The sequence below is a fragment of the Mauremys reevesii genome, linkage group 23, assembly GCF_016161935.1.
Source record: "Mauremys reevesii isolate NIE-2019 linkage group 23, ASM1616193v1, whole genome shotgun sequence".
In the NCBI taxonomy this organism is placed as follows: Eukaryota; Metazoa; Chordata; order Testudines; family Geoemydidae; genus Mauremys; species Mauremys reevesii.
In genome coordinates this window covers 7,293,115-7,435,081 of record NC_052645.1, presented here as the reverse complement: position 1 = coordinate 7,435,081, position 141,967 = coordinate 7,293,115, and the positions used below count along the sequence as shown (strand labels likewise).

At 55.6% G+C, this 141,967-nt stretch overlaps 1 protein-coding gene across 1 annotated transcript; it reads right to left on the bottom strand.

Moving 5' to 3' along the window:
- Window positions 1–37,209: 37,209 nt before the first annotated feature.
- FOXO6 (forkhead box O6) lies at window positions 37,210–131,922 on the bottom strand. Its single transcript, XM_039511806.1, has 2 exons — window positions 130,659–131,922; window positions 37,210–42,699 (listed from the first exon to the last, which is right to left on the bottom strand). Exons 1-2 carry the CDS (start codon window positions 131,511–131,513, stop codon window positions 41,287–41,289), a joined length of 2,268 nt encoding a protein of 755 aa, XP_039367740.1. The 5' UTR covers window positions 131,514–131,922; the 3' UTR covers window positions 37,210–41,286.
- Window positions 131,923–141,967: the final 10,045 nt, after the last annotated feature.

Genomic DNA, 141,967 nt, shown 5'->3' with positions numbered 1-141,967 from the left:
GCGAAAGTTACAATCTTTGCAGCTTTTGACTTCCCTGTAGCCTCTCTGCGTCTCTACGCAAACAGCACGGGGCTGGTATTTACGAGCGCTCTAATGGCATTGGAGGGGCCTCGGATAATGGGGACAGAAATGGAAATGACACATTTCTGTCTGTACTAAGATTTGCCATTAAAACAGATGCCCTGTGCTGCCTGTGCAGCTCGCCTCCCTCCCAGGCAGCTGCAGGTTCATTCCCTGGCTGGTAGCACACTGAGGCATGTTGCCTGTTGAGGAAATTGAGACACTCATGCCAGGCTGGTCCAAGGCTTTCAGTGAGCAGCGTGCACACTCCTTCCTTCGTGTGGAAGATTGACATGTCCCTCCACAGCCCTCCTTTGTCACATTTCTTTGTACAGCAAAATGAGAGTGACATGATTTTGCATCTCGGGTTTTTTCCTTCGGTGCCTACCAGGGGATATTTATCCCTGGGAAGAGGAGCAGTTCCGGGAAGTTCTCAAAAGAGAATTTAATTGGGGGAGCATAGTCCCTAGGCCAGGAGACGGATTTCACCTATCGTGAATGTTCTGACCAAGGACAAGTTTTCAGTTGCACTTTACAGTTACCCTAATTATTCATTATTTTCACTGTGTTCGTTTCTTATTTAGTACATAACACTGACACTTGTGATACTGATGCCCAATCCCATAATCAGAAGATCAACCTGAAGAAATATGTCAAAAGGGATTGATTCAAATTCCCTGGCAGTCAATGGTAAGACTGCCACTGACTTCAGTGAGGCTTGAACAGATCAGCTGTCCCCAGATTTCAGCTATTAATAAGGGTATATTTAAAATGTGGGAACGTAAAACACAGTGTAGCTTAAATGGCTTTAAGGTTTCATCTTGCTGGTATATGTGCCCACCAGAAAATATAAATACAGTGTGCATACCTGGAACCTAAAAAGACATGGATTCAGCCTGAAACTAAACAGGCAAACTGTAAGTAATGTGGTCAGGCAGTTAACCCCCTTACAGGAACTAGTACGAGATGCACAGAAAAAACCCACTCTCAGTATGGCCTAGCGGCTAGAGCAGTAGGCTGGGGCTCAGGAGAACTGGGAACTAGTCTAGACTCTGCTGTGATGTTGGGCGAGGCACTTTCCTGCTCTGTGAGTGAATTTCTTCAGCCATACATTGGGGAAATGCTACCGACCTTCTTGTAAAGCACTCGGCTCTCCACTGGTGATGGTCAGAGCACAGCACTCTCTGCCAGTGTCTCTCTATCAGTAAAATTCTTCCTTGTGCAACCAGCCAGCCTCAGGCCTATGCAGCACCCAGAAGGGTGTGTGTGCTTTGTGCTGGCTCGCTGCTGAGGAGTGACTTCTACCTATGGCCTGGGGTGAGTCCCTTCGCCTTTTAGTGGATGCTCCTTGTTTTCAGGGATTACATCTGTTTTGCCACCTCTGTTGTGAGTTTTCATGAATTCATGTGTGTGCAGTGCCTGGGACTCCCTGGGGCAGAGGCCCTGGGGAAATAGAAAGCATTCTCATTAGAGCTGCTCTTGCTAAGTTGCCAGGAAATTCATGCTCTGGCCTCAGAACCTCCCTTCTATATTCCAAGACTTTTCTTATCTTTGGAAACCTTCTCATCCCAGCACCAGCCTTTTCTCCTCACCTTCTGCCTTATATGAATGGCACAGAGATTCCCAGGGAGCACGTGTCTATTGCATGTGTCCAGGAGAGTTATTTATATTACGGTAGCACTTAGAGGATCCATCCAAGATGAGGTCCTCATTGTGCAGGATGCTGCACAAACACATGCAGAGAGGCAGTCCCCGCCCTGAGAACTCACTGGACAAACACACACAGTCTGGAAGCAGTAGGAGAAGGGAAGTGACTTGCTCAAGTTCACACAGCAGGGCTGGGGCAGAGCCAGGATGGGAGCTCATCTCTTCTGGCTCTCAGAGCAGTTCCTGCTCAACTAGCCCATGCTGCCTTGTTAATCTTCCTTGACTCCATTTCTCCTAGAGGGCCTACGGCTGCATTCAGCAGCTGCGCTTTGCCACACTTGCTGGCTCCCCTTTGTCCATTGGCCATCGCATTTTCTAGCAGACGTGGCTCATAGACTGCCTGCCTGCTGCTCTAACCATTGCATGGCCTCCGTATTTCTCACTGGGCCCTTCAGCTTTCCTTCTCTCCGCCGTGCGAGGTGGCAGGAACCATTTCTAAAGCTTGATGCCATCTGAGCTCTTCGCTGAGGTTACACACAGCCCTACCCCTAGTCTCACTTTCAGCTTTGTGATCGTCCTATCTGCTTCCTGTTCTAAATGGGTCATGTCTAGGTACTGCTGTGGAGGATCAATGGGTTGTCAGTCAGCGATGAAACTGGCCTCTTCTCTCATGTCACCCGGCTGGGTTTCTCCATGTCCATGTTGTTCTTGGAGAAGGTGACCTGCAGAGGTGAAACACTTAGCACGTCGCATCAGGATATTGGCCCTCCGGTTCCCACTATGGGGACTAGCACCTGCCTAAGCACCCCGAGTCCTTTCCAAGTGAAGTCTGTGGAATCTCTTGTGCGTCTCTCCACTTTAACATGTAACCTTCCAACATGGGCCAAGGAAACGACCTGCCATCTAGTTACCATGTAACGGTCTGTGTTTGTGTGTTAGGGTACTGTGTAGGTGAAAGAAACTGGACCAATGACTCTGTGTAACAGGTAAAGCCACCCACAAGGGCCCTGCAAACTCTCCCCTTCCTTCTCCCGGCCAATATACTTCAACTGTAACCAGCAGAGACCCTCTCTAGGCAGGAGAGGGACTGAGAGCACCCAGGGCTCTTTTGACCCTCTGCTGAGATGGCCACAGAAGTGTCCATCAGCATCCATGGTGAGGGTGGCTTTGAACTGTAGACACTTGTCCACTAGGAACTGGGCTGTGAACCCACCAACTCATTTACTTAGACCACCAGAAAGGCAAGAGACCTCATCAGCATCGGCATCCATGACCTCTATGATGTATTTCCCTGGGGGGCACTATGCATATGTGCACACTGCAGTTAAACACCTGCAGCTGGCTGGTGTCTGCTGACCTGGGCTTGGGCTGCGGGGCTGTAAATTGTAGTGTAGACATTCAGGCACAGCTGGAACCCGGTCTCTGAGATCCCACAAGGGAAAGATTCCCACAGCCTGGGCACAAGCCCGAGCCCGATGGTCTACACTGCAATTTTATGGCCCTGGAGCCCAAGCCCCATGAGCCGAGTCAGTCACAGGTGGACATACCCCGTGAGGCCCGTTATGTTTTTGCCTGCAGTGCGATGATGGGGAATGTGGCGTGTGCATTGTTCTACCTACTGCACTCAAAGAGGGAGCATGAGACGCTGTGGCAAGGCAGAGTCTGCGGTAAAAGTGGTGATTGTGATGTGGGGGGGAGAAGCTGTGTTAAAGAAAGAATCTTTGACTGGCCTTTCTTTGCTTTCATAGAATCATTAGGGTTGGAAGGGACCTCAGAAGATCATCTAGTCCAACCTCTTGCTTGAAGCAGGACCAATCCCCAAATGGTCCCCTCAAAGACTGAACTCACAACCCTGGGTTTAGCAGGCCAATGCTCAAACCACTGAGCCATCCCTTCCACTGCCCTTTCAGGGGTTCATGTGGCTAGATGGTCCTCTAAAGAATTCAAACTGGGGTTTCATGCAGTTTTTCTTTGTGGGAATCACCTGGGTTTTGAAGTTGGATGTAGGAGGGATGTGGACAAGAAAACCCGTACGCTGCCGGTGACAACACCATGGACATGCGCATGTCAGCTCATTTCAGAGCACGACAGAGCCGTGTACAGAAGACCGAGTTCGTGGGTTTATTCTGTAACCGTACTAAAGAGAAGAAAGGTTTGAGTGCGGTTTTCATGGGAGAGGCGGATACCGCGAGGACGATCCCTCCAGGAGTTGTATTGCGAGTGTCCTCAGACACTAGCTGCTGGGGCCATTTAGGTGCCATAGACAGAGGCAATATTGTGCATCAGCCTCTGACAGACTAAGGCCAAGATTTCCCAGAGATGGGTGATTCTGGGGGCTCTGTCTCTGGCCAGGAGGGAGGCTACAGAGTGGACCTGGGAAGCTCTCGTCTGTGGCTGAGCAGGCGTTCTGACCCTCATCAGCTTGCCCGAATCTGGTTCCCTGTTTCCATTGACTGTGGCAAGCCCAGGGCTCCATGGCCTAGTGGTTAACACGCTGGCTGCAGGTGCAGAAGAGCTGGGTGCAGTTCTTGCCCTGCTACAGGCTCCCTCTGTGACCTTAGGCACCTCCTCCAGTGCCTCAGCTCCCCACCCTTCAGTGGGTGTCACTTTAGTGCCCTCTGGCGCACAGGAGGGGCATGACAATCTGTTCATTAAGGGTGTAAGGCGCCCAGATGCAATGGTGATGGGGGACATAGGAGTTCTTGGAGCACTGTAGGGACAAAGAGGGGATTGTGCTGTCACCCCAGGCACAGTGTGGGCGCTTGGATTTGCTGAGATCTAGCACCTTCCCGTGCTGCAGCTGGGGCATAGCAGCTAAACGCCCAGGTGAGCCCAATGCTGTTGAAGAGGGTCCAGAGTAGCTGCTGTCTCAGGCACCTGCTTCCCTCTCTCTGTGTGCTTGTCCGATGCCATTACCGCTCTGCAGGAGCTAGCCATCACCCGCTTTGTCAGATACATTTCAGTGCCTTCTCTTCCTTCACATCTTCATGAAGGGCGCCTCTGCAGTGCCAGATGATTGATTTTAAATATAAAAAGGCCAAACAGCAGAAGGGCCCCCATGGTAAATTGCAGGCCAGCTCCTGACAGGACGCACATCCCTCTCACAACACATTACTTCACCATGACTGGCCCTGACATGACATGGCCCTGTTGTCTTGCACACGTTCTCCAGCCAAGCTCCCCGGCCAGCGAGAGCGGGCTGCAAATTGCTCCATGCAGCCGAAGGAAGAGCTCTACAGGGGCGGTGCACAGTGGGATTAGGCAGGTGGGGATTAAGTGCATTTGAACTGCTCCTTAACAATGGAGTTATGACATTTATAGATCTCTCTGTCATGGAGTTTCCTTCTGGCTCTCGGTGCTGCTGAAGTTTGCACCGCCTGTCATGGGGACGTGGTAGCTTTTATTCCTGTTGCATAAGGGAAGAAAGTAATAATTACTCCTTGGGTCTTAACCATTCAGGATCTAACATAGAAAAGTGCACGTATCTTCCCACCTGACGGTCCTGAGCACTAAAGATGCTCCGAGCCGATGGTCATGGACGTGGATAGTCGGGCTTTCTGAGCAGGCTAGATGAGTCAGAAGGCCCCTTGGTGTGGAAGGGAGTGCTGGTTTCATACAAGCCCTTGGAAGTCAGGCTGCATCAGCAGAATCAAACCATCTGCACTACGGATGGATGAGCTCATCTTGCTTAATTTTAAAGCAGTTCAGTGAACAGTCTTAATGCTGCCTCCTTGTGCCGCCTTTGACTGAGGCCCAGATACGGTTAGCCCTGATCCAGATATGGTTAGTACCTGATCCAGCTCCCATTAGGTGGAAAGACTCCCACTGACATCAGTGGGAATTGGATTGGGAACCTCAGTGTGCATCCGTCCAGCTATGGTGCTTAGCCAGCCCCATGACTACAGTATCTGAGAGAGACACCCAATTCTCATTGAATTTATCCCCACAACATCCCCGCCAGGTGCTTGTTTTACAGCTGGGAGACTGAGGCACAGAGGGTACGTCTGTGGGGGGGTCTGGGGGGCTCAGTGTTCCCAAGCCCATGCTTGAGTGCCCGCACTGCACCGTAAACCTGGACCTGGTCTCACAGCTGTGCTAACGCGGCCATACTGCCCTGTGCAGACCCTCTGATTCGTGATTCTGGCTTGAGCTGTGGCCACACAAAATGGACTTGAGCTCTCAGCAGGACTCGGGCACAGGTGCTGGAACTAAGGGTGCTGGGGAGGCTGCAGCACCCGTGACTTGAAGTGGTTTCCATCATACACAGGGTTTACAAATTGGTTCAGTGGGTCTCAGCACCCCCACTGTACAAATTGTTCTGGACCCCCCTGCTCAGGCTCAGACACCACCCCACCCTGTGTGCATCCTAAGCCCTGGGTCCTGGGTGCTTGCTGACGTGAGTCAGAGAGATTTGTGTGTGGATGGCAGGGCTCTGTGAACCCAGGTTTACAGTGCAGCTGAGACATACCCAGGGAGAGCAGGGAACTGAGCTCTGGTCTCCTAAGCCCTAGCTTGTTCCCTAGCCACTGGCCACCTTTCCTCTCTAAGAGTGAAGGGCACGACTGCCACTAGTGGCTATGTTCTTTCCTCCTCAGGTGGTCAAAGAGTGGCACTAGGCAAATGTGTCTCCTCCCTGAGCTTTCTCTTGTGTGGGCTGCTGGGGGAATCTGGGGCCTAGTCTGCCCCCGAAAACACTGTCCTGATATAGCTGTACTGACAAACCTGCTTAGGGTAGCCCACCAGGAAATAAGCTACACCGGCATGAGGGATAACTGTGTCTACACGAGGGCTTTTGCCAGAGTAGAAATGGCTCAGAAAATCACATCCCTAAGCAATGCTGGGAAACGGGTAAAGGTTTCTTCTGTCCAAGAGGTCTGCGAAGGGCTGTGGAGACATCAGAGCCATTGGCAGCTCCTCACCCCCTTACATCCAAGGCAGAGTGTCCCTCCCATTTCTAACTGCCTGACTGGAGCTGGGCAAAACGTCTCACACACACTTTAGGGTGGTTGTTTTTTTTAACCAAAACTAAAATTTTTACCAAGAAAAATGTATTTGATGAAAAAAACTCATTTTTTCTTCACTTGTTTTTACTCTACCTCCTCCCCATTTTTCCAGTGGGAAAAAGTAAAGAAGTGAGAGAGGTTTTTCCCCACAGAAACGTTAAAACAATTCCAAAATATTCATTTAGAACCTTTTTGTCAGAAACAAAGAAAGTTATAAACATTAATGTTTTTTTGGGGGGGGGAGAATCATTTTTCCCAAATTTTTTGGTGAAACATGTAACATGTTGAGACCACTGTGTATCTGATGTCTGGCCCAGGTAAAGGTGGGTCAGCTGAAATTTAGTTAAAACAAGATCGTAATTAGGCTGATTGACCAGCGGAGGCTTCTGCAGGAACTGGCAGGATGCGGGGCTGCTCTGCTTGGCTAGGGATGTTCTCTGGAACGGCTTTTGTTCCTGATTTCCCAGGTAGCCGTGGGGCTGACTGGCAGTTGGCCGAACACGTTTTCTCCTAGATGCATGCAGAACATGCGGTTATCCAGGTTGGAACACTGGAACTAGCATGAAGTGTTTGTGAGCAAGAACAGAATTAAAAAGAAGCTGATTTGCTTGGCCGCTCTTTGTGACGCCTCTTCACTTTCTGTAAAAGCAGCAAAGAGTCCTGTGGCACCTTCTAGACTAACCGACGTATTGGAGCATGAGCTTTCGTGGGTGAATACCCACTTCGTGAGACTTTTAGGTGCTCCTAGAACGCCGCTGCCCCTAGGCACATGCCTACTGTGCCTCACTGGAAATCCAGCCCTGGTGCTAACGGAGGCAGTCCTGAGGCTCGCCGTGACTCAGGTGACAAGCTTTTCATACACAGGTTTGGAATCAAATAGCTTCCAGATTACATATTTCCTATGCAAACATCGTTTAAGAATTCTGACAACTGGTAGGCTGCTGGCTGTTGGCAGAGACCTCACGTCACCCTTTGGTGCACTATGATGCCTATATCTGACCCAGGGCATGTTTTTAAACCTCTGTGCACCCCCTGTGCCCTCTTCCTCTTGGCACCAAGAGATCCTTGGGCCACAGCCTGACATTTGGGTTTCAGTCAAGGCCTGTTGCTTTACCCAGAGCTCTGCTTGGGAAAGAATTTGGACAGGTGGTTCCTCATATCCATGGGACAGTTGGGGATGGTGTATCTGAGCTGCCTCAGATCATGGTGATTGTGGGAGTTAGCCTGAAGAGGGTTGGTTGCCAGCTAACAGCAGCTGATAACTCAGCTCTGTGAGCATGTGTGTTCATCTAAAGTCAATGCACCAAATGGTGAATGCACATCTTATCCGTAGCAGTAACAATACATGACTGGATGGAAAGAGCCTATGTGCTAACAAATCTGCTTACTTGAACACATACCAATTGCCGGTTGCTTAGGCGAGAGCCATCGAGCTGGATTGCTGGCTGTCCACCAACCAAAGGGCTCAGGATTCATGCTTGTGCATCTAAGTCATCCAATTTTCCACATGCTTAGGCAGCTCAAAAGGTGTCTGTACTTTGGCCATCTCTGGAATCGCGTTCATGCAGGATCGTGTGATGCCTTCCAGCCTCTGGTCTGTCTGGAAATCACTCCGTTCTTGGAGCTGCACTCAGGGTTACAGTGGTGTTACTTATCTGTGGCAGGAGTGGGGCTCTTCGGTGCTTTCCCAGATGCAGAGAACTCAGCAAGCCCAGGCACACTTGCAAGGAGAGAGAGCGAGTGCGTGTGTAGTCTTAAGGAGTGGGAGAAGCAGTTTATTTCATTGCTTTTCCTGGAAGGGAATCTGTGCTCACCCCCCTCAAGGGTGATTGCTCTGAAATGGTATTTCTGCTCTCTCAGTCTCATTATTACCTAGCAGAGGAGACGGAAGATTCTTGCTGTTGCCTCAGAGCAACTGTGCTCTTAAATTTGTTCCAAGCCTCACACCAGGGCCACTTCTCTGCGTGTGTGGTCTCTTGGACTACATGGTGCTCATAAATAAATAAAGGAAAAAGTTCTTCATCTTCATTCAGAAGCTCCTGGTATCACAATGCTGCTGCACAAAAGCCATCTTATTAGCCCCAAGTGCAAAATGCTGCCTTTTCTTGCAGAAGCTCATTAATTGCAGGTCACCATTCAACAAGAAAGATGAGGCACTTGAGTTCTTCAGGCTCTCATTAGCCACCGAGCTGAACAGTATGTGTGAAATTAACAGTCACCTGAGTACCTCTATAATTTCATAATTATTAGGCCTAATGGGTTAGTCTCTGCCAAATGGCTTTAACTCCTTCCTGGCTGCTTTAGGAAATGACACAAGGCTTCAAAGTTGGTGTGTTTCAGGAGGGGCTTTTTTAATCCATTTAATGGATTTTTGCAAAAATAATAATGAGGAAGAAACTCTCCAGTCTCATGTACTGTTTGCATTTTTTAACATATGTTTAGCTTTTAATTATTCATATACAGAGCGCCAAGGAAGCAGATAGCCTCATATCCTAGAGAGTGGGTGAAAGAGTTCTCTCTGGAAAGGGAATTTAATTGGTTTTAAAATGTGTTCTCTGTGTGTGTGTGTTTATATTTGTGTGTGTGTGAGAGTTGTGCCTTTGCTTTCTCTTCTCCTGGATGATTATATTACATTGTTTCCCTTGTCTTACAGTTTTATTTATCTTCGGTTTAAAAAACAAAAGAGTCACTGAGACTCTCTGACTTTGCTTTGAACTCAAGGATCTTGGACATAGCAATGGCTTTAAATGGGGATTTTCTGATACTTGAACTCGGCTTGGAACAGGAGCCAGAGTGCAAGAGGCAAGGAGGGGGACTCTCACCTCCAACCAGCTAACTCTTTGTTACAAAGTCCCGTACCCAATCCCAGAGCATGGGTGCTTGTGCCACAGGGAAATGCACCGGGCACTGGGCTCACCTGACACCAGCCCATGGCATCACCTTGTGCAAAAGCTACAGGAGGGGCAAGTAAGTCAGCCTAGAACAGGTCCAATGGAAGATTCCTCTCTTTCCTAGCAACCTCAGCAAGACATTGCAGGTAGTACAGCCCCGTGCAGACTCTCCTGGCCCGGGTCAGGGGAAGGCAGTAAGGAGACTTGGGTTCCAGTCCTCTCTCTGCAACACACTTCCCAGGTGGCCTGGGACAAGTCACTGCCTCGCTCCGTGCCTCAGTTTCCCCATCTGTATATCAAATGCTGATACACCACAGAGAGGGGCTAAGAGACTTCACTCACTAGCATTTTGCAATGAGTCTTACACAGAAGGCACCGGAGAAAGATCAAGTGTGAGGGTTACTACTGAAGCTGGGTCTGTTTTCCGACCTTTTCCTGTTCACAAATTGTCTGCACGCTCGTCATGTGCTGGTTATTTGTATCTCTGCAACAGATGGTTTCTAGCAGACATACCGGGAGAAGTGAGTTTCTAAGCCTCTTTGCAGTGTGAACTCCTCAGACTATTCGATATTCAGTGTCTTCTCTGGCACACGGGAGTGTTTCCGTTCCCTCATTGAACGACCTTCCCTGATAACCGGGAGGAGCGCCGGAGATGTGTTGCATCTTTCTGGGATAGAAGTGAGGACGGAGCCCTGTATGAGACAAGCAGGCCTGGGAAGTATGAATATTCAGCACCAGCTCCTCCTAGCCTCTTTTGCACAAGAAAGAGCATTACATCTGGCTGTGGCCATGGATCTCAGATTTAACCAGAGCTGGGATCCTTCCTGCCTGGAGCAAAGAGAGAAAGTTGGAGGCTGGTTTTATCACCTGGAAAGGTAATTGAAGGTAGATGGCATCCAGAGCACTGCTGGGCTGAATGTGCTGGTGCACTTGTGAGGATACAGGTATGAAATCTTGTCCCAAAACATTCATGGAAAGAAAAATGGTAGCATAAATGTTTGCAGACATGTCAGTAAAAATGGGTGCAACCTTTAATGGAACCACTAGTGAGCTAGATGTAGTGGCATGGTCACAATCACATCCTATCTAAGAGTGTTTCTAGGGCGCTCATCACTGGAGTATCTAAATGTAAAACCCACTGAAACCAGTGGGGGTCTTTCCACTGAGGACAATGGGGATTTACTGCATTAGGCCCTCCCCCTGCTCTGTACCCCAGAAATGGACCCAGGGGTTACAATGGACAAGAAGCTGGATATGAGTCAGCAGTGTGCCCTTGTTGCCAAGAAGGCTAACAGCATATTGGGATGCATTAGTAGGAGCATTGCCAGCAGATCGAGGGAAGTGATTATTCCCCTCTATTCAGCACTGGTGAGGCCATACTTGGGAGTATTGCATCCAGTTTTGGTCCCCCCATTACAAATGTGGACAAATTGGAGAGAGTCCAGTGGAGGGCAATGAAAATGATCAGGGGGCTGGGGCACTTGACTGATGAGGCGAGGCTGAGGGAACTGGGTTTATTTAGTCTGCAGAAGAGAAGAATGAGAGGGAATTTGATAGCTGCTTTCAACTACTGAAGGGGGTTCCAAAGAGGATGGAGCTTGGCTGTTCTCAGAGGTGGCAGATGACAGAACAAGGAGCAATGGTCTCAAGTTGCAGTGGGGGAGGTTTACGTTGGATATTAGGAAAAACTTTTTCACTAGGAGGGTGGTGAAGAACTGGAATGGGTTCCCTAGGGAGGTGGTGGAATCTCCTTCCTTAGAGGTTTTTACGGTCAGGCTTGACAAAGCCCTGGCTGGGATGATTTAGTTGGGGTTGGTCCTGCTTTGAACAGGGGGTGGGACTAGATGACCTCCTGAGGTCCCTTCCAACCCTGAGATTCTATGATTCTATGACTCTGTGGCAGGACTCCGGTCTGTGAATTGCACAAGCTCTAGGTACTGTTGCGTGCCATGCTGTTCCGTTGTATTTTGTTCACTTTTGGATCCATAGACTCATAGATGAGGCCTATCCCATCCCACAGTGTGTTTTCCTCCCGTGAGCTGTAACTAGAACAGTCTGTAAACAGGAAAAAGGAGCCAGTGTAGGGTGAGCAGATGTCCCGATTGTATAGGGTCAGTCCCGATTTTGGGTCTTTTTCTTATATAGGCTCCTATTACCCCCCACCTCCTGTTTCGATTTTTCACACTTGCTGTCTGGTCACCCCAAGCCAGCGAGCGGCAGAGTCACAGCCGAAGCCCAGATGAGCGCCAACCCCTTCCAGACTCCTTACTGCGATTACTTTCTTCCAGGCTCCAGAGCTGTGGGCCTCCTGGGCCCCTCAGCAAGGCACTGGCCGAATGGGCCTGGTAGGTGGGGTGTTAACAGCAGCAAGAACCCCAGGAGACTGGAATACAGACACTCCTTCCCTCACAACAGCAGGCAGGATGGAGTTTAGACCCCTCCTGAGTGAGGGACGCAGCTGGGAGATGTGCGGGGGGCTGAGAAAGGAGTACGACAGGGCTTTGTGTGAAACTATGCAGAGGGTTTGGATGGACACCTGCATCCAATCATGCAGCTCCCCCCCCACCCCCACCCCTTGCTGCGTTCAGCTTCCTAGGCTGCCTGTGCTGGGAGATCAAGGCTGGGAGAAGGGGAGGGGCTTTCTTCACCTAGGTGCCTGAAAAACGTCTCCTTCAGTGATATTTCACCTTACCTCTCCTTGCCACATCTGTCAACTTCTGCTAATTAACCGAGTTTGCTATCACCCTCTGCACTGATATGAAGGGTAGAAAAAATAGAAAAAAAGAACGTAAGGGAGTCTACAATTATAAATGATGTCTGGCAGGCTAAGGTACCATATAATGCATTATAAGCACTTAAAAAGCTAACCCATTCTGTCTTCTTTCTTTGGCATAAATAATGGCTTTTTTATGAATAAATCATGGAGCCAAGGTCTCTGAAAATAGCAGGAACCTGGAGTATAATGTCTCCATCCTCATTTTTGCTAGGCCAGCAGAGAACTCAGCAATCCACTTCATCACTGCTGATAAACCCGAATGAGTGCAACTTGCAGTAATGAAATAGGGAGATAAAGTTTGGGGCGGGGGGACGTTTCCTTTGCCAAAGCATTGATTGCACTGACGCTCCAAATGAAACATAATGGACTCTTAGGAGATAAGCATTTTTTCTGCCCCATGAATAAAGCACGACCTCCTAACTCACTGAGAGGCAAAGCTGCCAGCAACTTAAAAGTGCTTCCTTCTGCTTCTGGTTTGTGTTTCCTTTTAATGAAGCTTCTCGGAGCCAAAGCGGGGCTTGGGAGTTGCGATTGGAAACCAGCTCTGCCTTTTCACAGGGGGAATTGTACCCACTGGGGGAGGTAGAAGGAGTTAGGGTTTCTCAGCCCCAGCAATCAGCAGTAGCTGTCCAGACCGCAGAACAGCCTGAAGCAGCTGGTGGTGCGCAGGGGGAGAGACCCATGTGTTTTGGAGAGCAAGCCCTCTCTGGCAGCAAGGCCGGTCTTGGTGGTGTTTGAGTCAGTGGCGAGTGCTGGGGAGAAGTTTGCACTGCATCTGCCTGCACTCTGCCTGACATGGAAGATCTGCAGTAGCTGTTGCATGGAGCTGATGAGCACATAGTAGCGAATTCCCCCGTGGCTCCCTCCAAACTCCACTCCCTTCCAGCGAACTGGGCGGCCTTTCTCTCCCCTCTCTTAGGCCTTTCTCAGGAGACAGGGAGCTGAGGGCAGAAACCCATTTACAAAGCCAAACTCCCCTGCAAAGCACCATGGGCAAAGCTCCCAGCTTGTTTCTCCCGCAGTGTGGCAGCTTCCGAGACCAGCCAAGCTGGAGCCGTGGCCAAGAGGAACGTGACCCATCTTCTGTCCTTGGTGGGCTGACGGGGACATCCCTGCAGCACGCTGCAATCCTTCTGCCTTTCCTACCCACGCGGTCCCATTCTCCAAAGCCGTGCCAAGTTCTCCCGGTCCTAGGAGCTGATCCCTTCCACCCCCAATGACTTCCACGCTCAATGCGCACACTGCAGCCCCTTCTGTTCACGTGTTCCTCTCCCAGCAGCGTGTGGGTGGAGACGGTCATGCTGGGAAACTGACCCCTTCCCCTCTGGAGGCACTGCCCCCTACACTGTGCACTCGGGGATGGCAGCTGGAGAGGGGCTGGAAGGGAAAGGGAGGTCGGGTTTCATGTCCAGGCCTCTGCCCTGCATCTCCAAACACAGCACTCTCCCCACAGGGCCGTCCCATGTGAAGGCCCTGGGAGTTTAACCTGGGTCTGCCCTCCAGGCAGGGCTCTGGGGGAGGGCCCGGCACAGGCCTGCTCCCACCGCCAGGTTCTGTCCAAACATAGAAGATGACGGAGCAGAGAAACTTGCTCCACCCAACCTCTTTGTGAACCTCTGGGCCTCTGGCGCCTTTAGACCCAGATCCAGAGCCTCTGGCCGCCCCTCATGGAGCTGGTCGCCAGGTGGTTGATACTGGTCCATCTTCGCGGCTGTGGGTCAGTCCTGCAGGATGCACTCGGCCCCAAGGACCATTGGCTTCCATGGGAGGTTAGGCCGTGGGTGGCCACAGCCTCTGCCTGGATTGTGGTTTTTTGGCTTTAAAATCATGCTCCCCCCTCTCTGTAGGGCCAGGGGGCCAGGCTGGGGACTGACTGCTGTGCCAGAGGGTCTCCCTGTGCCTAGGCTATGGCCTCGGAGACTGTGCTGGGCATGCTGGAGACAGGGACAAGGCAGCTCCGGGGGGCTTGAGGGGAGTGTCAGCCCTTGGTAAGCTTTGCAGTGCTCTGGGTGTGAGTGTGCAAGAGTGAGAGGTTGTGAGCTCTTGTGTGGCTGATGGGAGAGGTGGGGAGTGCGGTGAGTGTGAGTGTGTGCTGGGCTGGGCTGGGGGTTGGAACGGGTGTGTCAGTAATGTTTGGGAGGTGGTTGGTCTGTTCCAGAGCCCCCAGATGCCCGTTATCTAGGTTGGAGGCTGAGGGGGTTAGTGCACCCTTACCCTTACGTCGGCTGGGACGTGCTGTGGTCCGAGCCCGTGGGCCGTGTATTCCAGCTGTCCGTACGGCTGTGGCTTCCTTACCAGCGTGTGCATGTAACCGCTGCCTCTGCACGACGCTGAGCGCAGCCTGCTAAGTGCCGGGTGCTGTCGGGCCTGCGGGACAGGCTGGGGAGGGAGTGCCCGGCCAAGAGCCCAGTCTTTTGCCCGTTTAATGCCCACTCCTGCTCCCGCCAGCATCAGTGGGCGGAGGGCTGACTGTGACCATGCTGGGGCTGTGTTGAGGGCGGCTTGTGGGGCCTGGCACAGTCAGAGTGGGCCCCGTGGAGGCCCAGCTCCCCTGGCACTGTTGCCAGTGCCAGTTGCCCGGGGTTCGCATTAGATCATGTGTCATTTCTGCCCTCATGCCCCGTTCGCCTTCCTGTCATGGGGCAGGTATCCCCCGTCACCCTTTGGGGAGAAGGGAGGGGCATGATAGCCCCACAGCTAAGTCCAAATGACCACCCTTAGCCTCGGGGCAGTATGGCCTAATGGCCAGAGTCAGTAAGAATACCTTCCTACGCAGGACTGCGCGGCCTACAGGCCAGCATCAATAAGGCTGCCCTCCTATGCAGGGCTGCGTGAACGGTGGCCAGAGGAGAGTGGGCTGGGACCTGGGCCATCCCTACTCCACCAGGTCCCAGCCTAGGGCCCTATCAGCGGTGAATGTATCCGCCACTGGGTCAGCAGGGATGCTGACTTGGTTCCTGGTTCTACAACCAGAGCAATGTCTAGTTCCCCGGAGCTACTTCCTACCCTGTTTTCCAGTGCTGTCATCCACAGCTCCTCCGCGTCTCTGGGGTCATCGCAGCTGACAACCTCTGTCCTCTCCTGGACTTCTGCAGGCAGCCGGTATCCACCTGGGTCTCGGCACACCTGGCCTCTGTGGTCTCGGGTTCCAGCAGCTCCCAGGAGAGAGCCTGCACAACACATCCTCTCCCCTCGGTCAGCCTGGACTGAACTGCTCCCTTTTATACTGTGGCTCCTGTTGGAGCACGCCCAGCAGAGGCGAGGGGGCGTGGCTTCCTCAGCCCACAGCAAGGGGTTAACCCCTTCCTGTCCAGTGCAGGACAGGTATACCTCGTCACACTTCCCAAGAGGTTGTATCTCTTTCCGGCTCCCACAGGTCACCTCACTCCCTGAGCAGGGTGGCCTGTGGGACTGGGCAGTGACATCTCACCCACTCCTGGCTTGTGCTGGGGGGCACTGCCCACATGCCACATTCTCCTGGCTTAACCCACATGGTTTACATAGCAGCACCAGGCTTTTTGGCCCAAATGAAGGGAGAGAGGCTGTCTGGAGGAGACGTAGATCCTAGCTGGTCACTGTGTGCAGAGGGTAGGGCAGGTCAACCTAGCTAGTTGGAAGGGCCCAGAAACACCCAGAATAGGGTATGGCAGATACCAGACATGCTCTTTACGTACCTCCAAAGCTGTGTAGGAAGAGAATGGCCACATTGGATCAGACCAATAGTTCATCTAGTGCAGTATCTTGTCTTCCGGCAGTGGTTGGTGCCAGATGTTTCAGAGGGAGTGAACAGAACAGGGCGTGTTTCAGAGTGGTAGCTGTGTTAGTCTGTATCAGCAAAAACAACGAGGAGTCCTTGTGGCACTTTAGAGACTAACACATTTATTTGGGCATAAGCTTTCGTGGGCTAAAACCCACTTCATCAGATGCATGGAGTGAAAAATACAGTAGGGAGGTATAAATATACAGCATATGAAAAGATGGAAGTTGCCTTACCAAGTCGGGGGTCAATGCTAACGAGCCAATTCAATTAAGTTGGAAGTAGGCAATTCTCAACAGTTGACAAGAAGGAGTGGAAATCAGTTTTGTGGTGTTAATGATGCCAATGTAAACAAGGTGGCCCATTTCAAACAGTTGACAAGAAGGTGGGAGTATATAGCAAGGGGAAATTAGTTTTTGTAAAAACAACGAGGAGAACTTGTGGCAACTTAGAGACTAACACATTGATTTAGTTTTTGTAGTGACCCATCCACTCCCAGTCTTTATTCAGGCCTAATCTGATGGTGTCCAGTTTGCAAATTAATTCCAGTTCTGCAGTTTCTCTTGGAGTCTGTTTTTGAAGTTTTGTTGTTGAAGAATCACCACTTTTAAGTCTGTTATTGAGTGACCAGAGAGGTTGAAGTGTTCTCCTACTGGTTTTTGAATGTTATAATTCCTGATGTCACATTTGTGTCCATTTATTCTTTTGCGTAGAGACTGTCTGGTTTGGCCAATGTACATGGCAGAGGGGCATTGCTGGCACATGATGGCATATATCACATTGGTAGATGTGCAGGTGAACAAGCCCCGGATGGTGGGGCTGATGTGGTTAGGTCCTATGATGATGTCCCTTGAATAGATATGCGGACAGAGTTGGCACTGGGGTTTGTTGCATAGTTTGGTTTCTGGGTTAGTGTTTCTGTGGTGTGGTGTGTAGTTGCTGGTGAGTATTTACTTCAGGTTGGGGGGCTGTCTGTAAGCGAGGACTGGCCTGTCTGTGAGAGTGAGGGATCGTCCTTCAGGATAGGTTGTAGATCCTTGATGATGCGCTGGAGAGGTTTTAGTTGGGGGCTGGAGGTGACGGCTATGGCATTTTATCAAGTGATCCATCCCCTGTTTCCCAGTCCCAGCTTCTGGTAGTCAGAGGCTTAGGGACACCCAGAGCAGGAGGTTGTATCCCTGACCATCCTGGCTAATATCCTTCATGAATTTGTCAAATTCTTTTTTGACCCAGTTATACTTTTGGCCTTCACAACATCCCCTGGCAATGAGTTCCACAGGTCAACTGTGCGTTGGGTGAAGAAGTGCTTCCTTATATTTGTTTGAAACCTGCTGCCTATTAATTTCATTGCGTGACCCCTGGTTCTTGTGTTATGCAAAGGGGGTAAATAACACTTCCCTGTTCACTTTCTCCACATCGTACATGATTTTATAGACCTCTCTCATATCCCTCCTTAGTTGTCTCTTTTCTAAACTGAACAGTCCCAGTCTTTTTAATCTCTGCTCATATGGAAGCTGTTCCATACCCCTAATAATTTTTGTTGCCCTTCTCTGGACTTTTTCCAATTCTAATATATCTTTCTAGAGATGGGGCGAGCAGAACTGCACGCAGTATTCAACTTGCAGGCATACCATGGATTTATAGTGTGGCATTATGGTATTTTCTGTCTTATTATCTATCCCTTTCCTAATAGTTCCTAACATTATGTTCGCTTTTTTCACTGCTGAGCAGATGTTTTCAGAGAATTATCCACAATGACTCCAAGATCTCTTTCGTGGGTGGTAACAGCTAATTTAGATCCCATCATTTTATATGTATAGTTGGGATTATGTTTTCCAATGTGCATCACTGTGCACTTATCAACACTGAATTTCATCTGCCATTTTGTTGCCCAGTCACTCAGTTTTGTGAGATCCCTCTAAAAGAACAGGAGTCCTTGTGGCACCTTAGAGACTAACACATTTATTTGAGCATAAGCTTTCGTGGACTACAGCCCACTTCTTCGGATGTTCTTTTTGCGGATACAGACTAACACGGCTGCTACTCTGAAACCTGAGATCCCTCTGTAACTCTTTGCATTTTGCTTGGGATTTAACTATCTGGAGTAATTTAGTATTATCTCTAAATGTTGCCACCTCACTGTTTATCCCACTTTCCATTTAGGGCAAGCTGTCTACGCATTAACCAGCTGAGTGCTGAACCAATCAGGCTGGGGTGGGAAGGGAGAAGTTTTACGTATAGGAGGTAAAGGCAGCAGGGTGGACTCATCAGCTGATCAAGGCAGGACCAAGAGATATGTCTGCTGTCAGGGCTGAGTCCTAACACTGTCCTGTACCACTACACAGGCTACAGATTTCCTGTTTCACCAGCTAATACAGAGCCCAGCCAGCTCCTAACCCAGGGCTGGATGCTGCTAGCCGCAAGGAGCCCAGGCTTCTGTTTGCTGTCAGGGCAGTGAAGGACTCTGGAGAAGGGTTGCCATGCCGCCATTCGTCTCCAGTGCTGAGCGTCCAGGTGATGCACACAGTCTAGGATGGCACAGAGTGGAGACTGAGACGTGAGTTCTGCCTGAGGGTCACACGGGCTGAGGTTGCGTGTGTGCGCTAAGTACACGAGTGCACATATTATGTTGGACATTTCGATCGATGTCACAGCCACAAAGTGGGCAGGGCTGTGTAAGGGGCAGTAGGGTTCCTAGCTCATAGCTTTTGTTCAGGAGTTATTCAGAGCACTCCAAATCTTCCGTACAGCGCTGTGTGTGTCACCCGGTAATTGCACAGTGCTGTCCCCGTGACACCACCTGGGAACTGTGATGAACAGCTCCGGGACGGGTTTTCCATACAACAGCCCTGAGGTTTGACTGTGAAATGCTGGCCTGTGGCTCAGCAGCCTTCAGCTGAGGTGCTGGGCAGAGGGGAGTGCAGCAAGGCAGCAGATAGTGTTCCCTCTGCACCCCTCCATGCCAGCAGGCCCCAATGGAGGAGGCAGAGCAGCTTCTAGGGCCAGTGGGATTCCCAGACACATCCCGGCTGCGCCTGTGGAGCCAGGATGCCCAGAAGTCCCAACCCAGCTCCCGTAAATGAGAGCGCCCTCTGGGCAGGGCATTCTTTGGTCTCCCTGCCCTGCTGCCTGGGCGCAGCTCCCACTCCCAGTGCCCTGGGAATCCTTGGGAGAGGCTGCAGTGTGGGGTGAGGGCACTTTGCTGGTGCACAGCCAAGCAGCAACAAGCTGCCTGTTTGCATGGATGTGCTATTTCTGGACTTTAGCAAAGCTTTTGATACAGTCTCCCACAGTATTCTTGCCAGCAAGTTAAAGAAGTCTGGGCTGGATGAATGGACGGTAAGGTGGATAGAAAACTGGCTAGATGGTCGGGCTCAACGGGTAGTGATCAATGGTTCCATGTCTAGTTGGCAGCTGGTATCAAGTGGAGTGCCCCAAGGGTCGGTGCTGGGGCCGGTTTTGTTCAATATCTTCATTAACGATCTGGAGGATGGTGTGGACTGCACCCTTAGCAAGTTTGCAGATGACACTAAACTGGGAGGAGTGGTAGATACGCTGGAGGGTAGGGATAGGATACAGAGGGACCTAGACAAATTAGAGGATTGGGCCAAAAGAAATATGATGAGGTTCAACAAGGACAAGTGCAGAGTCCTGCACTTAGGACGGAAGAATCCCATGCACTGCTACAGACTAGGGACCGAATGGCTGGGCAGCAGTTCTGCAGAAAAGGACCTAGGGGTTACGGTGGATGAAAAGCTGAATATGAGTCAACAGTGTGCCCTTGTTGCCAAGAAGGCTAACGGCATTTTGGGTTGTATAAGTAGGGGCATTTCCAGCAGATCGAGGGATGTGATCATTCCCCTCTATTCAGCACTGGTGAGGCCTCATCTGGAGTACTGTGTCCAGTTTTGGGCCCCACACTACAAGAAGGATGTGGATAAATTGGAAAGAGTCCAGCGGAGGGCAACACAAATGATTAGGGGGCTGGAGCACATGACTTATGAGGAGAGGCTGAGGGAACTGGGATTGTTTAGCCTGCAGAAGAGAAGAATGAGGGGGGATTTGATAGCTGCTTTCAACTACCTGAAAGGGGGTTCCAAAGAGGATGGATCTAGACTGTTCTCCGTGGTAGAAGATGACAGAACAAGGAGCAATGGTCTCAAGTTGCAGAGGGGGAGGTTTAGGTTGGACATTAGGAAAAACTTTTTCATTTGGAGGGTGGTGAAGCACTGGAATGGGTTCCCTAGGGAGGTGGTGGAATCTCCTTCCTTAGAGGTTTTTAAGGTCAGGCTTGACAAAGCCCTGGCTGGGATGATTTAGTTGGGTTTGGTCCTGCTTTGAGCAGGGGGTGGGACTAGATGCCGCCTGAGGTCCCTTCCAACCCTGAGATTCTAGGATTCTATGATTCTATGGCGCAGCTGGTCTCACACCTTGCAGCAGGGCAGGTGGGAAAGTACATGGTGAAATTTGTGGCCTGGACTTTTGGGGGCTTCAGGAGACAGTTGTGCTCAGAGGCAGCCCCCGAGGGGATTCCTGGGCAGGGGCCTTTGCCAGCCCAACCCTGTCTAGCAGCTGCAGCTGGCTTGCACGCTCCTCAGGTTCGCCACAGAACAGGCAGATAGTCCAAGGTCAGGGCAAGCCTCTGGTTTAGAAGCACAAACTCTTCACAACTAGATCCCTTAAGTGGTGCCAGGAGCCTCCAAATAGCAGCAATAGGTACACGCCATTGGACACTGGGGCTCGCTCCCAGCAGAGGCACATGCTGGGGGCAATCAGACTGAATCTGCCTCTGCCTAGCCTGTGTTTGAGACACAGACCAGCTGCGGCGCGTGGGACAGCAAGGAAAAGGAAGAATTACTAGCCTAGAAACACACCCTGCAGCAGCCAGGGCTCCCCACAAATGCTGCCTGTGTTCCCACCCTGGGGCTGACCCTGGGAGCACACATACCACTCAGGTGGTTGCAGACCCCTAAATCTCTGTTGGGGTCCAGCTGCTAGAGAACCACCTGTTCGCATGGTTAATCAATAGCTAGCTGGCAGCCCGAACGCCAGGGGAGAGGGGATGAGGCAGCTCAGAAGGCAGCATGGCTGGGACGTTGTGCAGACAAAGCCCTCTGATTAGCCGCCCCGTGCGGTTACTGGCACCTCTCTGGGATGTTTGAATGAGGAGCGTCAGCGGGATTATGCCCCATCTCCTGTAGAGCGGTAGGTGCCCGGCTCCGATGCCCTGCCTAGCACAGCCTGGGCTGCTGGAGACACCAAAGACAGTTATTTCTCTGGCCTGAATCCCACCTCCACAACGGAGGGTACATAACAGCAGGCCCAAAATCCGGGTGGTGGGCGAAGGCCCCCCTGGGAATGTGAGATGGGGACGGAGGATGCAGATTGCTCAGCCTGACCAGCCGCTGGGGCTCAGGGGGTCTTCCTGCCTGGGAACTGCAGCTCTCTGGCCCAGGGAAGGGCTGGACCGCAGGGAGGGTTTGGAGCTGGGACTTTTCCTTCTCTAGTGAGAGAGGAGGTGGGAATGTGGCCCCATTTGCCATCCAGTGGGGCACGTTAGCCGCCAGGCATGCTTGGGCCAGATGGTTCGTTCCCTGTAACTCGGGGGGGGGGGGAGGGGATGTAGATACTCCCCAGAGCTGGGGTAAATGGGAAGTGGCCTTAGCAGGTGTCTCTACGGAGTCACCCCCACCCCAGCCCCCGCTAGCGTAAAGGAAGAAAGCAGCTGAGTGCAGAGGAGAGGAGCCCACTCAGTGCCGGCCCTGTCTGGGCCTCACAGCCCAGCCTCGTGCAGCTGGCCTGCTGTGCACAGCCCGCCAAGGCCCAGGGGAAAGGCAGAGTCGGGAGGTGCCTGGCTCTGAGTGGGCGGGTCAGGGTGTGAAGTGCCCGCGAGGTTGTGCCCCTTGCAACACTGACCTCCCTAGAGTTGCGGGGGTGGAAGCCAGGCCTGGCCACACTGTGCACTAAGCGTGATGTAGTTGGGGCACTCCTCCGCCAGGCGCCCCCCTGGGAATGGGGCATTTCCCCTCTGCGCCTCGCAGAGAGGCCAGGCATTCAGGTGTCTGTGAGCTCGCTAGCGATGTGCTCAGACCTAGGCAATGGAAACAGGCTGAGCAGAAGATGGACTCTGGGCTCCCCAGGCACCTGCTGGTTCAGTGACTTGCCACTGGGGCTGGAGCTCCTCCACCCAAAACACTGAGCCCTGGTGGGGCATCACCTTTGGCACGACACACATGCCCCACCTCACATACACATGCACACTCCCACACAACCACCTCCCCATACGTACACATGCACACACAAAATCCCACCCCCATTCACACACACACCACATAAACACATCCCATCCACACACCACACCCATCCACACACACAATGCATGCAAACACAGCCTCATGTGAGAGTGCACATGCACAGAGTGCAAATACCCACACACACACACACAATCAGCATAGAGACACACACACGAGGTGCACACGCACGTACACACACATTGTGCTCACCCACTCCAGTGGACTGCACGCGCACACACACCCCCACAGAGCAGCCCACATGTGTTATTTAGGCTTTTCCCAAGGTCGCTGCCTTGGTGCCTCTCCCATACAGAGCTTGTCCTGCCTTTGCTGTGGGTAAATGAAGGTTTCCTGGGGACAACACAACAAGGAAGCTCCTTGTTTCTGTCCCGCCCCCTTCAAGCCTCTCCAAGGATCTCTCTGGTGTGCACAGCACACGGATTATTAGCTGGTTGCCTCTCCTATGCACAGGCAGCACCTCTGGCCGCCCTTGTGCCTGTCTCCTCTGTCCTGTACTGCACACCGGTCCCCTGGGCCAGCCGTTTGGCTCGGCGCCCAGGTTCATTTCAGAGCAAAGCTGGCTGGGGACGCTTTCCCTGCTCCCCTGGGGCAGGCTGCTCATTTCTGCCCCATAAGACAATGCCCTCTTTGAAAAACAAAGAAATTATGAAGTACATATGAACATATGGTAACATATATTCTAAGCTGCCTATGTGGCCAATTTTCTGTATGTTACCATATGGTGTGGCGTATTTAGCAAAAATATAACTTGACTGTTTCTCTTTCCATATGGGGATTCTTTTGCCTTAATTAATAACATTGAGCAAAAACTCTTTCTAAGGTATCCAAGATTTCTGCAAGGGACTGGGTTTATGACAGAAACATGCTCCTTACAGTCTTCAGCTTTCTGTCTGTAACATTCCGTCCTTCTCGGCCTCAGCCTTGTAGCTATATGGGCCCGGGGCATCTTCCACAAGGCCTGAGAGCTGGAGCCAGAAAGCCCCTTTGCCACCCGGAAGGGCACCTTGGTCTGGCTCCCGCCCACTGTACAGATGCTGGGAACTGGGAGGCTGCTGACCCTCGGCCAAGACACTAAAGCACAGTCCAGCCTCCTGCCTGCATCTCTCTGCATCCCTCAGCTGGAGGGTCTAAGGAAGCCAATGAAGGACACTCAGGAGTGCTGGGGAGGCCGAGTGGACAATCGAGAGTACGCATGGCCACACAGGGACCTGTTTCTTCACAGGAATACAAAGCAGCCGCACTGGCACAACTCGCCGATTAAGCCAGTTAGCTCCTGTAATAGTAAAGGTGTCAGCGCATCCTGCACCCAAAGTGAGTGAGCTGAAGGCAGCCCCAGCCCTGTCCCTGAGCCCCAGTGCAAAGCAGAGGGAGGGGAGGGGGCTGCAGATGGGTCAGGCACTGGCCCGGCTGGGCTCATGCACTGGATGTCCTCAGTTTGCCAGGCCAAGCCCCATAAACAAAGCCAGATCTCCAAGGAGCTACGGTGATGGCCTGTCACGCTGAGGAGCTGGCTACTGCCTCTCCCACCCCATTGTCAGCCCAGCAGGCCACGTGGTTAAGTCAGTGTGGCCCTGGGAAGAACCATAGAAGATTAGGGTCGGAAGGGACCTCAGGAGGTCATCTAGTCCAACCCCCTGCTCAAAGCAGGACCAATTCCCAACTAAATCATCCCAGCCAGGGCTTTGTCAAGCCTGACCTTAAAAACCTCTAAGGAAGAAGATTCCACCACCTCCCTAGGGAACCCATTCCAGTGCTTCACCACCCTCCTAGGGAAATAGTGTTTCCTAATATCCAACCTAGACTTCCCCCACTGCAACTTGAGACCATTGCTCCTTGTTCTGTCATCTGGTACCACTGAGAACAGTCTAGATCCATCCTCTTTGGAACCCCCCTTCAGGTAGTTGAAGGCTGCTATCAAATCCCCCCTCATTCTTCTCTTCTGCAGACTAAATAACCCCAGTTCCCTCAGCCTCTCCTCCTAAATCATGTGCCCCAGCCCCCTAATCATTTTCATTGCCGTCCACTGAACTCTCTCCAATTTGTCCACATACTTTCTTTAGTGGGAGGCCCAAAATTGGACACAACACTCCAGATGTGGCCTCGCCAGTGCCAAATAGAGGGGAATAATCACTTCCCTCGATCTGCTGGCAATGCTCCTACTAATGCAGCCCAATATGCCATTAGCCTTCTTGGCTACAAGGGCACACTGCTGACTCATATCCAGCTTCTCGTCCACTGTGACCCCTAGATCCTTTTCTGCAGAACTGCTGCTTAGCCAGTCAGTCCGTAGTCTGTAGCAGTGCATGGGATTCTTCTGTCCTAAGTGCAGGACTCTGCACTTGTCCTTGTTGAACCTCATCAGATTTCTTTTGTCTCAATCCTCCAATTTGTCTAGGACACTCCGGACCCTATCCCTACCCTCCAGCGTATCTACCTCTCCCCCCAGCTTAGTGTCATCTGCAAACTTGCTGAGGGTGCAGTCCACGCCATCCTCCAGATCATTAATGAAGATGTTGAACAAAACCGGCCCCCACTGAGATGGGAGTGTGGGCTTGACCCAGCTGTCTGGGGAGCCTCGCAATGCCCCAGCCACAGAATGACCCTGGGAAGAACCCCTGGGCAACCAAGTCCTGCAGAGAGTCACTGACCAGCTGGAGAAATAACCACCCTGAGAGTCAGGCCAATAATGAGGAAGCCACGGTGGGTCCGTCTGCACTGCAGTTAGACACCCGGGGCCGGCCAGTGCCAGCTGACTTGGGCATGGGGAGGTTCGGGGTAAGGAGCTGTTTATCTGTGGTGTAGTCCAGGAGCCCAGGCTTCCGCCTGAGCCCAAATGGCTACACTGCAATGAAACAGCCCCTTAGCCCGAGCTGTCTGCCTAGCCGGCTCCTGCAGTGTAGCTGTAGCCATGTCGCTCCCAGGCTAGTGGTGCGACCAGGTGGGGGGGGTCAGACCTTGTATTGGACCAGCTGCTGACGTCCAATAAAATATATTACCACAGCCGCCTGATCTGTCCGGCTGTCTAGATTTTAACCCATTCCTGCCCACACAGTGTATAAAACACCCTGACAAGCTGATGTCAAATACTGTTCCCCGCAGCGGAATGGGGCAGAGCAGAAAGCCCGGGCAGAGGATGCCTCTGCCACTTGTACTCATCTGCCAAGGGGCCTGGTCCCAGAGGGAGGGTGATCCTGCCTGCCTGACAGCTGAGTCTGACGCCGTGGTGACTCTGCAGTGAGCACATGGGCCAGGAGCAGACGGCACTGACTCCTTTTACTGCTTCACTCCAGCGCGTTTCTGTGTTTCAAATCTTCTAAATCAGTGAGGCAATCAGCCAGGCCAGGCGCTGCTCCCCCGTGCTCCAGGGAAGAGGAGAGGAGGTGGCATCTGGAGACCTCCCGGGGCGTTTCCAGCTCTTACTCCTATGACTGTACAGGCCACACCCATGGCTGGTGACACTTTGCTTTAATGATCAAGGCTTTGACGCTCTCCGAGCCAGCCTGGCTCAGCTCGGACGGGTCAGTGGCTTGGGCTCAAATGGGGGCTGGTCCCACCCACACCCTTAAGCACAATCCAAACCTCAGGTCCCTCTGCAGCTGGAAACCAGCTGGGTAACAGCGTGTGCTGCTGAGCGGAGCGCCCTGCTCCCAGGTGGAAGGGCACGTGGAGCTGCCCCACGGGGAGCTGGCCTTGTGCTGGTTCCAGCCTGGCCCGAGCCAGACGGCTCCGGGGACGGAACATGGAACCCTCCCTTCTGAGCTCACCTGCCGGAGTCCCAGGCCAGAGCAGGCGGGGGGCTGCTGGACAGGGGGGTACATCCCAGAGCCAGGGGCTGCAAGGCCCAGTCCACGCTCCTCTCCAGTGTGGACAGTGAGCAACTCCGGGGGGCTGATCAGGCCCCAGTCACAGTGCTGGACAGGTTCAGCTAAGGCCCCTCCGGCAGCTGCACCTCAGGGCTCGCTGGTGGCTCGGTCTGAGATGGGAGCACGGCAGCTCCTAACCTCAGGGTCACCTGGGCTTACCCCTGCTCCCCCTCTGCCCACAGCCAGGTGTTTTCCAAGCCTTTGACTCCTTCCACTGTGAGAGCTCTAAGGTCCCTCTCTGTTGCTAAAGTGCTTAAACACAGGCCCAGAGCCTCAAAGGTATTTAGGCACCGACTGATTCGAATGGGCGCGAGGATCCTAAATGCCTTTGAGCACTTGGCCCTTCCCGCTTTGATTGGCGTGACCTCCTGTCCCTGGTTTGCCTCTGCACACGCCAGGCTCTCCTGGGCTGGAACTACCTCCCTCGGCTCCTGCCCCAGCCACGTCCCCGCTCTCTGCAGAGCCGGCCTCCGACGTCCCTCACTATTCCACAGGAGCCTCTCCCGCTCTGCTGTGCCTCTTCTCGTGCCCCGCACTCCAAATCCCGTCTGGCCCCGTCTCCTGCTTCCTGCGCCGTGCCCTCCCCGCGCTCAGTGTGCGACCCCGTGGCCTGTCCCCGTGTGCTGAGCACCTGTGCAGCTTCACCCACCTCCAGAACTGCTGCGCTGCTCTACGCTGCACTGCACTGCACTGCGCTACACTGCACTGGAGTGGCTGGCCGGCACTGGGTGGGGCTTGGCTGAACGAGATGGTGGGTGGCTCTTTGGGCCAGCAGCCTCATTGGCTACCTGTCTACAAAGAGCCGCACCCACTGACGCTGAACCAGGGGTATGTGGCCCTGGCCCCTGGGAAATGCTCGCCAATAAATGGCTTCCCTTGGACTGGCGGGAAGGTGCAGCTGATGCTCGTTCCAGCCAAGAGCAATGATTCTCCAGTGCTTTCCCCTCCTCCCTGGCATGCTGCCCAGGCCGCGGAGCCGTAGGCTGTGGGCCAGGCATGGCGCCTTCACAGCCCAGCCCATGGCTCTTGCTGGTGGTGCCGCTGAGGGGTGCATCACAGCTCACGGCGAGGCTGGGAGGATGGCCCAGCAGTCTGCCAGCCATGGCTTGTACTGGGCTGGGACAGGGGAGAGCTTCGGCACCAGCCAGAACAGCTCGTGGGCAATGGCGGGAACTCGTGTGCCGGCTGCTGCATGCACGGATATGGGTTCTGCCTGCAAAGTAAAGTACCTTGACCTGCAGGGCCTGCTCCTCCCCCTTGGCTCTCCATCCCCGGAGCCCGCCCGCTCTCCGGAGCTGCTTCGAGTCCAGCCCAGCTCACTCGGCCCAGTCACTGATCTCCGTGAAAGGAGTTGTTCAGTCTCAGCCCAGTTCAGAGCAGACCAGCATCCCCCATCCCAGAACCACCCCATGGCTGGCTCTGATCCCATCAGCTGAGACTGCTGGATAGGTGATGGAAACTGAACGGTCCCAGAGGCTCAGCGGGCTGTGGCAGTGGGGTGGGGGGCAGCCCAGCCTGTGTCTTTGATGGCTAATGGTGATTTCAATCCCTTGAGCTGTACCTGCAGCACCTCTCCCCATTGCTACTAGTTCTAGGCACAGGGGAGGGCTGCGTCCAGTGCAGCTGTTCCCATGTGAGAGCAGCACAGCTGCTGCGTGATCACCCTCAGCCTTTTCCTATTGATCTCGAGAATCAGCTGCGGAATAGAAACCATGCAACACGTGCACAGCAGTCAATGTTCTACTGTCAGAAGCAAATTTTCTGTCATTGAGATGAGACCACTTACTCCCAGTGCAGAGACGCTTATTTTTAAATACAGAAAAAATGGCCGTTTATTCACAGGACGGCAGTGAACGCAGGGGGTGGTAAATACATGTACCTGTGCCGAAAGGCGGAGCCCGGGGCAGAGTGCGGTGCTGGGTGTTTTCCTGAGCTAGAGAGCAGGACACAGACATCTGGACAATGGCACCAGTGGGTGGTTTGCGACCTGATGCCAGGGGTTAGCGTTACTACAGCCCAGGCAGGGAGCGGGCTGCAGCATCTCTATAGACTGAAGCGTCTGATCTCAGAGCCACTGAGCATGTCCCTGCAGGGAGGGACAAAGCACAGGGCAGGAGGGCGGGGGTCACACCACAGCTGGCTGGGCAAAGCAGTACCCAGGGGTGCTTCAGAGGGGCCTTTGCAGACCTGAGCAGCACAATGAGCGTTTGGGGTCAAGGCAAACAACTGGGCCATGGGGGCAGCCAAAGGTGGTGGTGTGGGGCTGAGCGGGGAGGTGGAGGAGGGTGGTGATGAGAGGGGAGGTGGGGTGTATGTGGTGGAAGAAGGGTGCTGAAGGTGGTGATGGGGGTAGGGGGCAGAAGGGATGTGAAATAGGCTGTGTTGTCATAGATTTCAAGACCAGTGGGAAGCCTGACTTCCCGCATAGTGCAGCTGATAGAGTTTCACCCAGTCAGCCTGCCCTGAGCCCCTCGTCTTGTGAGTGACTCTCAAGGAGTTTTTAATGTTCAACAGAAACAACAGGAAACCTCGCCATGGCACTGGCCCAGCCCTAGGCGGAAATGGTAGAACTGGCCATAAGAATGCAGAAAAGGCAGCCGTGGTCAAGAGACATTTCTGTTCTGTACTTGGGCCAAAGCCAGATGATGTGTTCCTACCATATGACGATGATGAAATACTTTCCATTCCAGCAGGAACTAAGGAGGATGCTAAACAGCAGTTGCTGAAGTGAGGCATTTGTAAAGCAGCAGTTCTAGCATCCAAGAATTTGTAAAGGGCTGACCAAGGCGCTCACTGGCCCATTCATGCTGATTTTCAGTACGTCTTGGCACACTGGGGAAGTTCCAGAGGACTGGCAGAACGCTAATGTTGTTTGAATATTTTAAAAGGGTCAACGGGATGATTATAGCCTGACGCTGATTCCAGGCAAAATATGGAACAGGTGATACGGGACTCAATTAACGCAGAATTAATGGGGGGTAATGGAATTACTATCAAGCAATGTGGGATTATGGAAAAGAGATCCTGTCAAAGTCATTTTCTATCTTGTTTTGAGGAGCTTGCAGATTTGGTTGATGAGGGGAATAGTGTTGCTGTGATATACCTGCCTTCTGCGGGGCATGTGAATTCGTACCCCCTGACATTTTGATTAAGAAACTAGAATAATATCAAATCAACACGGCACACATTAAATGGATTAAAAACTGACTAACTGACAGGTCTCAAAATGTAACTGTAAAAGGGGAATCATCATCGAGCGGGTGTGTTTCTAGTGGAGTCCTGCTGGAATCAGTTCTTGGCCCTACACTATTTAACATTTGTATCAATGATCTGGAAGAAAACATAAAATCATCACTGCTAAAGTTTCTAGATTACACAAGTATTGGGGGAGTGGCAAATAACGGTGACAGGTCATGGAAACAGAGGGATCTGGCTTGCTTGGTCAACTGGGAACAAGCAAACTCTGTGTGGTTTAACATGGTTAAATTTAAATGTCTACATCTGTCAGCCATACTTACAGGCTGGGGGACTCTATCCTGGGAAGCAGGGACTCTGAAACAGATTAGAAAGTTGTGGTGGATAATCAGCTGAACATGAGCTCCCAGTGTGATGCTGTGGCCAGAAGATGGAACAAAATCCATGGATGTATAAAGAGGGAAAGTTCAAGTAGGAGTAGAGAGGGTATTTTACCTTCTTATTTGGCTGTGGTGTGACCATCTCTGGAATCCTGTGTCCAGTTCTGATGTCCACAATTCAAGAAGGATGTTGATAAATTGGAGAGGGTTCGTTGAAGAGCCACAAGAATGATGGAGGGATTGGAAAACAGGACTCATAGTTATAGACTCAAGGAGTTCAATCTATTTAGCTTACCAAAGAGAATCACAGAATCATAGACTCATAAGGTTAGAATGAACTGCAATGGTAATCTAATCTAACTCTCGTCTCGTTAAGGGTGATTTGATCACAGTCTGTACGTTTCTACATGGGGGACAGAAATTTGATAATAGAGGGCTCTTCAGTTTAGCAGACAAAGATATAACATGAGCCAATGGTTGGAAGTTGAAGCTAGACAAATTTAGAATAGAAATAAAGTGCAATTTTTAACTGGGAGGGTGTTTTAATCTTTGGAACAATTTAGCCAGGGTTGTGATGGAGTCTCCATCACTAGCAACATTTGAGCTGGGATGATTTGTGAGAAGACCTGCTGTAGTTCAAACAGGAATTAATGTAGAGAGTTCTCTGGCCTGTGCTAGGCAGGAGGTCAAACTAGCTGATCACAGTCGTTCCCTCTTGGCTTGGAATCGATGAATCTCTCAGAAAGGCATCCAGTCTTGACTTGCAGATGTAGAGAAATGGAGGATTCACCACTTCCCTCGGTAGTTAGTTGTGGTGGTTAATCACCCTCAATTGCTCATTTGAATTTGTCTGCCCCCATCTTCAAGCCATTGGTTCTCGTTCTGCCTTTCCCTGGTAGAGTAAAGAGCCCCTTAGTAGCACCTGGTATTATTTTCCCCAGGAAGGTTCTTACACACTGTAATCAGATCACCTCTCAGTCTCCTTCCTGATAAACCAAAGTGATTGAGTTATTTGTGTCTGTCACTGAGAGGCATTTTCTCCAGCCCTTGAATCAGTTCGGTGTCTCTTTTCTGTGCCATGTCCAATTTTTCAACATCCTTTTTAAAAGGTGGACACCAGAACTGGATGTAGTATTCCAGGATCTGTCTCTCCAATGCTGTAGACCAAGGGAAACCACCTCCCTGTCTCTACGTCTGTTCATGCACTTTTTTGGCCACAGCATTGCACTGGGAGTTCACGCTGAGTTGCTGAATAGCATTAAGCCAGGTACCCACACCTGTGGACCCTACTAGAACGCCCCTATTTGATGATGACTCCCACTGACCACTCCTTTCTGAGGTCTGTCAGTCAGTCAGTTCTTAAACCACTTACGTGGGCTCTATTGCTATTCTGCAGTGGTGGGTTTTAATCAGAATGTCATGCAGCACGAAGTCAAATGCCTTACAAACAGCACATCGATGCAGTTACCTTTATCGTTCAAATGTGTAATCTCATCAACAAATACCACCGGAATTCCATATAAACCATCTTGATCTACATTCCGATCCTTTCATTCTTTATCAGCCACACCACGTCTCAGCTTTGCCATTGTTTTGCCCAGGATTGCTGTCAGGCTAACTGGCCTGTAGTCACCTGGGTCATGCCACGTGGCCTTTTTGAATATCGGCCCAACATTAGCAATATTCCAGTCTTTGGTGTTTCCCTGGTATTCCAAGATGTATTAAAACTGAACATCAGTGTGCCAGAGCTCTCCTCAGCCAACTCCCATAGGACTCTGGGGGGGCGAGTTATCCAGGCCTGATTTACATTTTTTTATCCCTTGGAATTGTTGGTGTTTGGGGGGTTTGCCCCCTCAATCTTTCCCCACAAATTTTCTTTCAGAGAAGCGAGTAACAGTAACCTTCTAAGAGCCTTGGGAGCCTAATTCCCATTTCCAAGAGTGACTCAGGGCCAGCCTTATAAAGGTAGGGAAGCACTGAGTAGGGTTTTCTATTGACTTCAATGGGGGTCAGGCTCAGTCACTTTTGAACCTGTCCGGAGCTTTGAAATCTGGCTGTCTGGGGCCGAACTCACAGAGTCAGTGGGAGTTAGTTGCCTAACTCACTTAGGCACTTTTGAAACTCTGCATCCCTGCCTCTCTGCATCTCTAGGAGCCTAAATCCCTTGGTAAATCTGCCCCTAAGTTCCTCATTCACCTATGAGCTTTTGAAAATTTCATCTCAAGGCTAGGGGAAAAAAATCAGTTCATAAGGGGAACATTTCAGGAAGCTGAAAGTCACCGTAAGAGCTGGTCAAATTGAAACATGTAGGTAACTTTAACCCCAGCTGCTGAGATGCCGAGATGCACTACTGGACCGGGCAGCAGGTGCAGAGAAGCAGGAGTTTCTCGCAGTGGGTGGCCGAGCTCAGCGAAGACCCCAGTGGGCAGTGAGAGGCTGGTGACTGCTGTGATAGAGGCCGTCAATCATCTCAGTCATCAGTGAAAGCTAAAGTCCATAAAAAATTATGTCAATAAAAATGTCAAGCTAATGTGGAACAATATTTTTGTTTCACTCGCTGGCAGATGGCTCCAGCCTCTGTGGAAGGTTAAGACAGACTCCAGTTTTACAGGCTGTTTTTACGACTAGGATGGTGGAGTCTTTATAGGAATGGACCTACATGAACAGAAACATCTCCAACTCACCCACAAGTGCTTGGGCCCAGGCAGCATTCACTCGGTGCCGTTCTACTGGGGATCCGAGGGGCTGAGCACAGAGCTCCTTCTGGGCCATGAAATCGACGTGTTGCACACATCACTCAGTGGATTCATGCTGCCTTTTGCTTTGTGGCCGGTACTTTGTGATTTAAAAAATTGGGAGCCCAGCTTGCAAATTGGGCACTGAAGGCCGAGAGCTCGGTCCACGAGTGAGCCTTCAGCTGGCAGGCAGAGGGTCCCTGCCGCGGTGCTCAGTGGAGTCGGCCAAGTGTTGAACTGAAGCTTAAAGCATCAAAGGGTGGCGTCCGCTGCAGGGGAGAAGCCCTACCCAAGGCTAGGCACCACTTCCGGCCCACTTCCAGCTATGAGGCGATTGGAGATGGCAAAACTAGCAGGGGTGCTGCATGAGCAAGTGAGGGCCAAGGAAGCGACAGTTGGCTATGAATAGCGAGGTGGTGCATGGGGGTTGCGTTGGCAGAGGGGACGTGACTGTGAATGGGGAGGTGGCGTGAGGGGGGTGTTGGCAGAGGGGACGTGGCTGTGAATGGGGAGGTGGCGTGAGGGGGGTGTTGACAGAGGGGACGTGACTGTCAATGGGGAGGTGGCGTGAGGGGGGTGTTGGCAGAGGGGATGTGGCTGTGAATGGGGAGGTGGCGTGAGGGGGGTGTTGGCAGAGGAGACGTGGCTGTGAATGGGGAGGTGGCGAGAGGGGGGTGTTGGCAGAGCGGACGTGGCTGTGAATGGGGAGGTGGCAAGAGGGGTGTTGGCAGGGGGACCTGGCTGTGAATGGGGAGGTGGCGTGAGGGGGGTGTTGGCAGAGGGGACGTGACTGTCAATGGGGAGGTGGCGTGAGGGAGTGTTGGCAGATGGGACGTGGCTGTGAATGGGGAGGTGGCGTGAGGGGGGTGTTGGCAGAGGGGACGTGGCTGTGAATGGGGAGGTGGCGTGAGGGGGGTGTTGGCAGAGGGGACGTGGCTGTGAATGGGGAGGTGGCGTGAGGGGGGTGTTGGCAGAGGGGCGTGACTGTCAATGGGGAGGGGGCGTGAGGGGGGTGTTGGCAGAGGGAACGTGACTGTGAATGGGGAGGTGGCGAGAGGGGGGTGTTGGCAGGGGACGTGGCTGTGAATGGGGAGGTGGCGAGAGGGGGGTGTTGGCAGAGGGAACGTGGCTGTGAATGGGGAGGTGGCAAGAGGGGGGTGTTGGCAGAGGGGACGTGGCTGTGAATGGGGAGGTGGCGTGAGGGGGGTGTTGGCAGAGGGGACGTGGCTGTGAATGGGGAGGTGGCGAGAGGGGGGTGTTGGCAGAGGGCGTGGCTGTGAAGGGGGCGGTGGCAAGAGGGGGGTGTTGGCAGAGGGGACGTGGCTGTGAATGGGGAGGTGGCGTGAGGGGTGTTGGCAGAGGGACGTGACGGTAAAAGGGGCGGTGGCGGGAGGGGGGTGTTGGCAGAGGGGACGTGGCTGTGAATGGGGAGGTGGCGTGAGGGGGGTGTTGGCAGAGGGGACGTGGCTGTGAATGGGGAGGTGGCGTGAGGGGGATGTTGGCAGAGGGACGTGACTGTCAATGGGGAGGTGGCGAGGGGGGTGTTGGCAGAGGGAACGTGACTGTGCCTGGGGAGGTGGCGAGAGGGGGGTGTTGGCAGGGGACGTGGCTGTGAATGGGGAGGTGGCGAGAGGGGGGGGTTGGCAGAGGGGACATGACTGTCAATGGGGAGGTGGCGTGAGGGGGTGTTGGCAGAGGGGACGTGGCTGTGAATGGGGAGGTGGCGAGAGGGGGGTGTTGGCAGAGGGGACGTGACTGTCAATGGGGAGGTGGCGTGAGGGGGGTGTTGGCAGAGGGGACGTGGCTGTGAATGGGGAGGTGGCGTGAGGGGGGTGTTGGCAGAGGGGACGTGGCTGTGAATGGGGAGGTGGCGTGAGGGGGGTGTTGGCAGAGGGGACGTGGCTGTCAATGGGGAGGTGGCGTGAGGGGGGCGTTGGCAGGGGCGTGGCTGTCAATGGGGAGGTGCCGTGAGGGGGCGTTGGCAGAGGGGACGTGGTTGTGAATGGGGAGGTGGCGTGAGGGGGGCGTGGGCAGAGGGGACGTGGTTGTGAATGGGGAGGTGGCGTGAGGGGGGTGTTGGCAGAGGGGACGTGGCTGTGAATGGGGAGGTGGCGAGAGGGGGGTGTTGGCAGAGGGGATGTGGCTGTGAATGGGGAGGTGGCGTGAGGGGGATGTTGGCAGAGGGGACGTGGCTGTGAATGGGGAAGTGGCGTGAGGGGGGTGTTGGCAGAGGGGACGTGGCTGTCAATGGGGAGGTGGCGTGAGGGGCGTTGACCTGGCAGAAGGGATTATGGGAATGGCTGGCTTCCATCTTTTCACAGATGGCAGCAGAATCTCGCTGGTGCTCAGAGCCGGCCGAGGTGGAGGGGAGGGATTTATGGCCACATAGTGGGAAAGGGGCCAGAGGTGACACAGGTCAGTGGTGCAGTGGTCACTTCTCTGGGCCGACTGGGCCTGCCGCTCACATCCCCTGCCCAGCCCACGGCCCACACACGCAGCCACTGTCTCACTGCGAGGAGCAGGTCCCCACTACACAAATGCTGCAATTTACTGATTCTCATCCATTGCCCAGTCTTGTGCTTGGCACGCCGGTACTTATGAGTCCAGCCCAGCCTCTGGGGTGTTGGAGACCCCATTTTCCTTCCCCAATGCCCTGGCCCAGCAGACACGTGGCAGATCTGGATCCATTCTGTACTTGTCCTGTGTCCAGTGATTGCACAGCTTCATGCACCTGAACCGCTTGGCAGTAGTGATGTTCACATTGCCCCAGGATGGTCTAGCAGGGCCACCGAGACTTTGGAAGTCCTGCCTTCCTTTGACTTTCAGTTTGGTCTTTAGTTGCAAGTGCCCAAGGGTCACATGGGCTCCTTGATAGCTGAGGTGTGTTGTAAAATGTGTTAACGTGTAAGCTATCCCTTTATGTTCTAAGGGGATTCCTGGGTCTGCTTGTAGGCAAGGGAGACCTGGAGAGAAGCAGGGGATCTGGGTCTATCAGAGTCAGTCTGCAGCCAGCCAGCTTAGGGCTAGCTGGGGTGAACTGGGCCTCTCTGTTTTAGAGAGCAGCCTGCTTTCTCGTTCTCTGGTTTTGAGTTCCTGTGCTTTATTGTTCTGAATCCTAAGAAATAAAGTTGTGTGATGTTGTAGCCTTCCGGCAAGAGTGTCAATGTTTTTATCTAACATCTCGGTGTGTTTGCCAGGAACAAAACAATATGGCTCACAAGTATTGATTATTATACTTGTCCCCCCTTTAACCTTCCAACGCCCCCTCTGGTACACCACAGTCACTGACCCCTCCATCTGTTGCACACACACACAGGGGTACGCACATGCACACGCACACACATGCACCCACAAGCATGGAAGTCAAGTGGCCATACTTGTAATATTTAAAACAATTTTATTCATGAAAATATGCTGTACAATGCACTATACACAGTTCTTTACATTGCCACATACACAAACTCTAATAGCACAATCAAGAAGGTTACATTGCCTACAATACAGGTGCGGTGAGAGATAACAGCCTGTCCGAAACCCTCCCCCCAAGTCTGTACAGTTATAAATACGAGGGAAAGAATGAACTGAAACATCTGTATAAAGCAAACTGCTGGAGCCAGTCCCTCCGGGGAGCCAGCTCCGCTATCAGATTGCTCCTGGCTTGTGTGCCCGTCACTGAGTCACTGAAGCCAGGCCCCACCAGGCCAGATGTGGGAGCCAGGCTGGGAGCATGGGGCAGAGGGGACAGTGCGCTAGGGAACTGGCTGGGAAGTCCAGAAGAGGAGTCTCCCGGGGGGCAGGGTATGGGCTGTGCTTGGGGACCCATGTCCTGAGGGAGATTTAAAATAACCCCCCTGATTCCTTCAAATCAGAGAACTGGCCTCCTCCTTCCCTGTGCTCCCAGCCATGCTAGGAGCCGAGCGGCTGGTGGCTTGGCACATGGCCACTGACCTGGAGGTGGCTGGGCAGGGCAGCCCGGCCGTCTCTAGAACTCCCTGGACGCGACACCGAAGCTGTGTTTAAACGTGGCCTCATGGCCAAGCCACATGACAACAGCCTGTGTAGTGCAGACACCACAGCCGTGTGCTCACAGGGCAGAGAGCCTCGGCCTACCCAGCCTCGTGTGCGGCTCCTCGCCGAGCACAGAGCCAGCTCCCAGCGCGCTGGGCCGTCGGGGGCCCCATGCCCCCCAGCTGCAGTGGGGGGTTGCTGGCAGCCCCTGACGGGGGTCAGAACTGCAGCAATTCCACCAGGGAGAGCAGCTCTCTACAGAGGTGGGGGGCAGGAGCCCAGACCAGGCCCGTGCATGTATCGTATGACCCTTGCATACAGGAGCCCGGGGGCCCAGGGCCGGGAGGGAAATGGAGCTGCAAGGGAATGACTGACCCCTCCCCCCCACTTAATCCGTCCCCATGTGCCTTGCCCCCGTCTCCGTCCCGATCCCCGAGCAGCCCTGGCCCACGCGCACAGCCCTCCTCTCCGCTCCCCCCGGCACTCGGGGTGCTGCCCAGGCTCCTCCCGCCCTGCACCGAAACTCCCCCGCGCAGGCCTGGGGCTGCCTGAGGGCGTGGGTGTCGCTGGGTCGCCCTGCCCAGCTCCACACCCCTCGCACTGCACAACGACGGCACACACAATGCTTACCAACACAACTCCACCGTACACACGACAACCCCACGGTCACGAACCACAGACAGCTTCGCAAGACGACGTGCCCGGGGCTGGCCTCCCAGGTCAAACACACGGCGGGGCGAGGGGAGCAGGCACGGGGGAGGCCGGGGGGGTGGGGGGAGCTCTTCTCTGACTGAGGCCTCCGGCTGCTTCCTCTCAGTACCGACAGATACTCAGGGCTGGGCAAGGCCAAGGGGCTCCCTAGGCATCTCTGTCCCTCCTCCCATCTCCTTGGGGGCAGGGGTGTAAGCTGAAAGGCCCAGCTGGCACTGAGCTCCGGGGGCTGGGGCAGGGGCAGGTCGAGGCGCCCAGGCTGCAGAAAGCAGGGAGAGTCCCTGAGACTGGCAGAGAGCAGGAGTGGTGACTGGGCACTGAGCACCCCCAGGACAGAACCAGGCCTCCCCTGGGCTGGGTTCCCTGCCAGATGATGGCGTGTCTCCCCTCTCCATCCCCGCTCTCCCAAAGCAGGAACAAAAGCACCTGAGAGGAGCAGAGACTTTGCAGCAGAGCCAAGCCTGGCAAGGACTGTGCCAGCCTGTGCCAAGGCGGGTGATGCACTGATGCCGGATCCAAAGCCCCAAGCGTGTGGCTGGTGCTGGGAGGGGCGGGCGGGGTGCCCATCTGATGCCACATGCCAATGGCACATGCCATCCAGTGCCTAATGGCATCATCCTCTATCGTGCTGCTGGGGATGTGCCTGGAAGATCAGGTGTTTGGAAGGAGGTAGCTCCCTCCTTTCTCCCACACAGGGCAGCACTGCTCCCCGAACACCCCTGGTGCTAATAGGTGGTCCCAGCCCTGCAGCCGCCAGCCCCATGGTAAGCAAAGCACCCTGCCACACCCCTCCTCTCTACCCCAGGCTAGGGCAGGGCGAGGGGGCTGGGTATTTCATACCCATCTGTCACTGACGATTTCTTTCTGCAATGAATTAAATACGTCTGAAAACAGAATGGGAGTGTTGAAACTGACTGGATGAATGTATGCTATCAACCAAATCATAAGTTTTAAAAAAGCCTCTGAGAAAGAATATCTAGAATAGAATATATTAAATTCTGTACATGATCCAACAATGTAAACATAATTAATTAATTGGTAATAATGTCTTTATAAATAGACTACGACCTCTATGTACCTGGAGCAAACACCATCAGTGGTACATCAATGGGCTCCTTTGTTATTTCCCGCCATAGACACATGCCGGGTACCTGATGGACCCTGGTTGGGTGAGGCGAGAGGACATGGCGTATGCCCACCGCAGGGCCCCACTCTGCCCCAGGCAAGGAGCAGCTGCTAGGTCTCCTATGGCCTTCATCAGGCCCCTGGAAGCTGCAGCGGCTGTGAAGCTGGGGGCTGGGAGAATTGCTGGAGGGGTGCGAGAGGGAGATGGGGACTTTAACAAACCGACCCCTCTCTCTGTGCCTCACAGTGCTTGGTGCTTCTGGGCCGTTCACAGAGAAAGGAGGGGGGCTGCAGGGCAGGGGCATGAGACAGCCCCACGGAGGAGGGCAGCACCCTTCAGGGCTCCACCTTGCGTAGGGATGGGGACCATCTCCTCCCATTCAGCAGCTGGGATCTCCGCTGCCCTTCAGCTGTGCCTGTGCTGGCTGCTCCTGAATCCAGACCACAGACCCACAGGCTCCATGTGCCAACGCGGGAGGCTCCAGGCGCTTTCTACACCATCTGGCCACAGAACCCTCGTCGCCCCACGGAGCCAGGGAGCCCCAGTTCCCAGCTCCGTGGGATTATGCCAGGGCCAGTTCTAGGGTCCCTTTCTTGGTGTGTGTGGGGGGGTCCCTGGAGGCTGCTGTTTAAAACACAACCAGCCTTCCAGGAGCCCAGGCCTGGTTAGACCTGGGGAATCTTGGAATTTAAGACAGTAAAATTTGGCTCTGGCATCAGTAGTTTGTCACTGCTCAGCGCTGGGTTGCTCACTCCGTAGTTCGGCCTCTCCGACTATACTTTGGGGCCCCGGAAGATCATCTGGGGGGCAAATATCCCTCCCCCCTGCTGGGAAGCACCAGGCCTGTGTCCAGTCAAACTTCACAGAAACCTCGGTTCTCACCCCGGTTGCTAGAAGCTCAGGGTCCAGCGACCGGGGAGCCCAGAGCAAAGCGCAGCGGAAACAACGTGTCTTCATTTCAGAGCCAGGAGCCGGGCCCTGGTTAAGGAGGAGCTGGACCCCCAAGGAAAGGCTCCAGCCCCAGGGCTCAGACGGTGTTTGGGATCGACTTGTTAGAGAGCCGGGGACTGTCTACAAGGTCCTGGGCAGTTTGGAGATGCCCTGGGGCTCTGGGTCTGCCTCAGGCCGGTGGTTGCTGAACACAAGCCGATGGGTGGGGATTCCTGCCCGGCATGGGGCCAGCACAGCTCACTGCCCAGCTGTGCCTGCACTGCAGCTGCCAGCCACTCCTGGCTCTTCTGGGCCCTTCTCACTTACTGGGAAGGATCCTCCCCAAAGGCCGTGCTCTCTGCACGGCTGGCCCGGCCCGGCCAGCTCAGGTGGGCAGTGCTCGGAAAGCAGGCTGCCTGACAGCTAGCCCCAGTGGCTCCCTGCTGTGGGCAGCAATAGCACCTCTCCCTTGCCTGGCAGCCCCGGGCACCTGCCCAGAGCCTGCATACCGACCCCTGGGGTGGGGGAGGGAAGGGTCTGCTGGTCGTGAAAATGCAGGGGCACAGTGCGCTCTGCAGAGGGAAGCAGGTGTTTGAACCCCAAGTCCAATGGGGAGGTCCAGTCCCCTGGCACTGAGCACCCCAAACTCTGGGGATGTTCCGCATCGCAAGCCAGATCCAGGTTTTGCAATCATCTCCCAGCCCTCCGCATATCCCTGATATTAACTGCCATCTCCCGCGAGCACGCACTGCCTGCAGACTGCTCCCCAGCTCCCAGCACGGCTCGCCCGTTTGCTCTTCTAACAAGGTGATTATTCAATGGCAAGAGAGTGCATAAAATCAAATAAATAACTCCCCCCCCCTTCAACTTCCCCCTGCCTACCTCTCCAGCAGGGATCCAGGCTAGCAGCATGCCTCTCCCTGGGCCTGCAAAACACACACCTGCAAAGCCAGGTCAGGGCATGCACGCCTGTGCCCCTGCCCACGCACGCACCGACTGTGCATGGCACAGTGCATGTTGTACCCAGACAGCTGCCAGTCGTCGGTGGGTTGGGATTTTTGCAGGCACTGATGATTGAAAACGTGGCCATCCCCAAAGTTGGCTGAGATCAAACTGGCTCAGAATCCAGAAGTAAACTCTGGAGAGAGCCCCGTGCGCGTGGGTGCTGCCAGCAGGCGGCCCCAGCTGCTAGCTCCAGAGTTCAGAGGCTTTCCCTGGCTCTCCAGCTACCCCGGGTTATATCAGGTTCTAGAACAGGCTTACACAGTACATGGAAATCCACCGGTTTGCTGCCGGGTGAGTGGGTGGAAGGGGCTGCAGGCTGATGCTAACGCTGACTGCTGGGGGGAGCCAGCCAACCGCTCCTGATGGCTGCAGCTGCCCTGGAAACCAAGGGCCTCTGCTCCAAGGCTGCCACCCCCTGTAGCTAGCCAGGAGAACCAAACCAAAGGAGCACAAAAGGTGGGGCCATTTGGAAAGCTTATTCTGACCAATGCGAATGCCTTGGGCCCAGCCTCTGCACTGCCTCACCTGGGAACCCCGCTAAGGGCGGAGGAGGGACAGGGCCTGACGGGCTCCAGGCTGCCTTTGCGCCCACACCCGATGTGCTAGGGGGAGAACTGGCGTGGGCCTGGGGCTCCCCCGCACAGCCTGAGCTAGCCAGTCTGGTGCACACGTCGGGGCGGGTGAACCCCAGGTCTGCACTGCCTGGCGGGGCTGTGTCCTGCGCCCGGACGGCTCGGTCACCCTGCCGCTTGTGCTCAGGGTGGCTCTCAGGTGTAACAGATGGCTCTAGCCCATCAGAACAAATAAAGGCAGAAGAGAAAGAAAAAAAAAGTCTGTGTCATTGTTCCCCATGTGACTCCTTGGTGGGGAGCGTCTGGCTTCGTCTCAGCCAGGCACCCAGCTCTGGTTGGGGGGCTGGGGGGCGCTGGGCAGCGTGCCCATGCTGAGGCCGTTCTGCGGGGGCAGGGCCGAGTCGAAGTTGAAGTCCATCTCGTCGCTGTCCATAAAGTCATTGAGGATAATGGACTCCACGTCGCACTCCAAGCTGCCGTTGAACATGTCCAGGTCAAGGTCTGCTGGGAACCTGTCCTGGCCCAAAACAGGGGGGTGGATCGCCCCTGGGTAAGGGCCCTGGAGGGAATCCAGCAAGCTCATGTGTGCCCCTTGGGTATTGACGTAGGGATGGAGGTGCCCGTGGTGGGGCATGGCTGCCAGGCTGCAGGAGTCACTAGGCAAGCTCATAAGGCTGATAGGAGTGGGTAAGGCACTGTTGCTGACAGCAGGGTGGTGGCTGGCTGGTGATGGGTGATACAAAGTGTTGCTCTTCATGAGGGAGGCCGAGTGGGCGGGGTAAGAGGACAAGCCCAGCTCCCCGCCTCCGCACACGAGGGCGCTCTGTCTGTGGCTGCGGGCCGGTGCCAGGACGCTGGCCTGGGCCATGGGCAGCTCGCCCTGAGCCATGCTCTCCTTGTGTGCGTAGGAGATGGAGGAGAGCAGGTCCTGCAGCGAGGCGTTCCGGTAGGAGCCGGCGGGGGAGAAGGTAGCTTGCTTGTTCTCCTGGATGGTCTGCATGGGCAGGCGCCGCAGCAGGTTCATGGCGGGCTGGCTGTAGATGGTCCCGCAGTAGGTGCTGGTGGCTGCCCCGAGCGTCGAGCACTTGGAGTTGAAGGTGAAGCTGGAGCTCCTCTGCCTGAGGCCGCCCGAGGGCAGCGGCTGCGAAGGGCTCATGTTGTAGTTGTCCTGCAGATCGTCCAGCAGGCTCTCGCCAAGCCCTTCGTTCAGGCTGATGGTGCCGGTCAGGTCGGTCAGTCGGGGCAGCTCCACGGAGCACCTGCTGCTTAGGGAGGGAGACATGGTGCTGGAGGGGCTGGGGTACATCAGCGGGGAGGACGGGGTGCCGTCATCCTCTTCCAGCTCGTCCGGCTCGTGGCTGGACATGATTGGGGAGAGGCGCCCGCCCAGCGAGCTGGCCGAGGAGTTGGCCCGTGTCCGGAAGTCGGCCCAGGCGTCATACTCATCGCTGGCGTGGGAGGCAGGGCTCTCAGACCACTTGGCCTGCTGAGAGGACGGGCTCTGCTCCCCACGCTCCTGAGTCGCTTGCAGCTGCTTCTTCTTGCTGGCTTTCCCTTTGATGCGCAGGAACTTGCTGTTGTTGTCCATGGACACTGAGCGCCGCCGCGGCGGCTTGCCCGTCTTGCCGCCCTCGGGGTTCAGCATCCACCAGGAGCTCTTGCCGGTGCCCTCGTTCTGCACGCGGATGAAGCGGGTGTGCAGGGACAGGTTGTGCCGAATCGAGTTCTGCGGAGACAACAGAACGAAGAACCTCTGTCAGTGAGAGTCCCCAGCGCCTCTGCCCCGGGACTAGCGGCTTCCCTATGGTGCGGGTGGAGTAAGCACTGCACTAGGACCCCTGAGAGCTGGGCTCTATCCCTGCTCTGCCACTGGCCTGCTAGGTGACCTTGGGCAAGTCAGTGCCGCACTATGGGCCTCAGTTTCCCCATTGGCACAATGGGGATAATGATACTGACTTCTTGGTACAAGTGCTTTGAGATCTATGGTGGGAAGAGCTGGGGGGGGGGTGGGTTCTCCATCTCCCTTTGATGCACTGCAGGAGCAGCGCAGACCTGCTCTGACATGCACTAGCCTGGGCAGCCGGGGACTTATCAAGGGCTCTGACAGCCGGGGTAAAGGAGCCTCTCCCCCCACAACAGCGGCAGTGCTGCAAGAATCATAGAATCACAGAAAATCAGAGTTGGAAGGGACCTCAGGAGGTATCTAGTCCAACCCCCTGCTCAAAGCAGGACCAATTCCCAACTAAATCACCCCAGCCAGGGCTTTGTCAAGCCTGACCTCAGAAACCTCTAAGGAAGGAGATTCCACCACCTCCCTAGGTAACCCATTCCAGTGCTTCATCACCCCCGTAGTGAAAAAGTTCTTCCTAATATCTAACCTAGACCTTCCCCACTGCAACTTGAGACCATTACTCCTTGTTCTGTCATCTGCCATCACTGAGAACAGCCAAGCTCCATCCTCTTTGGAACCCCCTTTCAGCTATCAAATCCCCCCTCATTCTTCTCTTCTGCAGATTAAACAATCCCAGTTCCCTCAGCCTCTCCTCAGAAGTCATGTGCTCCAGCCCCCTAATCATTTTTGTTGCCCTCCGCTGGACTCTTTCCACTTTTTCCACATCCTTCTTGTAGTGTGGGGCCCAAAACTGGACACAATACTCCAGATGAGGCCTCAACAATGTCGAATAAAGGGGAATGATCATGTCCCTCAATCTGCTGGCAATGCCCCTACTTATAAAGCCCAACATGCCATTAGCTTCCACTGTAACCCCTAGATCCTTTCCTGCAGAACTGCTGCCCAGCCACTCGGTCCCTAGTCTGTAGCAGTGCATGGGATCCTTCCGTCCTTCACCCCAGCCCGCCGGTACGCCTCAGCCTGGCCGGGCGAGGGACCACTGGGAGTTCACTCTCCATGGCACCTTCAGTCCTTGGCCTCTCTGCTGTGGCTACAGCAAGGGGACCTGCTGGTGCCCCCCAGGAGCGGCACTGAGACTCCCAACCCATTGCACAAAGGCTGCTGGACAGAACAGCTCTCCGGCCCGACTCTGCTCTCACACTGGTGTAAATCAGGAGCCGCTCCGCTGGAGCCGATGGAGTGACACTGATGTCAGAGCATGACTGGAATCAGAACCAGGCCCTGGGTTTCTGGCAACCAGGGCCTCGCAAGAAGGGCTCCCTGGTCCCACTCCCAATCCCCCTCCCCCAGCACAGACTCCTGGAACCCTCCTTCAGGGCCCCCTTCGCAGCACAGCCCATGCATAGGCCTCTTCAGACCCAGCGCGCCCATCCCGCTTGCCTCACTGATGCCAGCCGCATGCCCAGTCCCTCCCCAGCCTGGCACACAGGCCCTTTCTCCCAGCCCCCGGTGGGCAGGGACTCCCTGTTCCTGTGCTCGGGCCGGCTTCAAACTCTTCTCACCAGCCCTGGCTACTATTCCATGGCGAACGCCGCGCCTCCTTCACACCAGGAAGAAAACATTTCCAAAGCGACCGCACGCGGTCTCCTGCGTCGCTCGCCCTGCTGTCCCCTGCGGCCCGGGGCAAAGGGGAGCCTCTGGGTTAGGCTGGCACTGGACTCGCTCTATTCTAGACAGTGTCCGACGCCCTCCAGCAGCGCATTAGCCCACTGACTACACAGCCATCCCCACACACAGGACGGGGCAGCATGTGCCATGGCGGGAAGGGTCTGGTTTGAGAAGTACCCTGGGGCGCTGTGTTTCTGGCAGAGGGGGGAGGTCTGAGAAATAGGCCTGGCCTGGGGGCAGTGAGGTGTGGGACGGGCATTGGCTCTGGGGGGAGTTCAGCCCCCAGCAGCAAGTCAGGCTGCAGAGACCTGCAGGCTCATGGACCCTAGTTGTGCTCAATCTCTGTGTAACGCTGACAGGCCCCAGGTGTCGGCGGGCGGGATTGAACCAGGGACCTCAGGAGCTTAGTGCATGAGCCTCTCCATAGGATCATAGAACATCAGAGTTGGAAGGGACCTCAGGAGGTATCTAGTCCACTCCCCTGCTCAAAGCAGGACCAATCCCCAGATTTTTCCCCCAGTTCCCCAAATGGCCCCCTCAAGGATTGAACTCACAACCCTGGGTTTAGCAGGCTAATGCTCAAACCACTGAGCTGTCCCTCCCCCCAGCATGAGCTAAAAGCCACCTGGCTGCTAGCGAAGGCTGGTGAGCAGACTCCTTTTATCTCTCGCTTCAAGTGGTCTCAGTGCCACTAGCTGGGCCAGAGCACCACCCCCAGGAGGTGTGTGGTTACCCAGTGAGGGTGGGTGGGTCCCTCCTGGCGCAGCCCTGGGCCGGGGCAGTGGGGACGCTACAGCCCAGGGGGCTCAGGCCCAGCTCCCTCCAATTCCCTAAGCCCATCATCTGTATCAGCAAATCGGGAGCCACCCCCACATGCAGGAAGGGTCAGCCCAGCCATCTTGAATGTGCCAGAGCAGACACAACATGTCCTCTGGGGACTGGCTCCACGGCACCAATGGCGGCTCTTCGAAGCAAGTCAGCATGAAGAGTTGGCCAGCAGCCAACCAGCTGGGCTCCGCTCACAGCAGGAAGCCGCATGCTGCATGCGGATCGGAGTCTGCCCGTGGGCAGGGCGCGCATCCCCCAGCATCACACACCTGGCGCAAGGGCTGCTTGAAAACCCTTGCGGGGATCCCCTCCCCAGCGTGGCAAATCCCACCCCCAAATCCTCCCCTTAAATACGAGGTGTGGTCCTGACCCACCCGAAGCCCAGAGCATGTGAGTTCTGGGGCCCATCTCTCCTGCCAACAAATGCAGAGTTTAGCTATTGAGGGTGAGTCCCCCTGAGTGGCTCCTTCCCCTGCAGCATCCTGAGGAGGACAGCACGATACACAGGCATGGGCGTGGTAGTATCCGAACCGGATTTTTCCTCAGCAGCACCTTTGAATCCTGGTGCCAGGTGCTTCTGCAGCCACCTCAGTGCTGCCTGCTTGCAGCAGGAGCCCGTCTGATGCTGGAGCGTCCTAGGTTCTGCGTTCACGGCCCACCAGGGCTGGTGTGATTAGACTCCCCCGGGGTACAGCCAAACCCTGGACGGAGAACACGCGAGCTTGCCCAAGCCACGTGGACACGTGGGAGACTCCCGCTGCTCCCCCATCTGTGCCACGCCAGCACTGTTCTCACTCACGGGTGCGTTTCTGACACCATTGAAAGCGGGAGCACCAGGCAGGGCCATGCCCTTCTGCTCACCCCTCATGCTTTGATGCTACAGCAGAGAAGTCCAGGTGTGACGCACGCGGGAGGTGGGGATTATTCCTCGCAGTTCGGGGGAGTTTGCCCATGGAATTCCCAGCGGGCACCCTGCAGCTGCCAATAGCATGTGTCACTTGTGGGGACGCTACAGAAAACCAGGCCATTGGGAGGTGGCATGATGAATGCTCCCCAAGGCTGCCTCACACCTGACCCCACCAGACAGCTGGGGGCTGCACTTTGCTCTCTAATGAGCCCCTCTGCCCCCTCACTGCCTTGAGCGCCCCTTTCAGAGATTGGTCTGGGGCGAAGGGGAAGGTCCAGGATAGGTCTCCTGGGTTCTATGTGCTGCTGTGCCACCAACTCACTGTGTGACCTTGGAGAAAGGCATGTGCCTGGCTGTGCCTCAGTTTCCCTGTCTGTGAAATGGGGATAAAGGTGGTTCCTCTGTAGGAGGCCCAGTGCCCAGCACAATGCAGAGAGCTGAGGGTGGAAGAGACCAGGCCTGAGGCCTAGGCAGGGGGCATTCTGTGCCAGCTGAAAACCAGAGATGGGAACATCAGGGAGTTTGCAGAAGGGCTGCCTGTGGCTGAACAGGCTCCTTGGCCCAGGTGTCTGTCCTGGCCCTGAGCCCGAGCTGAGTGTGCTGGGGAAGGCAGCAAGAGTTTAGGCCAGTCCAGCTGGGGGAACGGGCAGGGGAGGGGGAAGGAAGTTGCCGAGGTGCCTGGGAGAAAGTTTGGTGCGGCTGCCAGCCTCGAGTGGCATACTAATGAGGAGCCGGGCGAGCTCCGGGCCCATCCATCATATTATGTAATGGCTTCCTTCTCCGCACTTCATTTATTTGGAGATTGCTCCCAGCCTGGCTCCTCGCCAGCAGCCACCAAATCCAAGTCTACAGAAATCAATCTCGCGCTGACTGATTAAGCCGTGTTTAGAACTAATTGCTCCTTCGTGTGTGGGGAGAATAAATTACGGGCTTTAATTTCACATCTTTAAAATGCAACTGCAGGTACGGGCTGGCCGTTAACCCCTTCCCAGCCTGCCCTCAGCACGGAACAGCCCCAGTGCCACCTGGCCAGGCTGCCGCACACGGGCTCAGGCCAGGGACCCAGGCGAGAAACACCTGCCACTGCTGGGGGCTTCTGTGGGGCACATGGGCGAGGGGCGCCTTGGCCCTCCGCTCCCTCGCAGCCGGCTGGCTGTCCCCAGGAGCCACACGGCCACGGGCAACAGGGAGACACGCCCCACCCCACCCAGCCCAGAGCACCTAGGGGGCTAGTCGCCGTGCCTCCCTCCTTACCCCCATCCCTCTGCCCCCCTCCAGCTCCACAGCCCACTGCCTCCTGCCCCCCATTCCTCTCTCGGCCTCCTGCCCCACTCCAGCCTCCCCTCTGCCTGCTGCCCGAGCCAGCCATGCCCTCCTGCCCTCCCCCAGGCCTGGCAGAGCCCTTCCGCGGGGAATCCCTGTCTCACCAGGTGACGTTTCTGTGCTGCTGCTAAGAGCCCGGCCCATCCTGGCCGACAGTGGCAGAGATGCTCCTGGGCTGGGGGCACAGTGGCTCCTCAGGCTGCGTCAGCCCCTGATGCCCGGCGCTGAGCGAGATGCAGGGTGCACCTGTGCTCTGCAGCCTGGGCCCCACAAGGGACACGGTGCAAACTTCTCCTGCTGCCGCCACCCGAGCCAGCCCTGCCGTGGCAGCAGTGTGAGGCGTCCTGCTGGGCAGACGGCGGCAATAGCTGGCAGAGAGAGGCTAACTCACGCCCTGACTGCAACGCCAATGACCGTCTGCCCGGGCTCCTCGCGCTGCTCCCACCAGCAGAGCCCCACTGCTGCTAGCAACAGCACAAAGTGCCCTGGGGTGGGCAAGGCTCCCAGTCCAGGGACCACGTGCCACCCTCTAATCAGGGCATTGGTGCCCGGGGTAGATGGCCTGGAGCTTCCGACAGGAGCTGCCAAGGGGTGGGGGCTTCATTGTCTAACCCTGAGTTATGGGTCATATCCCCAGAGCTGCTAGAGCCTGGGCAGGGGCAGGACACAGGGCCCCCGTGGGCAGGGGCAGGACACAGGACCCCCACGGGCAGGGGCAGGACACAGCGCCCCCGTGGGCAGGGGCAGGACGCAGCGCCCCCGTGGGCAGGGGCAGGACACAGCGCCCCTGTGGGCAGGGGCAGGACACAGCGCCCCCGCGGGCAGGGGCAGGACAGGCCAAGCTCTGCCAATAGCCACATCAATGCACTACAGTCTCGAGGGGCGAGGGAAGTCCAGTCTCCAGAGCCCGCCCAGCCCTCGGCCTCCCTCCTGATGCTGCCAGCGAGGTGCCTGGAACTGTTGGTGGTGTGGATGCCTGTCCTCTGAGAATGGCTCTGTGCCCAGGCCGCTGGAGGCAGGCCCTGACCAGCATCAGGTGGCAAGGACGGGCCCTCATGCACTTGTGCCCTGCTAGCTCCAGCCAGTGTCCTGTGCCACCTTCCCTGGCAAGGCGAGGGCAGAGGAGCCTGCGGCTGCAGGGCCAGGGCTGAGGGTGCTGGGGGAAGGGGAGGGAGGTGGGCGGGCTGCCCATTGTTCTGACAGCGGGATAGGCAATGGCAGCTCCAGGGACCAGCACCTCCATGCTGGAGCGGACGCTCAGTCCCAGGGGCTCGCCCAGCTTGCCCTTCCCCCACCGGGCCAGACCCACGCAGCCACCCGGCCCTTCCCCGGGGCCCCAGCAGACGCTTCGAGGGGCTGATGCCAAAGCTGCTCCCAGACGTCAGCTGAGGCTGCTCCTTCTCCCTGGCCTCCCCCCCGGCGCCCCTGGCTGGCTGGATTCTCCAGGGCCGCAGTTACCCCCGGGGCAGGGCAGCAAGCTGGCAATGCAGTGAGCTGGAGGCACTGACGCCACCCCCTGCCCCCGCAGCACTGCCAAGCTGGCTCCTTGCCATGCCCCCAGCGCTGCCCCGTGTGGCCCCCGGTGTGCGGGGTCCCTCTTCCGGTGCACTCGGCAGGGAGGGCTCCGTCCGGCAGCACCTCTCGCAGTACCCCCTGCACTGTGCAGCACAGCGGTACCAGCTGTGCCAGGCACGCGTGACGGCAGCCCCGGTGCAGGGGAGAGGCACACCAGCAGCCTTTGTGCACCGCTGCTCTGACGAGAGGGCAGGGTCCCCAGGCGGGCACTAGTGCCCCCACTACGGATCCCGAGTGTCCCGAAGCCTCTTGGGTGCTGCTCCGTTGGGAGCCAGGCATGCGGATGGTCTGGGCCAAGAGCACAGAGGGCAGCCCCATAGCAGGCACCATCTGGGCCACACAGCTCCAGCCACAACATGCTTCACCCGTGTGGGCAGCTGGCCCTGCACTGGCTCCCCCAGAGATCAGTGGGCATGGGGAGTGCTCAGCACCTGGCAGGATGGTGCCCTGCAAGAATCATAGAATCATAGACTATCAGGGTTGGAAGGGACCTCAGGAGGTATCTAGTCCAGCCCCCTGCTCAAAGCAGGACCAACACCAACTAAATCAGGGCTCCTGCCTGAACTGCCATCTGCCTCAGAAGAGGTGATCGGGACAGGTGCGGCACAATTTATGGGGAATTGCAGACGCCTGCTCACCTTGCCATCACCTAGCAGGGGGCCGGGGGGTCCAGAGCCTGGGGTCTGGGAACGGCACCAATGCAGCCCCAGGCCACCACGTCTCACTCGTCTCTGCAATGCAAAGCAGTAATGCAGGAGATGCTGGTGCCCCAGGGCATCGGCCAGACAGCAGAATGTGGCATGGGGTGTGTGAAAAGCCCCCTCCCACACGGGGACAGGGAGTCGCTGCTGGCTGGGTTAGGGGCTTAGCCGGGCGGCTGAAAGGTAACGCCGAGGCCAGAGGGAACCGTAGCTTCCCCTGCAGCATTAACGACGGGGCCTTCGCACAAATACCTTCCCGAAACCCCGGCTTCGGCTGTCCACTTCCAGCCGCTGCCTTTCTCCTTTTTTAGGCAATTCCAACAATTGGAAATCTCTTCCCTCCCTGAACTTGGCACCCAAAGCCATCCGCACTTGGCAGCAGGCCCGGAGGCCACGGCACTGGCTGGGACGGGGTGCTGCCCCCTCCCCTGCCTGAGATCGAGGGACCAGCCTGGGGGGCAGGAAGGGGAGCAGCTCAGTGCCAATCGGTGCGGGGAGGCTGCTGCCTCCTTCCGCAGAGAAGGTTTAAGAGCAAGAAGGAAACAGCAATTAATTGTGGCTGAGCTGAGCCGAGCCGGGGACTCAGTGCCGACCGTGTCCAGGACTCTGCTTCATTAGAGCCCTGAGGCGCTTTGCTTGCTGCGTCTGGGTGGGCACTCATGGCAGGGCAGCTGGGCTCTGCACGGAGAGCACGCGGGAGCGGGGACAGGGACACGGAGCTTCATTAATGGACTGGAAGAAGCCCGGTTGCTTCCTGCCCACAGCAGTGTCCTCAGGATGAGATGCTCAGCCCTTAGCAATGCCTCTGCCACGGGCAAACAGCTCTGGCCAGCCCCCAAAGCGGGGAGCGAGGGCAGGCTGTTTGGGGGAGCCAGCGGGGGCGGGCGCGGGGGAGGCTGGGCCACTGGCTGCTGGGGCCGGCACTGCTCCTGCAAGCAAACTCGGCTGAGTGCTAAAGACACATGGCACAGACCAAGCACGTTGCACATGCAGTGACCCCAGCCAATGAACCATCCAACGGCAGGTATCCAACGTCTGGCCACAGGGAAGAGCTCACCCAAGGCCACAGGGCACATCAGAACCAAGGAGCTCCTGACTCCCAGACCTGTGCGCTCACCACTAGTCCACACTGCCTCTCACAGCTTCAATCAGCGGGTGCGTCATGAGCCACAAACACAAACCACACCCGCACGTGGAGACACAGCAATGAGGCCCGAGGCTTTCCCTGTCGCTGCCGCCTGCCCCAGTCCGCTGCCCCCCTCCTGCCCCCTCACACCCGCACGTGGAGACACAGCAATGACGCCCGAGGCTTTCCCTGTCGCTGCCGCCTGCCCCCTCACACCCACACGTGGAGACACAGCAATGACGCCCGAGGCTTTCCCTGTCGCTGCCCCTCTCCTGCCCCCTCACACCCACACATTGGAGAGACAGCAATGACGCCCGAGGCTTTCCCTGTCGCTGCCGCCTGCCCCCTCACACCCGCACGTGGAGACACAGCAATGACGCCCGAGGCTTTCCCTGTCGCTGCCGCCTGCCCCAGTCGGCTGCCCCCCGCCTGCCCCTCACACCCGCACGTGGAGACACAGCAATGACGCCCGAGGCTTTCCCTGTCGCTGCCGCCTGCCCCAGTCCGCTGCCCCCCTCCTGCCCCCTCACACCCGCACGTGGAGAGACAGCAATGACGCCCGAGGCTTTCCCTGTCGCTGTGGCCTGCCCCCTCACACCCGCACATGGAGACACAGCAATGAGGCCCGAGGCTTTCCCTGTCGCTGCCGCCTGCCCCAGTCCGCTGCCCCCCTCCTGCCCCCTCACACCCACATGTGGAGACACAGCAATGACGCCCGAGGCTTTCCCTGTCGCTGCCCCTCTCCTGCCCCCTCACACCCACACGTGGAGACACAGCAATGACGCCCGAGGCTTTCCCTGTCGCTGCCGCCTGCCCCCTCACACCCGCACGTGGAGACACAGCAATGACACCCTAGGCTTTCCCTGTCACTGTGGCCTGCCCCAGTCCGCTGCCCCCCTCCTTCCCGCTCACACCCGCTCCCTCTCACTGATGCAGCCCTCCAGTCAGCCTGAGCCCACTGGACACCAGCCCCTCTCCCATCAGACGCTGCCTCTGCCCCGACTCTCTTGCTGAGGCAGAAATCTCTCCTGGCCGGCTAGGCTGTCAATGGGCCCTGGGCCTTTGGCAGAACCCGGGGGCTCCTGCGGGGGAAGTGCAGGCATCTCCCCCACACGGTGAGCATGTCCAACCAGTCACTTGGTTGCCCTGACGGCCAGGCACACAAAGCTCTTACCAGGCAAGGCACCGCATAGGGTGACCAGACAGCAAGTATGAAAAATCGGGAGAGGGGTAGGGGGTAATAGGAGCCTATATAAGAAAAAGACCCCAAAATCGGGACTGTCTCTATAAAATTGGGACATCTGGTCACCCTAGCACCGCACAGCCACAGGCCATGGGAGGGAACCATGGTGTGTAGCACGGCCTGCCCGGGGAGTCGCTGGCATGAGATTCCCCCAGCACAGCTCCGAGTCGGCTGGGAGAGCCCTGGGGGCTGCAGCTCAGCGAGCAGGTGGCTCTGCACCCGGCCTGAAACGGACAGGGCAGAGCAAGCTGCGGCTGGTGACCCAGCAGCGGGCGCTGCTCCCCACATCAGCATCCAGGAAAACGCCAGTGTGGGGCTAGAGGCGCTGGCCAAGTGAAATGTTCAGGAGCTCCTGCACCTGGGGTCATTACTGACAGCGTGGCACCACTTCCTGTCCTAAACTGCTGAATGGCATTGCTGTGCTCTGTTATACAGGTGCTGTGCTCCACCTCAGAGGTGGCTGCAGGCGAACTAGCCCTTGGGAGAACTGCCGGGCTAGGCTGTGTTAGCTGACACAGACAGCAGTGGGCAGGGGTATTATCGCTTGCAGCAGCAGATGCCTGCACAGCGCTGTGCACAGGCCTAAGCCCTGGGCAGCCAACTCCTGAGGAGAGGCTCCGGGCCTGGCTAGGAGGGTCCCTGCAGCCAGCAGTGCAGAGAGCAGAGAGGGAGGCGGGAGAGGCAGCTGCCCTAGGAGCTGGAGGCTGGAGGGGCACGCAGGCAGGCAGGCCCCTGCAGAAGGCTGCCGGCGGGTTTCCCAGCACAGCAGAGTCCCCAGCTGCCATCCCATGTGCCTCTCCATCAGCCCCACGTCCCCAGGGGGCTGGGGAGACACTCCAGAGAGCGGGAAGGCGCTAATCCCAATGGTGCCTCCCTCCCCCCAGCACAGGGAGACATGCCTGCCAGGGAAACGGGCCCCATTCCCTCCCTCCCCCCAGCTGTTCTCCAAGGAGCCTCATTGTCAAGGGAAACAGCCACTGTGAAATTGGTCTGATTAGCAATTAGTCCCATTGTGAAAGGATTAGCCGGACCCATTGTTCTGATGAGTGGCTTGACTAGCAATTTGCATCTGGAAGGAGCTGTCCATTTTCTCAGCACCCTTCTGACCAGACAGACACTGTCTGGAGCAGTGCTGCCCAGCACCCTGCTGCTGGGACCCGGGCAGGACGCGGTGGCTAGCCAGCCACAGGGCCAGGAATGGTGCCAGAACCTGGGGTCAGACTCTGCAAATATGGTGCCTAACACTGGGCACCTGCCGGCCCATCCGTCCACCTTGTGGCACCTGCAGGAGTGGGCTGCTTGTCTGTGCTGCTGAGCCCTGCCCCCTTGCAAGGCAGGAGGAGCTGTGGGGCTTAGCACCTCTGGAAAGTTAGTCACTTAGGGCTTGGCTACACTCGAAACTCCAAAGCGCTGCCGCGGGAGTGCTGCTGCGGCAGCGCTTTGAAGTGCGAGTGTGGTCGCGGTGCCAGCGCTGGGAGAGAGCTCTCCCAGCGCTGCAGGTACTCCACCTCCCCGTGGGGATTAGCTCACAGCGCTGGGAGCCGCATTCCCAGTGCTGGGGCACTGTTTACACTGGTGCTGTACAGCACTGTAACTTGCTGCGCTCAGGGGGGGTGTTTTTTCACACCCCTGAGCGAGAAAGTTGCAGCGCTGTAAAGCGCCAGTGTAGCCAAGGCCTTAGGCTAAGTCTACACTGGCGATTGAGTGACAAAACTTTTGTCATTCAGAGGTGCTAAGGCCCCCCGCCCCCCAAGACAAAAGTAAACGGAAGCACTCTCCTGTCGACAATGCAAACACAGCTCATTGGGGGGAGAAGTATTTTGTCTGCAAAAGTGCCGACAAACAGCGGCTACACTGCCCGACTTTTAGCGACACGTCTGTGTCCACATGGCGTTGTCACTAAAAGCTGTGTAGTGTAGACAAAGCCTTAGTTAGGTGCCTCGATTTACATTCCCTTTGGAGGCTCCTGGTTTCTTTGCCAAGCACCAGGGCTGGGATTAGCTCAAGCCAGAGGAGCTATTGAGAGCTGGGGACAGGTACAAAGCCAGCGACCAGAACTACCCGCAGAGCTGCCCAGCCCCTGACCAACGGCCTCTCACTTCCCAGGAGTGGCTCCTTTTGCCTGCTTGTCCTGACAGCCCGAGCGGATGGTCCCCAACGTACCAGGCAAAGGAAACTGCCAATGAAAGGGTGACGTAGCCAGCCCCAGTGCTCCCTCCCTCCTCCTGGGGCACTGTCTGCTCCCCCACAGGCAGGCTTCAGGACCCGGGTCAGGGTGGATTGTGCCTCGGCTGGCAGAGCTGGACCCACGGCAGCCAGCAAGGGGGTGGAGAGACTGGCACTGCGCTTTGGGTGCACAGCCCTCCCCCACACCCTCCCCTTCGCTATTTCCTGCCCGGAGACATCACCCTAACCAAACAGCTTCCCTCTGAGAGGCCATGACCGCACACAGCAGGGCTCCTGGCTCGTCCTCACATGTGTCCTGAGATGAACTGGTGGGAGGCAGCTGCTGGTCTAGACAGACGTGGGGCCCTGCCTCCCCTCGCTGCATGGGGACGGGCCAGGCCCTGGGGGGTGAGGGGGAGTTTTCTCTTCAGCCGGGGAGTGCGGGCTACAGCAGCTGGCGTGTGTATGTGGAGTGTGAGCTAGGAGTCATGGGGGGCCGGGTGACGCATGGAGGTGGAGCTCAGGGGTAGCACAGCAGGAATGCCTGCACACCACAGGCCTTGGGCTCAGTAGGGAGCTGGCAGGGCCTGCATGGAGGGCGGTCCCATGTGTCTGATGGGCAGAGTGCCCATCAGCTCCGCGAGGAGGGAGGTGTTTGCTCTCGGGACCAAGCTGAGCACTGTGCCAAGTGAGACTTCCCTGGCGCTGGCAGGTGCTTGCAGCACATGAGGTCTGGTTCAAATCCAGCTCACGTCAGCAGTGACCAAAATGCATCTCCATCCAGGTGCCAGTCTGCAAGCTGCTGGGGCGCCAGCCCCGACCTCTGCCCAGTGCTATTCAGTCGCTTTGTCAATGCTCTGGAAGGACATCTCACAGGTCAGGTGGGCTCAGCAGAACAATGGGTTCTATCAGCCCAAAGCAAGGTACAAAGAGCACAGGTCACACTTACAACAGGGGCCACCAGAAAGCAGGACTCTGACAGGGATTCTGGGTCCCGGGAGATAACCAGCTGGCCAGGCGCTCCCAGTGCAGCGTGGCAGCTACGAGGCAACACAATCCTTAGTCAGATAAGCAGAGGAGTATTGCATGGAGAAGGGAGGGGCTGGATGTGGCCTGGATCTCATGTCCAGGTCTAGTGTCCCCATGGCAACAATTATGTTGAAAAATTTGAAAGGGTTCTGAAAAGGGCTGCGAGACCAAGCCACAGTCTGGAAACCTGCCTGCCAGGGAGACACTAAAGAAGCTCAATTGATTTAGTTCATCCATGAGAAGGTTAAGGGGTGACTTGATCCCAGTCTGTATGGATCTCAAAGGGGAGGGGAACTGAGGCAGCAGACACCTCTCTAATCCAGCAGTTAAAGGCATATTGAGATCCAGGGACCAAAAGCTGAAGTGAGATGGATTCAGGCTAGAAACCAGGTGCACATTTTTAACAGTGATATGAATTAACCATTGGAGCAATTTAGGCCTTGCCTTCACTGCGGAGTTAACTCAAGGTATCTACACGTGACAATTCCTTGAGTCAACCTAGCTCAGGTGAGAGAAGCTACACTGCAAACAAACACTTGATTTGCACAGACTGGTTGTGTTACCAGCTGACAAGTTGTGCCAGCCAACTTGAGTACCATGCACCACTGCACCCAAGTGAAGAGGGATTGTGGGAAGATGGCAGTTATGTTAGGAGCAATACTCAAGTTACAACTCAAATCAACTGCAGTGAAGACAAGCCCTTAGCTAGAGACTGTAGTGGATTCTCCATCACCAGAAATCTTTGACTCCAGGCTGGATGTCTCTGTCTGAAAGATCTGCTCTAGCGCAGCCAGAAGTTACAGGCTTGATGCAGAAACTACAGGCTGCGGTTCTCTGGCCTGCGCTATGCTGGAAGTCAGACTGGATGATCACAATGGTCCCTGATGACCTTAAAATCTGTTAATCCAGCTCCCAGCGTGTCCACATCTCCAGCACTACCAGCTCCACTGGCACTGTCAGCCCCCTGGCTGGCAGGCCCAGCAGAGACCAAGCCCCACCCGTGCTGCTCAGCAGGAGCACATGGTGGGTAGAGGCAAACTGGCCTGCTGCGCTGCTCCATGCTGGGACTTCGCCCGCCAGTGGCATCCAGCTAACACCTCCCCCCTGCACCAAATTCACTTGACAACAAGGGGAAAGAGAGAAACAACCCAGACACCAGGAGCAGGCAGGAGAATGGAGCCGTATGGACCCATATGGACCATCCAGCCAAATCTCTCAAGGGACCAGGAGCAGCCTGAGGTGAGACCAGTATGTCCGTGTCCCCATGTGGTGCCAGGGCACAGCCTGGAGTACTGCTGAAAGATTCCTCTGCACCCCACCAGGGTTCCCCAAAGACACATTCACACCTCTTACAGTCACGGCCAGGTGACCCCGCTTCTGCCCCCCGGCTCTGAGTGAGACCAGAGCAGGCTCTTCAGCACAGGCCTCCACCCCGAGCTACAGGAGAAGCTCCTTTACCCGGCAGAGCAGGTTGTTCTCCTGCCGATGGGGCCAGCCAGCAGAGGGCGACCCCCTCCCTCCCAGCCCTGTGACAGAGAGGCCCGAATGGGGCCCGAATGGGGCAGGATTCCCTGGGTGGGGGACCGCCCTCCCGTGCGTTGTACGCCCAGTGGCAGGAACCATCTTGGTCTGTGTTTGTGCCATGCCCAGCCCGCGACGGGGGCTACTAGGCATTACGGTAATAACATAACCGGGCAGCCTGCGAAGCAGGAGTTGCCATGGAGACGGCTTCTGGGCTCTAGCGGCCATTACCCAAGCGTACCCCACCCCCTGGGCTCCTGCCCACGGTGCCAGCCTGGCCTGCATGCGGCGCTGAGTGCTGCCGGGAGGATGTGAAGTGCCCCGCTGGTGCTGAGGCCGCAGAGTTCGATGCCGTCGCTGGCAGCTCTCTGGAGCTGCCCAGTGCAGGGGGCTCAGCACTCCGGGCCCGACCTAGCGCTGGCAGCGCCTGCACTCGGCTCGGGCTGCCCTGCACGCTGCCAGCGACACGGCTACTTACTCAGCTGACAGCTTTGGGAATCTCAGCCCAGCTCCAGCGTTTGTCGAGGGCGCCGCCTGTTAGACCCCGGGTCAGAGACGTGCTCCTGCCTCCACAGCTCCCGCCAGCTGCCAAGCGCAGCAGCGGGGGAGGGATGGGATTTAGCTCTGGCTGAGGAGCTCCAGGAGCTTGTCTTGGCAATGGGAGCCCTGGATGTGCTCAGAGAAAGGCCTCCGGTTTCCCAGAAAGCCCTGATCCTACCGGCCGATTCCTCCTCCAGACGACAGCTGTCCAAGCAGCCTGGCCACTGGCAGGAGCCCACCAAGGCTGCACATCTGGCCCAGCTGCTGGTCGTGCCAGCTAACGAGCCTTTTACCTGCTTGTAGGCTTGTGCTGCTTAACGAGAGAAAGTGGTGACAGGCCGCTAACGAGACTCCTCGTCTGAGCCTGGCCAGGCCCCGCACGGCGGAATAACGGCACACGCGGCTTCGGGGGCTAATGGCTGGTTGATTGCTTTGCACACAAAAGTGGTAGGTGTTGGAGGAAAGGCCTTACAGCCGGGACTCGGTGCCACGGCTCCAGTCTTGTCTCCCTGCCCTCAGGGACCACGCTCCCATGGCAGGGCACACTGCACCCAGACAAGCTGTGCAATGGCAGGGTACTGACAGTGGGGAGACCCACCTCTTCAATCCTCCGACAATGCCTGTTACAGCCCCCCACCCCACCCCCACAGCGCTCCTCACCCCGCTGGAAACTCCTCCAGTGGGGAGTGGATAAAGGCAGCATTATCCAGTGGATATCCATCTCTGAGGTACCCATCACCATGGTCTCTGGGCGCCAGGATGAGGTACGGTTCTGTCCACAAGGTGGTGGGGGAAGGGAAGCAGAAGTCCAGTCTGGGCCCCAGAAGGCCCTGAGCATTATTATCTGTATTAGAGTCAGGCCCAGAAGCTCCGCTGCGCTGGGTGCTGTACAGATATGGCTCGACCCAGACTAATATCTCCTAGTTTCACAGTGAAAGACCCCTTGGCAGCCTTGGAAACATGCCCAGAACTCGCATCCAGGGCTGCATGGACAGAGTTACCTAGGGCGCCTTGGCAGCTACTGAAATGCAGCTGTCTCTAGGGTGCAGCATGGCATTAACAGTGCTCAGCAACCTCGCGCAACAGTTTAGGACAGGAAGTGAGGCAAATCCCATCCTGGTGGTAACTAGAGGGGCACTTGAGATAGGCAGAGTCTGGCCAGGATGCTGGGTTCACACTAGAGCCCCGTTTGCAGGACGCAGCGCCCCCTTGGGCAGGGGCAGGACACAGCACCCCCTGAGCCACTGGAGCTCAGCCCACCCACTCCCATTCCCACTCTGAGTTCGGGGCTTGCACAGACCTGGTAATGACGGCCCATGGCCCTGGACTGCGCACTGAGCGCTGCACCCAGCTCCAAGAACAGCCCAGCCTGCTAGGAAGGGCCAGGGCACGTTTCATGGCCCACCAGCAGCGCGGGCCCCGCCATTACTTGCCATCCAAGGCCTGGCCCTGCACCCCTGACCACCAGGCTAGGGGGCTTCACCGCTGCCTCAGGCGGCCGGCATACCCAGCGCAGCCTGCGAGGGCAGCCGACCGGAGCCCAGTATGCCGTGTGCCATGCCCCAGAGCAACTTAAAATCCCCAAGCTCCTCTAGCCACCCCCTGGAACTAGAAGGGGGCAGCTGTCCCAGCCTGGCCACAGCAGGGAGCTTGGGAGGAGGATTAGAGAGAAGCTTCTTCGGAGAGATGCTGGGCTCTGGGTCAGGCTCGCTCCTGGGGCAGCGACTGGCTTTCGGTTCTGTGTTTGTGCAGCGCCTAGCGCAGTGGGGCGCTACAGGGATAGAAACTATAAATAACCCGTCATCTTCTCCCTGAACAAGAGCCCATGATTATCTGGAGGGCCCCATCGTGTCACAGCCCAGGGCCCAGCACAGTCCCTGCCCAGAAGAGCATGAAGCGGGGGGCGGGCGGGTTGGGAGAGTCGAATTACCCCAGCCCTACTCCTCTCCAGCGTCACTGTGCAGAGAGCCCCTGCGCTCAGCCCTGACACCGGCGGAGGGGAGGGTATCTGGGAGAGTAGCTGCTGGAGCAGACGCTGTGACTGCAGATGGGGTGTCAGCCGTTCCTTGCCCCGTGCAGAGCACTCACACACCGCAGGGTTCCTAGCCCAGCAGGCTCGGCAGCCCCCAGCCTGCCAAGCAGAACAGGATTCCACCGCTGGGCCATGCCACACCAGGTCTGTCAGGTGGGGTGGGGCCCCTCTGCGTGGCATGGCAGGCTCCTCCCAGAACAGGGTCACCACAACCTCCCCATTGCATCCTATGCCAGTGGCCCAGGCATGCACCACACAGTCCATGGCAGCCCCAGCCAGAGCTCATGGACAAGGAGTAATTGGTGCCACAAAAGTGAGGGCAAGGGGGAGCCCTGGGTTCTGTTTCTGGCTCTGCCCAGTCCCTGCCCTACTCTGTGCCTCAGTTTCTCTGTCTCTACAATGGGGATAATTCGTAGATTCCAAGGTCACAAGGGACCACTGTGATCAACTAGTCTGACCCCCAGCACAACACAAGCCAGAGAACTTCCCTGAATTAATTCCCCTTTGAATTAGAGCAGAACTTTTAGACAAACATCCTGTCTTGATTTAAAAATTGCCAGTGATGGAGAATCCACCGCTGCCCTTGGTCCATTGTTCCAATAGCTATTCACCCTCACTATTAAAATGTGCACGTTATGTCTAACCTGAATTTGTCTGGCTTCAACTTCCAGCCACTGGTTCATGATCCACCCTGTGCTGCCAGACCGAAGAGCCTTTCTGCTCCCCATGCAGGTACCCCACACAGGTACCTACAGCCTGTGCTCAGTCACCCCGTAACCAGCTCTTTGATAAGCTAAATAGACTGAGCAGCTTGAGCCTATCACTATCAGGCAGATTTTCTAATCCTTCCATCATTCTCGTGGCTCTTCTCTGATCCCTCTCCAATTTATCAACAGCCTTCTTGAACTGTGGACTCCAGAACTGGACACAGGATTTCAGCAGCAGTCCCACCTGTGCTAAATACAGAGGTAAAATAACCTTGCAACCCTACTCAAGATTCCCCGGTTTATGTATCATAGAATCAATGGATTAGAAGGGATCTCAAGAGGTCATCTAGTCCAGTCCCCTGCACTCATGGCAGGACTAAGTATTATCTAGACATGGGGTTCTCAAACGTTTTCTTTCTGAGCCCCCCGCCCCGCAACATGCCATAAAAACTCCGCAGCCCACCTGTGCCACACTCATTGGTTTCCTGCATAGAAAAGCCAGGGCTGGTGTTGCGGGGGTAGCAAGCAGGGTAATTGCCCGGGGCCGCAAGCCACAGGGGGTCTCACGAAGCTAAGTTGCTCAGGCTTTGGCTTCAGCCCCAAGTGGCTGGGCTTGGGCCCCCGGATTTCAGCCCCATGCAGTGGGGCTTCAGCTTTCTGCCCTGAGCCCCAGTGAGTCTAATTCTGGCCCTGCTTGGCAGCCCCCCTGAAACCTGCTCGCGGCCCCCCAGGGGGCTCTGGCCTCCTGGTTGAGAACCACTGATCTAGACCATCCCTGACAGGTGACTGTCTAACCTGCTCTTAAAAATCTCCAATGACAGAGATTCCACAACCTCCCTAGGCAATTTATTCCAGTGCTTAACCACCCTGACAGTCCAACCATAACCTCCCTTGCTGCAATTTAAGCCCCTTGCGACTTGTCCTATCCTCAGAGGTTAAGGAGAACAATTCTTCTCCCTCCTCCTCGTAACAACCTTTTATGTACCTGAAAACTGTTATCATGTCCCCGTCCCCCCCACTCCCAGCCTTCTCTTCTCCAGACTAAACAAACCCAGTTTTTTCAATCTTCCCTCATAGGCCATGTTTTCTAGACCTTTGACCATTTTTGTTGTTCTTCTCTAGACTTTCTCCAATTTGTCCACATCTTTCTTGAACTGTGGTACCCAGAACTGGACACAATACTCCAATTGAGGCCTAATCAGTGTGGAGTAGAGCAGAAGAATTACTTCTCGTGTCTTGCTTACAATACTCCTGCTAATACAGCCCAGAATGATGATCACTTTTTTTGCAACAGTGTTACGCTGTTGAGTCATATTTAGTTTATGGCCCACTATGACCCCCAGATCCTTTTCCTCAGTGCTCCTTCCTAGGCAGTCATTTCCCATTTCCTATGGGATTGTTCCTTCCTTGCATTTGTCCTTCTTGAATTTCATCCTATTTATTTCAGACCATTTCTCCTGTTTATCCAGATCCTTTTGAATTTTAATCCTATCCTCCAAAGCACTTGCAACCCCTCCCAGCTTGGTATCATCCGTAAACTTTATCAGTGTATCTCTATGCTATTATCTAAATCATTGATGAAGATACTGAACAGAACCAGACCCAGGGCCAATCCCTGCGGGACCCCACTTGTTAGGCCCTTCCAGCATGACTGTGAACCACTGATAACTACTCTCTGGGAACCGTTGTGCATATTGGCCCTTTGGGCCACAGTGTCGCACTGGGAGCTCATGTTCAGCTGATTCTCCACCATGACCCCCAAATCCATTCCAGCGTCCCTGCTTCCCAGGGGAGCCCCCTCCTGTGCATATGGCCGGCATCCATTAATGACAGTGATTGCGGAGGTGCTGGGAGATCTGTGCGTTAGCATCTCCCACTCATCCTTCTCGCCTGTGGTAGTCGGGATGGGGGGGAGGCTTGCAGGGCCTCCGAGAGCCAGATGCAGCCTCCTCCCCCTCTCACAGGTGCTATCAGAAGGCTCCTGGATCACAGCCCTGGGTTTGAGGGCTAGCATGGCCATGCTGGGACTGGGGCCATGGGGAGGGAGGGAGGGAGGAGGCACCAGGCAGATGGGTTGGGCAGCTGGGCAGGAGAGGATCTGGCAGGGGGTTAGGAGCTGAGGACGGAGGGTCATCAGCAGTTCATCAGCTAGAAGGGAAGGAGATGGTACCCGGGAGGGAGTTTGTGGCTGGGAGGGGGCGTATGCATGGGCAGCTTGCATTGATCAGGCAGGTGGGTGGGGGTTGGGAGCTGAGCAGTGCATTTTGGCCCTTTGGCCCATACTCTGGCTCCTGCAGGGCCAAGCTTGGGGTCCGAGGGGGAACGAGAAGAGCGGAGCAGGGGGGTTGGGTCCCCTGAGCAGGAATCGGGGGGCAGGGGCGGTATTGTCAAAGGACTGACGTGGCTCCCGAAGGATGGAGGAGGGATGTACGAGGCCCTGGGTGTGCTAGCTAGTGCCTCCCTCTGTGTGAGCAGCCTGCATCCTGCCCTGCCCCATGGCACAGCCAGCCATTCCCCAGGGCGCTTTGCGACGGCCACTGCCACACGGGCCTGTGGCGATGAGCCCCCCCCACCTTGGCCTGGCACGCTGAGACCAGACACTACTGGCACCTACTGACCCTGCTAGTCCTGTACAGCACGGGACAGGCTGCCAGGCTCCTCCAGGCCCCTGCACATGTGTGTGTACATGTGTGTGAACGCTCTGCAGCCCCCAGGTTTGCTCTGGGGCAGCGCTTTTAAGGCCATGCAGGCAGGTGGTCCCCTCCCCTTTCACACTGACGGTGGATATGTGGATGATGCCGGATCTCGGTGACACTGGTATAAACCAGCACAACTAGCTCCTGGGGTTTCTCTGGATTTACAGTAGCCTCAGAGCCCAGGATTTGGCCCTAGACTCTTGTGGCAGGAGACCTGAGGGGCCCGTGTACACCACAGCCCCACTTGGACTCAATGCAGGAGCATGGGCTGAAATGCCCTGGCCTGGGCTATGCAGCGGGTCAGACTAGCTCAGGGGCCGGCAACCTTTCAGAAGTGCTGTGCCGAGTCTTCCTTTAGTCACGCTAATTTAAAGGTTTCACGTGCCAGTCATACATGTTAACGTTTTTAGAAGGTCTCTGTCTATAAGTCTATAATATATAACCAAACTATTGTTGTATGTAAAGTAAATAAGGTTTTTTAAATGTTTAAGAAGCTTCATTTAAAATTAAATTAAAATGCAGAGCCCCCTGGACCGGTGGCCAGGACCCGGGCAGTGTGAGTGCCACTGAAAATCAGCTCACGTGCCGCCTTTGGCACATGTGCCATAGGTTGCCTGCCCCTGGACTAGCTGATCACAACGGACCTTTCTGCCTGAAAACCGCTGGCTCTATAAACAGCCACTGCTGTCCCCAGCGCACCCACCATGCTCTGTACCTGGTGTGTACTTCCCCCAGGGCCACACACTTGTCCCCAGCACCTCAGAGGTTTGGGGGAGCACTTGAGCTGTGGGGGAAGCTCTAGGAGGGTCACTGTCCCTCGAAGAGGCAACGCAGCCTTGTCCCTGGAACAGCGCGTCAGGCAGTCAGGCCCCAGTGACGCTGCTGTGCAGGACGGACGTGCTGGTTTGAGCCGCTTGGTGCACGCCTGGGACCTGACCCCTCGGCTGCCCGGCTGGAATCGGGTGTTTAGCCCTCTCCAGGCACCCAGGGCGGCAGGGAATGGGGGAGCAGGAGCTAATGCAGGGCTTGCTGGGCCTTGCTCGGCTGTCTCCCCAGGCCCTTCGACTGCCACCCGCTCTCCACCCCAGCGCAGGCCAGCTGCAGGCTGCCTGCCACAGGGCCTCCCAAGCAAGGCAGCGCCCCTAAAGCACCAGGGGAGCCCCTGAGTCCTCAGGGAGCTGTGCCCAGCTCCAGGGGAAGGGGAGAGCTTCCTGACCGCTGAGCCAGGCCCTTCGCCCCACCAGAGCGAACACAGACAGGAGGGGAGACAGGCAAGAGCTCCTCTGGCTCCACCCAGGCCTGCTCCAGCCTCCTGAATTTACTCCAGAAGCGCTGCTCCCTCTGCGCTGAGCTGAGCTAGCAGTGGGAGCTGTCAGCCCCCATGCTCCTGCCCAATCCTGCCAGTGCACTGAGGGGCCTGCAAGAGCTCTGGCGCCACTTCGTCTGGTGCTCCCGCTGCGCTCCCCACGGCCGGGGCCCTAGCCCCACCTCCCCGCTGAGCTCCCCACGGCCGCCCCCCCGCTGAGCTCCCCCCGGCCGGGGCCCTGGCCCCACCCCGCTGCGCTCCCCACGGCTGCCCCCGCTGAGCTCCCACGGCCGGGGCCCTGGCCCCACCCCGCTGCGCTCCCCACGGCCGCCCCGCTGAGCTCCCCACGGCCGGGCCCTGGCCCCACCCCGCTGAGCTCCCCACGGCCGCCCCCCCCGCTGAGCTCCCCACGGTCGGGGCCCTGGCCCCACCCCCGCACTGAGCTCCCGACAGCCAGCATTCCTGCACCACCTGCTCTAGTGCTCCCTGCTAGGTGAGGCTTGGGACTGCACCTCCCCAGAAGCAGTGCTCCTGCACCCTCGCACTGAAGAAGCTGGGAGTGCTTCCCCACACAGCCAGCACTACAGCGTGCCTGGATTCCTGCCCCACTGTGGGAGCAGGGTTTACAAGGCACCAGTTGGAGCACAAAGGCAGCTGGCTGGGCGGTGCGAGGTGTGATGCTGTCCACAGACGGCTGTGCTCCGCGTCTGCACACAGCCAGCTTGCTGCCTCTAGCTGCGGAACAGCGGCTACCCTGTTCGGGTCAGTGCATCGCCTGATCCCAAGCCAGCCTGACATGTTGATAATTGAACCAAATGCCCATTAGCAGCATGCCGGCTTGCGTCAGTCACAGAGCCCTGCAGCACAGGTGGCAGACACACGAGGATCCCAGCTTCTGCTTGAGAGTAGCCCAGTGTGTCAGCAAAGGCCTGTCCAGAGCATTTCTCTGCTTGTCACGCAGTACGGACCGGTGCACGCTCTTGTCAGTCAGGAGCCTGGCTTGCAACTCGTTAACACCTCTAACAGCCCTGCCCGTGCTGCACAGACACACAGAGGTGAGGGAAAGGCTGGGCCACAACGTGCCGGGTGAGCCATGCCCAGGGACACAACACACATAGGACACACACAAGGTTTGCTGTGCTGCACAGACCATCAATCTGGGCTAGCTTCTCCAGCCACCCCCGATCAGACCAGTGCTCCATCCCCCACAGGATCCGTCCGGCGGCCACGCAGCAGGGAAGGGCAGACTGCACCACAGGGCTGGGGGTCAGCAGAGCTGCCGTGCTCTGCTGAGGGGCTGGGCCAGCCCTCCCACCTCTCTGTTTCGCTTCCCACACCTGTGGGCTGGGGATGGTCCAACCTGCCCTCTGTGGAGCCGGGAGGCTGAACTCATTCCTGGGCAGAAGGTGCTGCTGAGCCACCCCATGGTCACTGGAGCCCCTTAGCCAGGCACGGCGTGAGATTATCCCACTGCCCGGATCGTCCTGCTCCCCGCAGCGCGCGGGCGCCCCCCACCCCAGCTGAGCCAGGCTGCAGTCAGCTGGCACATGCTGTATCAGGTCGCTCCCTGGGGGGAGAGAGGTGCCAGCACCGTGGCCCATGCTGCCCTCAGCGGCCAGGGCCAGCCAGGATGGACTGAGCTGTGATGTGGAACTTGCCCTATAGAGGCTGGGCTGAGCACCTGCCCTGACTCAGTGACGCAGGTGGCTCACCGGCTGCTAGCCTTGCACAGGTTTGGCCTGCTGCTCGCTCCAGCTGGGTCCGTGCTGGCTCCAGAGAGGGGGAAGGGGATTCCTTGGCGATCACCTATGTCATCCCAAGCCATCCAGTCCCCTCCTGACCCGGCTCCTTATCCCACGCTACGCCTCTGATCCCACTGGTGCCGGGTCATGCTGGGGTCACAGAGGAAAGCGTCTCCTGGCAGGGCTGTCACGGAGTCCCCGGGCGATGCTCTGCAACTGCTCCCCACAAAGCCAGTCAGGACTTTGGGGAGCCTCCTCTCCCTCGGAGCAGACTGTCTGCAGGGCAAGAAGATCACACGGCTTCACCTCCTGGGTCTCTCCTTGGAGCATTCAGCATGTGCCCCTCTGTGCGCTTCCCACAGCGAGTCCGCCCAGGCGGGGCCCTGGGGAAGCCACAGGGTCCTGCCCCCCCACTTTGCAGTCAGACGTGACTCTCAGCTAGCCAGTAACACAGAGGTTTATTCGATGACAGGAACATGGGCTAAAACAGAGCTTGTACAGAGAACGGGACCCCTCAGCTGAGTCCATTCTGGGGCCCAATGAGGCAGACCCCCAAGTCTCCCTCACTCCTCGTCCCCAGCCAGCCCCAAACTGAAACCCCCTCCAGCCCCTCCTCTCTGCTCAGTTCCTTTCCGGGCCCAGGAGGTTACCTGACCTCTTTGTTCTCCCCCACCTTTAACATCCCCTTGCAAAGGGCGGGGGGGAGGGCCGGGCCATTACTTGCTAGGAGACAGAGTGTTGGCCAGAAACTGAGCCCCCACACAGTATTCAGAGGAAACATTAAGAACAGTCCCACTTCATCACACAGGCCTGCTGAGGTCCCTTGGGGGCTGGACAGAGGGGCTGTGACCTGGAAGGGGACAATACTCTAGATGGACGCAACATACAGAGCACAAAACCCAGGGCTCAGCTGGATACAGGGCCTGATCCAACGCCCGCTGCCATCAGTAAGAGTGTTTCCATTGATTAGGGGGCTTTGGCTCAAGGCTCCGGCATAGCACATGGCAGCATCTCCCCAAGAGCCAGTTGGGTGTCATAGACTATCGGGGTTGGAAGGGACCTCAGGAGGTATCTAGTCCAACCCCCTGAGATTCTTACCCCAGTTCCCTAAATGGCCCCCTCAAGGACTGAACTCACAACGCTGGGCTGTCCCTCCCCCCCGGGTAGTGGTAGGTGTCCACTACCTGCATCCTTCCTGCTGGGACGGAACGTGCTGCCCCCTGGGCTGGGCTCCCTGGCCTGCGCTAGCCAGATCAGCTGGTGGCTCCTCGGGGACAGGAGTCCCTCCAGACTCAACCAGCCCTAAGTGGCTGTCGGGCAGAACCCTGAGAGTCTGCCGAGCTGCCTGAGCAGCAGAGCAGGCGGAGCTGCAGGGCTCTCAGGAGAGGCCCCGCCATCCCCACGCTGCGGACCTGGAACCTGCAGGTTTGTTTCCCATACAGGAGAGAAGGGCCCCTCTGCTGAGTGAGGTGTCTGTGGGCAGGTCTCCCTGCCAATGGCATGGCCGCTCCCTGGGCAGGTGTCATGATCTGCCACGCCTGTCACCACATTCAAATTTGTCGCTGCTCCCTCCTCCCGCTCCTGACCACGAGCTCTGCAAGTTATTTCCAAACCAACAGGATAAGCAGCTGACGCCAATCAAACCACAGCACCCGCCCACCCCACCTCCAGCCCTTGCTTCCTCCAAGGCTACAGGGCACAGCCTGGCACCCGCAACACGCAGGAGACTCCGCAGACTCTGGCTCGTCTGCTTGTGCATTCGCAGTGTTCCAGTCACAGCGATCTCCAGGCTGCAGGTCAGGCAGGATCCAGAGCTCTCCGGAGAGCCACTCGTCCAACCAGCCCCATCCCGTCCTCAGCCCCAGGCAGCGACACACATGGCAGAGTGACACCATGCCAGGGGCGGGGGAGACCTGCCAACAGACACCTCACTCAGCAGAGGGGCCCTCTTCTCCCATCACTGTACCCGAGTGACCGCTGCCCCCCACAGCGGGCAGAGAGGAAACAGAGACCATATCATGCCCCTCCAGGCACGTTACACGAGGGAGCAGGCATGGGAACCTGGCAACTGGCAACTGCCACATGGGATCAGAGCAGGGTCTGTCCAGCCCAGGATTCTGACGGGGGCAGAGCTGGAGTAACCTGCCCCAGCAGAGGTCCCTCGCTAACACCCATCACTTAGAGCAGGTGGGTCTCCAGCCTGGGCAGATGCTGATCCCTGTTGGTGACAGGCGTGGATAGCCAGAGACACTCCACCCACCCTGGTTACCAGCGTGGCCAAACAACTGGTTGCTAAGAAGTTCTGCAATGGGAGTGTATCTGTTGCCATGGCAGTGGATTTATTGTAGCCAGCCAGGATCACTCAATGGCCCCTTTGAAAACAGACCAGACAGAGCAGCACCCCGACCACTGGGGATGGGCCATCCCGGGCTGGGGGAGCAAAGCCCTCATGCCCCGCCCAGCTGGCTGTGTCCCTGCAGCTGCAGCCCTGCACCCCGTCGCTCTCCAGACACTGCCTTCACCTGCTGTCCCAGGAGCATCCCCCAGCTGGCCATCCCAGCACAAGGCGTCTTTATGTGAGCCAGCCTTTCCCCGAGCCTGCCAGGGAGGAGGAACACAGGGTGGCTTTGTAGCGGAAGGCTCCTTCCCACTCCCAGCTGCGGCTGGATTCACCCGCTCAGGCTGCGTGACCAGGTCCTGGTGACCCAGCTCTCCGGTCAGGTGACGGCTCTTTCCAGCCGCGGGCATGAGTCACAGCCGGGGAGCTTTGCAATCGGTGCCAGGTGACCAGTGTTAGGGGCACGGCATTGCTGATGATATGCCTGGCATGTGCCACAGGGGAGGAGTGTCACTCTGCCGGCCCATCACCTGGGGACACAGAAGGGGGAACGTCGCTCCCTGGCTGGCTGCAGTGCTGTGCAGGGCATTCTCGGCTGGCAAGCTGCACAGTCAGCACATGGCCCTGCCATGGGGGGAGTGTTACCAGTCTCGGGCAGCGAGCCAAGTGCTGCTACGGGCACAGGATAGCGGGGAAGGGAGCAAGCTCACTCTTTCCAAAAGAGCCACAGTCAGGGGTATGGAGCTGGCCCCAGGAGGCCCCGATCCCAGCTAGGAGGCAGCTCCACCCAGTTCCCACCAGCTGGGTGAGGAAGAGACGCCTCCCATCAGGGACTGGCTCAGCACCACAGCAGCCTAGCGGAGCCCTGGGATGGGCACATGGAGCCCTGCGGCGTGGCCTGCCCAGCCTGCCTTTGCCATGGCCAGCATGGACCCCTGGGTTACTGGGGGCTTTGCGGCTGCATTTTCATTTGCACTTCCAAGGCTGAGTGAGGACAGAAAGGGCTGGGAAAGGAAACCCTCCAGGTGGTCCATGGGGTTGCCCCCCAGCAAGCAGGCCAGCCCAGGGGGTCCATAGCTTAGCCCTTGAGGGTCAGTACAGACACAGCACTGAGATGTGGTGCTCAGAGTCCCTGGCATTGCTGCTTTGACATGTCTCCCACCAAGCCTCAGGAATCCAGTCTGACAGGCTGCAGCCATGAGCTGCTGAAGGCTCTGGTCACCTGCCCTGCAGGCAGCCAACAGGTTCTTGTCGAAGGCCCCATCAGCTCCCATCCTACATGGAGCCCAACTGGAGTGTCTGCCTCGGGCACTGGGTGGGTCTGATCTCAGGTGCCCAAGCCAGGTGAGCGGGCTCTAACAGCATCTATGAACCACTGCACAGACACTGCCCATTTGAGGACAGGGCTTTGCCAGGCTTTCCATGGGCAGTGCCCCTTCCAGATTGGGCCATCTCCTGCCCAATGCTAGCTCAGGGGTGACAGGGGGCAGGCACGGGACAGACAGAAGGACGCTGTGGTTCGACACCTTTATGAAGGATAGTTTTAGGATGACAGGTGTGTAGCTTGATGTGTGAGAGCATGGCAGCAGATCATTTGTGTGTGTTTGCATGTGTCAAAGTGCACTGCATATGTGACTGGGTAGACATGGGTATGTCAGGGGATGCTGTGTGGTGCAGGTCTGAGTGTGCATCAGGGGATGCTGCGTGGTGCAGGTGTGTCTGAGTGTGCATCAGGGGATGCTGTGTGGTATAGGTGTCTCTGTGTGTGCGTCAGGGGATGCTTTGTGGTGCAGATCTGTCTGAGTGTGCATCAGGGGATGCTGCGTGGTGCAGGTGTCTCTTGTGTGTGCATGTCAGGGGATGCTTTGTGGTGCAGATCTGTCTGAGTGTGCATCAGGGGATGCTGTGTGATGCAGGTGTGTCTGTGCATATGTGCGTTATGTGCGGGGGGCAGGTAGGGCTGGTGGCGTGTGTAACAGTGTAATCCCTTTGCTTCGCCAGTCGAAGCTCTGTCTCCTGGATTGCCCCAGCACCGTCTGTCCCACCCCACACTCTCTCCAAAGGGCTCATTAGAGCGAAAGATGCACAATTTAGATAATGAATCCAAGCGCTGCCTCTTGGGGAATCGGGTGGGGTGGGGGCGAGGTGCATGTTGCTGGGGTGGGGTCAGAGCTGTCTAAGCCGGGAGGCCCCAGGAGAGGCAGCTGCTGGGAAGCTCAGCAGGTGGTGGCCGGTTTCTGTTACACTGTCTTAAGATCCCCTCCCCAGTCAACTCCCTGCCTCCCCGGGCGGCTCTGGGCTCTGCTCTCCGCTTCCCAGCCCTGGCCAGAGTAACTTCACCCAGGTCTCTGCCGGTTGTAACCAGACTTCTCAGCTGCTCCAGGCAGGCCGTGATGGCAGCTCCTGGGGGGGCTCTGGAAGGATGGGGCAGCCAAAACACTGGCCTGGCTAAGTGTGTGTGAGGATGGGGGCATGTGACAATGGGGGTGTATAAGGATGGAGTGTGGGTCTGTGAGTGAGGATGTGTTGTATGAGGATGGGGGGAGTAGTGAGAATGGAGGGGTGAGGATCATAGAATCATAGAACCATAGAATCTCAGGGTTGGAAGGGACCTCAGGAGGTATCTAGTCCAACCCCCTGCTCAAAGCAGGACCAAACCCAACTAAATCATCCCAGCCAGGGCTTTGTCAAGCCTGACCTTAAAAACCTCTAAGGAAGGAGATTCCACCACCTCCCTAGGTAACCCATTCCAGTGCTTCACCACCCTACTAGTGAAAAAGTTTTTCCTAATATCCAACCTAAACTTCCCCCTCTGCAACTTGAGACCATTACTCCTTGTTCTGTCATCTTCTACCACTGAGAACAGTCTAGATCCATCCTCTTTGGAACCCCCTTTCAGGTAGTTGAAAGCAGCTGTCAAATCCCCCCTCATTCTTCTCTTCTGCAGACTAAACAATCCCAGTTCCCTCAGCCTCTCCTCAGAAGTCATGTGCTCCAGCCCCCTAATCATTTTTGTTGCCCTCCGCTGGACTCTCTCCAATTTATCCACATCCTTCTTGTAGTGTGGGGCCCAAAACTAGACACAGTACTCCAGATGAGGCCTCACCAGTGCTGAGTAGAGGGGAATGATCACATCCCTTGATCTGCTGGAAAGCCCCTACTTATACAACCCAAAATGCCATTAGCCTTCTTGGCAACAAGGGCACACTGTTGGCTCATATTCAGCTTTTCGTCCACCGTAACCCCTAGGTCCTTTTCTGCAGAACTGCTACCCAGCCATTCGGTCCCTAGTCTGTAGCAGTGCATGGGATTCTTCCGTCCTAAGTGCAGGACTCTGCACTTGTCCTTGTTGAACCTCATCATATTTCTTTTGGCCCAATCCTCTAATTTGTCTAGGAGGGGGTGTATAAGGATAGAAAGGTGAGGATGGGGGTGTCTGTGAGAGGATGGGGGATGAGTGAGGATGGGGTGTATAAGGATGGGATGTGAGGATGGGGGTGTTTGTGAGAGGATGGGGGGATGAGTGAGGATGTGGTTTATAAGGATGGGATGTGAGGATGCGGGTGTCTGTGAGAGGATGGGGGTAAGTGAGGAGGGGGTGTATAAGGATGGGATGTGAGGATGCGGGTGTCTGTGAGAGGATGGGGGATGAGTGAGGATGGGGTGGAGGATGGGGGTGAGTGAGGAGGGGGTGTATAAGGATGGGATGTGAGGATGCGGGTGTCTGTGAGAGGATGGGGTGAGTGAGGAGGGGGGTGTATAAGGATGGGATGTGAGGATGGGGGTGTCTGTGAGAGGATGGGGGTTAGTGAGAAGGGGGGTGTATAAGGATGGGATGTGAGGATGGGGGTGTCTGTGAGAGGATGGGGGATGAGTGAGGAGGGGGTGTATAAGGATGGGATGTGAGGATGCGGGTGTCTGTGAGAGGATGGGGGTGAGAGATGATGGGTGTATAGGGGGGTGTCTGTGAGAGGATGGGGGTGAGTGAGGAGGGGTGTATAAGGATGGGATGTGAGGATGGGGTGTCTGTGAGAGGATGGGGGTGAGTGAGGAGGGGGTGTATAAGGATGGGCTGTGAGGATGGGGGTGTCTGTGAGAGGATGGGGGTGAGTGAGGAGGGGGTGTATAAGGATGGGATGTGAGGATGGGGTGTCTGTGAGAGGATGGGGGGTGAGTGAGGAGGGGGTGTATAAGGATGGGATGTGAGGATGGGGGTGTCTGTGAGAGGATGGGGGTGAGTGAGGATGGGGTGTATAAGGATGGGATGTGAGGATGGGGGTGTCTGTGAGAGGATGGGGGTGAGTGAGGAGGGGGGTGTATAAGGATGGGATGTGAGGATGGGGGTGTCTGTGAGAGGATGGGGGGATGAGTGAGGATGGGGTGTATAAGGATGGGTTGTGAGGATGGGGGTGTCTGTGAGAGGATGGGGGTGAGTGAGGATGGGGTGTATAAGGATGGGATGTGAGGATGGGGGTGTCTGTGAGAGGATGGGGGGTGAGTGAGGAGGGGGTGTATAAGGATGGGATGTGAGGATGGGGGTGTCTGTGAGAGGATGGGGGATGAGTGAGGAGGGGTGTATAAGGATGGGCTGTGAGGATGAGGTGTCTGTGAGAGGATGGGGGTGAGTGAGGAGGGGGTGTATAAGGATGTGCTGTGAGGATGGGGGTGTCTGTGAGAGGATGGTGTCTGTGAGAGGATGGGGTGTCTGTGAGAGGATGGGGGGTGAGTGAGGAGGGGGGTGTATAAGGATGGGATGTGAGGATGGGGGTGTCTGTGAGAGGATGGGGGGTGAGTGAGGAGGGGGGTGTATAAGGATGGGTTGTGTGTGGATGGGGGTGTCTGCGTAAGGACGGGGTGTGTGTAATGCCCTGCTAGACGTGGGTGAGCCAAGGACAGTTTGAACCAGGCTCTGGCTCCATGGCCCTGCAGGAGAAGGCGCCAAGGCCATGCGGAGCCAGCGCCAATCTCCTGGCCTTTGCTAGGAGGTGAGCGCTACAGCCTGGCCCCCAGGCCCCTCTTGCCTGCTGTGTCCTAGGGGGATTAGGCGGGGGGTGCCCCCAGCCCAGCAGCCTCAGGCCCTGGCTCGTTGCCTGGCGACGCCCTGTCCCCAGTGAGGCGCTGACGAGGCCCCAGCCAGACACTGAGCCCTGGGAGCAGCGAGACTGCGGGTTAACCGCTGATTAGCTGCTGCGGCTGATGAGCAGCTCTTCAGACAGGCGATTGACTGGCGGCTGATTAGCCGCGTGAGCACTGCTCCTCGCAGCTATTTTTAACTCTGCTAGTGGCAGGGCTCTCCTGGCTGACACCCGGACTTGGCTGCTCTGCGACGGCTGCGGAGCCAGCAACACACAGCACTGGGCCCGCTGACAGGGTCTCTCCGCGGGCTGCAGCCGGGGGAGTCAGGCGAGCCCAGGGCCGAAGGGATCGGCCCATGGTCAGCCTGTATCTCAATGCCCTCAATCACAAGCATTCCAGGGGGGCCCTGCTGCCCTTTGTCCCATGATATGGATGGAGGTTAGTTGGTGGGGAGCCCGCTCTGCTCTGAGGTCAAGCCAAAGGTGCTGGGAAGCAGAGCTGGGGGGTTGTTGTCTCCATTATCCTTCCACGTCAAGCTCCCAGAGTTCCTGTTGGTTGCGGGGTGGGTTTGTGGGGTTCAGTTACCGGGGGCACCTATGGCTAACTCCTCCAGGGAGGATCCAAAAGGAGACGGCTCGAGCTGCACTGCCAGTTGATCTCCTTATGGTCACGGCTCTGATCCCAGAGCTTCCACCTGCCGCAGCTGCCCTGAATCCCATGGGATAGCTGGACTAGACAGGGCACCCAGCCTTGCGGCTCACTGCTGCTCCTGGGCCACACCCCTCCCAAGCACAGCACAGAGGAGCTGGCTAGGCAATCACAGAAAATCAGGGATGGAAGGGATCTCAGGAGGTCATCTAGTCCAAACCCCTGCTCAAAGCAGGACCAATCTCCAAACAGAATTTTACCCCAGTTCCCTAAATGGCCTCAAGGACTGAACTCACAACCCTGGGTTTAGCAGGCCAATGCTCAAACCACTGAGCTGTCCCTCCGCGCCCCCAAATTGCATTGCTCCTCTCTGGGGAAGGCCTCTCAATGGTGAGCCAGGCTGCTGGAGTCTCCTGGGACCCCGAGTCAAACACATAGAGGCCTCGGCACATCTCAGCATTCGGCACTCTCCACTGGCTCTCCACCGGCCTCTGTCCACCAGCAGGGAGCTCTGTGGCTGGTGCAGCTCGGCAGGGACTGGCCATTGCAATTCCTTCCAGCAGGAATCGTGCTGGCCCCAGCTTTTCCATCCTTTGAGCGTCCTGCAAGACTCCCCTGCCTCCCCCTGAGCCACGACAGTGGGAGAAGGGCCAGCCCACGCTGCCGTGAGTGGGAGATGTGGCTCCAGCAAAGGGTGGGCGAGGGCAGAATCCTGGGAGCACTGCAATGGGAGCAGCTTGCAGCTGGCTCTGGGGAGCTCCTCAGCCTCCTGTCTCCTAGGGGCCCTCACCAGCGTCACCAGCCCTGGAGGAAACAGCCTGAAAGCCACATTCCCCTGGGGCAGAAGCTGATGGGGCTGCTCTCGTAAGCTCTGCCAAGGATCAGCTCAGAGCCTCCCCTCCCCCATGCCAACCACACCTACCAATGCTCCCACCAGACTGGTCCATCCGGACCCACCAAACCAAGACCATGGGGAAGGGGCCCTGGCCAGGCTGTGAGTGCCACGCATGGCTCACCATCCAACAGCCCATCTGTGCGCCGAGGACTCTGCCTGGTGGCATTTCTGGGATCCAGGCAGAGACTCCACAGTGACAGCTGGGCTGTAGGGAACAGGCTGGGCCCAGAGCCATCCCCTGGAAGGTCCTGGGCTCCGTGGGCACATGCCGCCTGGTGCTCCCCCTCAGTACCAGGGCCGGCCTGCCACGGGCGGGCTCCATGGGGCTCTGGCAAGGGGGGAATCCCAGGATTAAAAGCAAAGCTGCCCAGGGTGATGCCAGACATTCACTCAGCCTAGTGCTGCGCCCCAGCCCCAGGGACCCACCCTGGTGTGCTCCGGGAGCTGGGCCATCCCTGGGAGCATTTTCCTTCCTAAAGCACAAGAACAGGAGAGGAGGCTTCCTGGCGGGGGAAGCAGAGTGCTGCCTGGGGCAGGAGCACCCGCATGCTGCCACCCATCCGCTGCCCTCTCTGCTCCCTCGGCAGCTGGGAGGTGCGCAGAGGCTCGGCAGGCACATCACAGAGCCTTTGCATTTTTAATTGGAAAACATGTTCTCTAACTGCTCCCCCCAGCTCCCTGAGCAGCCGGCTCCTGGGCATTCTGGGAAATCCCAGCCGTGCACTCACCATGACAAAGCTAAAATGGCAAGAGCTTGGCGCTGAGCAGGTTAACAGCAGAGCGTGAGCCCCAGGACACGGGCATAGCTGGGAACACTCCCATCCCGAGATCACCATCCCTACCCCAGGCTGGGGCAGCGGCAGGTTCCCCCCCATGTTACGGATGGGGAAAGCGAGGCTCAGAGAGCAGCAGGGATCTGCCCCAGTTACTCAGTGACTTAGGTGTATCATGCGTCCGACGAAGCGGGTGCTCACCCCCGACAGCTCATGCTCCAATACGCCTGTTAGTCTAGAAGGTGCCACAGGACTCTGTCGCTTTTTACAGTGACTTAGGGACACCTGCAGTGAGTCTCAGAGCCTGCGCCAACACCCCCAGGCTTGCAGGGGTTCCAAAGAGCAGCGTAGCCGTGCCTGCTCAGGCTGGAGCCTGGGCTCTGAAACCCGGCGGGGGGGTGGGGGGGTCTCCGAGCCATGCTCAGCCCGGAGTAGGAACGGCTACACTGCTGGTTTTAGCCCCGGAGCACAAGCCCTGTGAGCCTGAGTCAGCTAACCTGGGCTCAGTGAGACTGGTGGCCGTGGGGGTCTTTTTTGGCGGGTTAGATGTACCCAGAGTCTGGCAGAGAACCCAGGCATCCTGACCCCAAGCTCTGTGCTCACTGCTCCAGACTCTCCGCTTCCAGCCAGCCCCCCAGCACTCCTAGGAGGGGTGCAGAGCCCCACAATGGCCCACCCAAGCATATTGCATCAATCCCCTGCTGTTGGCTGCCGCACGGCTCCACTTGTAAATCACCTGGGGCCAGGAGGGCTGCACAGCCAGAACCCGTGCGAGGTGTATGAGCTGGAACCCCAGAGGGCAGGGTGACCAGATGTCCCGATTTTATAGGGACAGTCCCAATTTGGGGGGCTTTTTCTTATATAGGCTCCTATTACCTCCAACCCCCTGTCCCAATTTTTCACACTTTCTGGCTGGTCACCCTACCAGGGGGTGACACGTTGCCCCCAAATGACCAAGGCAGAGTCCAGCCTGGCCCCTCCCCCGGTACGGAAAGACCTGTCTCCACTCGCTACTGCCCCAGGAATATTCTAATTACACCCCAGAGCTGGCCACCAAAATAGCTGCAGTAAATCACACACAGCTGCCATGTAATTTTTGCATGAAATTACAGTATTTTTTCCCCTGGGTTCAATTTCCTCCACACCAAGTTCTTACCGCAGCCAAATAATTAAAGCGGCAGCGCTCCCTTTTCCTTAGGTACTTGTCTAATGCCCCACTGGCACCCTCCCCTGTGCCTGGGCACGGTGGCTCCAAGGCCAATGGGCCAGGGAAGAGTACACGTGGGGGGACCCCAGCCACAGAAAGAGATGTGGGAGTGTAGGGGAGCCTTCACCCCAAAACTGGAGCTTGCAGCTGGTTTGTTTGCTGTTACAGGGAGGGGCAGGTTTGAAAAGATGCAGCAGGGGAGCTTCAAGGTGCAGGAAGGCAGTTGAAGGACTCCAAAGGCCAGTGAGGGAGGGGAGCTGCAACCAGCTCCTCTTAGGAAACTGACCAGAGCTCCAAAGATCCTGGGCCTGATCTCCAGAGGTGCTGGTGCCCACAGCCCCGAGCAAAGCCAACGGCAGCTGCAGGTGCTCTCACCTCTGGACGCCAGACCCCCTCCTCGCCTTCTCAGCGCTGTGCCCAGTCTGCAGCCTGGAGGGGCCGTCTGCAGAACACTTGGTCACCTGGCTCGGAGCTCCCATGGCCTGTCCCAGAGCCTTGGCTGACTTGAAAAGCCCCTGGAGCTTCGGCTGCTTCTTTGTTGTTTGACCTGAGCTGGCAAGTGGAGCCGCCCGATGGCAAACAGCTGTGCCAGCTTCGGGGCAGAGCAAAGCACTTGGGCACCTGGGGTCTGGCAGCACGGACAGCTGCATGCTCTGAGAACACGCCCCCTGCTGCCCAGGCTGCAGAACCGCCCCCACCCCCAGTGTCAAATTGTGCAGCCCACAGGCTGAGGCTCCAGAGAGGGAGAGCTAAACCCAAGGAACTGAAGGGCCCCCAGCACAGCAGCTCAGAGGTTCCCAGGGTGGCACCTTAGAAAGTCGCTGTGCACAAGTGAAGTGTGATGAATGTGCACACCCTGCACTGGCTCCTCGAGAGCATCTCGCTTATTCAGTATGGGGAGCAGAACCCCTAAGCTGGGGCTCGAAGCACCCAGGTCTCTCCTCCTTGAGCTAAAGGAGGGTCCCCATTAGCTACCGCTAGTCATAGGGTCACACACTAATACAGCCTCATTTCAGCCACGAGAGGGTTAGACCATGAAAATGAGAAGCAACTGAGCTACCAGTCAGATTCTTGGGACGTCCCTGGGCAAGTTGAATTCACTGGTGTTAAAACGTGACAAGAAATGCAGTCTGACCATGTGAGAGCTGCTGGGCTTTTCCGTCTCTCCAGGGAAAGGACGGAAGCCCCATTGCTCGGGACGTTTCCAGCAAGGCTGGACAAAGCCCTGGACCATGGACCGTAGGGTCCCAAGGGAGATGGACTAGATCTGATGTGAGAGGGCTTTTCTAGCCCTCATTTCTATGGCTCCATAATGAGCCTCCACCTCAGCCAATGGCAGGGCTCAGAAACGTGTTAACATCAGTTCTGATTGGACGGCGACACCAAACGGTTGATCAGACGATTTGCCCTTGGCGGATATACAACACTCAGAGAGTAAATACTGAGGAGCGTTCCCCTGGTTGGTGAGGCCCCGTGAAGTTCCCTTAGCCTGGGTTTCCCTTGAGTTGGGAACTGAGCTCACAGTTGATGTACTTGCTGAGCTCACAGTTGATGTACTTGCTGCTCTGAACTGGCCAGAGCAGGAGCAGGAATAGTACTGCAGGGACCAGTGTTCTTTTCCTGGTCTCTCCCCAGCCCATGGGGAGGAGGGAGAAGACACCTCCCAAGGAAGCCGGCTCTTGTGGAATTTCCAGCCTGGAGTGGCTTGGAAAAGCATCCCGTCTTTTGGATGCTGATATGAACCAGTTCTTTGTAGGCTGGCCCAGTGCTAGTTTCCAGGCTGTGATCTACATTTGAACTGGACGGTTTCCAAGAATCCACAGAACGCTGGGCACTGGGCCATGCAGTAGGTCACAAAACCCCTTGAGCATGCGCCGCTCGGCTAGTGCCCTTTTCTTCTTGCATTGTAAGGCGCATGGATACCATGGAGAGGAGCACGGCGTAAACACCCAGGCAGATGGCCAGTCCCTCTCTCTCCCCTCGTTATTAACCCACACAGCTCCCTGCCCAGCCCCATGCCCAGCTCTCCCTGTGCGGGTTGGCAGCACCGATGCAGCCAGGCTGTCCAATCCCATGGTGATAGAGTTTGTGACTGCTAGGAGTGTGGCCAGCTGCTCGGTGCCCTATACACCTGCCTGGTGCCACCTGGCAACAGGAGCCCAACCTTGCTGAGCATTTGCCAACAGCCCTTGAAAGCACATCTAAGGGGAAGCAAGCAGAGAGACTCATTCCCTCCCCCACTTCCTCGTCCCGCATCACCCCACTCCGCTCCACACTACAAGGTGCACAGATGGTTTCCAAAGGCCAGGGTTGGCCTCTTCTTCGCTCTTCCTCTCCGTGGGCAGGAGGGCTCCAGCCAGTGCCACCTGCTGCCTGGAACACACAGCTGCAGGGTGAGGTACTTGCCATGGAGCTGCCTTGAAAACCACCAGTGCTGTTTTTGGCAGTGACAGTCAGGGTACTGGCTGGTTTGGGTGCTGTCAAGCAAGATGCCTCCACACGGAAAGCTGGCTCAGCGCGACCAGGGAGGAGCCTCCCCCGCTCGGCAACCGGACAACATCACTGACTCGGCTTCCCGCAGAGCAATGTCTCCCACCTGTACTTACACATGCAGCCCAACGGCAGCTGCGGGCACTCAGCCCCTCTGGAATCAGGATGCCTCTGCCCCCGCAGAAGGGCAGGGGCCTTGCTACCTCCTGCTGGCTGGCGCAACATCCGTTCCCTCCCGCAAGAGGCACCAGCCTCAAGAAGTGAGTAATCCCAGCTACAGCTCAGCACAGCACGGGTGTCAGCCCGGCAAGCACCTCCCAAGAGCACCCAAGGATGTGGGATTCTGGCTGCCTTATGGGGAGCTACTCAGAAACAGGGACCTTAGCTGGGGAGACGAGCTGCAGTTGAAGGAGTTTCCAGCACAATTTCTGGCCAAATGTTTTGGGGTTTTTTGCCCAAAAATGAAAAATAAAATGTTGCAGAATATTTTCATTTTGGTCAAAATTTTCCAGTTTTTTACCAAAAAATGGAAACAATTTTTTTTTTGGTAAAAATTTTCAGCTTTCAGAAAAAAAATGGGGTTTTCAAAAAACATTTTTTTTTCAGTTTTTGAAAAAATGATGTGTTCCCTGTTTTGATTTTAAAAAAGCAAAAGCTTTCCATGAGAAATTTTGCAAAAATAATTTTAAAAAAATGGTCTGGGAAAATAATTGACATCTGCCAACCAGCTCAGTTTCCAGTTCTGTTTGGCTCTAGCAAGCGCACAGCCTAGGCTACTGTCTCTTCTGTTATTCTATTCCCTTGCTTGTCCTAGAAGCAGGGCAGGAATCGCCTCCAAACAATTTATGCTAGACAAGCATAGGCTTCTGGTTAGTTAGAAATACCTGACGTAAACTAACTCCCTTTCAAAGCAATGGTTTCAATTTAGGGAGGAAATTGCGGGTTGAACTAAACCACATTTTGTGAATCTGAATAGTCTATTGAAATTAAGGGCTAGAGGTTTCTCAAACCCCACTGGAGCCTGTCCCTAAGCCCCAGTTCCTGGATACATTTCAGTTTCTGTTGCACCCTTTCAGTCGAAATCACACCTGCAGTTTCATTTGGATCTGCTGCTGTTCTTCACGGCCTGACCTAAACTGCTCCGCAGCGTTGCTGTGCACCGTTAAGCAGCAGCCATGCTCCACCCCAGAGGAGCACCGGCGCTTCAGCGCTGGATAAAGTCATGCCTGGCGAGTTTGCGTTTCAGTTTGTTATGCTTTAGATTGCTTTGGATGAAAGATGCTCTCTCCATGTCTGACTATGTATGGTGAGTGTGATTTATTACAGCTCTGCCAAAGCCCCTCAATCCTGAATTAAAAATATAGCCACATCCTTTCTGTTGCCGTGCTAGGCTCCCAGCCAGTGCACCTCAGTCCTGGCCAGCAGCCCCCCAGCGACCCCCGTCTGACTCTGCCGGTCCGTCTGGATCACAACCCAACGCACCTGGCTGTGTTCTCTCGAGCAGACAGCCCACACAGCAAGACTCAGAATTACATTTTGCCTGCGCTCTAAGGTAGGAACAGGACCGAGGCCTCTGGGGCTGAATGGCCTGGCACTTACCCATCACACCCCACAGCCCTACTATGCCTGTGAGCCTTGCGCTTAGGCGCCAGCCCCACCCATGGCTCAGCAGTGTTCCAGGATGCACAGACTCCCCTCCCTCATACAGACTCATGCCCCACATCCACCCCTGCCTCCTCACAGACTCCCCTCCCCATCAATACCAGATGGGCCCTTCCTTGTCAACCCCCAGACCCTGACAGCCCCATGTACACCCTCTGACATGCCCCCAGCCAGACCCCCCACTCCACCTCCCATGCATGCACGCCCTCTCGGCCCTGGCACTCCCAACACTCCTCTCTCTGCGGGACATGGGGCCCCGTGTTGCTCCAGTGAGGCCTGAGGGTGACACCCTCCCATCTAGCAGTGGCAGGTTTTACCCTCTGCCCCCCACAGCATGTGCCCTGGGAAGACAGGCAGCCCTGCCCTGGCGGGTTCCTTGCAGCAGCCTCAGCCCAGGTGTCACCCACACGCTGCAAAGCAGGAATAGCCTGGCAGGGGCTGAGGCAGCTGCCTGCTCCCAGCAGAGCAGCAGGCTGCCCTGCAGCCCAGGGCATGGCTCCAACCACAACACAGGCCGCTGGGGCGCTGGCAGGAGACTGCCTCCCTGGGGCCATTCTCCAGAGCCAGGATCCTTGTAGGACCTCAGCAGATGGCAGGAGAAAGGCTGATCATTGCCACACCCGAGCAGGTCACCCTGCAGCCATGGGGATCCCAGAAGGCTGGACACATAGCTGGGGTGCTGGTGTAGGAGGGGCGGCAGCGGCTAGTTGGGGAAAGGGGAGCCCTACACCTGGGTCTCTGCTCCTCTGCCCCGGCAGCTGGAGGCCTGCTAGCCCCTCCCACGGGCCCAGTCACAGGCCTCGCCCCATCTGGCAGAGGGTGAAGCCATTAGTGAGCTGGTGTTCGGCCTGGACGGGAACAGGGAGCTGCTTGTGCGAGCCGCCTGCCAGCTCCACTCAGCCTCGCCAGCCCTGGCTCACTCAGCCAGCCCCATCCTGACCGTCACATGCACCCAGAGCATGCTGCTCTGCTACCTGGCATGCTGCTGCCCAGAGCACAGGCCCCCCGTGCTGGCGCCGCAGGCTCCAGGGACGCCAGACACGCTGCCTCTCAGCAAGCCCCATGGCCGAGGCACCACGAAGACAGTGGGGCAAAGACGGGTCAGCCAGAGAGTGGATAGTGCCGGGGATGGGCCATGGGGGGGCTACCGTACTTCTGAGACCCCAGCCATGGACTTGGGGCAAAGGGTTGTTGTGCTGTCACATTCCAGGGCCAGGCGATCCTGCTGGGGCCAAGGGGGGACGAGATGACTAGTTAATAGTTCAGTGGCAGAAAATGGCTCCTCCCCAAACTGCTCAAAGGCTAGGAAGTGGCTGTCAATTCCCCACCCCCTGCCAATACCCGGGGGTGCCGGCTGGGCCTGACCCCTGCCTGAGGAAGAGGCCATGCAATCCCTTGGCACTGCATAGGGGAGGGAGGAGAATGGGAACAGCCCGCTCCCCGCCCCCACACAGAAGGCTAATACCCTCTCCTGGCAGTGAGCACCATCAGGGAGCGGGGCAGTAAGGACAGCTCGGATATTGGGGCAGCAGCAGCACCTGGGAGCCAGCCCTGGTCCCCACCGACAGGGTGACAGGGCTTAGCGCCAGTGACAGCACCAGGCAAAGCACCATTGTTCGTCCCACACAGGAAGAGAGAGCTCAGCTGCCTCCACAGTGCGTGCACACACACACACACACCCCAATGTGCACACACACACACGCTCACACACCAATGTGCACACACGCACACACACACACGCTCACACACCAATGTGCACACACGCACACACATACACGCTCACACACCAATGTGCACACACGCACACACATACACACACACACCAATGTGCACACATGCACACACACACACCAATGTGCACACACATACACGCTCACACACCAATGTGCACACACGCACACACACACACCAATGTGCACACACATACACGCTCACACACCAATGTGCACACACGCACACACACACACACACCAATGTGCACACACACACACCACTGTGCACACACACATACACGCTCACACACCAATGTGCACACATGCACACACATACACACACACCAATGTGCACACACACACACACTCACACACCAATGTGCACACACATACACGCTCACACACCAATGTGCACACACACACACAATGTGCGCGCACACACATACACGCTCACACACCAATGTGCACACACGCGCACACATACACGCTCACACCAATGTGCACACACACACGCTCGCACATGACATATTCCCCTCCAGGCATGCACCTGCGCACAGAGCAGGGTGAGCAGTGGCAGTGTGCTGACGCCCAGCTGCTTGCGCTGAGCCAAGCCGAGCCTGCTATCCCTTTAAGGGAGCCCAGTTAGCAGCTCCTCAGCTGACAGGTCCGTCTCTGCCTGGGGCCGGGCCAGTGCCATCCACAGCCAAACTAGGCCCTCCTCAGAGAGGGAGGGAGGGTCGGAGAGAAGTCCCAGCTCCCCCCCGACACCCAGCAGTGATGAACTGCGCAGATGTGATTATTCTATCTTGAGACCATGACACCCCGAGCACACGCGCCACAGACCAAAGTCACGCAAGCAAAACAAGGTCATTGTTGGGCTGCAGGATCCCAAAGCCCTGGTGCGGGCAGCTGCTGCAGAGCCCAGAGGAGGCAATGTAATGGGGAGTGGAGGGCCAGCACTCATGGGTTCAAGCACCGCACACACTACTGGAGTAACTGGGGAGGAGGGTCAGGGTCATGGGGAAACTGAGGCACAGCACAGAGTGCGGCCATGACCAGCTCAGAGTGAGTCAGTGGGAGGCTGGGAACAGAACCCTGCTCTCCTGCTGCCGCAGCCTGGCCTGTTGGTCCAGGGAGCGCTGACTCTCAGTCACCGCTTAGGCAGAGAGATTTGTTATATTGCCATTCCATTAAATCCCCAAGCTCTGCCTGCACACCACTGTGTGTGGGGGGGTGCATGCGCACACCCACACACACGTGCATCTCCTTTCTCCAGCGTGCGAGAGCCTCCCTGAATGAGATGTCAGGCCTTGTCCCCAGCAGCTTGGCCGGCACAATACACCATGGAAACAGCTCTGCCCCCCGCAAGAAGCAAATGGCGAGTGTAATGAGTTTGACAGTGTTAGCGTGCTTGTGCATGTGAGCTTCCCCTCCCCTCCCCTCCCCTCCCCCGCGTGCTGGCAGGGAGGGGAATTTGGAGAGGTCTCCGGTATGCTGGGAGGCTCTTTCGCTCCTCTGGCCCGTAAAGCCAGCAGCAGTCAGGCTTCCCTGCTCAGCTCCCCGGGCAGGATCCCAGCCGTGCTGCTCTGGGTGCCAGCATGCTCCTGGCAGGCTCCGAGTCAAGCCAGGAGAGCCCTGCGGGCGGGGAGGATTTTCCATTTGGTGCTGAAGACAAGCCAAAAAGCAACTGCACTCCCTGAGGGGAGGAGGCTGAAGCTCCCATCTTCCAAGGATCAAGAGCATGGACCTGCAATGGCCAGCTCACCCTGAGGAGCCAGAGCCTCTCCTGGGGCCCACGCCAGCAGGCAAGCTTTTCTCCCCTTCTGTCACCTCTGGCACCCAGCAGGCTGTGCGTGCACGCACTCATATGCTCCCACGGCCCTCCCGTAAACTCCATGCATTCATACAGTGCACGACACCCCCCCCCACACACACACACACTCCCCTCACATACACATGTTCTCACACCCACGCACGGCCACAAACACATGAACTGATACCCTGAGCCCACATACACTGGCCACATGTGCAGACGCACACACATCCCTGCAGTGACTCAGCTGACCTGACGGGCAGCAGCTTGCTTTGCACCTGTTAATTACCTACCCCCTCAGCCTCTCTCACCAGGGTCTCACCAGCCAGGGCTTACTCATAATTCATAGAGCGGGGAAGGGGGGATCCTCCCACATGCACATCAGCTGCTGCGCAGTCAGGCCCAGGTGCCCGGGGGGGGCAGGGGGCTTGTGCCATTTATAGCTGCAGAAGATTAACCCTCCAGGCTCCAGCAAGGAAACGCAGCACAGAAGCTTCAGCACTGCTGCTCTGGCCCCAGCCTTGCCCCCACCCTGGCAGCACCAGGAGGGAATGAGCCCAAGCCCAAGGACCATGACTGCTCCCCAGCTCTGAGAGATCCTCACAGGTGCCCGCCAGGCCGGGTGCTGGAAGGTTACAGGCAGTGGTGGTACCCGTCACTCAGCCCCACCACGCCACTGGGAAGGCCCCCATTCCTCCTCCCCAGTGTCCCATTCGCTTAGAAAAGGGAACACAGAGTGCATTGCTGGCGCTCTGCACTGTGTGTGCTCTGTATATACACTGTGTACGTGCAGCTCTTCCCATGCACACTGGCTCCACACAGATGTGGATATGAACATATGACACAGCCAGTCTCTGACCAAGGAGCGACGCTACAGGGTGACCTCGGCTTCCTGTGCCGTAGGACCACTCCTCCTGGGAAGGTGCCACATGGCAGCCTTGGACTCAGTGACAGTTGAGGGATTGCCTCTGGAAAAGAGGGTCTTGTCTCCCAGGCTTGGGAAATCCCCTGGAGCACAGTACAGTGCAGGGAGCACAGGATCCATCGGGGAATTCCCAGTGGCTGCACCATGCAGCTCTGGTTTCATCCCAATATAACCTGCCCAGCCCCACCATCGCTGCTGGAGGCCAGGCAGCAAGGCAGGGCTGTCAAATGCTGCCCAACTAAGGGACTTTCCCAGAGCCCTGATGAGCTGGCAGCATCCCCAGGCGCCCTGATGTCTGGGTGGGTCTGTGTGAATGTGCGCCTGGGGCTTGCCTCTGGCTCACTCCCTCCCTCCCTCGAGCCCAGGGACAGGAGTGTTTAACCCCAGAATGCCCTGGCTAAGCAGGATTTCTCCTAGCTTCTCAGGGACAGATCTACCTGGATTAGGAGAGGTGGGATTTGTGACAGGCCTGGAACACAGCTAAGCCCTTTGAAATGATCAAGAAATCCACTTACATAATAACAGGCACAAAATGGCTGCTGCCCGCAGGCCACTTTCTGCTACCGGCATTTCCTCGGGGAGCTGAGCGGGACCGGGAAAGGGGAGTCAGCCGGGGAAAGGCCGTCACTCATGGGCCAGCTCCTCAACTGGAGATACACACCCCAGAGCAACATAGTGGCATGGGGATATACCCCCATCCCACCTCGATGGGCCACCCTTAAATCCTCCAGAGCCCAGGGATTCAGTGGCAAGGCAGACACTTTGCCTTGAAGGCCACCGCAAAAGGACACTACAAATCAGGCTGGTGCCCTATTTCACTTCTCCTGGACAAAAGCCTCATTTCATTTCTGCTTGCTCTTAACTTCGAAATATCAGGATCATCAAGGCTGGGCCTTGCTGGAGGACCCAGAGCTTTGGATTCCCCCACCTGAAAGGATGAGGCAGCTGAATCTGGAACCAAAGGAGATTCTCCTCCTGCTGTTACTGGAGGTTAGAGGTGCTGTCAAAGACAACTCCTAACAGTGGGATGAAAATCACTTTCCTAGACCACTCATCAGTTTTCACTGCTACAATCAAAGCAGTTTGCTGGTACAGGAATGCAGCTATAGCTACACTGGCAAACCCGCCTCGTGGAGATGCAGCTTATCTTGGCAAAAGAGTTCTTTTGCTGGTAGAGCTTACACCAATTCCCTGCATGGGATACATTCAACTGGAAAAAGGACATTTTTGCCAGTATGGTGGTTTGCACTAAGGCTTTTGCTGGCACAGCTCTGTGGGTTAGTAGGGTGTTATTTTTATATTTCTAACCAACATAGCTATGCTGGCAAAAGGTTTAAGCATAGACCAGGCCTGAGACCTACCAGTTCTCTGGTCATCTAGCCAGTCTTCCAGAGAAAGCAGGATAGAGCAGGCCTGGCTTTCTAACAAACAAAACCACCCCACCCCTACACACACACACTGTTTTCTTGAAATTTCATATTTCCTTTATCCATCAGAAAGATGCAAGAAAGGGCACAAGTCCAATTCTTATTTTCCTTATCCAGCTTTACATTCTCCCACTGAGTGTAGAAATAGCAACCTCTCCTCCTCTGGACACTCAGACATGCCCCCCGCTGCAGCCCTGACCAGACCCTGCACGAAGGGAGGGTGGCAGAGCAGAGAGGGGCAACTGGACAACCACTCCCCATTCATCAGTGAACAGGTCGCAGAACTGACGCGTCAACTTTAGAGAAGCAAATACAGCTGCAAAGAAAGGGATGTGAAACTCAGCTCCTCCTCTACCTGCCTGCCAGGACCTGGCTTCCGGATTCTCAGTTACTTGGGAAACGGCTGATGACATCGCAAGCACCTTAAAGCCAGGCAAGGAAATTCTCTGCTTTAGGTGTTAGGGATGCCATCCACTGTTGCCAGGAAACACAGAGCTCTGAGTTAAGATCCCGGCAGGTAAGTGAAGGCGGAGCTGATTTTCAATGTTATTTATTATTTTTATGTTAGTTAATCCTTAAAGGAACTGGCCATTCATGGGGTTTCACAGCACCACTGGGGGGTGCTGTGCTGTGCTGGGGGAAGGAAGGGATTCAAGTCATTGTCTCACCCCTTGGGCATGCCCCTGGCTGTTCAGGGCAGTGCAGTGGGTGGGAAGTGTGGCGCTCTCGGCCTGCTGGGTCATTCTGAGGGGACACATGTGAGGGGACACTGGGGTTGCTCTCCTGGGCTGACCGGCAGGGAGGGAGGGGAGATGCAGGGCCAGAGGTTCCCTCTCCAAACAGCTCTCCACTCCATGTGTTCACTGCCTGCCTTGGTGTCTTCTCCTCTTTCCCTGCCTTGTCACTCAGCCTCACCTGTCACTGCGCAGGTTGCTACCACAAGACTCAACACAGCTCCTTACCCTGCAGCCTCAGGCCTCTTGCTGGGCTACTACCCCGCAAGCAAGAAGTGCCCTGGAGTGATCATTGTATCATTCCCTCGGAGGGGCTCAGAGTGCTCACGCTGCGGAGGTGCCAGGGGCCGATCCACTCCCCAGATCAGGAAAACTGAGTCATTCATTTCCACAGACATCCCAAACTCAGGGGACTGCAGGCATCCCAGCATGCCGTCGTCCCCGGGGGGGGGGGGGGGGAGGGGGGGCCTTGTGGCCATTCATCCTGGCAGGGTGTCACCACTGTCCAGAAATGTCTTTCCCTGGCCAGCCTTAGCCCACTGCTTACTCAACTCCCTCCTCCCGCCCGGAAGCCGCAGTAGCAGGTGAGTCCAGCAGACTGCCTTTGCACAGGGAGATGCGGGATTCTGCATGCACAGTGTCCAGCCTGCAGCCACACATAGGGTTCAATGCGGGGGATATATCCAAAAGAGGTACAAAGACAAGGATGACTAATTCTGTGGCTGGGGGCAGCAAGCTGGCGAAGCTACAAATGGAGCCATGCAAGTGTCACTTAGGAAGCAAAATGAGGTGGGCAGTTCCCATTCCAGCTGAGGAACTTTAGACAAATGAATCCTGGGGTAAAAGTAGCTCAGTTTCAAACACGTGACAGTGGAGCAGCCTCTGGCTTCCCATAGCAGCTGCTCAAATGCCTCAAGGGTCTGGATTAGCAGCAGAGCCTTGATACATCCCAAGAAGGTCCTACAAGGGGAAACAGACACACCTAGGGATGCAGCAACTATTCCAGTTAGGATGTAGCTGAGGAACAGGAACACAACAACCTACACACCTGTCAGCATCTCAGAGGCTCTCAACAGTTGGCCACACAGGGGACCTGAAGCTTTACCTGTAATGGCAAAAATTACATCATCTTGAACCTCTCTTAGCAGCTGGTTCCTTGTGCAGCACAGTGGCACTGAGATGCTGTTCTAAAGAGAAGCAGAGTCATTCTCTCTGTGTACAGCTGCACAGACGCCCTGCACATAATGAAGTCCCTTCAGTGCTAGGAGCCCTGGAGATCCAGATGTCAGCCTCCGAATGATAAATTCAGTCCCAATACAAAAATCATTTCACTCCTTCCAAAGTGAACCAAGATATGACTGGAAATGCCCCAGTGTGGGTGTAGAAACAGGATTGCTAGGACCAGTTAGCCAGCATGAATTGGGTTATTTAGGAGCTACAGGAAGGAAAACACACAGAAATCCCCTCTTCCCCCGTACCCCCATTGTATTATACACACCATATTCTAATAGCAGGCACCTAAGCATCGGGCTGTCAGCATTCTAGTCCTACCTCTGCCTGACTCACTGTCTGGCATCAGACATATCACCACGGCATGAATTATCAAAGTGAGTAGTTTGGGTAGAGAAATCTGAAGATGTCCTAAGAAGGGCCCTCAGAACTGAGGTACCAAACTCAGAGGCTGAAGCTGTCTCGAGATTAATGGACATTTTTGAGGATTTTAGGAACACAGGAACTGCCAGAGCAAATCAGCCCTGAAGTCCATCTAACACAGATTCATAGACTCATAGACTTAAGGTCAGAAGGGACCATTATGGTCATCTAGTCTGACCTCCTGCACAACACAGGCCACAGAATCTCACCCATTCACTCCTGGAACAAACCCCTAACCTATGTCTGAGTTACTGAAGTCCTCAAATCGTGGTTTAAAGATCTCAAGGTGCAGATAATCCTCCAGCAAGTGACCTGTGCCCCATGCTGCAGAGGAAGGCGAAAAACCTCCAGGGCCTCTGCCAATCTGCCCTGGAGGAGCAGCAAAGAGTCCTGTGACACCTTATAGACTAACAGAAGTTTTGGAGCATGAGCTTTCGTGGGTGAATACCCACTTCGTCGGATGCAGCCAATGAAGTGGGTATTCACCCACGAAAGCTCATGCTCCAAAACTTCTGTTAGTCTATATGGTGCCACAGGACTCTTTGCTGCTTTTACAGATCCAGACTAACACGGCTACCCCTCTGATACTTCCCTGGAGGAAAATTCCTTCCCGACTCCAAATATGGTGATCAGTTAAACCCTGAGCATGTGGGCAAGACTCACCAGCCAGCACCCAGGAAAGAATTCTCTGTAGTAACTCAGATCTCACCCCATCTAACATCCCATCACAGACCATTGGGCATATTTACCTAATAATCAAAGATCAATTAATTGCTAAAATTAGGCTATCCCATCATACCGTCCCCTCCATAAACTTATCAAGCTTAGTCTTGAAGCCAGATATGTCTTTTGCCCCCACTACTCCCCTTGGAAGGCTGTTCCAGAGCTTCACTCCTCTAATGGTTAGAAACCTTCGTCTAATTTCAAGTCTAAACTTCCTAGTGTCCAGTTTATATCCATTTGTTCTTGTGTCCACATTGGTACTAAGCTTAAATAATTCCTCTTCCTCCCTGATATTTATCCCTCTGATATATTTATAGAGGACAATCATATCTCCCCCTCAGCCTTCTTTTGGTTAGGCTAAACAAGCCAAGCTCTTTGAGTCTCCTTTCATAAGACAGGTTTTCCATTCCTCGGATCATCCTAGTAGCCTTTCTCTGTACCTGTTCCAGTTTGAATTCATCCTTCTTAAACATGGGAGACCAGAACTGCACACAGTATTCCAGATGAGGTCTCACCAGTGCCTTGTATAATGGTACTAACACCTCCTTATCTTTACTGAAAATACCTCGCCTGATGCATCTTAAAACTGCATTAGCTTTTTTAACGGTCATATCACATTGGCGGCTCACAGTCATCCTGTGATCAACCAATACTCCAAGGTCCTTCTCCTCCTCTGTTACTTCCAACTGATGTGTTCCCAATTTATAACCAAAATTCTTGTTATTAATCCCTAAATGCATGACCTTGCACTTTTCACTATTAAATTGCATCCTATTACTATTACTTCAGTTTACAAGGTCATCCAGATCTTCCTGTATGATATCCCGGTCCTTCTCTGTGTTAGCAATACCTCCCAGCTTTGTGTCATCCGCAAACTTTATTAGCACATTCCTACTTTTTGTGCCAAGGTCAGTAATGAAAAGATTAAATAAGATTGGTCCCAAAACCGATCCCTGAGGAACTCCACTAGTAACCTCCTTCCAGCCTGACAGTTCACCTTTCAGTATGACCCGTTGATGCTTCAGAGGCAGGTGTAGCAGTACTCCACCTGGTCTCTCACAGTCGGAGATTGGCTTAAGCCTGAAGCACAGGGTTTAATATCGCTGCCAGAATTGTTGTTATAATTAACTTTGAATTTAGCTTCTCTATGCCTCCCCTCCTGCCTGTAAGAGGGGGATGATACCAAGTCCAACCTCAAAGTGAGGCTTAAGGAACAAACGTCTGTAAAGCGCTGTTTTCTCCCTGGGTGGAATATACGAGATCAGGAATGAGTCTGTGTCGCAAAGTCTGGATTCAGACTTACCCCAGTACAGGGGTGTTTGGATCAGGGATCTGGCTTGACCCATCGCAAAGGTAGAGGTCAGGCACAAAGTGTGGCTCCAAACTCACTCTTCCCAGGTTTGGGGTCTGGATCCAGGACTGCTGTTCTTACTACTGTTCGCACTACATTCAATAGCGCTCCAAGTCTTCAACTGGGATCGATCTTACCCCAGGCAAAGCTTTTACCCCAAAAAGGGAGAAGATCCAGAGATGGCACTAGTGCTATTGATTTCACACAGAAGGTGGCTACAGTGATGGGAAACAGTATAAAACTCTGAGCTAGAGACCATGGTAGGCGATACACAAATACAGATCACAGTATAGAAGACACACTAACAGACAAAGGGTTGGGGACCAGGAATAACACACAAGGACATGCACAATGGATAAAGTACTGCTAGTTCCATGTTTTGCTATTGTTTGAGGGCAGGTGTTTATTCCTTTTGGTTTTAGTTGCGTAGAAATGGGATTTGGTTCAGGCCTGTGTCAACTGTAAAGTACCATCCTAAACTTCCACACAACGTAGTCTCATCTCTGGGACATCTAGTGCTTCTGTTAGAGGATGTTTTTACACCTCATGCTAAGCCTGCACTAGGGAGACAGTTTGCATATGGCAGCGACATCCTGGGAAGGAGAGTGTGAGCGAGACCTGAAATCCTATTTATCTAGAACCACTCTGCAGATCCACAGCTGCTCTAGAGCTCTACAGGCACCACTCAGAGCCTCCAAACACATTTCCCAGCTGCTAGCTTCTCCCGCAGGTGTGGCTGGCTGATGGAGGCCTCCCTCCATGGTGCAGGTGCCAGCTTCCCACACAAACTGCCCCCACTAACACACCTCTGACCTGGCAGGACCTCTTCAGAGGTGAGAATGGTGTCTCGTTTCCGAGACCTGTTCAGTCTCTGGCCATTCTGCTGAGTCCAAACTGCCAAGGAGCAATCCCTGGTGCTGGGAGACCTGTGATGTGGGCACTCTGGAAAGCACACACATTTCCCATAAGCCACTGGATGGGAAAAGCCTTCAATCTCTCCTGACCTGCATGTGCACCAGTGAGCCAGAGACAGCGGGGTCCGTCCCACCCCAGATCCCTGAGCGGTTTCAGATGGCACACCTCAGGGGATGAATCATAGAATATCAGGGTTGGAAGGGACCTCAGGAGGTCATCTAGTCCAACCCCTTGCTCAAAGCAGGACCAATCCCCAACTAAATCATTCCAGCCAGGGCTTTGTCTCGTCTGACCTTAAAAACCTCTAAGGAAGGAGATTCCACCACCTCCCTAGGGAACCCATTCCAGTGCTTCACCACCCTCCTAGTGAAAAAGTTTTTCCTAATATCCAACCTAAACCTCCCCCTCTGCAACTTGAGACCATTACTCCTTGTTCTGTCATCGGGTACCACTGAGAACAGTCTAGATCCATCCTCTTTGGAACCCCCTTTCAGCTATCAAATCCCCCCTCATTCTTCTCTTCTGCAGACTAAACAATCCCAGTTCTCTCAGCCTCTCCTCAGAAGTCATGTGCTCCAGCCCCCTAATCATTTTTGTTGTCCTCTGCTGGACTCTTTCCAGTTTTTTCACATCCTTCTTGTAGTGTGGGGCCCAAAACTGGACACAGTGCTTCAGATGATGCCTCACCAGTGCTGAATAGAGGGGAATGATCACGTCCCTCGATCTGCTGGCAATGCTCCTACTTATACAGCCCAAAATGCCGTTAGCCTTCTTGGTAACAAGGGCACACTGTTGACTCATATCCAGCTTCTCGTCCACTGTAACCTCAGGTCCTTTTCTGCAGAACTACTGCCTAGCCATTCGGTCCCTAGTCTGTAGCAGTACATGGGATTCTTCCGTCCTAAGTGCAGGACTCTGCACTTGTCCTTGTTGAACCGCATCAGGTTTCTTTTGGCCCTATCCTCTAATTTGTCTAGGTCCCTCTGTATCCTATCCCTACCCTCCAGCGTATCTACCACTCCTCCCAGTTTAGTGTCATCTGCAAACTTGCTGAGGGTGCAGTCCACGCCATCCTCCAGATCATTAATGAAGATATTGAACACAACCAGCCCCAGGACCGACCCTTGGGGCACTCCACTTGATATCCAACTAGACATGGAGCCATTGATCACTACCTGTTGAGCCCGACAATCTAGCCAGCTTTCTATCCACCTTATAGTCCATTCATCCAGCCCATACTTCTGAAGTATGAAGTGCCTGGAGCATGAGTGCATGGCACAGGCTGGTGCAGAGATCCTTCCCTATGTCGTTGCCACTTCCCACAAGTGACCCTTCTCACCCGCTGTGGCATTACTCTCATGGCTGCCTCCCCAAGCCCCAGCTAGGAGGCTGAGCTATTTTGCTTCCTTCAGAGTCAATGTCAAGAGCACTATGGCTGGTAGGAGGTGCCCAAGTGCCACTGCAGCCTGGTGCCCCACGCCTGAGCCTGCAGCAAGAGCCACAGGGCATCACCCTGGCCTGGCTGCATGGGACCCACAAATGTCCAAGCCCCTCTTGTGCCAGGGGCATTTCCATGGGCACGTCAGGGGAACTCTGCCTCTTTGCATCAGAGGAGCTCAGAGCCTGCACAAAGGGCATTGTCATGGCCTGGTGCTTAGCCAGGGTGTGTGGCCTGAACCCCATGGCCAGAGGCAGATGTGGGACACTGGGAGATGGGAAGACAATACGCTGTTGGCACCAGTGGGCCTGGCACAGCCAGAGGCCTGGGAGCTGCTTGGCTGGGGGTTGGGGAGTAACATAAGGGCCAGCAGCTGAACCCTGCCCAGCTGCAAGGCCTGCAACAGTGTCTGAGGGACCCTGGAACAGCAGGGGCCGGAAGCAGGCACCTGGCCAGGCGCAGGGTGTGGGAGGGGCAATGCAGGAGAGGCTGCAAGGCTGGGGGAGGGTGGGGGTGTAGAGGTGGGAGGGAAGTAGTGATAGGAAGGATGAAGGCATATATATAAACAATGGGACAGTTGGGGGAGCAGGGTGTGGGGGGCAGGGGCAGGAGGAGTAGCAGGGATGGGTGTGTGAGCGGCTGGGGTGAGTGTGTCAGGGTTTGGGGGCAGTGGGAGAGGCAGGGCTGACTGTGAGCGGCTGGGGTGAGTGTGCCAGGGTTTGGGGGGAGGGGGAGGGGCGGGGCTCACTGTGTGAGCGGCTGGGGTGAGTGTGTCAGGGTGTGGGGGCAGGGGGAGGGGCGAGGCTCACTGTGTGAGCGGCTGGGGTGAATGTGTCAGGGTTTGTGGGCAGGGGAGGGGCGGGGCTCACTGTGTGAGCAGCTGGGGTGAGTGTGTCAGGGTTTGTGGGCAGGGGAGGGGCGGGGCTCACTGTGTGAGTGGCTGGGGTGAGTGTGTCAGGGTTTGGGGGCAGGGGGAGGGGCGGGGTTCACTGTGTGAGCGGCTGGGGTGAGTGTGTCAGGGTTTGTGGGGAGGGGATGGGCGGGGAGCTCACTGTGTGAGTGGCTGGGGTGAGTGTGTCAGGGTTTGTGGGGAGGGGGAGGGGGAGGGGCAGGGCTCACTGTGTGAGCGGCTGGGGTGAGTGTGTCAGGGTTTGGGGGCAGGGGGAGGGGCAGGGCTCACTGTGTGAGCGGCTGGGGTGAGTGTGTCAGGGTTTGGGGGAGGGGAGGGGCGGGGCTCACTGTCTGAGCGGCTGGGGTGAGTGTGTCAGGGTTTGTGGGGAGGGGGAGGGGGAGGGGCGGGGCTCACTGTGTGAGCGGCTGGGGTGAATGTGTCAGGGTTTGGGGGCAGGGTGAGGCGGGGCTCACTGTCTGAGCGGCTGGGGTGAGTGTGTCAGGGTTTGTGGGGAGGGGGAGGGGGAGGGGCGGGGCTCACTGTGTGAGCGGCTGGGGTGAATGTGTCAGGGTTTGGGGGCAGGGGGAGGGGAAGAGGCAGCTCGGGGTGTGTGGGGGAGAGAGGCATGTGTGTGGAGTGATTCTGGGTCTCTGTTCAGTACCATTATCTGCCTGAGACCTGCTCCCACCACCCCCTAATGGCCAGGCCAGCCCAAGCTGTACGTGGGGAGGATCGCTTAGTGCTCCTCACTGGGCACTGCCTCAGCTGCCTAGTTGGGAGGCTGCTGGGCACCTGTGGCAGGACTGAGCTGTTCCCCTTGCTGCACCAGCTAGCTGGGTCCCCCGTGGCTCTGCCTCCCTGGGGGACGCGGGCTCTGTGTAACAAGGAATCAGGATTGAAGCCGGGGGACGCGGGCTCTGTGTAACAAGGATTGAAGCCGGGGGACGCGGGCTCTGTGTAACAAGGAATCAGGATTGAAGCCGGGGGACGCGGGCTCTGTGTAACAAGGAATCAGGATTGAAGCCGGGGGACGCGGGTTCTGTGTAACAAGGAATCAGGATTGAAGCCGGGGGACGCGGGTTCTGTGTAACAAGGATTGAAGCCGGGGGACGCGGGCTCTGTGTAACAAGGAATCAGGATTGAAGCCGGGGGACGCGGGCTCTGTGTAACAAGGATTGAAGCCGGGGGACGCGGGCTCTGTGTAACAAGGAATCAGGATTGAAGCCGGGGGACGCGGGTTCTGTGTAACAAGGAATCAGGATTGAAGCCTGAAGCCGGGGCCGCGGGGTCTGTGTACCACGGAATCAGGATTGAAGCCGGGGGCCGCGGGTTCTGTGTAACAAGGATTGAAGCCGGGGGACGCGGGCTCTGTGTAACAAGGAATCAGGATTGAAGCCGGGGGACGCGGGCTCTGTGTAACAAGGAATCAGGATTGAAGCCGGGGGACGTGGGCTCTGTGTAACAAGGAATCAGGATTGAAGCCGGGGGACGCGGGCTCTGTGTAACAAGGAATCAGGATTGAAGCCGGGGGACGCGGGCTCTGTGTAACAAGGATTGAAGCCGGGGGATGCGGGCTCTGTGTAACAAGGAATCAGGATTGAAGCCGGGGGACGCGGGCTCTGTGTAACAAGGATTGAAGCCGGATCATGTGGGTAGAACAAAGGGTGGCTTTAGCATGGACCAGCTTTGCTGACCTGCCTGCAGTGAACCCACCTCACCCTGCTGCGTGCCCTTCTCCCACTGCAGCTTGGCACAGGGGATCCTCCAATGGGCAATTTCACCTTCAGAGCCAAAACCACTGGCCCTGGTGCCAGCCCCTTCGGTGTCCGCCAGGAACAGTGAGTCCAACCAGGCGGCTCTGCAGCTTTCAGCCATGAAGCTGCCATGCAGAGGTGCCAGAAGACAGGCTATCCCCGGACCGCAGGGCGGGGGGTGTTGAGAGCAGCACCAGGAAGGTAACTTGTGGCTTCCCCCCAGAGCTGGCGATCCCCTGCAGGTGCCACCTGCCCAGGAGGGTCCCATTGGCTCCCCTGTGCTGTGCTGTGCTCCTTTTGGGCTCTCCAGCTTTGGGACACGTTGAGATCCCAGTGCCTGATGGGGCAAAAATCATTTTCGGTGGTTCTGGGGTACAGCCTCACCCCTCCCCCTCCTGACAGCGGCAGACAACCGTCGCGCCCCTTTTGCTTGGCCGTGTGCAGGCGCCGCATAGCACAGCAAGCATGGACCCTGCTCAGCTCATACCGCAATCGTGGATGTTTTACCTCCTCGCGCTCTCGTGCAGTATATGCTGAAGGACCTACAGGCAGCCTGGACAGTGGTCAGGATCTGTTCAATTACAGTGCTGAGTTTTAATTGAATTAGATGCTGCTGCCTGGGCAGAGCAGCCTGCAAACCATCCTCAAATTCCTGGGAAAGGTGCCCAGTCTGTCTGCAGTCTGACCCCCCAGTGCTGACCTAGAACTGACCGGCTTTAGCCACCCCTCCAGCCCCAAGCTGCAGGGGGTCCTGCTGCCCTGAATAGAGCTCATTATGCAGACGATTAGGCATGGCAAGCCCAGCAGTCAGAGGGGGCCGGGAGTCTCTCCCAGCCAGGGTCAGATGTGCAGAGCCTCCTTCTCCCGCCAACTTCCTGCACAACAGAATGTACTGAGGGCTGCGCAGCTCCAGCCAGGGACACTGTGTGCTCCCTGCTCCAGGCCTCTTTTTCCTGGCCAGCCTCCGGCTCCGCACAAAGCAGTGCGGCCAAGCTCAGTCACTCAATAGCGCTTTTGTTAGCTTCACCTTCACACCTCGGCCCCATCAGCCCCCTCTCCCATCATGCTGTCTGCTGGGGGGCACATCTCCTAGCAGTCCCATCCCCCCCCCCCCCCGGCCTCTCCTTTCTTACCTGCCAGGGCCTTCTCCTTTGTGCCTCATCGCCCCCCTCTTGGTGCCCCCTCCGGGCCCTCGCCCCATGCCTGAGCCTGCCCCCACCAGCTGTGATGGCAGCCGTAGTGCCTGGCCTGATGAGCTGGTGCGGTGCCCAGCCTCTTGGAGGCAAGGGACGGGTGCCACAGGAAACCCCTGTTACCTTCTAGGAAGCTGTCTCCCAACCTGTCCGGCCCACACTCGTGCACAAGGATGCAGGGCACAGCCGTAGCAAGGACTGGTGATGGGGTAACAGGCAGTCACACGATCCCCACAGGAGCCTGGCCATGCACTGTAACGCAGTGTAAGCTACCCCAGCCCACAGCTGTCGTGCCAGAGATCTGTTCCCAGGGCTGGCACCTCGGCTTCATCAGAGCAGCCAGGCAATGCCCCCAGCTATGCCCCACTCCACATGGGGACCTCCTTTACCCCCCACTCCAGGGCACCACGTGGACACCAGCTGTATGCCCCCAAAAGCAAAATGGGGCCATTGAAGAGAGATCCTGGTTCTCAGTCCGCAACCTCTAACCTCAGCATCCTCTGCCAGCATTCACCCATAAGGGGCAGGGCCAGGCCATGCCAGGGAAGGGTGAGGACAGGCCACAGGGCCAGCATAGAGGGAGGGACCGGCCACAGAGCCCACATGGGAAGGAGTAAGCCACGGAGCCTGTGCCAGGGGAGGGGAGGGACAGGCCACAGGAATCACAGGGGAAAGGCTAACCTACCAAGCCTGCACTGGAGAAGGGGAGGGGTAGCTCATGGGGGCTGTGCCAGGGGAGGGGAGGGACAGCTGTGAAACCAGGCACAAGGGGCAGGCCACAGGGCCTGTGTAGGGGAAAGGAAGGGACAGGCCACCCTGGGCCCACAAGGGGGAAGGGCAGATAATGGAACCCCTGTCCAGGTGTATGGAGTGTGGGACCTTTAATCCTGGGGCCCACTTCACACTGTTCCACACTTTGAAAATCTTTTTAGCTTTGAATACATGGGAGCAAATAAATAAATAACTAAATAAATAACTACCATCCCAGCTCTTCGAACGTGGGGCAGAATCACAGGCACAGAATCACAGAATCACTCGACAACAGACAGCAACCAGAAAAATCGCAACACACTCCGCAGGGAGCCAGGACTCAAATACTAGGTCTTCAGCTCAGAAAACACAGGCCTCTGCTACTTGAGCGAAAGCAGAGCTCCCATAAGCAACAGCATTCGCAGGTCCCTTCTCCTCTCTGTGGGGTTCATCAAAGGGCAGCATCACTCTTTACACCAGGGGTCGGCAACCTTTCAGAAGTGAATAGAACAGGAGCACTTGTGGCACCTTAGAAACTAACAAATTTATCTGAGCATAAGCTTTCGTGGGCTACAGCCCACTTCTTCGGATGCATAGAATGGAACATATATTGAGGAGATATATATACACATACAGAGAGCATGAAAAGGTGGGAGTTGTCTTACCAACTCTGAGAGGCCAATTAGGTAAGAGAAAAAAACTTCTGAAGTGATAATCAAGATAGCCCAGTACAGACAGTTTGATAAGAAGTGTGAGAATACTTACAAGGGGAGATAGATTCAATGTTTGTAATGGCTCAGCCATTCCCAGTCCCTATTCAAGCCTAAATTGATTGTATCTAGTTTGCATATCAATTCCAGCTCAGCAGTTTCTCATTGGAGTCTGTTTTTGAAGCTTTTCTGTTGCAAAATTGCCACCCGCAATTATCTCTCTCCTCAATATATGTTCCATTCTATGCATCCGAAGAAGTGGGCTGTAGCCCACGAAAGCTTATGCTCAAATAAATTTGTTAGTCTCTAAGGTGCCACAAGTTGACCTGTTCTTTTTGCGGATACAGACTAACACGGCTGCTACTCTGAAACCTTTCAGAAGTGCTGTGCCGAGACTTCATTTGTTCACTCTAATTTAAGGTTTCACGTGCCAGTAATACATTTTAGCGTTTTTAGAAGGTCTCTTTCTATAAGTCTATAATATATAACTAAACTATTGTTGTATGTTTAAAAAGTTAGGAAATGTCAGGGGGGAATGGCTCAGTGGTTGCCTTAACATTGCCCTGCTAAGCCCAGGGTTGTGAGTTCAATCCTTGAGGGGGCCACTTAGGGATCTAGGGCAAAAATCAGTACTTGGTTCTGCTAGTGAAGGCAGGGGGCAGGACTCAATAACCCTTCAGGGTCCCTTCCAGTTCTAGGAGATTGGTATATCTCCATTAAAAAAAAATGTAAAGTAAATAAGGTTTTTAAAATGTTTAAGAAGCTTCTCAGCTCACGTGCCGCCTTTGGTATGCGTGCCATAGGTTGCCTTCCCCTGCTTTACACACAAGCCAAGCACATTCACCTTCCTCCGTACCCAGAGGAATTACTGCAAGCCCACTCTGCTATTGCAATGCTCATGTACCTCTGAGAGCCTGCCTCTCCCAAGGCTCTGGGCACCTGAAGGAAGCAGAAATACAGGTTCATCTGAGCATGGCCATTCTGGGCCCATTTCACATAGAAACACATCTGCAACCCAGTTCAGGTTCATTCTTTCCCAGCATGACATCCCTTGTGTTAATGCAGGCCTACAACAAAGGGGCTATTCCATCTTCCCTGATCCCATCCCACTAGCAATCCATGTCCTTGGTCTCAGGGAGATCATACATATCCTAATTCCTCCATCCACATCCTGCAGCAAGATGCAACCGATGGGAGCTCAGAAATGAAGCCTAGACAACAACCGATAGAGTCCTTTCAAGGCCTCTCCAATGGGGGCATAGTATTTCTTATGTCATCTTACTCCATCAAGCTTTACTCACCACACTTCCTGTGCAAAACTATCTGAAACCCCCAGCGTAGGCTCTGAGGCAGGGGAAGGGACCAGATGAGCAATAAGAGATCCCACCACAATGCCAATGTATAAGTTAGACCCCAAAAATGTTCCGTCATGACCATCTACATTGTCTCTCCCCTGCAATGACCGCCCAATGGAGCCCTGCATCCTGCCGACTGTCCGCCAGAGCTACCCACTGTGAATACCCAATGAAGATTCTCACCATGAGTCCCCAAAAGAACTCCTCAACCTGCTATGATCACCAAATGGGATTCCCCACTGTGACCAATCAATGCAACCACGCAACAAAGGTCCATCTGGGACTGCCCAGTGGAGCTGCCCATCATGGCTAATCTCACCACCATGACCACTCAATTGAGGTTCCCACTGTGACCGCTCAGCTACGACCACCTAATGTAGCTGACGACTACAATCTGCCCCAAAGAGCTCCCCACTGCAACCACCCAACAGAACTCCCCATCATGACCGCCCTACAGATTTCTCTGCCATGATGACCCAATGGTGCTCCCGCAATACCACCCAACAGTGCTCCCCACCATGCCTGACCGAGGAAGCTCACATTGCGACCACCCAATGGAGTTCCACTGTGACTGCCAACAGAGCTCCCTGCCATGACTGCCAATGGAGCCCCCGCCAGGTCCGCCCAGCAGAGGTTCTTCCAGCAGTAAAACTCCTATAATTACTGTTCTTTCATATCTAAAACGACCTGAAAATTGCATCTGGAGATAATTCATTTCTGTTTAATGAATCCCCCTCTCCAAGCTACCCCTCCCAGATGAAACTGCAAGGTGTCTCCAGCTCCAGACACATTTATCCAGGCTTCCAGCACCGCTGGGGTTAAGCCCATGTGGCATCCTCAGTTTGTCACTAAAGACCCCATCTCTCTCTCTGCTGCTTCTGCTGCTGCTTTATGGCTTGGCAGAGGGAAGGGGCCACGCCTGCATTTGTCTGGCAGCTAAGCCCCTGTCGTCATGGGGGCATTAGCACCATTACTGCAGGGAGCTCCCCAGAGGACAGTAAGTGGATCAAAGGGTTTTAGCAGCAGACGGCTCCCAGACAGGTCTGGACTGTCTTCAAGGCAGCCACTTGAGGCTACAAATGCACTTTCTGACTGCAGCTCCAAAGCCGAAAGTTTCACACGGGCTTTATTCCTGTTAACCCCTCACAGCCCGCAGCCTCCGGGATACTGGGCAAGGGGCAGCGTGTAGACGCTTTGCACCGCTCCTTCCAGCATGTACCCCCTCCCCAAACCCTGCCCACTTCTCCCTGTCAGAGGACAAACCTCTCGGAGAGCATCATGAGGCAATTCCATACATCCAGCCCCACAGCTCAGAGCACTTTGCTGGAGATTCCATAGCCAAACCTGGGGGCCAAAACCCAGGCCCCTTGTTGCACATTTAGGTGCCTAAATAACGGGCCTAGTTTTCAGCGGGGCTGAGCAGCTCCTATTGAAGTCCCCCAGACTTGAATTATTTGGCCACAGTAACAAATGCAGCCCCCAGCCAGTAGCATTATTCCCCCTGCCTGGGGGAAGCACAGAACAGGGATGGGACTTGTCCAAGGCCCCAGTGAGTCAGTCGCAGCGTGAGGAACAGAACCCGGGAGTCCCGCTTCCCAGGGCCTTGCAGCACCTACTCGGCTGCCTTCGCTGGCTGATGATGGAAGTAGCAGGTGCTGTCCAGGGTGGACACTGCCCGCTGTTCTGTGCCCGATCCATTCCTGTGTTTCCCCACTGCTGCCAGCTGGCACTGAACAGCCCATCACCGTCACTCCCCCTTCCCCCCGCCGCCCCCCACCAGCGGCAGAGGGCACCAGTCCCTGCTGGATGGAAGGAAAGCTGCCTTTGGTGTATCACATTTTGCCCTAAGGCCTCTCATCTCACCCCTTCTGCCCCAGCCACTAGGTGCAGCCCAGCCTGCATTAGGTCCTTCAGCCCTCTAGTCTGTGCTTGATGCAGCCCCGAGCATCAGCCAGTGCTTCCCAGGCAGAGCCCCCATGCGCTCAGGAGGGGAGGGCGACTTCGCTGGAGTCATGATGCTATGAATTATTCAGGGCATAACAGTAATTATAGGAGCCACTACGGGCTGCCCTCCCTCTGCAGGCAGGATCTGAATTGGTTCTGCTCCTTGGACAGGGCTTGGATGGGGGCCAACAAGCTGCTTGGATGGCAAGGAGTCAGAGGGGTGCACATGGACTGGGAGCTGTCACCTAACACTCCCATCTCAGTGGGGTAAATCCATCGAAACAGCAGCCTCCAGTTGGCCTCCTGGAGTGCTGGGACAGCTGTGTGCGTGGGGGGGGGGGTGTAGCAGCATCAGGAGAGGGACACACTGAGTCAGCAACAAAGCTAGAGGGAGAACTCCTAGTCCTAGCTCAGTCTACTAGACTATGTTGCTGCCTTAGGGACTGTCTATGACCATTGTTAACGGCATGCAGGGCACTTGAGGCAGATCAAAGACAAGGAATGAGATTTTTGAGGCTGTCTAGGAGATTCAGGTACGTCTTCCATCAAAGTGAACGCAGGTATGTCCCTAAATCCTCTAGACTGCATGGAACATCTCAGCGAAGGCCCCTCCAGCGAGCTTCCAACCTATGAAAGACACTAGGCCGAGGTAGCTGGAGAGAGACAGCACGGAGGATCTCACAGGAATGATGGCTGGACACCACCAGCTCCATCACTGACAAAGTGTGCAGATGACTCAGAAATTGGGGGAATGGTAAATGATGAAGAGGAAAAGTCCCTGATATGAAGTGATCGGCATTGCTTGGTAAACTGCATGCAAACAAACAGTATGTGCTTTACCATGGCTAAATGTAAATGTATACGTCTGGGAACAAAGAATACTTACAGGATGGGGGACTCTATCCTGGGAAGCAGGGACTCTGAGAAGGATTTGGAGCTCCCAGTGCAATGCTGAAACCAAAGGAGCTAACGTGATCCTGGGATGCATAAACAGAGGAATATCGAGTAGGAGGAGGGAGCTTATTTTACGACTATATTTGGCACTGGCGTAACCACTGCTGGCATACTGTATCCAGCTCCCATGGCCACCGTTCAAGAAGGATGTTGATAAATGGGAGAGGGTTCAGCAGAGAGCCACAAGAATTATTAAAGGATTAGAAAACCTGCCTTATAGTGATAGACTCCAAGAGTTCAATCTATTTAGATTAACAAAGAGAAAGTTAAGGGGTGACTTGATCACAGTCTCTAAGTATCTACATGGGAAGCAAATATTTAATAACAGGCTCTTCAATCTACCAGAGAAAGGTTAACATGGTCCAATGCCTGGAAACTGAAGTGAAACAAATTCGGACTGGAAATAAGGTGTAAAGTTTTGACAGTGGGGGTAATTAACCTTGGAACACTTTACCAAGGGTTGTGGTGGATTCTCCATCACCGACAATTTTTTAATCGAGATTGGTGTTTTCTAAAAGCTCTGCTCTAGGAATTAGTGTGAGGCAGGTCTCTGGCCTGTGCTGTGCAGGAGGTCAGCGATGATCACAATGGTCCCTTCTGGCCTTGGAATCTGAATCTATGGGCTGGTGGTCGGATCCCAGGTCCTGCTGACGTTTCCAGTGTGATGTCAAACAGGTCCCTTAATTTTATAAAAAGTTAGATGCTAAATTCTGCATGGAAAAGTGGGACCCCCTTGTGTGGGACCACTGTGCTTGGCATGCTCATTGGATATCTGAGAGTGCAAGTGATCACAATAACGTTACTGTACCTGATCAACAAACTCCACCAGAGAGGTCCTTTGGGGCCATCTGCCTGTCCCAAGTCAGGGTAAAGGAGGAGGGTTGGGCGTGGGGCTAGCAACTCCACCCCGTAAAAATCAGCTTGCTACAGAAACGCCAACAATAGAGTTAACAGAGACTTTTAGCCTGGAAAAAGAAGGGTCTTCAACTCGAAGACGCATGACGCTGGGTGGTGAAAGTCGCGAGGAAGCCACTAAGCCGATCACCCTTCTTACAACCAGGAGGATTACCATCGGCACATGGAACGTGAGGACCATGTACGAGTCAGGAAAGACGGCGCAGGTTGCAGCAGAGATGAGGAGAAGGTGGGGCTGGATAGGCAAGCAGCCAACCAACATCACCAGACAGGCACTGCGCTGGAACCCCCAAGGCAAGCGGAAAAGAGGCCGCCCAAGAAATACCTGGCGACGCGACCTTCAGGTTGATAGCAAAAAAATGGGCTATACCTGGAACCAGCTAGAGCGAATGGCCCAGGATAGAAGACTCTGGAGATCTGTGGTTGGCGGCCCATACCCCGGTTGGGGTGACGGGCATGAATGAATGAATGAATGACCTGATCAACACACATTGTCATGTTAGTTGTATGCACAAATCAGGGGGGCAGCTGTGCACACATGCAGCACATGCAATTGCAGAGCTAACTAGTTCAAAACCCAGACCCTTACATTTTCTGTGCCTCAATTTCCCCAACTTGGAGATGGGGGGGTTGCAAGGCTGAATCCATGAACACTTGAGCAACGAGGATGGCTGGTGCTAGGGAAGGGCAGTGGAATCGTATCATTGTTATGAAACTGGGAGAGGAATATCTGGATCCCGTTGGGAATTCTCAGGGTCAGGAAGACAAATCTGCTCACTTAGTCCAAACAAGGGGCTGGTGTTCAAAAATTAACCTGAAGCCACCATCATTAACCAAGTGCAGCCTCATCCTGCCATAAATCCTACAGTCTAACAGCTGGCTAAGAGCTTGGCACGCAGCCTCCCCATACAGCCGCTCCTTGGCTCGCACACTCAGACTACAGGATGCAGGAAAAAAGAGAGCAGGTCGGCCAAGAAATACACAGGGAGGTTTGAGCTCTATTGCTGAGATTCCAGAGCTGCTGAGCTGCCTAGCTGGCTGTGAACTGGGTGCTGGGAAACCTCTGCTGTATGGTCACTGCTGATGGGCGGGCTCCTGAGGACACGCTGCTGGCCAGCGGAGGTTTCATCAAGCCTCTATCTAGCTCTCAGCGGAAGCCTTGAGGGCAGCTTTTCAGTGGCCCTGCTCCTCTGCATGTGCAAGGCTTGTGTGCTGCCCATCCACCCATATTTGCATGGAGGTTTTGTGGGTGTGCAACGTACAGGGTCCTGGGCACGCACACAGGTCCGTGATTAAGCAGGCTTACTGAAAAGGTGCCCATTACGGCAAGCTCAGCAGAAGTTAGCTGGCAGGGCGGGGAGTCCAGAGACCACTTCTGAGTTTCAAATCTGGAGTGTCACTCTCCTGACCCAGGGAGGGAGGGGCTGATACCATAAATCCTGGGTGAGAATGGAGACCACATCCATCATTTCCATCCATGGGATAAAGAGACCGCCATACGTCAGTGTATCCCAACCCAGGCAGTGATGCACCCGTCTGGCATTTTCTCATTATACTGAGGGCTTCTGTTTTGCTGTGTGCATTTGCCACAACGCTTTCAGTGGTGGAAAAACTATTTGCAGAAATGGCAGCACAGTGTGGGAAAGCAGCATAAGGAGGGACTCTGGCACCCAGCAACCTACAGCCACACGCAGGCACTGCAGGGCTCAGCCAAGTGCATCTGTGCAGCGTCAGGGAATGGAACCCGCAAACTTTAGCAACAAAACCGGAGTGTGTTACTTTGAGGCAGCCTTCCCCAGTTTAGCCACTAGGGGGCACTGGCATATGCACACGTATGCTGTGGCATAGTCCACCTTGCAAGGGCTGAAGTGGGCTTGAAGACCCCTTCGCCCTGGAATGAATGGCAGGCGAGAGCTACTCTGTCCAGTAGCTGAGTGCCAGCCTCGAGCCATAATTCATCACTGTGATTTATGTGCCCCATGCAGACAGGTGCTCAGAGCGGTACAAGCCACAAATAAAGACAGGATCCCTGCCACAAGGATCTACAAAACCTCACACTGCACCTAACTGAAAACCACCCTCATCCCCTACACCATGCTAAGAGACCCGGCCACCCGCAGCACCAGACACCCAGGTGACGCATACACAGCAGCACAGGCACTGATGTCCATGTGTCAGCCCAAGCTGGTTTGCCTGTGTTTTCCTGGCCCCTCCTGGGCCGTGGTGTCAATAACAGGGCGGATGGTGAGTCCCCTGTACCCAGAGATCACAATCCCCAGACAGCAGGGAAATGACAGTGGCTGAAAATCCTCTGCTGGGGAGAACGATCCTCATTATGTTTCTGCCAGGGAGCCCAGGGGAGGTTGGGAGATTTCACAGATGGCGTATCCCCAATTGCCCACTCTCACATGGGGTAGGGGCAGAAAGGACAGCCAATTTCCCTAGGCTATTCGACATGTGACACCGTGTCACCCAGCCAGCCCTGGGCTGTCAGGTGCATTCACCCACATACCCAGCCCAGGGCAGCAGGCAAGGGAGGCGGGAGCCAGGGCAGAGCAATTAGCGCCCGCTGGAACGACCCTCTCCTTGCACAGTGCACAGGGAAGAGTGAGCTGCTCTCTCCAAATGCTGCATGGTGTTGACAATCCCGTAATGAATTACTGTAGCCCTAAAGCGTGACTCCCAGCCTCCTCTCAGGCTGGCTAAGATGATGCCTGCCTGGGGTTGCCAACTCGGAGTGAAGCTATTCCGGGAGATTTTTTTTCCTCAATGTGACAATGTCATTTTCTTAAAATACCCTATTAAAATCTGCCAGATTGCTTTCAATAGTCACCGGGAGATTGCTGCCAATTCCAGGAGGGTTGGCAACCCTATGCCTGCCCCGGGGCCTGACTGCCTGGGGCTGGGGGAGAAAGAGGGGCTGGGGCTTCCCTTAGCTCATGCAACACATTAACAGGGGGCTGATTTTCCGCTGACCCTGGCCCCTTTACACTGCTCCAGTGGCGGCACGGATTGGAAACCACTGCCAGGGAATCCCTACGGTGTGGCGGGGGGAGGCAGAGCAGGGAGGCGATATGGCCTGGGCACACGAGGGGCTGGCAGGTGGCCCCTGGGAGGTTGCTACAGCTAAGTGAGAGCAAATGCCAGGAAACCCAAGAATATGGTGAGCAGAAAAGGGGCTTCAAGCCACCTTTGTCCCTCCCCCACTTGGCATAGGGATGGCACAACGGAGACCTGGGCCCAGCGCTGCAGCTGGACCACTGTGCAGCGTGTGGGAACTGCACCCTCCCTTCTGGGTTACTGCCAAGCAGTCCCTTGGGCCTGCACCCCCACAGGCTTAGCTCTCGGTGGAGCACTGTGCACCCCATCCCTCTCTGCCTGTGCTTGGAGAGGGGAGCTGGAATAGAGCAGCTGGAGCGGAGATGGGGCTGTGCAACAGGAACGCTCCAACAAGTAGCTGAGTCGGATTAACAGGGTCTCCAAGCACTGGCACTTGAAACTCCATGAGACAAAAACACACTGGATTCTTGGAAGGCAGCATCTTGGCAGAGACAGCGACAATGGAGAGAGATGGCTGAGACAACCCAAAGCCACTGTCAGTCCCTGAGGCCTAAGCTGCTTGCTTTCCTTCCACGCAGCACCAACGAGCAGGCCATTTAGGGTTCCCTCAACCTCAGCAGCCTGTCCCCTAGCACCCTAGGTTTTGGGTGAGCAGGTTCCTGGTGAGGGGTGCTGGGTGAGCAGGTTCAGGGTGAGGGGTGCTGGTTGGGCAGGTTCTGGGAGAGTGGTGCTGGGTGAGGAGGTTCCGGGTGAGGGGCACTGGATAAGCAGGTTCTGGGTGATGGGGGCTGGGTGAGCAGGTTCCGGGTGATGGGCACCAGGTGAGCAGGTTCTGGGGAAGGGGGGCTAGCTGAGCAGGTTCTGGGTGATGGGGGCTGGGTGAGCAGGTTCCAAGTGATGGGGGTTGGGTGAGCAGGTTCCGGGTGAGGTGGGCTGGGTGAGCAGGTTCTGGGTGAGCAGGTTCCAGGCGAGTGGTGATGGGGGCTGGATGAGCAGGTTCCGGGGGAGCGGTGCTGGGTGAGCAGGTTCTGGGGGAGTGGTGCTGGGGGAGGGGGACTGGGTGAGCAGGTTCCAGAGGAGTGGGGCTGGGTCAGGGGGGCTGGGTGAGTAGGTTCTGGGTAAGCAGGTTCCGGGGGAGCAGTGCTGGGTGAGGAGGTTCTGGGTGAGCAGGTTCTGGATGATGGAGGCTGGGTGAGTAGGTGCTGGGGGAGCAGGTTCCGGGGGAGTGGTACTGGGTGAGCAGGTTCCGGGTGAGGGGGCTGGATGAGCAGGTTCCGGGTGATGGGGGCTGGATGAGGATGTTCTTGGTGAGGGGGGCTGGATGAGCAGGTTCTGGGTGAGCAGGTTCCGAGTGATGGGGGTTGGGTGAGCAGGTTCTGGGTGAGCAGGTTCCGGGTGAGGGGGCTGGATGAGCAGGTTCCGGGTGAGGGGGCTGGATGAGGATGTTCTGGGTGAGGGGGGCTGGTTGAGCAGGTTCTAGATGAACGGTGCTGGATGAGGAAGTTAGGTAAGCAGGTTCTGGGTGAAGGGGCTGAGTGAGCAGGTTCCAGAGGAGGGTGGCTGGGTGATGGGGGCTGGGTGAGCAGGTTCCGGGGGAGCTGTGCTGGGGGAGTAGGTTCTGGGGGAGGGGGCAGCAGGTTTCAGGGAAGGGGTGAGCATGTTCCAGGGGAGCGGTGCTGGGTGATGGGGGCTGGGTGAGTAGGTGCTGGGTGAGTAGGTTCCGGGGGAGCGGTGCTAGGTGAGGAGGTTCTGGGTGATGGGGGCTGGGTGAGGAGGTGCTGGGTGAGGAGGTTCTGGGTGAGGAGGTTCTGGATGAGCAGGTTCTGGGTGATGGAGGCTGGATGAGTAGGTGCTAGGTGAGCAGGTTCCAGGGGAGGGGGGCTGGGTGAGCAGGTTCTGGGTGATGGGGGCTGGGTAAGGAGGTTCTGAGGGAGGGGGGCTGAGTAAGCAGGTTCCGGGAGAGGGGGGCTGGGTGAGGGGGTGCTGGGAGGCTGTGGTTGGCTGCTGCTGCTGAGATTTCTGACCCTCTCTTGTGATTCCCTGCAGCAGCTCACCATTACCCCCGCTGCATCTTGGCATTTTCCTGAGGCGGGGCTGGCTGGGTCTCTATTGTACCGTGTATGCATGTGCCACCCATGCCTCAGCTCCATGCACAGGCCCTGTATGAGCCTCAGCTGCACAAGAACCGGTGCTGCAGGCTGCTCTATGCCACATGCTGATTCCATGGGCTTGCCCGGCACACATCCCGGTTCCATTCCCACCCCCACGCGCGTCTCGGGCCGTGTGCCCACCCCAGAAGTGGCCCAGTTCCCTGCTGTACACGCGGGATGCTGCTAGGCCTGGTACAGAGCACCTAACCCACTTTACCCTTGCCACCCTGGCAGCCTACTGGGAGCTATTCACACTCACTCAAGGCAGGCCGGAAGCTGCCAAGGAGCAGCCCAGGCAGCCCAGCCCCAGCCCGCTATCTGGGGCAGCCTTGCCTGCGAGGGAAGGCCGGCTGCTGGCCGCACAGGAATGAGGTTGTGGGCAGGGCAGGGGACCGGAGGAATCAGCACTCAAGGGAGAGAAAAAGGATCATCTGTCTGTCTGGGGATTGGGCCTGCTTTGAGCAGGGGGCTGGACTAGATACCTCCTGAGGTCCCTTCCAACCCTGAGATTCTAGGATTTGAGTCTATGATTCTATGATCACAAAGTAACTGCTGCCCAGCAGCGCTGGAAAAAGAGCAGCGGCCCTCTCCCCGCAGTGGAGCTCCCTACAGTTCTAGCCCTTCCCTCTTGTTTCAGGGAGAGCTCAGCTCCCGTCAGGTCTCCCAGAATTAGCTGAGTTCAAAAGACGCCCCAGCCATATTTCAGTCATATGAATGCTACAGCTTGTTAGGAGCCCCTGGAGCTCCAGGAGAGCTAGAGGGAACCTTCTTGCCCCGTGTCCTTTGGAAGCAGCATGAGGAAACAATCAGACGGTGCCTTGGGGAGCTGGAAGGCAGCCTGGAGCTCAGCAGGAGATGCAGGCTCAATCCACTTGCCCCTGGAAGGGTCCTAGCTCCCCAAAGGCCACCCACTCAATCACACCACAGCCTGTGCCAAACCTCCACCTTGGAGACCCAGCACTGCTCCCTGCACTGATGTCCCCTCCCCCTTACTGCAGTGGCAGTGGGGCATAAAGCCACGGGCAGCCACGCAGGAGTCACCCCACTCAGCCCTCAGAGGAGATGCAGCCCCCCGCCCGCCTGCTGGGATTAGCGGGAACTGCAAAGGAACAAGAGGTCGAGGGCTGCAGGCATCGGTTTGGAAAGACTCGGACTCGGCCTGGGCTCAGTCTCACCCACATTTCGAGCTGAACTCCGGCTCTGCACAGTCCCAAACCTCCATGTTCCACTGGGTGGGCTGGAGCAGGCCGACAGGCCATGAGATGGCAGGAGAAGCTGTGGCGTAATCTACCCCTCTTGTCTCCAGCCCTTGGCACAGCCAGGAGAAGTCATTTAAATAAAGCTGCCCTCATGCAGACCAACCTCTTGGATGCTTCTCCAAACCAACCATGACCTCTGACCTTCCTGAGGCCTGCCCTTCACTCCCTGAACGGTGACATGCATCAGCTGGCTTGGAAGCACGTCTGGGAGGGGCAGGCTGCACAGAGAACACAGCTCCCTTTCTAGGGTTGCCAGGCATCCGGTTTTCGACCGGAACATCCGTTCGAAAAGGGACCCTGAAGGCTCCGGTCAGCACTGCTGACCAAGCTGTTAAAAGTCCAGTCAGCAGCACAGCGGGGCTAAGGCAGGCTCCCTACCCAGCTCCACCTGGCTTCCGGAAGCAGCAAGCATGTCCCTCTGGCTCCTTCACACACTGCCCCTGCCCCGAGCACCAGCTCCGCAGTTCCCATTGGATGCCAACTGCAGCCAATGGGAGCTGTGGGGGTGGCACCTGCAGGAGCTGCGGGCCTAGGAGCCAGAGAGACATGCCAGCCATTTCCAGGAGCCTCCTGAGGTAAGCGCCGCCAGGACCCCGCACTGCTCACCCCCTCCCGCACCCCAACCTACTGCCCCAGCCCTGAGCCCCCTCCCGTACCCAAACTCCCTCCTGGAGCTCACAGCCCACACCCTCTCCCGCACCCCAGCCCCCTGCCCTGAGCCCCCTCCCACATTCCAAACCCCTCGGTCCCATCCCCCAGCCTGAAACCCCCTCCTGCACCCCTCATCCCCAGCCCCACTCCAAAGTCCGCACCCACAGCTGGAGCCCACACCCACGGGGGCTCCTGTAATACAGACACACACACAGAGCAAGGGGATCAGACGTCAATCTTAGAATTTGTTTTTAAAAAAGTTCACACCAACCACAATCTAAAGAGAAACGCCTTTAAAAAAACTCCCTGACAGCAGAGTTCTGCTTGGCTGAGCCTTCCCCGCTGCCGTGCTGTGAATTCAGCCTCAGCAGCAGGACAAGCGGGCAGTCTGGAGCCCCAGCCAGCCTGCTCGCACTGCCCAAGTGCGGTACGAGCCCCAGAGCCGATGTGACAGAAAGGAAAGAAAGAAATCTCTCCCTCTGTAATACTCCCTGGGGCTGCTCTCAATCCTGCAACTGGATCGATGTGGGCAGCTAGAGCAGATCCAGCTGCAGCATCGGGGCCCACACTGGCATCATGGGGAATAGCACTTTAACAGCAGACACATGGTTTGCACCTGAGGCCCCTTTCAGTGGGTCTCAGCTTTGCCTACACCGCTGAAGAGGTGCAGTTTTCACCTCACTGCAATGCATGTGAGGTGGCCTGAGGTAAAAACACAGTGCAGACCAGACACATCCGCTTTGGCGCACAGTAGCTAGGCCAGGCCAGGCCAGGCCAGGTTAGCACCAGGACTGAGTTCGCCTTGTTTACCTCCTGGTAAAACCAAAGCACCTGGCTTTCGCTGGGTTTTTCCCTCAGGATAGCTCATGAGCACTAGTTCACCCGAGACAGGAAACTACCTTTTTTTTTTTTTTTTATCAGTGAGGACAAGACTTCACTTAATAAAAACAAACCACAAAGACACACAATCTCTCCTTTTACTGATTAACATAAAATCATGCTGCACCGTGATTTACACACATTATTAGCCTGGCGTCCCATAGGAAATTTTACCAGTGGGACCTGCAATTAATACCTGTGACATAATAGAGTTGATTATAATTGCCATGATAATTATGTGACACCCCGGGAAGGGCGCAGAGAGAGCCTTGCAAAACAGGCTCTTTGTCTTTACTTTTTTGTTTTCTCTCCAGCTTGCAGGTATCAGCCAGCAATGGACAAACCCTTTTTAATGGACTCTTAATAATGCTGTAATTTCCTTCTGCAGTGAAAGTTTTCCAAACAGTCAAAGCCTCAAAACAAAGCAATGATTGTTCCTATTAGCATTAAATTCTACTCTAGGAGAGAGAATAAATCAAACATGGGGATTCAATTCAAAACAGAACTATAAAAAATCCAATAATGATTTTTTAATATTAATAAGAAAAATATATTGTTATGCACTCTTAGCATTTAAACTTCTAATCCAATCAGTGCAAAGTGCAGAGATAAATCACAGCAGCAGAGGAACGGGGAGCAGCCATCAAGCATGCAGCAATAAAACGCTGTCTCACAGCCCTGGGACAGAAGTAGGTTTGACAGTCTAAAAATAAAAAAAAGGGAGAGGTTGGGGGGCTTATCAGCCTGTCACTCCAGAACAAGCTTGTCCATCGCCTCTCTGCAGCTCTCCATGTACCCTGCACCCCAGGTACAGAGTACGGAGGGGCTAAAGAGGCAGGGCAACTAAGATGCTCCTCTCACCTGGAGACCCCAACCCAACCAAGGGGTTGATGGCACAAGTCCTATTTGTTAAGCTGCCACATGCAGCTGTATTTGCTTAGTGTTTAGGAACATGGGACTTGCTGTACAACATCAGATCATGCAACCAACCTGCTTCCAACAGCTGATGGTGTCCAAAGATACCTTAACGGGAGGGCAAAACTCCCCTATTATAAGCCACCTAGCATTGAGCAGCACTGTCCGTGTGTGTGGGGGGGGGGGTCCTCTCCCCTTTGGCATTTAGTTTATGCACTGAAGCATGCAGGTTGATTCTCTGTATCTAAATACAGAACTGTAGGGATTACTGTTAAAATACACACAAACACACACACACACACTCAAGGAGACTGCATTAGGCAGCCATCCAAGGGCCCAGCAAAAACTGGATGCTTAGTACAGGTAGGTCTTAAATACAAAGTCAGTTTCATGTGGTTTCAGTGGTTCTTTTGCTTTCTCCTCCCTGTATCAATTGTTGATTTCTTTGGCTGCCTTATCTTGGATGGCAGCACTGGTACCTGGCTAGAATAGCATCTCCCGGGTTCTGTTCTCAGTACACAGGTAAGCACCTGGCCCATGCCCAGCATTTCAGACCTCATGCAGTGTGATTTTACGGCACAGGAGAGAAGCCACTGAATGATACATATATCACTCAAGGGATGACAAAGAGCCCCAGCTTAAAAGGCCTAATCAGTTGAGCAGCACCAGCTCCCACTGACTTCCAACTGGAGTTGTGGGTGCTCAGCACTTTTGAAAAGAAGGCTCTTTGTAACCACTTTCACACATTGCTATGTGGTTCATTGTAGAGCCATGTTTCCTGATGTTCCCAGGCTGGTGCAGGTCTCTTTGAATGAAATGGGGAATGTGACTTCTTATTAGTGGATTCCTATGACATTTTCTCAACTTACATTGCACTGTTGCACAACACATGGAGTAACAATATAGTAACACTTGTACAGTTTTAATCACAGGTTGTGAGCTCCCCAGGGCAGGGACCAGGCCTTCTTGCCAGTGTGGAAGTGCCTAGCACATTGTGGGTGCTCCCATACACAAATCATCGCCCTAATCACAACAACACCCTACTGTACATCATGGGTTGCTCACCATGGGATCCTAGATGAGCTAATAACAGATAATGGTCCACAATTCACCCGTGAATCATCCTGGCACTTCCCTTTGCTTTATCAGCTCAAGCACACCACACCATGGCCTACTGTGCACACTCAAGTAGATCAGCAGGAAAGTTGATGCAAAAAGCAAAGACCTTGATAAAAAAAATTGGGCAGATTCAAGGGCTCCCTGGTCCAGCATGACGAGAACATGGCAGCACACCTCACAAGGCTCCATTAGGGTCACCGGATGCAGCAATTTGGAAGCAGAGGATCACAGCCCTTAGTGCTAATGTCTAACAAGCTTCCTGCATTGAAGGCAATTAACCCCAAAGTAGTTACACGAGTGTGACGCACCAGGAAATGGCAATGGAAGGAATGCCCTGGCAGGAGTGCCAAATGGCTCCCTCTCCTTCAAGGGGGAGAGAAGTGGAATCCAAACAGGAAGTGACTGGCACATTTCAAAGGGAATAACTACGCCACCCACACGAGGCAAACCAGCCATGTTGTCCGCACCATCATACTCACCCTGAGGACCAGGACCACCTGATGAAAAGACACCTCAACAAAACCAAGGAGAACCCTGCTTCCTGAGTCTGGAGAACATCTAAGATACTGCTGACAATGACCAACTGAGGAGCAGAGGATAGACGGACAAATAGACACTCCCCCTACATCTCAGGATTGTTGTGAGATGTAGTTAACTCATGTTTGTCAAATGTTTTGAGATCCTTGGATAGGAGGCTAACAAAGAGGGAAGGATTATAGTTTACTAATTATTATTATTGCAGGTTTAAAGCCAGTGCATCATAAAGCATTTCTGCTCCAGCTTTCTTTCAGAATATTTTATCAGATGTTCTTGGGGCAGGAGGCAGACCTGATAGAGCCTCATTATCACATTCCTGTTCTTGGCACTGATTGGTCAACTATGTAGCCACTTAATAATGCCTTTGATTATATCTCTGTCTCCATAGTGGTGGTTAATTTGAGGCAGACCAAAGAAATGTGCCTAGAAATGAGCCACACTCATGTCCAGACAGTGATGAGCTGTATGTATTTTAAGTTAAAATAAAAAGTGAAAATATTCTGAGCCAGGTTTTCAGAATTGCCTCAGCACACACAGAATGCGCACACGCCGCTAGTCCAGTTGCACACATAACTGGGTAAGAGAGCACACAGCTGATGTCTAACTGGCCATCTCTGCACATGCAGATTCTGCAGTCGCACTGCACTCATGTACACTGTGATTGCATTTGTGTGTGCACACAATTTGTACTGGGCCTAAATCTTTATAATGGGACAATATGGTCATTGATCCACTGCATGAGCCAACAGCTCTATAGTATCCCAAGAGGCGCTTGACTGCTCAGCACATCAAGTCATCAAACTGGCTGAACAACCCAAGTGTAGCAGGGTCTAAATAAGTGTCAGGCTTGTAATGCCTAGAGCCACTGGTTCAACTCCTAGCAAGCTTAGCTCAGCCCTCATCACTTGGATATTAATAAACCGAGCTCCGTGCACTTGAGCACGTGGGGTCTTTGGGGGTGAGCTTTTGTGCCCTTTAAGGTATGAGAGCACTTTTTATAGGAGCTGGGTTCCCCAAACTCCCTGTCGCCCTCCCACTGTTGTGAAACCTGCTGTCTGCTGCCCTGCCCCCCAGAGGTGGCTGCATTTCCATATTGCACAAGCGCTGCCCGAGCAGGCCCTCAGTGGAGATTGCAGCTCCCTGCTGCAGCACACTGACGGGGGCAAAGCCATAAAGTGCACTGGGATCTTTTAGGGTGACTAAGGCTATTCAGACATGATGATGACGACGCTGAACAGGCATCGCTCTCTGCACTAAGCAGCTGAGATTTTCTGGGATCAAGGTTCTTTCTCCCCACCAGACGGGGGACAAAAGGTTGGGGAAAGCACCCTGAACAGTGGGAATCTCCTGGGGGTGAGGGTCTGGTTCTCTGGCTGCTCTCTGGGGCACCCTGGTACACAGCCATTCTAAGATGGACATGTTACGGGGCTCTGCGGCTTCAGCCGGCGGGCAGAGGGGAAGGCTCCCCTAACTCAGCTGTTCCTCATTCTCAGCCGCCCCAGCCGGATTATTGCCTAATGGTGGGGTGGGGAATGGCCGGCAGCCCAGGACTGTCAGCGTGAAAGACAAGACACTTTCCCAGAGATGGCCGGGAAAGCTGTGGGCCCCTGAAGTCAGGTGAGAGCAGGAGGCTGACCGGCCAGCTGCCCTCGGATAACGTGAGGGAACGAATGAGTCCAGGTGGGGGCCTAGCTACCTGCCTCCCCTGAGAGAGGAGAAGGCCTGGCCCCAGCGTTTGGCACATCCTAACGAACGGGGCCTGTGCCGGGACTGGGTAACGAGGGCGGAGAGAGGGCAAGGGAATTGCATGAGGTCACCCTGGGGTCAGTGTCAAGTTCCCGGCTCCCAGTCATACTCCCTGCACACCAGCCCACATCCCCGCCACTTGCTCAAGCCCAGCTGCCAACGACCCCCACCCCTTCCCTCTGCTGACAAACACGAGAACTCGGAGCTCAAATGGCTCCTTAGCAGCCTCCACGCCGGGGCAGCGCTGACCAGAGCCTGCAGGCCCCACTCTGCGGGGCAGGAATCCGAGCTGGCAAAGCCTCACACGCTCCCAGCTCCTCCCTGGAGTTCAGTTCCCGGAGGGCCTGCTCCTCCCGCCCCACATGAAAGGAGCCAGACTCCCTGGGAGACAACAAAGGCTGCTCAGAAGAGGAACGGGGTGTCTAGAGAAATGCCAGATGAGCCGCCCCGCACGCGAGGGCGTTGGGGCAAAGGACCACTGCACGTTCACTGCAAGCCCAACTCCAGGGAACGCTGGGGGGGGGAGCTGGGGGCAGTGAACTTTTGAACCTGCAGTCTGGAGATCAGCGCATTACCTTAACACAAGTTAAAAATAAACGTCTCGTCTCTTTGAACGAGTCTGTCTGCAATTACAGCTTGGCATGTCTGCTTCGGCGCGTCTCAATCGCTGGCATCGTGCCAGGTGGCAGGCGGCTTCTAAGAACCCTTTTTTTCTGAGCAAATCAAAGGTGTCTGCTCGGCTTCTCTGTCTCGACCTCCCCCGAGCTCCCCGAGACACAGCATGTTCTTCAAAAGCACCCCTGAGCTCCAGCCCCTTTGATACCCACAACTCTACAAAAAGGCTCCTTCTTCCTTTCTCAGCCCCCTGAAGAGATGGGGAACTCTCCCCCCCAACGCCCCAAAGAAAGGGTGGGGTCAGCCCAGGCGGAGGTTTGGTTAAGGGCCAGACTGCTGAGTTATTCACCCAGTTTGACTGTCACAATATTTACCAGTAGCTGCTGTGCACACCCACTAAGCAATTCTACAGACAGTGGGTGGGTGGGTGTGTGAAAGGACAAGGGGGCAGTTGTGAGCACGCAGGGTGAATATGCTGGGTGTATGTGTTTGCGCACACAGCTGGTGGTGCATATGTTGTGTGTTGGGGGTGCTCGTGTGGGCATGTGAACATGTGGGGAATGTGTAATATGTGCTTGTTTACGTATGGGCATTCAGTGTGTAATGTGTGTACTAATGAGGGTATTAGTGTTGTGTGTGCACTTGGGAGTGCTAGAGTGTCTGTCCAAGTGTGTGTGAGCAAAGTGCACGCAGGTGACTGTGTGCACATTCGTGTGTGCAGGTATGACAATGTGTGTGCACAGGAGGCTGCACAAGTGAGTGTGAGGGAGGCACAATCATGTGGGGTGTATTTACTTTGTACTGAATGTGTGTCACACTGATGTGTTGTAACCAGAGCTGTGCTGAATGCCCAGAGACTCTGGTGATGGGCCCTGGAAAAAGCACCTAGTTGTGATAGCAGAAGTGACATTGCCCCTCTCCTGTGAGTGTGTGCGTGCGGCACTGGGGGTGGGGGTGAGTGCTCTCACTCACTTGCCCAGGGGCTGGGGCTGCTAAGGCCAGGCCCGGGTTTGGTCCAGCACAGGCCTCTTGCCATTGCTTGCTTTGCCACTCAGCCCTGACACCAAGCAGCTCATTGCTGAACACACATGTTCTGGCCTCCACTGCTCTCGGATTCACATGGGCAGCAGGACGGACCCAGATCTTGGAGTTCCCAGCCCAGTGCCACCTAGGGCCAATGGGCAGTGACTCCCCTGGCCTTCTCCCAACACCAGAGGAAAACAGGGACCCTGCCATCATCCCCAAGTGCTACACAACCACCACTACTGTGCTGGCTCCCGGAGGCCTCCCCACCACTCCCCGGGCAGGGCTGCGGGGGACACGCAGGGTCTGGGGGAGCAGTGAGATGAGCCACGTCTCCAGGCTGTCCTGCTATAACAACGCACTGGAGGCAGTGAGCAGCAGATGCAGAGCCAGGTACTCAACCTGGGAGCAGGGCTGGTCCATTCCCTCAACTCCTCAGCCTTGTCGGGATCCATGCTAGGAAAGCTCTCCATGTTTCCAGCCCCCAGGCCGCAGCCGGGCGGAGTGCAGGGACCGAGGCGTATGATGAGGCTTCCAGCCAGCAGCACGGGCTGCAGCTCTCCAGAACCAGAGAGAGGCAGATGCTGGGAAGAGAACAGGAAGACAGGCTGGCATGGTGGGTGCTCAGGCAATGGAGTGTGTGAGACCGAGGACTGCGAGAGCTCAGCTCTCCCTGCCAGACATTAACCCACATGGGGAGTTAGAGCAAGGGGCCAACACTCCTGGGGTCTATTCCCCCCTCAGCTAAATGTGGGCTTTGCTGCTCTGTGCTTCAGTTTCCCCTACGTCAGCAAGGGGCTTGTGGGGAGGCATTAGCTGCTGCTGTTCCCTGCTCTAGGAAGCTGGGCTCTCCCTGTTTCCAAGGGGAGGATGCCCATGCCCATGCACTCCTCTGTGACTACACAGCGCCAGCACCATGGTTCTACAGTGAGCGCCTGTGTTCCCCCTTCCTGGGGTGAGGCAGAGACAGGGAGAGCAGCCTCTCTCCTCCACCGGCTGAAAGCAACGTCTGTGTCGGGCTTTCGGATTGCCTTGCTGGCAAGCGGCCAAGCCAACACATAATAATGAACAGATGCCGTCCAAAATGAGCTTCAGCAGCAAGCGGGTAACCTGTTCCAAGTGTCCTTCTGTAACCCAAAGTGCCTTTCACCTCGCAATAACCAGGCACCTTCAGCAGGAGAGAGGAGCGGACAGGAAGCGTCTGGCTAATTAAAAGTAATGTGAGCAGGGACAGGACTGCCAGCAGAGAGGGGGAAATAAACACAGCTGGGTGGGCAACAACCTACTTCCTGACAGGGTGCTGCCATGCGGGGCACAGCAGCAGGGTTGGAAAGGCAGCACCCCCCAATTCCATCACATGGCATCATGGGGCAGCAGGAAATCCACTGTGCAGACCTCTGCTCTACGGGCCACAGACTCTGCTGTTGCTGGTGTCTCCATGTCTGACCCCTTCCACCCTGGCCATTGTCCTGCCTCCTCATCCTAGTCCCAGGCTTCGCCCTTACCCAGTCCTAGTCTCCCTCCAACCCAGGTCCTTGTCTGATCTCAGTCTTTCCCCCTGGCTCCCAGACCCAGTCTCCACCCAGGCTGCTTCTCCCTCCACTGCTCCCTCTGCCCCCAGCCCAGCTCATATTCCCTCCCTCTGCAGTCGTCACACAGCCTAGTCTCCTCCCCCACCTTGACCCAGAGACAGCAGGACTGCATTAAGAGCACAGAGGACACCCTCATTTCTGGTGCCCAGAGTTGTATCAGTCCCCAACAGCTGGGAGAAGCAATTGCAGGGGAAGTCCTGTTTGGCCACTGCAGCCCCGGCCTGCAGCATGCTGAGCGCAGGAGGAATCTACAGAGAATTTAGCGGCCAAGTTCTAACAAGTCTCTACTGAGCATGTGCAAACTGTGATTGTTCAGCAGTTTCTAACTTAGCCAAATGTGGGTGTTTTAACATGAGAACAGTAAAAGACACATCCCTGCCACTAGGCTCAGCCCCCTGATAAACTCCAAGTCCCGGGTATAAAGCATGAGGCGCTGGCACTTCTACAGAACCCGAAGATTTTTTTTTAACATCAGCAAAACACCACATTTTCCCTCATTTCATTCTTGAAAACAGCCCAACCGTTTTCACTGAAACCTTCCAAAACATTCAGCCCGAGGCAGAAACCCAGAGTGGAAAGCTTCAGCCCAAATGGCTAATGCTTGGCAAAGTTATAAGCAACTGAAAACAGGGTCTTATAATGGAAAGGGCAAACTTCACTATAGGTGGCAGTACCAGCTCCACCTAGAACAGACGAATACCAGAACTGAGTGATGCAAGAGGTGAATGGGGGGGCTCCTAGAACCTGACCTTTGATGGGCACTGGGAGAACAGAGCAGCCCACCCTTCCATAGGCAGTATGTGCCCCACATATTGCGAAGGAATCCACGCTCCTGGCCTTCCTGCCATCACCACTGGCCTGCGAGGGGATGGAACACACTGCTCGGTGAGAACATGCTGCGAATCACTCGGGGGACAGGACGCTGTCTGTCTGTCAGGCTTCTCTCCAGGCGCTTTGCTGGGCAGATGAAGCCCAAGGCCAGCGCTGAGACAGAATGCAGTCAGTGGTCTAAGCACACCAGCCTCGTCGTGTGTGGAGGGAGGATGGGGGACCCTGCTTTTTCCCAGTTTCCCTCTTGCTCCCCTCTCTGCCCCCACTGAGGATATCTAAAATGAGAGGCCAAACCCTTGGCTGGAGTAAAATGATGTAGTCCCATGAGCTGCAATGGACTGATGGTGATTTACACCAGCTGAGAATGTGGCCCTAGAGCAGTAGGCAGGGTGCACAGACACCAGTCCCAGCAGAGAGCGTCCCTGGGAAATCACTCTCCAAAGGGCAGCAGCACAGAGCAGATCCTGGGGCCCATTCCTGGTACCTCAGCACCTTTAATGACCTGGGCCCTTCTGCGTCCAGGATCTCAGAGCAGCCACCGCGCTGAGCCTGAACTGATCAGAGTCAATCCAAAATATTTACAAGGCCTTTTAAGTACAATTCCAAATGCCAGGAAATCCATTTCCTAGCCCAGGAATCTTGGCACTTGCCTCCCAGTGTCAGGCAGCAGCGAGCAAGGAAGAGAGACAGAGCGGGGGAGAGGCAGCAGCAGACTGCTGGAGAGCGACCTCCTGGAAGTGCTCCTGCTAGTCCCCAGCAGCTGAAGTGTAGTTTATATTCCAGTGGTTATTAAAAATAAAGGGAAAAGAGAGCTCAGAGCAGAGCAAGCTGTTCATTTGGAGCCTCTCCCTGGGGGTTAATAAAGCCCCACTCACTGCTGTAGTATCATTTTTATGTTATCATAAAGCTGGACCATTTAGCAGGTTTGTGTTACTTCAGCAGTTAGCGCTGCATGAGAAGCAACTCAGAGGGGAAAAAAGGATGAAAACCTCCCCGAGCGCCCAGAGAAATGTGGGGAGGAGAGGAGCCCTGCTAGCGAGGATCCCTTGTGCTCATACCCCAGCTCTCCTGCCACCGCTAACGCCCCCCCCCACACACACACACAGCTAGACCCCAGGGGTTTAGGAAGAGCTGGCTCCATCACTCCCCGCACTTCGAGAGCCATTGTCACCAACACACAGCTCTGAGGGATGGCCAAGGGATGTGACTAGGGTGCTCAGAACATCCATAGGACAGACTGGGGCAACCGTGCTTCATGGGGACACAGGGTCCAGGGCAGCCTGGGGGGTTAGTGGGGGGGGCCTGGTGCCAGCAGCAGCAAGCGACCTGGCCCCAGCCCACCCCGCCCCACTCCCTATCCACCTCTTCCCCAAGCCTCCACCCTGCCTCTTTCCAGCTTCTGCCCCCTCCCCTGAGCGACACTGGGAGCTGGCAGGGTGGGCTGGGGCCAGGGGCGGCTCTAGAGCCCAGCGGGGCAAGCACCCGCCTGGGGCGGCCCTTTCCCAGGGGGGCGGCAGGCTGGGCCGGTGGACCTGCCGCAGTCATGCCTGCAGGAGGTCCACCGGAGCTTCGGGACGGTTCGCTGGTCCCGCGGCTCGGCTGGACCTCCCGCAGGCATGACTGCGGCAGCTGAAGCGGAGCCGCGAACCGTCCGCAGCTGCGGGAGGTCCACCTGAGCCGGACCCTCCGCAGTCATGCCCACGGCAGGTCCGCTGCTCCCGCGGCTCGGGGGCGCCTCCCGGGCATGATTGCTTGGGGTGGCCAAATTTGTAGAGCCGCCCCTGGCTGGGGCCGGGTCGTTCACTGCTGCCAGCGCCACGTCCCCTGCTAACCCCATAGGTCACCCTGGACCCTGCATTCCCCTGAAGCACGGGGCCCCCAAAGCACAGGGTCCGGGGCAGTTGCCCCAGTCTGTCCTATAGATGTTCTGAGCACCACCAAAAATGATACAAACCTGGCACCCATGAAAAGGGAGCTCGCTAATGTCCTGCGGCACTGGGGAATGATCTCCACAGATGGAGAGGAAGGAGAGTAGAGTAAGGGAGGCACGGAGATTCCACAGTGGCCAGCCGCTGCTGCTGAACCAGCTGCCCAGGAGCAAAAGTAACATTGCTCTCAGATGCATGGGGCTAATGGGAAATTGAAACAACCTGGAGCTTGGTGGGTGGCCCGGGTGGTGCAGCATGGGCCCAAGCTGACAGCCCTAGAGAGGCGAGGGTGTTTCCCCCAGGGAGGGGGCCAGAGGAATAGAGTATCTGGGCTCATGAGGGCTGCCCAGGGACAGGTATAACAACAGACAGGCACCCCAAGCTCAGCAGCTCCCCATTAACCCCCTCACTTCCTGCCCCACCTCTCGCTTCAGCCATTCCACCCCTCATTCCAACCTGTTAGCGGTGCAGACCCTGCCTGCCTACAGGAGATAGCTACTCCCAATGTGCAATTTTCAGCCCAGTGCAAACCCCCATGCGGACCTCCAAGGGCTTAATCAGTTCCTGACAGACCTAAGTTATACCCACATAAAAGCAGCTGCATAGGAGGTTATAGCAGTTTAACTAAATGGGTTTAAAAATCACACCTCTCATTAACCCGGGATAATGGCATGCGGACCAAGCCCCAAAACCACCCTCAGGGCGGGGGCGGATGTATAGAGAATTTCAAAGCAAGCAGAGAAGCGAAGGGCTCCTTCTCTCCATGCAGCGTCAGCTCTTGCTGCTTTGTGCTGGGAGGAGCAGGCAATGGGCAGCAGCGAGCTGCTACCTGTCATTCCTCCACCCTCCTGGGAGGGGGCGCTATGTTCCAGAAATGAATCCATCACATTATAATGCCCACTGCATTACTCACCTTGCTCTTGCCTTGCAGCGGGGTAGGAGGGGCCACACTTTACTCAGCCCAAGCTGAAATGTCCAAAGCAATGGGTCTTCCACCCTGCCCCTATGCAAGCCTTCCCTGGCCTATGGCTGCAGTGCTGTTCCGCTGAGGGCAAAGTGCACCATGGGCCAGGGAGGGCTCAGAACGGAAAGCATTCAGCACTGTCAGAGCTACATCAAGCAGCCATCCACCAGCTGATTGCTTGAGTCTTATATTTTGGACGTCAAACTTAGAATCAGAGCTTCTGCCTTTTGATGGAGGGTGTTGGTTTCCCATTAACAAGTGGAAAGCGTGAGCTGGAGCAGAAAACTTCAAGCGCTTTGGAATTGATAAAATAACAACTCCCTAATTAAGCAGAACTGTCAGTCACAGGCACTGCCTGCCCCGCACTGGGAAAAAGCAGCAGTTTCTGGCGCACGTGCCTGGCATAACAGCACAGAGGGTGTGCTGCCACTCACATCGCATACTGGGAGTCCCCAGGACATGCCCCTGAGCAGGACTCCAGAGCAGAGCTCCCCTTTAGCCACTGGAAGCAAGTCAGTTAAACACTGTGCCTCAGTTTCCCCAAATGTAAGGCAGGGCTACTGCCACCCACTCCATTGGAGGGGATGTTAATGACTGCAAAGGGCTGTGAGCTGACTGGACGAAAAGGGCTCCAGGAGGGGAGAGAAAATGTGCTCTCATTATTTGGCCGCTCCAGCAGCTATTCCCACCCTTAGGCTCGGGTAGGGGCAGAACATGGCTTCTGAGCAGTCTGGCATCTCGCCTGCAGGCTCCCAGACAGTCCAGCTGAACTCAGATCGCTGGGCATTGGGCTTGCATTCTCTCACTGCAGAGACAAAGCCCACTCAGCCCTCCCCCAAGGACACTGAAACCACCATCCTGTGCAGGTCTGGGGCAGGAGGAAACGGCAGTGAACGCTAAAGAATGCCCGAGGGCCAACCAGGAGCAGTGTGCGTGCAGGAGAGATTCCCAAAGACACCCAGCTTCCCTCTAGTTGCCATACGCAGCAGGTTGGCCCTGAAAGACATATTCAATTCCTGGAGAGCCCCCTTCTGAACAACAGGTCTGCCGAGCACCAGGCACGGCTCTGTGTGGTTGTGGGGAGGAGAAATGCTGCATGTCTAGAGCAGGGTAGGAGTCAGGAGCTCCAAAAGGGGTTAAAGCTGGAGCTCCTGGCTCGGTTTTTGGCTCTGAGAGGAAGCCCAGTCTAGTGGTTAGAGCAGGAGCCCTGGCTCGGGGTGGGGGGCGGCGTCCAGTGGGCAGAGGAGGTCAGGAGTCAGGATTTAACTCCCAGTTCCAGCACTGCGTAGCCTGGGGCAAGTCACCCAAGAAATCAGGCTTGAGTTAGCCCTTTCTCAGCAGCCTCACCCTCGTTCAGGGCAATGCACTGGGATCATGACACTTGCACAGCGGGCTCATGAAAGGCAAAGCCCTGTTATCTGAGCCCCCCTTCCAACACTGCTGTCAGTAATGAAACGCTTTAGAGCCAGGATGCCTCTCCCAGGCTTGGGGCAGGAGCAGCCTCTGCAATAAGCAGTGTACAGCTCATTGCTCCAGGTCCGCCCGCCGCCAGCACTGGTGCCAGGAGAGGGGGCAGTCAGGGGAGCGTAGCGCCATTGGCACTGTGGAGGGGGCTGTGCGTCGAGGGGAGGGCATTCCCGGGGGAGCCAGGCTTGGCTCTGCTGCGGCAGGAGGGGGAGGAAGGCAGCTGTGCTGCAGGCTGGGGTTAGGGACCCGACAGGACAGTGTCCGGGGCGAGGCCTGGGAAACAGGGTGCAGACAGAGGCTGTCACTGTGGGGTGTGTGCTTCGGCCTTTCACCAGCTCCCTCCCAGCCCCCGCTCGCATCCCCAGATTAAAGGAGCAGAAACTGTCAGGGAGAAGGCAGAGAGAAACGTTGTGCCAGCTCCGAGCACTGGGCAGGCCAGGCTCCCTGCCACGCTACGTGGGGTGCTGCATGGGAGACAGCAGGTCTGCCATTGAACCCATAGCACACGGACACGTCACAGGATCACAAACCAACACCCCCCCAACCCCCAGTTCAGGTGTGGCTGCTGCTGGACACACAGGACTCATTGACCCCGGCCAAGAGAGCCCAGTGGCCTGGCTCAGCAAAGCTCCATGGCAGCCTTGCTTCTTCGGCCGCCGGAGAAAAGGAGAAAGCGGTCCCCTCCGGCGCACGCAAGGATCACTGCGGGAGCACAGGACCAAGAGGTTTAGCAACCACCACAAGAAGGACAAGGAGACCACAGGGGTATTTAGCACATCGATCCAAAGCACACAGGGGCTGCTACAGGCCCCCCCAACAGCAAGCACAGGCAGGGAATGTGGGTCCAGAGTGCCCTGATACAGACAGGGAAAGAGCCATGTACCCTCCCAGGGGTCCTGGCTCAGGGGTACTGGAAACCCCACTCTTCCCAAATTCACAAGGGCCATGTGCCTCAGGGAATGCTGCTGTCAGGGCCCGCACAGAGGTGTTCTACCGCGTTCGTGCTCCCTATGGGGCCTTCCCGCTAACTGTGCAACACTGGGAACTGGACAGGCGGCTTGCTGACAGCTGTTCTTGTGTGGGAGGTGTCAGACACGGTCTGAATGTCACTGGGAGGCTGCAAGAGATGAGTCGTTACTTACTGCAGCTGTGCCACACTGCAGACAAACCCTCCTGCTCTCAGCCCGGGCAAGAGGCACAGAAACGCCACTTGCCATGAGCCAGGGCGGGAACTACCTGCCATCCATGGGAATAGGTCTCCTCTGGCCAGGGCCCAGGAGGCAAATTGCACTTACCCCCAATCCCTTTACCAAATCCTCTGGGTCATGGAATGCACCCGGCTGCCTGGGATCCCTTTGCCAAGCAGGGCGGAGGGGTCTGCCCAGACAAACTGCCCACTAATGCCCAAAAATGGCTGAACACCTGACGGATCCTTTGTTCCTGCCTCCTTCCCCAGCTGCAGCAGCAGTTTCCCGAGCAGGAGTCCACAGGCCTGCCGCCCTAATGTCCTCGGAGCAGAGCTGGGAGAGGCCCCAGCAGAACTTCGGCTCTCCGAGTGCACAAGCCTCTCTTCTCCCTCAAGGCAGGTGCTGGGGCTCTAGACCCCATCCTGGCTCCAACCATGCTCCCAGCTTTGCTGCAGCATTGTGCGTTCCACAAGGGGGGAGGGGGTGTCCAGCAGCCACATCTGGCCAGGTGAGTCACTCTTTCCCAAATTGCATGCCTGTCTCAGGGTGTCATTCTCCAGGGAGAACATGCTCCCACGAGGAGGCCATGCTCCAGATGAAGCCCCTTTCATGCAAACACTTGATTAAATCAGTGATTCCCCTCGGGGCCGGCAGCAACACAACAATCTTTGCTCACTGTTGCTATTAAGGTGCACGTGGCGCTGTGAGGGTACGTGGCCTGCTCCAGAAGGTAGGTGAGACCCTCCCTGCCCCACAGGGCAGATAAGGAATGCTCTCCAGTCTCTCGGTGGGGAACGGAAGCAGCAGTGCAAGCTGCATCATGCACAAGTGCTCCCTAGTGGATGCTTTAGAGAGCACCAGCCCATCATGCTACGAAGTTGTCTGGCCTCTGAGTTGTGGGCTGCAGGGGGCCGTGACGTACAGACAGCGAGGTGCATTAGCGGGAATGCTGGGGATAGTTCCCGATTCTGACACAGACAGGAAACCCCTTAGTCCTCACCCTGTCCAAGGTTGGGCTGCAAAAGCAAGAGTTACATTCAAGCCCTTACTGCTGCAAGGCCAAAGTCGCTGCTCATCCCGACGTTTGCACGATTGCAAGCCCAAACCTGTTACCAGCTCCACCCTAGCGGTTTGCGCAGTGCCCCACTGTGCTTGTCTGAATCCTCGCACGGCCCACAGGGGGACCCCCTTTGGTCCTGCTTGCAAGCTGCAGGCAGCTCAACCCCTGGTGCTAGCATGTTACAAGGAAAGGCTTTGTGCCCCACTCCAAACCTGGCGCTCAGCCCACACACCACCCTCGGCCAGCGCTCTGCCCATGAGCAGAAGCTTTTATCCCAGCTGGTAAATTTCCACCTCCCATATGCCACATCAGTGCCAGCATCATGCCACTAGAGACACAATCCTCAACCCTCTCAGTCTCCTTCTAGCGAGGTCGTAGTTTGCAAACTTGCCGACTCCTCACCACTGCTCCCACCCTCCCCAAGCCCCCTTCTCCCCTCCCACCATAGCAATAATAAGAACCCTTTATCCTTCCAGGAGCCTGTACATCTGGCAATCATACAGCATTTTTTACACTCGTTAAATAACACAAACATCCCAGAGAGCTGACAAAGAGATAGAAAGGGAATCTCTTTTCCCACTACTGAAATGCAACCACCTCTGGGGTGGAACGTGGCATCTGCCTAGGAGCACCCAATAACATTTCAGTTCCCCAAGGAAGCCCAGTGCTCACATCCTCCAGTGATGGAGTTTTGTGGCTCTCTAATGACTACCACTCAGACACCTTTCCCCAGCCACCTTGTGCTGTCTCTAGCCCTTCCCAGTCCCTTGATACTTCAGTGGGTGTGTCTGCCACCAGTCCCTAAGCACTGATTTCATGTGCTCTTTGGTCAGAGTTCCCCACGTACTCATCACCCTACAATTTTCTCCTTTACAGCGGAAGCTTCTACTTGGCACATATCTGTAAAACAGTCTCATTCTCCTCTGTTCTGTTGAGGCTCCTTCTCCAGGAGGATGGGCTTAAGGTTAAAACACTGGACTGGGACTCAGGAGATCTAGGTTGGATTCCTGGCTCTGCTACACACTCCATGTGTCAGCGTGAGCAAGTCACTGCCTTTCTCTGTTCCACCATCTGTAGAGTGAGGTTAACAATCCTCCTTTTGTCTGTCATGGCTACGTAAAGCATAAGCTTTATGGGGCAGAGCCCATCTACACAACCCCTAGCACAATGGGGCCTGTTCTCAGTGGGGACCTCAGGGACAATGCTAATATAAGTGACCACCATGATATCTGCACACCTGAGCTACTGGAGTTAGTTCTTCACAAAGGTCTTATAGAGCAGCCAGGGACATGGTTCAATGGTCTCAAGTTGCAGTGGGGCAGATTTAGGTTGGATATTAGGAAAAACTTTTTCTACTAGGAGGGTGGTGAAGCACTGGAATGGGTTCCCTAGGGAGGTGCTGGAATCTCCATCCTTAGGGGTTTTTACGGTCAGGCTTGACAAAGCCCTGGCTGGGATGATTCAGTTGGGGTTGGTCCTGCTTTGAACAGGGGGTTGGACTAGATGAGCTCCTGAGGTCCCTTCCAACCCTGATAGTCTATGACATCCCCTGGGGCCAGAGCAGCGCAGCCTACAAGTCATTAGGAGGAGGTGGGGGTAGGCTCAGCAAGGTCAGAAGTGGGCCCAACTCCTCCTGTCCCCAATGGGAGCTGGATTCGCTAATGCCAGGATAGAGTTTGGCCCATATCCCACAGCAGCTCTAGTATGAATGAACACACTGCTTGTTATCCACTAATCACACTGGAGGTAACAGGGTTTAGGGGAGGGGTAAAGCGAAACCACCTACTAGTTGACTGACACCATCTAGACACAAGGCAATCTCTCCACTCTGCCAAGTGTTGCTAACACAAGGTGTGTCTCCAAGTGGCAGTCATTTTGTAAGTGCCCTTTCCTACTGGGCAGGGTACTGTGACAGACAACACCTTAGCCAGCAGGTGCGACTGAGCTCAGCACAGCCTCTCCCCCCACCGCTTGGCTCTAGGAGTGTCAGCGTAACACAGCTCCACAGGAAAACACAGTAAGGGGATCGATGGTTGCTGACAGAAATATTTAACAAACCAAAGGCAACAGCTTGGAGTGCTGCCAGTGAAACCAAACCCAGAGACCAGAGAGCTGTGTGCGTGCACATGAGGAGAGGGAAGGGAAGCACAGCACCTTCTGCGGGGAAAGACCTCAGTGCCTGTTTCCCCTCACAGCGCTGCAAGAGTTAAACCCTGCTCTGCCCAAGCCTCACACATGTACAGCGAAAGGCGCCTCACAAAGCCATTTCTATGGAGCACACCTGTTTGTGAAGAGCCTTCTGCCGCGCTGCCGTCAGACACTTAGCAATGCTACAGCCTCTCTGGGCAAAGCAGGCATATTTAGCTCTACGACTGTAGGACAGGACTCCCCTAATCTCACCTTACTGACCATGCAACAGAAGCACATTATGCTGCTGGGAAAATCCCGATCACCCATGTAATCCCCCCTCCCACCCCCCACGCACACACAGTGCTGGGGATTGGCAGCGCTGTAATTAATAATGCTCTAATGCTCACATATGGCAGGCAAAGACAGCTTCTAACATAACACCAATTTTTATCCTGACAGACCCGGAGCCAAGACCGCGGTCACATGTCTGATTCCAGCTCTGCTGGCCACTAGCCCTGCCAGCATCTGACAGAGGTGAGCCAGTCACTTCTCATGTGACAGACATGGATTTCTCCCCTCTCCCCCAGACCCCTTGTTCTCAGACTCCTTCCTCTAAAATGCAATCCAAGAACAAAGATTTATAATATAACCACATGGGGAAAAGGGAGGGAAGGGGCAATCAGGTTTCAATTAACACCAACAGGAGACAGAGTCATGCACACACAAGCACCTCCCCGCTTCTGCTGCCCAGGGTCCTTTCCAGATGGGCAGGTGCATGGGCAGTTATAACACAACTGCAGCAAGAACTGAGGGCCAGAATGACCCCTCGGCCAGGCCATTCAGAATGGGTGAACAGGTGAATGGGAGCTGCTGCAGACAAGTTAGCCTGGTAGGGATCTCCCTGCTAACACACACAAGGCAACAGGAACCTTTTCTCTCTCCCCACCCTAGAGAAGCTGGGAAAACTTGCTGCTCCCCTATCTGCAGATGCACAAATGTGGATAGGAAAACTCTCCTATGCCAGCTCTAGGAGAAAACGAGAGTTCTGATCACACAGAGAAATCAAGCTGCCTGTCCCCTAGCCACACATGCACTGATATGACCCCAGCCTCGGACCACATGTATCGCCTTAATGAAACTCTGGTCACAAGCAGGGACCGAGCAGGTTTTTCTGATGGCACAGACAGAGAAACCTGTCCGCTCCCTTCATGGAAATGGGCAGCTGCAGGCGCAGCCCCTGACCACACAGATTAATTCAACACAGCCTCCCTGGTCGCACACATGGATTTAAATTAAACTTGGCTGGCGCCTGCGGGCAGGGAGGCGCGGGCACTGCTCTGCCCCAGGCGGGCGCTGTACGTACCTTCCAGCCGGCAGAGCTGTTGCTGTCTCCTTTATCCTTAAAGTAGGGGACGTATCTGACCATCCAGTCGTAGATCTGGGACAAGGTGAGCCGCTTCTCCGGGGAGCTCTCGATGGCCTTGGTGATGAGATCCGCGTAGGACAGGTTGCCCCAGGCATTGCGCCGCGAGTTCTTCGCCTTGCGGAGCTGTCCAACATCCGCCCCCAGCGAAGGCAGCGCCGAAGCGGCTTTGCGATCCGCCACGGCTCCCGTGTTCTCCGAGCCCTCTGCCGCTCCGCCGGCCGCGGGGGCTCGGGAGCCACCGGCTGCCGCCGCGCCTCCGTCCTCCTCCTCCCCGGGGAAGTCGGGGTGAGGCAGCGGCCAGGTGCAGGAACGGGGCCGGCTCTGGGGTTCAAAATCCGGGTCGATTTCAACCTGATGCGCCTGCCGCTTCTCTTCCATGTTCCCCCCGCTCCGCCTCCCCCGCGGAGTCACGGCAGGTTTCCGCACGGCCGGGGAGAGGGAGAGACGGCGGGGAGCGGACCAGGACGAGCGCTCACGGCAGAGGCAGGGGGCGGGGGAGGACGGCAGCCCCCGGGGCCGACCCTGGAGTGCAGCGGGGAGGGGAGAAGAGGCCCCGGCAGCGGGGAGAGGATGCACAGCAGTCCGAAGCCGAGCGCCGGCACCTAGGAGGCAGCTGGCCCCAGCCCCATGGCAGCCAGCAGCAGTGTAACGCGAGAGCTCAGATGGGGGGCTGCGCGATGGGGGCTCCCGAGGCAGGCACGGGCGCGGAGCTCCCCCGTAAGGAACGGCCCCAGTGCCGGGGGGCTCAGCCAGAAGGGCATGGCGGGCGGGGGCTGGCGAGGGCGGCTGCATCCATCGGGGCCAGGCTGTTCAGTCAGCAACAGATGCTCCGGAGCCCGGGCGGCGGGCGGGCGAGGAGCCCTCCCGGGAAGGCTGCGGGCAAGTCCGGGGATCCCAGCTGGTCACCTGGGCAAGTAGCAGGGCAGCCTGGGGCGGGCTGAGCCCGGCTCTCTCACGCCGGCCCCCTCGGGAACACAGAGAGGAGGCGAGATCAGGTCATCGGGGGCTGGGAGGGCAGGGCTCCGGCGGCAGGCAGGGCTGCCCCTCCTTACGGCTGGGCTGGCCGCTCCCCGGCAGGTGGGTGGCAGGGCGGCGGAGCCGAGGCGGGCATGCTCACGGCCGCACGCACCTGGCAGCGGCCGGCTCCCGGCCCGGGACTGGCGGATCCCGCCGCCTGGGCAAAAGTGGCATCCACCGCAGCCGAGCCCGAGAGCGGCCAGGCAGCGCGGTTCCGGCGGGCACACGCCCCGCACCTAGCACCTGCCGGCGCCGCGGGCCCCAGCTCCGCGCTGCGCCTTCCCCGCTGCCGCCGCCCTGGGCTGACGCCGCCTCTCTCCCGGGACGGGGCTGGACGGCACCATGCTGAGGCGGCGGCTGCCCCTGTCCTCTGCGCCGTGCCCCGCGCCGCCAACGCACCAGCAGCGCCCGCCACCGCAGCCGGCGGCACCTCCGGGAGGGGCGGGGCGCGGGGCGGGGACAGCGGCCGGGCCGTCCCCGCCCGCCTCGGCCCCTCCCCAGGGCTAGCGCCGGAGCGGGGCGGGCTGCGGGGGACTCCCGCCTCCAGCAGCGACCCCGCCCCACAACCGCCTCAACCCCACGCCTCCCACAACTACCCACCCCTCACAACTGGCCCCCAACTACCCATCCCCCTTCCTCCCTCCCCCCACGCCTGCCCCCCCAACTGCCTGCCCCCTTCCTTCCCCCCCGTCCTGCTTCCCCCTCCCTCTGCTGCCCGGGCTCCCCCAGGCAGGCCTCGCTGGGCCAGAGGGCGCGTGCTGCTGCCCCCCCCCCCCGTATAGCGGCCCGAACCGACCGCCCCCTTCTCATTGGAAGAACGCGGCCCAGGCCCGGCCCATCGCGCTTTCCCATTGGGCCGATGGGAAGCCTCCTAACGGGGCGGGGCACACAAGTCTCGCTCGCAAAAGGTTTCCGCCCACCAATGACGTCAGGCTACCTGCTGTATCGGTGAGTAACCCAGGGCAACGGAGTTTCGGAGCCAGTCAGAGCGAGACCACAGCCACCGCCACGCCCTTCCGCTACGGACCTGCCCACTGCCCCGCCCCTTCGCGTTAGATCCTGCCCCCATAGTCTCCCGCCTACTTACTACAGAGTCACGCCCCTCACCTAACCCCCGAGCCCTACGCCCCACAGACCCCGCCCACACACAAACCCTGCCCACTTGACATAAAGCTCCGCCCATAGACACAAAGCCCCGCCCACTCGCCGAAAAGCCACGTTTCCCAAGGAACATATAGCACCGCCCCCACAAGCCCCGCCTTCCCTGGGCCAAGGGCCCTGACATTGTGCAGAGAGCCCCGCCCTCCTGCCCCGCAACAAAGCCCCCCCCACATCTGTGAGCCCCGCCCTCCCACAGGCGCGCACAGTCCCGCCCATATTCGAGAGGCCCCTGCCCCCCCACAAAGCCCCCCCACATCTGAGAGCCCTGCCTTCCCCCAGGCACACACAGTCCTGCCCATATTCGAGAGCCCTCCTGCCCCCCCTACAAAGCCCCCCCCATCAGAGAGCCCTGCCCTCCCTCAGGCACACACAGTCCCGCCCATATTCGACAGCCCCCCTCCTCCCAAAGCCCCCACATCTGAGAGCCCTGCCCTCCCTCAGGCATGCACAGTCCCGCCCATATTCGAGCGCCCTCCTGCCCCCCCCCCCAAAGCGCCCCCACATCTGAGAGCCCTGCCGTCCCTCAGGCACACACAGTCCTGGTCATATTCGAGAGCCCCGCCGTCCCCAGCACCCAGAGCTCAGGCCCCTGAACCAAGCCACATGAGACACAAAGGATCCGCTGCTTGTACCTACTGAATTCCCAGGAGGGCCCGTCCGCATCAGGAGGCCCGTCACCCAGCCTAAGGGGAGGAGTCACTAGACCCAGGATTCAAATAAAGTCGCGGGACAACAAATGACAAAGCAGGGTTATAGGGTCAAAAGCAGGGAGCCAGAGGAGGACACCAAGCAGAGAACCCCAGACAGCGCCCACTGCTTCTCGAAAGCATCCAGGGAGCCAATGGAGGAGCTCTGCCAGGATACATGATCTAAGGGAGGTGCAGAAACAGGCCCCACAATGGCAGAGCACCTCCCCATCCTACAACCTCCTGCTGGTATGGTGGATGGCCTTGGTCAGTGCCAGGAGGGGGTCTCGCGACTTCATGGGGCCACTGATAGAGTCTGTGTAAATCAGGAAGTGTGTGGAAAAGTGCAGCCAGAATCTAAGGAGAAGGCTCTGAAGGAGTCAGAAAAGGGGCTGTAGCCTGGTGCACTCAAGATAGATGTATGCCATGGTTTCCTCACGCCACAGAAGGGGCAGGCATCAGGAAATGGGGTGAACTGCGCCAAGTACACTCCCATGCTTATGGCTCCGTGAAGGAGCTGCCAACTAATATCCCCAGAGGGTCATGGGATCAAGTGGAGTACAGGCTGACCCACCAGGGTTCCTCACCTCCACAGATGGTAGTACATCCCGCCACTTGGTGTCTGGGCAGGATATGAGGGTGAGGAAATGAAACGTGTGGCACATGAGCATGTACAGCTGTTTCCTAGGCACAGTTTGAAAATGGACTGGCTGCATGTCACACAGCCAGATCAGGTTATGTAGAGGGGACAGCCGGGGCTTGTGGGGTGGGGGCCCAATTACAAGATCTGGAGGGCCAAGGCTGAGGGGCAGGCAGGGAGCACCCTCCTGCAGGACTTGCTCAAAGAAGGTCCAAGAGGCTGGTGATAAAGCTGGTCTCACCTCCTGGAACATGTGCTGTGGGGTGCGAGGGGTGGAGAACCATGTTCTGGTCAACCCCCCCACCCCCACCCCAGGTTCCACCCAGTCCCCCCGGTTGTAGTCCAGGAGGTCTCCAATCCTGGTGGTACCTGCCAGGACCAACTTCTGGCACACCAACGTCAAACCAATTGTTTGCCTTTTTCCTGTATCCATGAGGCTAGCTCAGCGCCCTTAGCTAAAAGGCCTGGCAATGCAGCAGGTGGCTGCATTTCACTGCAGCTGAACGAGCGTAGTTTGTAATGTGCCGTAGCATCTTCTGGGATGAAAGACCCTCTATACTGGGACCTGCCAATGAAAGTGCTTTGTAAGAGCTCGATATTATTATTAAATAGATGCTCATTATAAATTATTATTATAAAAATAATCGCTTGTGATGTTTTCTGTTGTCTGAAATGTAAAATTAAATGTTTTCTCTCTCAGTATTTTCTCAGAATCTTAGAACTAGAGACTGAAAAGTCCTTTAGGCAGAGATCCATGCCTCCAGGGACCAGGGCAGGATCGATTTCCGGAGCATATTCCTCATGACACTGTCCAGCCTAGTTTTAAATGGCCCAGACAATGGAGTTTCCACCACTTCCGTCTGGCAGACTATTCCACCTAATGCACTGCAGTGTTAGGAAGGTTTCTTGATCTTCAGCATAAATTTTCCCTTTGTCTCTGTTACTGGTTCTACCCCTCAGAGCCCCCTACACAATATCTGCTCCCTCCACTTCGAATTGCTGATGGAATGATCCTACGTTTGTTTAACAGTGTGTGGAATTTGTAAGCTGTCTGTTTATACCTCAGATCAGAGTACTGCCCAGAACCAGTGATGATGCTGCCTAGCATTTGTGTCTGTACTAGAGATCAGCCCAAAGGAAACACCCCTGAGCTTTGGGCATGTTTGAAACCTGGCCTCAGAGCCACATTGTGTAAACAACCCCATATTTTTATAATGGGCTGAACTAAACCCCCAGACCTGAATGCCCCCAAACCTTTGGGATGGTGGAACCCAGATCTGGATTCAAATTGTGCAGCTCCGGTGCCTCTCTCATCTGGGCTTGTATTTTTGTAGGGTCACATGACTGATTACATAATGCTTCTAGGGCAGGACACATTAATGTGGCTAAATGCATATTTCAGTTCCGAGGGAGCTCCTGGGAAGTTTTGATCTCATTATTTTGGCTGCATAAATGAGAAGTGTCTGTGAGGCCTGGTCTACATTAGAAAATTAAAACATCTTAACTATATCACACAGAGGTGTGAAAAATCCACACCCCTGAGCGGCATAGTTAAGTGGACCTAACCCCAGAATAGGCAGCGCTAGGTCGATGGAAGAATTCTTCCGTCAACCTACCTACTACCTTCCCGGGGTGTGGATTACCTATGCTGATGGGAGAACCCCTCCTGTCGGGGTAGATAGTGTCTACACTGAAGTGCTTGCAACAGCCGTGCAGCTGTTTTGCTGTAGCATTTCAAGTGTAGATAAGCCCTGAGTAACATAACCCCAAATAAAATAAACTATCCCACCTGCCTTATCGCTCTAATATCCTGGGACCAGTACGACTACAACAACACTGCACGTAACCCCAAATACTAAGATATTCTGGTCAGTCTGGCTTCTTGTGGCATCCAAATGCAGCCGTTCAGAAATCATGAGCATTCAAAAATCATGGGTCAGGCCCCCAAAATGAGGAGATTGGCTTAAAAATTAATACATTTGGGATCTGTTTATTTGCTTTCTGGTTCTGGAGCCAATAGGTCACACTGGGTCACGTTTTCAAGCTTTTCTCTGCAACCAGAAGAGCTGGAAATGTACTTGTCTTTCAGATGGAAGCTGAGAGTCTCCTGTAGTCATGGAGCTGAGACTTTAAGACAAACATTGCAAGAGTTGCAATGCTGGGAAGGCCTGATTTTACATAACTCCATTGGCTTCAATGGGGTTTGTACTCATTTCCACCAGTGTGCATGGCAGTGTGCATGGTTTATTTTGGGGGAATGTGGGGGAGGTACATTTATTTCCCCATTGCTTCCTCCCCCAGCCCAAGAAGAAGCTGGATGCAGCTCCTTCCAGAGCCCTTTCCTGTATCATCAGCATGTGTTCCCAGGGGCCCGGATCCAAGCTGGGCACCCAGGTGTTTGAGGTGCTGGGAGGCTCCGCTCAGCCTCTTGCTGCAGGCTGGCCTTTTGCCAGCACAGCTGGAGGGCTGACCCCAGCCAGGTGTGAAAGGTGTGCGCTCTGCACATGCAATCATGCCTGTTCACAGCAATCCATCTCCAGAGCCTGTGTGCTGCCAAGCAGGGGTGGGTTGAGGACACAGAGGGAGTGGCAGCCCTTTTGAATGCCAAGCACCTGCACTGGAGAAGGGCCAAATTCCCAGCACAGCCAGGGCCTCTAAGAAGCCAGGCAAGCATGAACAGAGACACATGGAGCTGCCAAAAGCCAAGCTGAGTTGGACCTTGCAAAGGGAATTAAAACCAATAGTAAAAGGCTCTTTAGCCATATACATAAAAAGAAAACAAGGAAAGACGAAGTGGGACTGCTCAGCACTGAGGATGGGGGCGGGGAGATTAAAGAAAATCTAGGCCTGGCCCCACATCTAAACAGATACTTTGCCTCAGTTTTTAATAAGGGTAATGAAGAACATAGGGGTAGTAGCCAGGTGGCTAATGGGAACTAGGATATGGAAGTAGAAATTACCACATCGGAGGTAGAAGCCAAACTCTAACAGTTTAATGGGACCAAATAGGGGGACACAGATAATCTCCATCCAAGAATATTAAGGGGACTTGCTCAAGAAATTGCAAGTCCAATAGCAAGGATTTTTAATCCAAAAACTCAGTGGTCATGCCATATGACTGGAGAATTGCAAATACTGTAACTGTATCCAAGAAAGGTGGGGGGGAAAGTGATCCAGGAAACTGCAGGCCTGTTAGTTTGACTTCAGTTGTATGCAAGATCTTAGAATAAATTTGAGAAGGAGTAGTTAAGAACATAGAGGTAAATGGTAACTGGAGTAAAACACAATATTATTTTACAAAAGGTGGATTGTGCCAGACCAGAGAAGATAATTGATTTTCTAGACAAAGGAAATGCAGTAGATCTAATCTACCTGGATTTCAATAAAGCATTTGATACAGTTCCACATGGAAAAATATTACTTAAATTGGAGAAGATGGGGATTAATATGAGAATTGAAAGTTGGGTAAGGAACTGGTTAAAGGGGAGACTACAACAGGTCATGGTGAAAGGCCAGGCTGGAGGGAGGTTACTAGTGGTGTTCCTCAGGGATCGGTCTTGGGACTAATCTTATTAACATTTTCATTAATGACCTTGACTCAAAAATTGGGTGTGAGCTAATCAAATTTGCACATGACACAAAGTTGGGAGGTACTGCCAATACAGAGGCGGACCGGAATATCATACAAGATTTGATTGACCTTGAAAACTGGAGTAATAGAAATCGGATGAAATTTAATCGTGCAAAGAGCAAGGTCATGCATTTAGGGATTAGCCATAACATTTTTTGTTATAATCTGGGGGTGTATCTGTTGGAAGCGACAGAGGAGGAGAAAGATCTCAGTGTTTTGGTCGATCACAGGATGATTGCAAGCCGCCAGTGTGATGCAAAAGGCAAATACAATTTTAGGATGCATCAGGTGAGGTATATCCAGTAGATACAGGGAAGTGTTGTTGCAATTATACAAGGCACTGGAACACGTGCAGAGAAGGGCTACTAGACTGATCCGAGGAATGGAAAACCTACCTTACGAGAGGAGACTAAAGGAGTTTCGCTTGTTTAGTTTAACAGAATGAAGGCTGAGGGGAGATACTACTGTTCTCAATAAATATATCAGAGGGATAAACACCAGGGAGAGGGAGGAGTTATATAAGTTAAGGGCAAATGTTGGCACGAGAACAAATGGATATAAACTGACCATCAACAAGTATAGGCTTGAAATTAGATGGAGGTTTCTAACCATCTGAGGAGTGAAGGTCTGGAACAGCTTTCTAAGAGGGAGTAGTGAGGGGCAAAAAATCAAATTTGTTTAAGAGTGAGCTTGATACGTTTATGGCTGGGATGGTATGATGAGATTCCGGACAGTGGCCCACGGCTGCTATTAGCAGATATTTGAATGGCCAGTGATGGGGAGGGCTCTGAGTTACTACAGAGAATTCTTTCCCAGGTGTCTGGCTGGTGGGTCTTGCCCACATGTTCAGCATCTAATTGATCACCATATTTGGGAGTGGGAAGGAATTTTGCCCCAGATCAGATTGACTGAGATCCTGGGATGTTTCTGCCTTCCTCTGCAGCGTCATTCATTCATTCATGCCCGTCACCCCAACCGGGGTATGGGCCGCCAACCACAGATCTCCATAGTCTTCTATCCTGGGCCATTTGCTCTAGCTGGTTCCAGGTATAGCCCATTTTTTTGCTATCAACCTGAAGGTCGCGTCGCCAGGTATTTCTTGGGCGGCCTCTTTTCCGCTTGCCTTGGGGGTTCCACTGCAGTGCCTGTCTGGTGATGTTGGTTGGCTGCTTGCGTAGTGTATGTCCTATCCAGCCCCACCTTCTCCTTCTAATTTCTTCCTCTGCTGGGAGTTGATGGGTCCTCTCCAAGAGGTGGATGTTACTGATGGTGTCTGGCCAGCGGATCTGGAGAATCCTTCTGAGGCAGCTATTAATGAAGGTCTGGATCTTCCTGGTGGTTGTTTTGGTTGTCCTCCAGGTTTCAGCTCCATACAGTAGGACTGATTTCACGTTGGAGTTGAACAGTCGAATCTTTATTGCCAAAGACAGCTCTCTGGAGCTCCAGATGTTCTTGAGCTGTAAGAAGGCTGCTCTTGCCTTACCAATCCTTACTTTGATGTCTGCGTCTGTGCCACCCTGCTGGTTGATGATGCTACCTAGGTAGGTGAAGGACTGCACTTCTTCCAGGGGGCTTCCATTCAGTGTGACTGGGTCGTTGCTGATGGAATTGATCCTAAGGATCTTGGTCTTGTCCTTGTGGATGTTGAGGCCAACCTGTGATGACGTGGCTGCCACTACGTTGGTCTTCTCTTGCATCTGCTGTTTACTGTGCGAAAGGAGTGCAAGGTCGTCGGCAAAGTCCAGGTCATCAAGCTGGGTCCACAATGACCATTGGATTCCATTCCTATGCTTGTAAGTGGATGTCTTCATAATCCAATCGATGACGAGAAGAAAGAGAAGTGGTGACAACAAGCATCCTTGTCTGACTCCGGTTCGCACCTGGAAGCTGTTTGTGAGCTGCCCTCCGTGGATCACTCTACAGTGTATGCCATCATATGAATTCTTGATCAGGTTGACCACCTTTGCTGGGATGCCATAGTGCCGAAGGAGCTTCCAGAGGGTCTCTCGATCCACGCTATCGAATGCTTTCTCATAGTCAACAAAGTTGATGTACAACGAGGAGTTCCACTCCATAGACTGCTCGACTATGATGCGGAGCGTTGCTATCTGGTCCGTGCATGATCTGTTCTGCCGGAAACCTGCCTGTTCATCTCGTAGCTGTGGATCGACGGCATCCTTCATTCTCTCTAAGAGGACTCGGTTGAAGACCTTCCCTGGCACCGACAGGAGTGTGATTCCTCTATAGTTGGCACAGTTGCTGAGGTCTCCTTTCTTGGGGATTTTGATGAGATATCCCTCTTTCCAGTCAGCCGGAATCACTTCTTCTTCCCATATCTTCTCAAAGAGGGGGTACAGCATTTCCACTGAAGCATCCAGGTCTGCTTTCAGGGCCTCTGCTGGGATATCATCAGGTCCAGCCGCCTTCCTGTTCTTCATCATGGTGATGGCTTTTCTGATCTCGTCTCTGGTTGGTTTATCGCAATTGATTGGGAGGTCCTCGTTGGCTGGGTCGATGTCTGGTGGATTTGGTGGTGCTGGTCTGTTCAGGAGTTCCTCAAAGTGCTCCGCCCATCTGTTCATCTGTAGTTCTATTCCTGTTATAGACTTTCCCTGCTTGTCTTTAACGGGACGTTCTGGCTTGCTGAACTTTCCAGACAGTCGCTTGGTAGTATCATACAGCTGTTTCATGTTACCGCTGTATGCTGCCTGCTCTGTTTCTGCTGCCAGTCCATCCACATAATCTCTCTTGTCCTTCCTAATATTCCTCTTCACTGCTCTGTGGGCTTCAGCATACTCTTTTTGAGCTTTGGCCTTTGCTGCTCTAGTCCTGCTGTTGTTGACTGCTGCCTTCTTCTTCTTTCTGTCTTCTATCTTTGTCAAGGACTCTGCTGTGATCCATTCTTTCTGCTGGTGTTTCTTAATTCCAAGCACTTCCTGGCATGCTGACCTAAGTGTGTCTCTCACTTTCTGCCATCTGTTGAGTACACTGTCTTCCTCTTCCTCAGACCGATCCTGTAGTACTGAAAACTTATTCTTCAGCGTCAATCCAAAATCTTCCTTGGTCTTATGGTCCTTCAGAAGGTTGACGTTGTACTTCGCTCTTCTGTCTGACGCGTCTATCCAGTTCTTCTTCAGCTGCAGCTTCAATCTGGCCACCACTAAGTGATGGTCGGACGCCACGTCTGCTCCTCTTCTAACTCTAACGTCCTGCAAGGATCTTCTGAACTTCTTGCTAATGCAGACATGGTCGATCTGGTTTTCTGTCATGCCTGCTGGCGATACCCAGGTACTCTTGTGGATCCGCTTGTGAGGAAAGATGCTGCCTCCTATGACCAGGTTGTTAAGTGCACACAGATCCACAAATCTCTCTCCATTCTCACTCATCTCTCCCAGAGCGTGGGTCCCCATGACTTGTTCGTATCCTGTGTTATCAGGTCCAATTTTGGCATTAAAGTCTCCCATAAGGATGGTAATGTCTTTGTCTGGGAGAGTCTCTAATATTTTCTGGAGTCTGTTGTAAAAGTAGTCTTTGTCCTCCTCTTCACTGTCATTGGTTGGAGCATAGCACTGAACAGCATTCATCTTAATCCTCTTCATTTTAGTTCTGAAGGATGCTGTGATGATCCTGGGACCATGTGCCTCCCAACCAATCAGTGCTCTCTGTGCCTGTTTGGACATCATGAAGCCTACTCCCTGTGTGTGGGGTGCGTCGCTCTCTTCATGTCCTGAATACAGCAACAGCTCTCCTGTCAACAGTCGTCTCTGTCCAGCTTGCGTCCATCTTGTCTCGCTAATGCCTAGTAGGGTCAGGTTGTTGCTCCTCATCTGTGCTGCAACCTGCGCCGTCTTTCCTGACTCGTACATGGTCCTCACATTCCATGTGCCGATGGTAATCCTCCTGGTTGTAAGAAGGGTGATCGGCTTAGTGGCTTCCTCGCGGCTTTCACCACCCAGCGTCATGCATCTTCGAGTAGAAGACCCTTCTTTTTCTAGGCTAAAAGTCTCTGTTAACTCTATTGTTGGCGTTTCTGTAGCAAGCTGATTTTTACAGGGTGGAGTTGCTAGCCCCATGCCCAACCCTCCTCCTTTACCCTGACTTGGGACAGGCA

Bases quoted from the DNA above. Each gene is read 5' to 3' on its own strand.
- FOXO6 (XM_039511806.1), bottom strand. From the start codon at position 131,513: ATGCAGCCGCCCTCGCCAGCCCCCGCCCGCCATGCCCTTCTGGCTGAG. The intron at 42,700-130,658 runs GTACGTACAGCG...TTGTCTCCGCAG, and splicing joins ACAGCTCTGCCGGCTGGAAG to AACTCGATTCGGCACAACCT.